At 35.1% G+C, this 144,179-nt stretch overlaps 1 protein-coding gene and 2 pseudogenes across 2 annotated transcripts; 1 reads left to right on the forward strand and 2 right to left on the reverse strand.

The window, feature by feature from the left end:
* Positions 1 to 710: 710 nt before the first annotated feature.
* TRIM24 (tripartite motif containing 24) lies at positions 711 to 95,905 on the reverse strand. 2 transcript variants are annotated; one of them, XM_016161872.2, is made up of 19 exons: positions 95,216 to 95,905; positions 57,861 to 57,979; positions 50,726 to 50,873; positions 46,300 to 46,432; positions 38,166 to 38,282; positions 36,283 to 36,397; positions 32,999 to 33,145; positions 22,463 to 22,580; positions 20,155 to 20,321; positions 15,200 to 15,373; positions 12,074 to 12,247; positions 10,113 to 10,248; positions 8,607 to 8,679; positions 7,483 to 7,651; positions 5,283 to 5,611; positions 4,413 to 4,545; positions 3,311 to 3,385; positions 1,860 to 2,009; positions 711 to 1,115 (listed from the first exon to the last, which is right to left on the reverse strand). In XM_016161872.2, the coding sequence occupies exons 1-19, from the start codon at positions 95,577 to 95,579 to the stop codon at positions 906 to 908; spliced, it is 3,051 nt and encodes a 1,016-aa protein (XP_016017358.2). In that variant the 5' UTR covers positions 95,580 to 95,905; the 3' UTR covers positions 711 to 905. The 2 variants fall into 2 exon arrangements, with proteins under 2 accessions (XP_016017358.2, XP_016017357.2); XM_016161871.2 differs by having other exon boundaries at positions 20,053 to 20,321; positions 95,216 to 95,879.
* LOC118611169 lies at positions 27,557 to 27,674 on the forward strand (annotated as a pseudogene).
* Positions 35,304 to 35,420, reverse strand: LOC118611163 (annotated as a pseudogene).
* Positions 95,906 to 144,179: the final 48,274 nt, after the last annotated feature.

The raw sequence follows: 144,179 nt of genomic DNA on the forward strand, positions 1-144,179 counted from the left end.
CTTACATTTAATGCCCAACAGGGTATATTTCAAAGAATCCTCACATCAAGTGTGGCGCACACTGCTGTATTTCAAATTTTGGGTAGTTCCACTAAAAGCCATACAGCAAACAATGAGTCTTGTTATCAAAAGGATCACTTGCACAGTTAAAACAAACAACAAAACCTCACACAGACATAGAGCAAAACCAAAAGTGTTCACTTACTTCCTCAGTGGAAGAAGTTAGAAGTGTACGAAAAAAAATGGCCTTGAAAATCTGCTATACCAAACACCTCTATAGACAAGAAACAAAAATAAAAACCAAACATTTGTTTTCCTTTTTCTTTAAAACAGTTCTCCATCTTACATGATATGCTATTAGGTGCCTTCTTAATAGTATCTAATCTACTTTTCGTTGCACAAGTGGGCATCCTAGGATAGATCTCTTATTACCATCCATGTCCATGGAGAACTGCTCTTACGGATAGTAAACCTAACTCACAGCTGGGCCATAATTAATGGGCAGTGGTATTTTCTAAAAACCAATTACTGCACACATCCAAACCACATTAAATTTTCAACTTAGAGTTCAAACAAAGTCTATTTCCTTTCTACAGTAGCTATCACGCTCCAGATTATAGTTTTAAAATCCAGAATGTGGGAACAATGTCTCATTTATTTTGTTGAAGCGTCTTTGTATCTTCCTTTCTCCTTTCTTCCTCCCTCCCTTCTTCTTTTTTTCTTTTTTTTTTTTTTTGCTTAAGGTTAAAAGAAATAGGTTATTAAGAAAATCAAAGTCTAGTAAACATCAAAACTTATAGATCAGAGTGGTCACAAATTCTTCTTTGTAATGATGTTAAATTACTGACAAAATGTTTTTTGAAAACAAAAAAAATCTAAAAACCAGCACATGCCAATGGTGCTCCTTATTTAAGCAACTGCCGTTCGTCTATGCTTTTGAGCCGTTTCTTCCGGGGCTGTACAAAGTCATCATCTGAGTCATCACTAAATTTATTTTCTTCTGATTCATTCCTGAATTCTAGCTTAGGAAACCTTTTTTCTGGATAAAGGTTCTTTAGAAGTTCTTCAAAATAGCTTTCAAGTTTTATACCAGCATTGGCTACTTCTGAATCAGGCTGTTGGATAAAAATAAAAATATGAATTAAAAAACAAATAACATCATTTTAGACAGTCAATATAAGTAGCTTCTCACATTTTTGTTACCTTTTAACTTGAGATTATAAATATCATTGGAACATTCTGAGAAAATGTTTATGCAATGTCAGTGATATAAAGTAAATATATCTTTGACTTATCTGGATTATTCTAGAAGGAGGTGGTAGTGGTAGGACTGGATTACCAGAGATTAAAAAGGTGCCGTAATCATAGAATAGGTATTTTTAGAACAAATTAAATAAATTGTGGAACTGTGGAATGAGTATCCAACAAATGGAACAAACCATGAACAAAAAGGCTGTGTGACAGATGTTTAGATAAACTGACAAATGACAAAATTTTTGAGAAAATTTTAAAATTAGAGCTAGACTATGTCCTTCATATTTTAAGGTCAATATCCAAAAAAACTAAAGTATGGAAGTGCCATATTACAAGAAATAAAGGTTAGACTGGAAAAGAATACTTTTAGGCTAGATAGAAATATATTCTAATTGTTTTCAAGTTGTCAGCTATAATTTGTTTCCATTTATCATATAATAAACCTTTGAATATAAATGTCGATAAAGTCATTCCCTGACAGACTCTAACTTTTGGAAATTTATGCCAGCATAAAAAGATCTCTTAACTTCCTTATTTTGTTGATAAGGTATTTGGTTTAATATTACTTTCAATATTGTCATTAGTTCTTAGCACCCCCAACTCACCTCATTGAATTCAGCGCAGTTTTGAAAGATTAATCTAAAATCAGCTACAAAATCTTCAGGTTTTGTATACACGAAACAATCTTCTTGTAGTCTTTTCTTGATAGTTGACAAGTCCATTGGATTTTTAATTATTTTGTAATAATCAGGCACCTTTCAAAATAAGTAAGATACTATAACACAAATAACTAAATTCTACCTGGTCCTAAATAAATTCTTTATTTTCACACATTGGAAGGTATTTTTGTGCCTCATTTTTCAAAAATTTTCAGTTTTTAATGGAAAAACATTTTCACATTTTCCCTCTTAAAACCTCTATTCTCCTTATTAAACAAAAAGAAATTACTATAAAAAGTTATCATTCTTAGTTGGATCTGCCATGTTTTTGCTGCATATATCACAGCAAATTGACTTTGAATCTGGGCTTGAACCCCAGCTCTGCTGTTCAGCAGCGCACTCCTGATTAAGTTGCTTAACTACACTGAACCTTCGTTTCTTCATATGTCAACAAATAGGGATAATTCTACCAACTTCCCAGGATTTTGTAAGGACTAATGTGATAATATATATTAAGAAAAAAGGGGCTATTTTGCTGTTGTTGTGACACCAAAAGTAACTGTGAGCCAAGATCATAAAAAGCACGAAGTTCTAGGTTACAATTTTAAGTCATGAAGTTTTTACTGGTGTTGTAAGCTGCTTTTCCTTGACATTTTTGTCCGGCCTCTTTTGGGTACAAAAGGTCCTTCCCCTGAAAGTATTCATTTCCTTTAACTATCTCAACTTCTCAAAACCTGTTCTCAAGAGAGAAGCTCATTTATTAAGACATTATTTAGTAAGCTAGTTTTCTTTTTTAACCTTGCATTAAATTTTTAAAATTTATCAAACTATAGAATAGATTAAATCTTTAAAGGAATTTTGGACATCAGAGAATAGAGCATATATTGAGTAGTACTTTCAGCACTCTAAAATTATTCATTAAAGTCATATCAAACTTCCAATATGAACTTTTTTGAAGTCAATTGTTAATACACACACCTCCCCCTCTTCCTCTACTATTAAAGTCTACTTATGATTTGAAGTTTGGACCTATAAATCAAAATATGTACAGAATTTCTGGGGTCTCTATCTCCAATGGAAAGTTTTTTTCCCCAACAGTTTAGGATATATGCCTAAACCTCCTGAGACAGAGACAACTGATAGAAATCATCCCAGAAAATAACAGGAAAAGTTTTGGAGATCAGAAGAATTTATGAGAAAGGAATAAAGTCTGGGGCCAATTTGTTAACATTAAAATGTATTTAAGATCAAAGCATTCAGTATGTATGAATAAGCTTTAAGACTGGATTAGACTTAAGAAACTATTGAAAATGGGTACAGAAACTAGAGTCTCATAAATCAAGTTTCAAAAAAATTACCCACTGTGTAAAAATACACGAAATGACATTAATACTTACAGTTAGAGGAACTGGGTCTTGAAAAGCCAGGCTCATTTCATGGCAGTAAAGAAATAAAAGTAGGCGTTCACACTTCTAAGCAAAAAATATATAAATAAAATAACAATAATGAAGTCACAGCTTATTTTCAATAACAATATATATCATGAGTCTCAAAGTTCCGGAATAACAATTAAGACCAGTCTGTGGTTTATGTTATATATGAGAGCAGTCCTTGCAATTATAGAAACAAAGGTATTATCATTAGAAATCCATTTGAAGTTCTTTAAAAAATAAATTTCCACTTATCTCTTCAGCTTTTGGATTGAATTTAATAATAGTCCCTAAAGAAAGAACACATGTATGTTAAGAGATCCAAGGGTGGAGCCCTTTCCATGGTGTGTCCAGGCCCAAGGCCCCCTTCTCTGAAGGCAGATGGTTCTATCATGCACTCTGCTACTCCTCTGCTTATGGGCCTAAGCCTCTGTGGTACTGGTAGTGTGTATCTGGGCCTCCTCTTGCATGGCATGACAACTTTCATACTGATACAATTAAGTATAACAAAACTGAGCAAAGGAGTTTCTTTAGTAATGCAGAAGTGTTAATTTCATATGTTTAAAAATAAATTACATTTAAATATTTTAGCTGGTTTTGAGGTACAGCCTATAACCACTGGGTAAAAGAATGGACTATTTCCAGGAAAAGTAAATAAATAACCCATCTCTCTGATGCCAATTTTCAACAAATTTTGAGGAAGTAAACCTATCTGTAGTAGAAATAAAAGAGAACAGAAAGTTACTAAAAATAGACTAAATTTAAAAGTCCAGACCACACAAAGGATACACATTCTACCTTATTCAGATAAAATATTTTCAACTTCTAGAAAATGTATGTATAATGATTTTTTAAACTATAAAAAAGGTATAGCCTGCCTTTAAATATTAGTTAAGATTCTTATACTTTTGTGGGGAAAAATACTAAAGAAAAAAGAAGTCAGTATATAATTTGATTGAAGATACATACAACTTTTTTGATGAAAAGAATACCTGCATTACAATAATGCGTGTAACCAAAAACAAATATGAAAACAACAGTCTAGAGTTAGAAATGCTCAAAAACTTACCCTTTTATCTATTGGTGTTAATTTACCAAGGCCATCAGTTTTCTTTTTTTCTGAGTTGTGACTGGGAGCATCACAATCATATTCAACTTCTGGTTTAGATAAATCTCGACAGAAAGTACAAATCCACTCTCCACTGTTGGGAGATAAAGTATACGAATTCCTAACTCATCACTTCTCTCTTCACCATGCCCTTTCCCACCTCCTCCACGCCATCTACGATACAGATTTATTTGGCATGAATTTTAAATCACTGAGGGTTTACCATATAGCTACTGTGTACACAGTACCATGCTGAGAGAAAAGTACAACTATAATGCAAGGGCCTGAGTGATAAATATTAGTCTAGCTAAAGGGGTATGAATTACATATGCAAAATAAACAAATCTATGGCTGATGTGAGGGACGACTGGCATTTTCCCTCAAATGATTTAAGCAAAAGAAACACTCTTGGTACTACTCTTGCAACTTTAAGTTTGAAATTAAATTTTAAGTAGTATAGCCTTTGTAGAACTAAGAGATTCACTCAATGTTTCTTTATCATCTCACATCTCACAGATGTTTTTTAAATGATATAGCTAGCTCATGCTTGGCAAATAAAATGCAATAAATTGTGGCAGCTGTGCATAAGGACCACTGTTCTTTATGGCAACCCCTTGTAATAATTTAAAAGACCAGTTTGTTTTGATTTGTTTTTATAACAGGTTAGGTTTTTGAGAGAAGCACAAGGAATGTTGAAGGTTTTGAAGTATGCATTTGTGCCAAGTGGACTTTAAGAGTCTTTACAAAGGTTTTATGTTACAATGATAGTTAAATTTGCTGTTATCATTTACAGTGAAAGAATGCGGGAAAGGGAAGCAAATACTACCTTACCTTGGAAAATTTTCCAATGTGGGCACATGACAAGAAAGATGGAATACTTTGGGACATTTCTCACAGCATAAGAGTTCCCCTCCATTCTGACAAACTGCACACCAGTCCTCATTGGGGTCATCCTCTTTCCTCGTCTCTCCAACATGAACGGGTGACTTCTGCGAGACATCCAGCCACTCGGATTTTCCATTGGAGGAATTTTCCTGGTGAAGTCCAGGCTGATCTCCTGTGCTATCAGGGGCATCTGATCTTGGCACAGACTCCTCAGAAGCAGAGCTCTGACCGCTGTTTAAAAGCAGGGAGGTGAGTATGCTTCTTGGGTAGTTGGTCTGTAATAGAAAAAGTGTATGTATTTCTTAAAACTGGAATTCTGCAAGTTTATTAGCATTACTGCGACCCTGGACCAAACACTGCTTTGTCCTGGGCACCTGGCTACTTCAAAGGAGTCTATAAATATGCATGAGAACAGAATATATTTACTGCTAAGTGTATTAGAGTCTCTAATGGTAAAGAGGACAGGCTTCTAACTAAAAATATTATCAAAATAGACTATCAGCAGTAAGAGGGTGTGGATAATATAGGAAAAATTTTTGAATCTTCTGATGGCTACAGAAATGAGAGAATAAGTGGGTAGTACAGAAGTCAACCATATGAACTGTAAGTTCATTTTATTGAAGATGTTAATTTAAATTATACCTAGACACAATATATGCCTAGTGTAGAATTTTTATCATTCAAGAAATGTATACCGCTTTAATTCTTAGACGTACCTTCACCTCTACAAAAGCTATTAATATCTTCAAGATAAATCTAAATTTTGTTAGAGTCTAAGATGGTATAAATTTCAAATCACTAACAAAATCTGTTATTTCCTTTAAACATTTTTTTTTTAATTTCAAAGAAATAACCACAGACTTAGTTAAATCATGGGTATATAATCTCATTCCTTGGAGACAAGTATTTTCAAACTATTTAGCTTTTTCTTTTGGTATTTCACTATTTTATTTACTTCTATATTCACTTCTCAATAATATGCTTATACCATAATTTCTCAGATTTTCAATTTTAAATATATTTTCAGTTTTAAATTATACTCTTTACTATGAAAAATTAGATTTTCTTCCCGACTGCCCACCCCCTCTCCTCACACTCGCACACCCACACACCCATTCATACTATCCTCTTCACATAATAATTAAGCATTGATTTTTTTTTTTAGTTTGTAGGCACTAATATAACTATATCCAGCATCTAGTCCAACAGGTCAAACATTGCTGTACTGTTTAAGTATCATGAAAAGTCAATTTTTGGTTAAATGAATGTTTAGGTTATTATCCTGATTATCTCTAGTTTTTAGTGAAATTTGTATTCAGGTATTTACATCATTAAAACCATATATTGTTCTTGGCATAACCACAGAATGTACTGACTACACTCCTTTTTACCTTTTGGTTTTTACTGAGTTAATAATTACATACATCTTATTTATTTCATTTGCTTATTTTTTCTAGGTACCTATCTCTAAGTCATTTTCACTATCTCCAACAGGGTTATAAAATGCTTCTCAATGCTGCCAACATTTTTCTCCCCTTACACACGTTCCTATGGAGTCTTCTGTACTCCTGCTACAGGGTATACTGGAGGAGCTACTGGCCTGGGGATACCCTTTTCTTTGCCTCTCTTCTGTGTTAGGTCCCATTTCGGGGTCTTATGTCTTCCTCTTTCTTGGTGTACTCCATTTTTGCTGAGTCATATTATCAAATATCTTCCCGAGAATAAGTACAAGGAAATTAAATTTTTTGTGACCTGGGACACATGTTAAAATGTTTATTTAATCTGTATACATGATTGATAATTTTTTCATTAAATATTCTGGTACTTGTTAGCTCCTTTCGGTTCAAATGCTCGTGCCCTTCAGTCACACAGTCCCTGTGTTATTTCTTTGGCAATCGCCTTCTATGTGTTTATTCCATCTTCTCTTTTCAATGCCCAACTCCTCATTTGAGCCTCAGATTTTTCAAACTCCTCTCCATTTCCCATATTTTTGTTTTAATTTACTGAGAGATTTCCTCAAACTTTTCAACCTTTAAGTTCTTTCCCTGCTTTAAAATAACATTTTTAACCTCCTATGAGCTACTTAAAAGTTTTTCTCACTCTATCTCCCAAATAGAAATAGTACAGCAATTATTGATATAATTACATTTTGAGGCCTAGATTCTTCATCTGATTCTTGTTTCACTATAACAACAGGAAAATCATAATTTTCAGGTGGTCCACTGTTTTCTTGTTTTATTCGGATTGGCTCTAACATGACCACTGGGACTTTGTGCGTAGAATCAGCTCCTGCTGGTTTGCTGGAAGAGCCAGAGCTATGAGAGAGAGGAGAAAAAATACATATCTAAGAATACTACCTTCAGTATCTCAAAATAAACTATAATGATAGCTTTCTGAATAATGCCAATATCTTTACAGCAGTAGTAACTATGTTACATCAGTAATAAATGATTCATAAATTAAAAGCAAACTGACTTCAATATTCTGAGGCTCTAAAATTGGGCAGCCAGATTTAGTAGTCTAGAACTAGTATCTTTTAGGCTTTCCCATTTCCTTTTCTAGTCAGTGACAAAGAGATCTCTAGGCTCACATTAATGATTTATTGTCACAAAGTGTGAAGACAATTAACTAGGGACATAATTTATTGATGTTCTGCAATTTAAAAAGCACAGTGGGACAAAAACCATTTACAGATAGCCACTACGTTCTCATGGGATTAAACCCAAACCTTTTCCCATCAGAGAATGTTTTCCATATGATTAGAAAGTAAGAATTGGGTTCAAGATCTAGGAGAAATCTGTAAGCATAATGAGAAGATGAGCAAAGCAATAAGTTAAAAAAGAATTTTGTCAACTGTAAATTTATTTATTTTAAACTAGAATCAATCTTTGGTTGTTAGAAAAGTCAGAGAATACTGAAGTTAGTATAAAATTATTGTTTCTTTTCCCTAAGTTTGTATTTGTGGGTGTCCCTATACTCACAAATGAAGTTGTACCTACTTCATTTTTATTTTTTCCTTGCTATTATGCTGAGGTCAAAGATATTTTCCTATTTCTGACATATACACAAATATTATTGTATCTTTAAAGATAAAATTATAATTTACTTAACTGGTTTATTAAGTTAACATAATAATAATATTAATATTTTAATTTTTTAAAGTAAAAAATAAAGGAAGTTGTTCAAAATGTATTGAATACCAAAGCATATTGAGCACTCAAGCAAAAGAATTCAATTTAGAGATTTTCTACCTAGAGAAAGTCAGTTTACCTTCCTCGGCTCCCAACGCTGGAGGCACTAGGTGAACGTATTGGTGGGTGTACACTAGTCATAGTAACTGGTCCTGAAGAGGAGGAAATTATTCACATTCATAAAATGAGTTAATAATTATGTATTTAAATTCTACTGAATATGCTCGCTTAGTACTACATTGAAACCGGGAACATATAATGAAATTATATAAAATAATAAAGTTGCTGAATACTCCTAGCACAGTCTGAGCTCCATTAGCCTAGCAAGGCTGTTCAACCTCAGCACTATTGACATTTTGGGCCAGATGATTCTTTGTTGTGGTGACTGACTGTGCGTTGTAGGATGTTTGGTGGCATCCCTGGCCTCTACCAGTTATTAGATGTCACAGCATCTTTCCACAATTCCCACCCAGGGGCATGACAATAAAATATGTCTCTAAACACTGCAGAATGTCCTCTATTTAAGAGTAACCGGGGTGGGATCTCAGTGAGGACACTAGTGCCTGTGAAAGCTACAGAAGCAATAAAAAGGATAGGGGCTGATATAAAAGCCACCCAAGAAAGAGATCCACTACAGACCAATTAATGGAAGAAACTGAAACAAAGATTCTTCTAGGCAATGCATATAAGGTTCTTTGTCCAGTGCCTGGCAAGGAGTCAGTACTGGATAAAGTTAGCTTTAGTAATAATGCCAAAATGGTTTCCAGAAATGTTTTGTCAAGTTCTATTCCCACCAGCTATGTATGAGTACTTTGTTCATTACATTCTCGTCAATGAGTATTTTCACTGTTTATATCTTTGCTAATTCAGTAGTTAGAAATTATATCTTTTGATTTTTTTTAATGACTACTAGTGTGACTAACACCCCCAAAAAACATTTTACTGGCTGTATGTATTTCCTATTTAGGGAATTATTAATTCATTTCCTTTGGCAATATTCAGTGCTTTCCTTATTAATTTGAATGAATTCATTATATAAACAGCCTCTGCTACATTTGTCAACAATTTCCTTCCAGTTTTTTGTATGTCAAAAAGTCTGTCAATGTTTTAAACAAGCATCTCCTTTTAAACCGTGTAACTGCCTTATGTTTATTAGACTGGTGAATGACTTAAATTCTCCTCTTTCCTTATTTTGGCCAAAGCACCAATTTTGCCAAGGTCTCCAGAAGTAGTATTACTCAGAATGCTTCTTTTGCTCTTGGAGGAAATGAATAGGTATGTTTAAAAAAATCCTTAAACACTAGGCAAATTACATATAAAATGAGGCCATATCACAGGCAGCTTATCAAAAAGAGAAGGTATAATAGTAATTTCCTCCTGGGAGTATACAATGCCTATAAGTCATGCTGAAACTGAAAAGGTACAGAGGTTTAACCACTGCTTCCTACTCTGAAAGTACAGTATATAACTTCTAAAACTCAGGCTCATTTAATCATCCAACAAAGAAAGGGAATTTTTTTTTTTTAATTACAAGATGAATAAAAACTGGAAAAACACTTGCAAAATCAAAAGCAGCCCACTTTACCTGCGAGTCCTGGAGATGGCACTGATGAATTTGGTGACTGGACAGCTCTGTTTGAGGGAGGTCTTGGTTGGCCATGATCAATACCAGTATCTTTCCTCACAATATTGTCCAACATAATAGTACTTGAACAGTCAATCTTAAAAAAAAAAAAAAAAAAAAGGACATTATTTTATGGCATCCTGACTTTGCACATTAAAAGCTACTTAAAATTTATAAGGAAACTTTACTAGTTTAATTATCATCAAATAATAAAACATGTAAATATCACAGGAGAAGTTATAATGCAAATTTTCCTCATAAACAATCTGGAAAAGAGCTTTCGCCCTTCTTAATGTTCCACCTTAGTAAATATACTGAGGACATACTATTTCAGAGTCATGAGCTGAGAGAAATAAGTACTGTGTGTTATTCACATCCTTAAAAAAGAGCAAAAAATATTAAAATAATTTCGAAATAACAAAAGGTAGCTAAGTTAAAAAAAAAAAAACCTTGGTGAGAAAAGTAGCATAATTTCACATTTTTGCAAATCTCTTTAGCATCTTGTTTAGTAACAGCCAACTGGATTCTTCTATCTGCTTCTGTACTCAATGGGTTTTGATGTGTGGTTTTGGTTGAAGAATAGGAAGAAAATCTGGTCTTACAAAGGAAGGGCCTTGTGGAGCCTCTGAGTCTCTGAAAGGGTGAAGGGACCCCTGTGTCCTTGGCCCACAGGTTGAGAACTGACGCTCTGGTATGCACTAGATAGATGGAGCAAGTGCATACCTGACACATTTCCAGAACACTACAGTCACCTAAAAACATTACCCATTTGGTAGGAAAAAATGATCCCTCATAGATTCTTGCTTTAATGCAATAGTATACAAATAATCCTTGTTTCCTAATTGACTGCCAGGCTGAAATACTGATACATTTCTATTGAATAAGATTTTGACATTTTAGATGCAAGCATTTTTCATGCTTATACACACCATATATTTCTCAAGAATGTTTTTGTGATTAAAATCCAGTTCATGTCTTTAATATAGCTGCAGCCTTTCTCTACCAGGATTTTCATTTCTAAGAAAATGAAGTCCTACAGTCCTAGGGCGCAGACAGCATATAATGAATTTAGTTTTCGCCTCTGCATCGAGAATGGTGCTACTTATGAACCATCTTTGGGAAGACTGAGAAAATAGCCACTCAAATCAGTTCCTTTGTTCTGTGGTTCAGATGATGAATTTTAGTTTGAGAAAGGCTGGTAGACAAAGGGTCACCTATTATCTGAAGACTGCAGAAGAAAGAGCAGAAGGTCAATTTTACTTTCTGTGAATCATCTTACAGTTGGGAGAAAGGGAGGTACATAGGGTCATTTACGTTTAATATTCTTCTGGCAATACCTTGCCAATAATTTTCAGTGAGTACTGAAATAACTGGATTTGACAGATCTTAATGGAAGAATTTACTTACACTGTGGAGTAAAAGTTAAACAAAATGATAATGAGACAAAGAAGTTTTCCTATGCACTACCTATGTGTGAAAATACATGTACTTTACCCACCTAAGTATATCCAATTATTTAAAAAATGAAATAACTCTGGTAAGGTAAATGATGCTAATATTAGAAAATATTAATTGATCTCAGTAACCTAAAAAACAATGAAAAATTAAAAATTCTTTTATGATCTTACAAGATAGCTCTTAAAGTTTTTTTGTGTGTGATTACTTAACTTTATAGGATATAAGAAAAGGTAAAATAAGTATCAACTTATATATGGAGATTTGTCTATAATGTTTTATTTTCAGCTTTTACAAAGACTTTTTAAAAAGTCACACTAATAAAGTTAGAATTTAGAGAGTAAATATATTTAATTTAAATAACAAACATGCAAACAACCTATCATTCAACAAAACTATGCTTTTAACAGATTCGAGTTCACATAAAATTTTCCAAACATATTCATATAAATTTTGTGCATACTTACATCTGGAAGAGAAGGAAGATTATAAGAACCTCCCACTGGTGAGCTCAAATCAATCATAGGCGAACCAAAAGCCTTTCCATCGTATCCTGCTGCACTAGTAATGGTGGGACTGGAAGGAGTCGAGGACGTGCTACTGGCAGTTGATGGGGGAGCCTGCCCACTGCTGATCTGCCACTGCAGTAGAGAAGAAAGGTTGTCTGTCAACAGGTGTGTGACAGAAAATGTCTACCTAATCGCTGTTCTAGACACAAAGTAGAAGACATATTCTGCTAATTGAATTCAACTGTAATTTGAAGGGCAAGGTTAGAGGGCACAGGCAAGTATAATTTTCATTAATCCTGTCTGAAAATAAAAAGAATTGATTTTCATAAGAAGAAAACAGTATATACCAGAAAACCTCAATAACAATCTTGGAAAACGTATATACATGCTGGAATAGAAATATGAACAAATGCACAGCAACTCCAAGGTAAAGGACAGAGGGCTGAAAACATATATTTTCTTTTGTCCCTACCTGATATACCTGAAACTAAAATAACAGTTAAAAGGAATTTTTTTAAAAGGTACTCTCTCATTAATCAAAGAAAACAAGACAGAAACCACATTTTGGAAGCTAGAAAGCAGATAGACAAATAGCAAATAACTTAAAGAATCTGATAAAGTAGAAACCTAAGCTGGCAGTGAGGAAAACAGAAGCAAATCAGCACACACTGCAGAACCCCTAAGAGGTCGGGAATTAGAAGCATGAAAGGTGAAGCTAGGGCTAAAAACATGAAGATAAGTTGAGAGTCTGTTTAAGAAGTGTTAAATCTCACTTTCCTTTCCTACCCTACCTGTAGCTACCCCAAGATAAACGAGAACTCCCCCGACCTCCACAGAAAAAGGCTGGAAGTTTACTCTCTGGGACAGGTAAAACAGTGCCTTTAGACTGAAAGGTACCAGGCTTAGCTGAAGATAGAAGTACTGAACTGAAAATAAAGATTCAGAAAACATACACACACTGAATGCCAAGCTGCCCACCCACTTGGCCACTGGCTCCCTACCAATCTTCTTCCCCCCGCTGGCTTCAGCTAGCAGCCAGACCTTGCATTTTAGGCAGAAGAAAGATCCTTTGGGATCTTCTTAGATCAGCCTAAGAAGTAAGACCTAATGATGATACTAGGGATTCTCCCAATAAGCATGCCTAGTAGCCTCAATACTAAAGTGAAAGCTCGATCATCAAACATTAGCCCCAGACTCAAGCTTTCAGATTTTTTTTACTCATTTTTCATATCTGAACAGGTAATTAAGCATCAACATATGAGGAAACTTTTCCATTTATGTTAGAGGCTTAGATAAACACATTAGCGAAGCTAACAGAAGGAATGCTTAAGTGCACAGAGATGAAACATGTTGTTGTCTACAATTTTCATTGAAACTCATCAAAAAATAAGGCCTGATTGATGGGTGGATAAATGGGTATATACATAATAACTAAAAAGGCAAATGAAGCAATTTATCCCCTATACAACTCTTTCAACTTGTCATGTTTGAAAAATTTCATAATAAAACTGAAAAGGAAAGCGACCAAGAGTTTGCTCAAAATTATCCCAAATACAATACCATTTATTTATGGACTACACTGTATAGTGCGGTAGTGTCTGAAACATTCTAATTTATATGTCCACTGCAAAAAACTATGTAAAGATCTGTGAATGTCATCTTTACTACCAGCTCACCTCTCATATCCATCCACCTCTCCCATCCCTGCCCACCCCACTTTGCTGGTACCCCTTCTTCCTTCCACCCCTAGAATAGTCAGTTACAGTTGATGTATATCCTTCCAGGTATATGAGATTTAAAAAAACCTACAAAAATGAGAATACCTTACAAAAAAATTCAGTAACATGTTTCTTCCCATATAATACACTTAGGAGATCATATATAAATTATTATCTTTTCTTAACGGCTAAAAAGTATTCCCACTGTACAAGTATACTATAATTGGTTAAACTGAATTACCAACTTAAGACCAATTCCAACTAAAACCACTATATTTTTTCCTAGATTGTTCATTTATTCATTCACGTTTAGATTTCTGACCAGGAAACATTTTTAAAAACATTCTTACAGTGTGTCTACCCATTAAAAATAATAAATGAGGAAGAAGGAAAGTAAACATTTGAGTATGCAGAATGTGCTAGGTGTTTTTATACACATTGGCATTAAGTCTCAGCACAACTCTGCAGAGTATTTATTTTTACAGTTGAGGCAAATAAGATTTAAAAGAATAAACATGCTCAAGACCACAAAATTAAATGAAAATAAACAGAATTTAAGACTAGCTTGGGTCTTTTTCATGTCATCCCTAATGATGCAACAGAGATAGGTACAAATTTCACACAGACACACGCTGTATGTGTACTTCTAAAATAAAATTTTCAAATCACTCGATCAAAATCAATCTCACAGAACTATGGAAACAGTACCATACTCTTTATTTTGGTCTTGGCAAAATAATTAAACTGAGACCACTCTACACGTCTTAAGCTAGAAAGACTGTAGACACAATGCTTAGAGAAGACAAAGCACTAAGAGAGAACTACTTTTAAGAAAATAATGTAATACCTAGAAATTATTTTTACCTGAGACATGAACAATATTAAATTGTGTCTAATTTAATATATAACCATAAATATTAAACTTTATCAGATGCATAAGCACTCCATATTAAAACTGTGTCATGCTACGTTTATTCCCAGGAAGTCTCCTTGAAACACTTAAAATATTCATTTATTATTCCATTTTGCAGAATGTAAACTCTGTTATAATGCTTCTGGTCTTAGGAAATTTAATGTACTCATCTAAAAGCTACACATATCAGTATTGTAAAAATTAGTTTCTATGACTCACTGAGTATTCTGGGCCTTCATTCATAAAATGCCTTGATTTCTCTTGTCAGTCACAAAGCATCAAGACCTTTTCTCTTAGCCTTGTCTCTACAGATCTATCTGTAATGAATTTATATTCATTAAAAAAAACAACTTGCTATTGCTCTTCATAACTGTTGCTTTATCTATAAATTCAATGTGATGTGGAAGTAGAAAGAAGTAGAATAAGCAACTGAGGAGAAGTGAAAATATATACCTGTTTTATAGCTTGTTGAGCCAAGAAAGCCATTTGTAGGGGGTTGGGCTTTATTGCTTGTCGTGGCATATTCTGGGTTGGTGGGTATCTTAGTTGTTGATGAGGAGGAGGAACAACTGGTCCATTGGGTTTGGGGCTGTGATTTTGAAAATTTATCAAACGTGGAGGAGGTTGCTAGAAAAAAGAAATTAAACTAATTCAGTGACAATCATCTCCTGAAATACAAATCACAGAGAACTCATTATTATAACTTTTATAGAAAGACAGCAACTCTGCCACATATGAATTATTAATTAATACTACAACAAGGGTATGGGGGAAGGAGGCAGCCTTCCAGAATGTGTATGAGCAATTTAAAGACAGGAGTTTTATTAAGAAAAAGCCTTGGGAGAGGGGTTTCCAACTATAAGTAGGTTATACCAGGAATGAACCTAGGCCACAGTGAGAAGTGGGGAAAACTTGTCTTTGGTATCCTTCTATGTCATTGATGATTATCTTTTTCAAAGAATTGCCCTCTTCAAACCTCCTAAAATAGTAACTGCTAACATTTTATTGCGCAGTTATTACAGGACAGTACTACTTTACATGTGCTTTAGATGTGTTAACTCAATCTTCACAATGATCCTGTGAGGCAGGGATTATTTCTATTTTACAGGAAAGGAAACTAAAGTATAGAGAATTTAAGTAACTTGTCAAAGATTAACAAAGATAGTAAGGGATGGAGCAAGGGTCTGAACAAGTACTCTGGCTCCAAGGTATACACTCTTAACCAATAAATCATTAGTAATGAAAATGGTTAGTATTAGTAACATTTAAAAGTAAATGAATTTTAGATCTGAGATCAAACTATATGCTAGACACTGTGTTTGGCATTTTACATGTTATCTCATTAATACCATCCCCTCATTTTACAAATTAGGACACTAACCATTTGAAAGCTTAGATAACTTGAAAAAGTCACACAGCTAGTAAAAGGCAGCACTAAGGCTTTAATTCAAATCTAGTCTGCCATATCATTACCAAAACATGTCCTGGTATTTAGCTGAGGACTGATTTAGGTACTGACTAATTACAGCTTAGACGATGAGTTTCTCTAAAGAAAAAGATTTTGAAAGGAAACCCTTCAAGGACAACACTGGCTGATTACAGGATAGGGCAAGGGCTGGGACGGCAAGCCTTCTTTGTTCATAAAGACTGGCCCTGGAAATTGAGACCAGTGTTCTAAAAAAGGTAATATTATATGCTAGTCTCATCCTGACTATCCATTTCTATTGTTGGCAACTTATTGCAAATACTTCTTTTCAGGCTATCTTAACTGTACATAATTAGAATTCCTCACAGAGGGAACTATTAACTCCCACATTCTCAAATGGACAAATAAATGTGGAATTGATAAAGTTGAAGTAGCAACACCTTAAACTTTGACAGATGAAGGCAGATAGCTATAAAGTAGATAGCCTTGCCCTCTTTTCTTTTGCTTCTCCCATTTTTGGAATTTTCTTTCCTTTACTGGGTAACATTGCTTCTCGCTCCTTTCTTACAAATTATTTAGCATTGGGTTCTCCCTTAGTAATATTCAAGAGTAACAAGCAACTATAGACCCAATGGAAGATTTCGATACTGTTTCAAGACCAAGGGGAATTCTGTGGGTGAAGATTAGAAAAATATTAGAGAAATGTCAAAACTTTACAGAAGCAAAAAGCCTGAAGCCGTAACAATTGCTTTCATTCTTCTATTAAAGTTTTGTGATTTGATGGGATTTATATCACAGAAACACAAACAGAAAAAATAGAAAATTATAGTGGAAAATTTCTAAATTTATCTAAAAGATAATTCCTTAAAAAGTGGAAAAACACACAAAATATCCTTAAAGAAGAAATAAGGTAGTTGTAGAAGATTTTGCTACTCTCATTCCCCTACCCAGATTCATATTGAGTCAGTCAAGAAGTGACACTTGATGCCAGAGTAACGTACTCCGTGAGAAATCAGTACAGGAATGAATGGATGTCAACCCTGCGATGTGAGATGACTGTTTTTAGTGGTTTTTTTTTTGCCTTTCCTAAACTGTAATAGTTTATCGAGTTAATTTCCAAGAACCCTGTGACTGAGGAAGCAACCTGAAAGAAAAATACTAGGAACTAGTAATGAGCATTAAAAAATAACAAATCAGTGTTATTTTAACCTATTAATTTACAAGATACAGAAGGTAAAAGGGAGAATAGAAAACCAGTTGAGTTCTTAAGGAAAACAACACATATTCATCCTCATCTTCACTCTAAGTACCTTCATTGTTATAGGTTTTGATTTTATTCTAGGTCAGCAGTTCCCAACTGTGTATAACCACGAAGGATAACAGATGTCTAACATTCATCCACTATTTAGAAAAATTAATGTATACATATTAAATGAGAGTACTTCCCCAGGAGTAAATCTGGCTCAGGAGAAAGAACCACTGCTGTAAATTATGTATAAAATATTGACGGTGCTAACAAAACTTAGGTCTATTGGAGTACAATATACTGTATATTGCTAAACCAAACAGAGATGCACGTCTATCAGGTCTATACCAATTATATGCAGTCATATAATTATGTATTCTACCTCTGTATCACCCGACTCTTTAACCATGCAGAGTACATGGTGAATCTTCAGAAGAAGAAATAGGGAGTTATATGAGCGATTTTTAGAAGTAGTCCTTTAAATTTACTTGGACCCTATGAACATATAAAGAGTATGATTTGAACATATCCACCTATCTGAGGGTACACACACACACCTACTTATAGACATTTTCCTATACGTATATGCAAATAAACTAGTAGAAAACTAAGAACGTAAGTAAGCAAGACAGTGTAAAAATTTATAGAAAGTGCAAACTGATGAGTGAAACATGTATGAGTGGCTGTGTGGCAGAGAACAGCTAAAAATGAGAGAAGAGAGTGTGAAGTACAAGAGTCACTGAGAGTCGACAGAAAAAGAATAATATATAAAGTAATGATCAAAAATTACTTTGTTTCTAAATGGGAAAATTAGGTTGAATAAAGATTGTACATTATAAAAATTATGTAGCAGTAAATCCTAGAGAAGAAAAATAAGATCAAAAGCAAATTTCTGAGATACACAAACTAAAGGTTCCGAGGTCACTTCTGCTGTCATTGCTTGTGTAAAATTCATGACAATGTGACCAAGTCATGTAATATCTATTAATGCCTCAGTTCTTCACATCTTAGTGAAAAGGCAATTAACAAATCATAGATTTGTTCCTTTTCGGGATAATAAACAATTACATAAAAATCATTTCTCATCTCCAGACATTTAAGATAAATATTAATGATGCAAATGCTTAGCATTAGAGCACTCAACACATGATATTTTCTCTCTCTTCTCCTCTTCGTATTTATCTTCAGAAAAATCTTGGTACTCTTTGCAGTCTATCTGCAATACGCTACTCTGCAGTCTGCAGAGCTAATGACAAAACTATTCCTCAATTTTCTTAACAAAATTTCAATGTTGCCAGTTTGCACTCCTGGAATCTAACATGTACAATTCTTTTCCCATGGAATACTCACCAAAGACATCCTAAGTTGTGTTTTTTTTTTTTTCTTTTTCTTGTAAACGCCTGGGTTGAAACAGTCTGAGAGGAATAATCAATTGGACATACTAATATTCCCCTGGATTTGACATGTCTTCCTAATCAAATTACTAGAAAGCCATAAACCTCAAATACATCACCCCAGGCCTTCAAAGGAGCGACTTAACAAAATCAGGATCTACGTATGCCTACAACTTTTACTTAAGGTTGAACCAAGAGTCCTATGAAGACCATTTCTGTTCAGTACAACTTCTAAAGAAATGCTATAGGCCATTTAATTGCTTTTCATAAATACCTATATTATATATTCCCTTTATTGCTAGTAAAATGCTAGTAAAAAGTTTCTCCTCTAACTGGCATGTTTCCTTTTTATCAATAGATACTATTTTTTTTTTATTGCGTAGGTTGACAAAAAGTTCTGGCTAAGTCTTGTTCTTGTGTGTAATGAGATTTCTTAGCCTAGTTCTACAGACTTTATTAAGCTCTTATTAAACCGCATTCCATTTCATTTGTGTCATTTACTGTAAATCGCTTTAAATTCTTCTCAAAAATATGAAGAGTATAAATAAATGTAACCGAAAATAACAGGAAAATTGTATAAATTAGACTTTATACTCCTTACTAAACCTTTGTTAAATCTAAGTATGCCCACATTAATCTGAGTAGGATGGTTCAACTATTCGACAAAGTATATAAACCTTTTATTTTCAAAAATTGGATTAAAAGTAAATAGTATTTTATATCTAGTGAAAATAAGAATGGTTCATGGACTATTTGCTCAGAAATAAAGTTTGAAAAAGTAGATTTCTAATGACCACACCCCTATACCCATTTCTATTTCATTTTACCCTAGTTTCTAAGATACATTGTGGTTTTCTAAACATTGCATCCCCACAGAGAAGAGATACCGAAAGTATCGGTCATTGTGAAGCACTAATAAAGGAATTACGAGGCACAGGTATACAACTTTTCCCATCAATCACAGGCATGGGTTGTTTAGGAATGAAATCATTTATCCTCTATTATAATTTGAAGACCATGAAAAACAGATGAAAATAGGTGTATCAGCTAAATAAACCATTAATTCTTTTTTGAGAAGGCCTGAAACCTAGGAGTTAAATCAGAGATCCTCAATGTGATAAATTCTTGTAAATTCAGGTATTTAAATCATGGATGACAGATGTCTTGGTTATTTTAAGAACTGCTGAACACAATTGTACTATAATTATCTAAGTTAGGACAGGCCTGCTTCCAAATTTACCTGATGAGAGATGGAAGGCTGCTGGATGGGCCCCTGCATTCTAGGGTTTGGTAAACCCACAGGTGCTGGCCTCCGTTGCCCCTGTTGCCTCTGAGCCATTACCTGTTGCTGCATATGCTGGAGTCGTAATTGAGCTAGGCTGATCTGTGTTGGAAACTTGGATAACTGGTTTGAAGATAAACCACCTTGTGGCTGTGAGTTCTGTTCCACGACAGGATTCTGCTTAGGCATTTGTGGTTGACTCTCTTTATCTTCAATAACTAAAGAACCTAATCAAAGAGAAGGGGTTAAGTTCTAACGTTTTTCTGATAGTGAAAAACCACATTTTGTAAGACTATTTTTGCTAAACTTTAGAATTGCCAAGGAACTTTTTGATCTCAGGAACCCTTTACACTCTTAAATATAGAAGGCTCCAAAGAGCTCGTGTTAATGGAGGTTCTATCAAAATTTACCATATTTGAAACTAAAAAGGAGAATTAAAAAAAATTTACTCGTTAATTCATTTAAAAGTAATAAACTCATAATAATACACATTTTATGAAAAATAACTTTAAAAAATTTTACTGAAGAGTGACATTGTTTTACATTTTTGAAAATCTCTTTAAATATCTGGCTTAATAGCTATACTCTGTTTCTGCATTACCTGTCATAATATATCATTTAGGTTAAAATATATGAGGAAATTCCAGCCACACAGAGATATGCAGTTGAAAAAGGAAGACTTCTGTGGTTTCCTGAAGGAGCTTCAGACTATGTTTTGAATAGGTATATCAAAATAAAACAAGCCAATCAGACGCTGGTACTAAAAACAATCCCACAAAATATTTCTGATTTAATATTAATAATATGGCATTTCTCAAGTTCCTTCCACTTTCACAATGCAAATGATATCAGTTCTCTGTCAGAATACGTTGGCTTACAACTTACGAGTTTAAAGGTGCCACTAATAGAGTTGATCCAAGCAGAAGGCAAAGTTTTCTTTCTTCAACAGTAGAGAATTAAATGTTTTTGATTTACTAAGTACATTCATATTAAAAATATATAGTTATCATTCATTAAATACTGTGTGTTAGGCATTGTGACTGTGAGTCTATGTACATTCCTGTTAAAAACCTTTTTATAGTTAAGGGATCTAAGGTTCAGAGAGATTGAACAACTTACCCAAATCACACAATAACATTAACCGAATTCATCTAGGACAATATTTTTTCCTTGTTCTAGAAAAGGTATTTCTCAGAGTCTGGGAGACTTGTCTACTTCTTGGAAAATTTAAAAGGTAAATCTCATTGTAAATGACAATTTGCTGAGCTATAAATGACAGCTCTGAAAAGTCATATAGTTTAACTTGTCTCCAAGTTTCACAAACAGGAGATGCATTTTTTATTTTTGCTGATGTAGCTTCATCTATATCATTTGTGTGTGTACAGTTACACATATTGTCTTAATTTTACCTATGCCTACATTGTGTGGTCTATTTTGTAAGTGACATACTTATAAGTACATGTATCTCTACATATATGATTACTTGTGTGCATATATAACTTGTGATAGGTTTTCTACATAGTTGTACGTGTGGGGGTAGGGTACGATAGGCTAAGCGATAGTTACTTATATGCTTTGTATTAAGACGCTTTTTGTAATATAGGTGAGAATGTGATTCCAGTTGCCTGTTATGGATCAATAAACAGATGGTTGCATTCATTTCTAAACTGAACTGCACAGGTCACTTTATCACATTTTCTTCAAAGGATTACTCGATTATCATTCTTTTTGTTTTTCTCTTATATGGATGAAATTTGTGTAATTCTATTCCATTTCTGGTGTGTTCTGAGCCAGGATTCCCCATCCCCCAGGCTGTAGACCCTTGGTCTGTGGCCTGTTAGAAACCAGGTCACAGCAGGAGGTAAACAGCAGGTAAGTGAGCAAAGCTTCCTCTGTATTTGTAGCTATTCCCCAGTGCTAGCATCACCGTCTCAGCTCCACCTCAGATCATCAGGCATTAGAATCTCATAGGAATACCAGTCCAGTCCATGGTGCCAAAAAGGTTCGGGACTGGTGTTCTGAGCACTGACTCTTTCCAGCCATTTCTTCCTGTCCTACCCAGAAGCTAGCCTAGGGAATGACAGAGCAATCAATGAGCCCAAAACTGTCATCAAAGGGAATACTGGTAGTTGATGAAGGATGTGATAAAGGGAATGTTCCATATCATCCACATGTTTACATGTTTATATTTATTCATATGTCGCATATATAGACACATTAATTAACTACTAGTGAAAATTCCATGTTTTCAAACATGATAATGAAAACACTTTGGGGGTAGAAGGCAATACATTTTCAATAACATATCATAATCATTAGGAGTTCCAGAAACAAATGGCACTTTGAGAAAATGTACAGAATGGCCTACCTAAATTGATAATATTTTGAGCCCAGAAACTAGGATCACAGTGAAACTGGATGGTATTATTGGTCACTGGGGAAGCATCGCACCTTGCTCGAAGGAGGTGCCGTAACCGGTATGTGATCTAGAAGAAAGCAGAGAGACAACTAAACATCAATATTTTTATCAGGTATGTAATTTATTAAGTAACTTCCCAGGAAATACACAAAAAAATGGTCTCTGGTATATATGCCAACACAAGCAATCATATATAAATTATAACAAGTAGACATGTTAACAGCAATCAGACAAGAGAAATAAAAGGTATCCAAATCGGAAAGGAAGAAGTTAAACTCTCATTATTTGCAGATGACATGATACTATATATAGAAAACCTTAAAGATGCCACCAAAAAACTGTTAGAACTGATCAATAAATTCAGTAAAGTAGCCAGATACAAAATGAATATTCAGAAGCTAGTTGCGTTTTTATACACCAATGATAAACTTTCAGAAAGAGATTAAGAGAACAATCTCATTTACTTACAATTGCATCAAAAATAATAAAATATCTAGGAATCAAGTTAACCAAGGAGGTAAAAGACCTCTTTCTCAGAAAATTATAATCGCTGAAGAAGACAGAAATAAATGGAAGCATATAATGTACTCATGGGTAGGAAGAATCAACATCATTTAAATGTCCATACAACCCAAAGCCATCTATAGATTCAATGCAATCTCCATCAAAATACTAAGGGCATTTTTCAGAGAGTTATAATAAATAATCTTAAAATTTATATGGAACCATAAAAGATCCCAAATAGCCACAGCAATCTTGAGAAAGAACAAGGGTAGCGGTATCACACTACCTGGAACAGAACAGAGAGCGCAGAAATAAATCCATGTCTACACGTTCGTATACTATATCACGAAGGAGGCAAGAATATACAATGGAGTAATAAAGACAGCCTCTTCAATAAATAGTGCTTGGAAAATTGCAAAAATATATGCAAAAAAATAAAATCAGACCACCTTCTTACGCCATGTACTACACTCAAAATGGATTAGACTTGAATGTAAAACACGAAACGATAAAACTTTTACAAAGAAACATAGGCAGTAATTCCTCTGATACTGCTATTAATAATTTCTTTCTGGATCTCCTCAAGTAAGGGAAACAGAAGAAAAAATAAACAAATGGGACTATATCAAACTAAAAAGTTTTTGCACAGCAAAGGAAACCATCAACAAAACAAAAAGACAACCTACTGAATGGGAGAAGATATTCACTTATGATACATCGGATAAGGGGTTAATATCCACAATATATAAAGAACTCATACAAAAAAAACAACACAAAAATCCAATTAAAAAATGGGCAGTGGACCTGAATAAATATTTCTCCAAAGAAGATATACGGATAGGCAATAGACATATGAAAAGATGCTCAAGGTCACTAATCATCAGAGAAATGCAAATTAAAACCACAATGAGATATCACTTCATATCTGTCAGAATGTCTATCGTCAATAAATCAAAGAACAAGTGTTGGCAAGGATGTTGAGAAAGGGGAACCCTCATACATTGTTGATGGGATTGCAAATTGCTACAGCTGCTATGGAAAACAGTCAAAAAATTTAAAATGGATCTGCCTTTTGACCCAGCAATTGCACTTCTGGGTATTTATCCAAAGAAAACCAAAACAATAATTCACAAAGAACTGTGCACCCCTATGTTCATGGCAGTAGTAGTTATAATAGCCAAGATATGGAAGCAACCTAAATGCCCATCAACAGATGACTGGATAAAGAAATTATGGTTCTTATGCACAATATCACTCAGCCATCAAAATAAATAAATAAATAAAACCCTATCATTTGCAAAGACATGGATGACCTAGAGGTCATTACACTGAGTGAAATTAAGTCAGACAGAGAAAGATAATACCATACGATTTCACTTGTATGCAGAATCTAAGGAACAAAAAGAACAAACTAATTGAAAACAGACCCACAAATATAGAGAGGGGCGGGGACTGTGAGAAAGCAGTGAAGGGTTAAAGAAGTACGAATTAGTCCATAGAGGGTCACGGACATGGGGAGCACGGTAAAGGGAATGCAGAGAGCAGTAAGGGAACGGCTATGTGTAGAGCCACAGTCATGAGGGAGATCATTTCATAAACTATATGAATGTCTAATCAATGTACTGTATACTTGAAACTTATTTTTTTTTTAAAAGTAGACATATAACAGTTTTCTTTCCAAAACATTAAAAATTTTGAGGTATAACTCAACTGGTTATACTGTTGACTACAAAACTGAAGTCTCTTGAAGTGATAGGTTAAAGTCAGTTTTTTTTAATTAACAAAACTTCACAGAAACACCAACTAAATGTTTGTAAAACTAAAAAAATTAACACATTTTGTTTTTATTTACTCTTTTAAAGAAGGATTCAGAATTTAGATTAGGTGGCTAATGAATTACAGAAAAGACAAATTAATCTCTGCTCGGAAAACGTAAGTACAGCCCAGAACTAGGCCTGCTAAGGGGATGGTTCTCCTTGCTCCTGTTCTTTTGAGTTTCATGTCATCACAACACCCACCACCATCCACACGCAGTCCTCAGGGAATACTTCTCTCAATCCTTGAGGAGAGGCAAGGGATTATGTGTAATGGGGTAGGTGAGAGAAAGAGGTGTTATGGGCATATGCAAGGAGATTATGATGTTCGACCCTGGGATTTAAGCTGGACAAGGAGGTACTGAGGGATAGAGGGTAAGGGTAATGATAAGGTGAGGTTGAAGGACAGGGAACAATTGTAAGAGGCACATAAGGACCTTTAGGGTTTGTGGGAGTATTGTTATCTGGGTACCAGCGGAAGTAAGCTGGAAAGAAAGATCATCTAGTTTCGGATATTAAAATCATCAAAAATTATGGCTGGAGTAACATTGGAGCTAAACTGTTTTCCCCAGATGAAACGACCTTAGTTAAATACTTTTGCCTGAATGTAATTGGACTGATAAAGAAACTGATCTCACTTCTAACTACATGACTACTTATTTTGGATCGGTCCTAAGGTTGACTGGCTATCATGACATTTCTCTAGTCCTTCACTTTCTTACTTTTCTAAACAACTATTATCAAACCTTCTTTTTTCTTTTCAAATCTCCGAAATCTCCCCCATTCTCCATCTCAGCTAATGGTTCTGCTTACTATTTCACTAAGAAAACAGGCAATAACCTTCTACAATCTTCCACCATCTATCAATAGTAGTGTTCTCTCTTATTACAACGCATTAAATAAACGGCCATGACAATCCTTCCACTTGTGCAGTAGCACCGACCCCTCTAGTTTACTCACAGTCATGACTCAGCAATTTTCTTCCTTCCTCTGTATCACCCGGCTCTCCATTTTACTGGATCACTCACACATCGACACATAAACAGATTTTAACTTTCACCAGCTAAAAACGCAACTCCTGTCTCCTTTTCTACTGCCATCAACTGCCCCCTCCTCTTGTGCTTTTATAGCAAAATTCTTCAAAAGACCCATTTCTATGTAGTGTCCTCCATTTCTTTCCCCCAGTTCTCTTCTGAAACCACTTCACACAGGCATTCAGCAGCTTTTACACACAGCACTCGGCCCTCACGGAAACATTTTATTCCCTTGGCTTCTCGTACACTATCTCATGGTTTCTCCCCTATTGCCCCTGCTGCTACTTTGGGGGTTTGCTGAGAACAGGTCTGGGTTCCAACGTACCATCTCAGTCTCCACTGTTGGTTCTTTTCCCTCTCCATTACCGTATACGCTGGAAGGCCCCAGAGCTCAGCCTTTCAACTGTTCTCTTTTCTCTTACACCTGCATATTTTTGGCGACCTCGTCTAGTCTCACAGTTTAAATGACTTCTCCATTTACATCTCAAGCCTAGTCTTCACTTTTGAACTTGCATTTCCAACTGCTTACTCAGCATCTCCACCCTGTTGTCTAACAGGCATGTCGAAGTTAAAAGTCTAAAAGGGGAGCTGCTCCCGATCTTTCTCAAGTCTGCTCGTCCTATAATCGGCCCCGTCTCAGTTACTGGCAACACTATTTTTCCCACTGCTTAGTTAGTCCTAGGTTCCTTTCTTTCCCTCACACCCTACATTCAAACTGTCAGCAACCTGTTGTCTCCTTAAAAGATATGAATAATCCTACCAATTCTCCTATCAACTCTATTGCTACCACCCTGGAAATGCCACCTTATTGCAGAAAGGTTCTAACTGGTCTCCCTATTTCTTCTCCTTGGCCCTCAGCTACTTATCCTCAGCAGCCAGAGTGACTGTGTTATTATAAATCATACTCTGTCATTCCTTTCCTCAAGCTCCTCTAATGGTTTCCCATCTCACCCGTTAAAAACCAAAGTCCTTGTAATGAACTGCAAGGCTTGTGCCGTCTGTCTTTCTGTTACTTCTCTAACCTTTCTCATACTACTTACTCTCTGCTCCTTCACTCTGTTCCAGCGCTTCAGGCTTCCTTATGTCCACATCACAAACACTCCCACCTCGGTCTTTGAACTTGCTGTGCTGCCAGAATACTCTCCAAACATCTGTGTGGTCTGCTTCCTCACTTCCTTCACGCATTTGCTCAAATAGCACCCTCTTTAGACAAACTTACCTAAAATTACAACCCCTACCCCAATGCTCCCAGACTCCTCCCTTTTACTTTTACTTTTCTCTAGAGCATTTAATACTACACAACAGTCTATATATTTTATTTATTTTAGTATTGCCTATCTCCACTGAAATGCAACTCCAGGGCAGAGATTTTTGTTTTCTGTCCCCTGAGTACTTAGAATGCCACCTGATAAATAGCCAGAATTCAATAAATAAATAGCTATAAATTCTGAGTAGAAACCATTAACTTATTTTGACACTATGTAGAATACTTGGCAGTGTTTACCAAATAGCACTCAATACAATGTTCTTTCCCCCAACTTTTTCTTCTTTTCTTCATTTTTTGCATCCTCTAATTTTTCTATGAAACATGCTCATAATGTGCTAACCAAAAGATTTCAAGAACTTTCCTTTATAAATATCTTCATGCTTTATCATTTTCCAAAATTTAATCATTTATTTTGAAATAACTTGTGTACAGCTATACCACCCTGAACAAGCCCGATCCCATCTGATCTTGGAAGCCAAGCAGAGTCAGGCCTGGTTAGTACTTGGATAGGAGACCCCTAGGAAGACCAGGTGCTATAGGCATAAAAAATAAGGGATTATAAGCTGACAAGGTCCTTGCAATCTGTGAGGTCAACCAAGGGTTGCCTTACCTAAAAAAAAAATTTTAAAAATATTTTGAAATAACTTTAAAATTGCAGAAAAGTGAAAAGAATCCTTCACCCAGATTTCCCAACTGTTAACATATTAGCACATTTGTTACAACACTGCCCAACTGCTCCTACGCATAAACACTATTATGACTAGTCTTTTTCTGAATTTTCTAACAGCAAGCTGCAGACATGAGGTTCTGTCTCCCCTAAACACTCCAGTGAGTGTATCCTAAAACAAAGATCCTTTGACATAAGCAGCAAATTCTAAATTCAGAAAGCGAGTTTGTACAACATTACCATCCAATCGAAAGATCTCATTTAAACACCAAATATCCCAGCAGTGTCTTTCCAGGATGCATTTAGCTGCCATGTCGCTTCAGTTTTAATCTTTCCCTACCATTCATGTACCTGATGGGTCTAAAGATTTCAGGCCTTACATTCTGTAGGATGACCTTCAACCTGGGTCTGAGTGTACTTCCTTCTGATCAGACTTAATAAAGAACATTGTCAGGAATACCACACAAATGATAACGTGCACTTCTCAGTGCATCATATCAGGAGACTCAGGATGTCAACTTGTCCCACCATTGCAGATATTAATCTTCATCACCTGGCAATTTTGCTGCCCAGTTTCCCCACCTTAAATTCACCACTTTCCCCACTCTGTAAATGATTAGTATTTAGGATTATACTCAAATCCTGTTCCTCATCAATCCTTTACCCACCGCATTATTATTCACTGATAACTCTTTCTAGAAGAATTACCTCTATGATAGTGACCAAATGAGCTTCTTTAGGTCCATTATTCTTTCTATACTTATTAATTTACATTCTGACAAAATTTTCTTTAGCATTTACTTACTTATATCATCATGGACTCACGTATTCCTACTTAATTCAATGTGTTGTGATCCATTATTATATTTAGTTTGAGCCTCAAACTGGTTGATTTGCCAAGGGGGAGGCCTTTTAGGCTGGATCCTGGTCTTTTTGACATGTCTCCATCACTTCCCTTACTTTGCTTGGAATTTAGAAAACAAGATCTGGAAGGAGAGTGGGCTCACTGCTATTAGGGTTTAACACACAAACACATACATACATATAGATATATACATACACGTTTGTAACTATTTCCAGATCTCTCTGTGTACATGCATAAAACTTGAGTTCATATGTACACCTCGAATTCCAATCCAACACACCTTAGGGCTCTTAGTAGCCTTCTTTCTATCTTTCTAGACATCTTCTCTAGTAGCGAAAATCTTGACTACCATTACCCTTGACAAACTTACTTCATTGCCTCATCCATTTACTCATTTCCTTAATGTAAGCAAAATCCAAACGACATTGACTGTCTCTGCTTACCATCTCTGTGTTCCCCACTTTTTATCTCTGGCTCCTGGCCTTGTGCCTCTGTGTGATTCCCAACCCTCTTCACATGCTGATGCCTCCAGGTCAGGAAGTGAAGATGCTTGATCATTTTTATTTAAAAACTTTTTTCCTCCTTTCGGCACATACACTGACAGCACTTTCAATATCTTATGTTTAGTGTGGCGATTGAATATAAGATTTCTTGCCAAGAAAAGATGATTAAATCAGAAATGTGAGTACTTCCTTAAACAGAATTCAGTTTTATTAATGGGAACCTTGAGGTAATTCACTTAAGACATAATTTTTTTTTTTTTTGGACTTGAGGTACTATGCTATAAATCCCTTCTTTTGCTGGTAAATGGCTAGAAGACACAGAATTTACTTAAAACTTAGATAGCTAGTATCTATGTGCTAATTAAGTTGTGGCAAGTTCTAGAAGTAATATCAAACTTGGTCAAACTCTGCTCCTTAATATTTTTTTCTGCTGTATTTTACCACAATTCGATGTGAAGAGTTCTCTTGTCAAATTATTATTACCCGTCTAAAATGCAAACCATTATACTTGTCAAAACTCCTGACACATGTTTTGGATAATTTTGAGAAATCATAAAGTCTGACTTAAGATAATAAATAATGGTCATTAAATACATTTGTTAATCATTTCGGATGTATCTAAATATAAATAAACTTAGATTTCACACTGAAAACTTATCTGTTCAAAAAGCAAGACAAAAAATATTTTTAATTATGAACAATGTCAGAACAGCTTTTGAGATGGCAATGCTGTATACTATCTCCTTTCTAAGAAAGTTAAGATAAACAAAGAAAAAAAGAAAGTTAGTGTTTTTAGTTTCCAATCCCGTAAAAATTAGTTTTATCTATACTTATAGCTTCCTGACAGGAGATGTTATCTGGAACTCATTTTTTCACCATCAATCTTTTGTTAAACTCCTATACATCAAGCACAAATCCCTACCATTAAGAAGTATAATCTAATGAGATTAACAGAAAAATATCCAACTATAAAAACAGCAGATTAAGTATTATTATTATGGACATATGCACAATGGCTTTGTGAACAGAGAAAGGGAATCTAACCCAATCTTGGTCACTGAAGGTTGCCAAGAAGAAAGGAAGATGAACCTACAGTGGACCTGGTAGTCTCTAAAATATAAGAATTAGTTATTTAGGAGAAAGAAGTCACTCCAGGAAAGGGTACCAGTACCAAGGAAAGAGAGTATGATATTTTCTTAGCCCAGAGGATTTGAAGTAAGGAATTGGCAATGACATTTGGTAAACATCAACAAGGTCTTTAAAGATTAATTAGATGGGGGGATGGGGAAAACGGAGTGAAAGGATTGTAGAAATCCTTTTTACTACTTATACCTTAATAGTTTCCTAATCACTAGTATTATAAAATATTGACTGCTAGTAAAAAGAATGACTTCTGTTTTACTCTCTTGGTCTCTCTTCTGTCAATATTTCTTACCTTCCTTCTAAATAATGTATGGATAAATTCAACGTTTAACAGATGACAGAAGAATCCTAATACTGTGAAAACATTTCAACATATATTTAAAACCAGACTTCTGAAAGAATTTAGTATTCCGATGGGTTTGATTTTTTATTGACTATAATTCCTATAGCAAAAAGATGAACTAAGAATTGTAGGCCAAGCTTGAAATTTCAGGTCTACAGGTATTATTTTTAAGCATAAAAAAGTTAATATTTAAAGGATAACCTGAGTAAACATGGATATATTTACAAAGCACAAGAATTCTGAACAGCTGTACAATATAGCAATTTTCAAATTTTATGAGATTTGAAATCTTTCTAAATGTGTAAAATCAATCCTAAGTCTCAGCTCTGCATGCACTATGGGCAAATTATTTTATTAATTATATCCTCTTCTGGTGATATATCAAGGCCCACTTGGATGGGCTTTTAAAAATAAAAAAATATATATGATTTAGTCAATCAGGAATCTAGTAAATATTGGTTCCTTATGATTCTCTGTGCCTATTTTCTCCTACAAATAATAGAGAGGACAATCTCTATTTCAAAAGATCATTGTGCAGAAGAAATAATCTTTATTACTTTTATTGTATGGGTCCAGTTGATTAAAAAAAAATTCTCTCACTTTTTCCTTTTATCTTTCTGTTTTACTTTGAGGAAATTACAAGTAACAGAGATCATATGTACTACAGAATTCTTTTTCATTAGACCAATGAAGTAGTTAAATAAAAACAAATAAAGAAAAGAAAAACAAAAGACAGAGAGACATGAAAAAGAAAAAAAAAATCCTCAGAGTTGAATACAATTCATTATCAGGAATAGTTTCTGAAATAGTTACAAATCAGTTTTCTAATAAGTTACTCAATATTTGAACCTAGTTTATAAAAATTTATCCAGAAGTGCATTTCCTCATTTCAAAATGGTCACTAAAAATTTCTGCTACCAATTCCAAAAAATGGAGTAGGGGAACAGAAAACTGATTTGGATGTCATAATTTAATTTCAAACTATAAATCTCTGTGGATCTCTAAAGTAGAGGAGGAATTTTTAAGAATGTTTATATGGTTTGACTTCTAGTGACTAAATGTCTTCTAGATCCTTGCTACAGACAAGCAGCATCAACATCACCTGGAAACTTGTTAGAAATACAGAATCTGGCTTCACTTCAGATCTACTGAACTAGAATCCTCATGCGATTAGTACGGAGGCCTTATTTTCAGGAGCGAGGTTCTAGACTACCATCAAAATAGTTCATCAAATCGATTTTGTAGCAAATGGACTGAAACATTCATCAGCATGTACTACTGATAGAATAAATAATGTAGTGCTGACAAAAGGAACACAGTCTCTGGGCTTAGGTGTCCAAGCTGGAATTCTGGCTATCCCTCTCCCTGTGTGATCGCAGGGATGTTATTAACTCTGTGCCTTGGTTTCATTTGCCCCTGCAACGGAGATTGACAGGTATACCTATCTCATAAAAATAACTTTAAAGTTTAAGTGAAAATATTATGTAGAAAATGCTCAGAATTAGTGCATGGCACACTATGGGCAATCAGGAAACGTTTACTGTTATCATTATTGTTAGTATCGAGTTCAACTGCCACTAAGTCAGAGAAAACCTGGAAAAGAACAAAATGAGAGGGGCAATGGGAGATTAAAACTGAAGTTACACCTAAAACATGGCAATTAATTTTTTTTTTTTAACTATCACAATCAATAGATTTATCAACCTGGGGCTGCGACTGACTCTCCAAATAGGAGGTGGGGGCTGGGGGGAAAGCCCGGGAGAAGGAACTCAACACCAAAGAGAAACAGAAGAAAGAGAGAACATGGGCTGAAAGGGACAGCTATGTTTTCTTCCCTGGATCAATTTTCTTCTAGATAGCCAGAGCCTAGTGGTAGATAAGCAAACCGATGAGTCCAGCCACTGGAGAGAGAGAAAAGGACTGGCACTGGTCCGGTTGGGCCCTTGGAGTGACCTCTGGCACCTTGTCACCTAACTGGCCAGGCCAGAATCTCCCTTGGCTCTTGAAGTGCCCTTCCTACCCCAACCAAAACTGGGGGGAAGTGGAGAGCAGGCTTTATAGTCCCCATGATGTCCCAACCTCAAATAGGTGCCTTTGAGCTTCTAACCTGTGAATATGCCCAATGATAGCACACACACTTGTCAAGAAATGCATAAAAGACCTATGTTTCTCTGTCAGCTAAAAATATTTTTTAAAACCAAAGTATTTTGATCAATTAAAATTAGAAATAGGTAAAAGGCATTTTAGCAAAGACTAATGGTCATTTCTGAATTTTAAGCATTCCAATCACTTCATTGTTTCTCTCTGTATTTTGATGGTTTATTAAATGTAATAGTCTATCTTACCAGTCGCTTGCTATAAAGTAACGCTGTACTGCTGCCACTGGAAACTGCCCATTTCGAAAAATGCATGACATGTTCCAACTGTTTAGAAAGTCCAGCCACTTCCTGTTGTTGTTGCATAAGTTTCATGCGATGGTCCTTTGCGAGGCTCTGAAAAGAAGAAAATAATTTCCAATTTATTTCTGCCTATAACATATTTTAATGGTCATTTTCAGATTACCAAATTAGAATAACCACCACCTCTAAGAACCTAAGTAACAGAAACTGAAAAATACTTGTGTTTTTTCCCCTTAGTACAAAACATAACTCTTACTGCAGCAAACGACTGTGTCAAACCAAATGTCAAAGCCAACACCATCAGTGCCCTCCCCTAACCCCTGCCATCTGGTTTTAGTATTCTGGGATTTAGATTTCTGTTCATGTATCTTCCAATATCCAAAAGGGATCAAAAACTGCAGATTAGCTATAATACAGTAAATGCCTGTTAAATTCAGTACCCACAAGTAAAACAGATGTACCTACCATCCGGCAATCTAGTAAAAGTTACCATATCATATGATTAGCAAATCACATGGTTTCACCTTTTAGCATCCTAGTCCTGATTGCAACCGGTCTGTGCTCAGTCATAACATGCGGGAGACAACACGTTTTATGTATGGTAAAAAAAGATATATTATTTTTGTCTACTGAGAATTGCCTTGCGAGCCCATTTATACAGTGACGGTGTCAATACTCTCTTAGAAAAGCTATGTAAAAGTAGAACACAGAATTTCTCTATAAGGGATTTCCCCTTTTCTAAGGGAAGTACACAAGCAAGAATGCAGATTAATCAAAAGTAAAGAGACCAAGCTTTGGTCATTTTAGAGATCTCTATCCAAAAATTTCTTATACTTGCAAGGAAAGGGAAAGAGAATAAGGCTTTCAACTGATACCCCCTCCCCTCTCAAAAAAGTTTAAAAGTAAAATTGCTACACTCAAATTATGGATTTATATTCTGAATAAATTATGAACCTAGATCCTGGCCATAGTAGGTTTCAAAATTTAGAAATACGCATGTGCTAAACTAAATTAAGGGAAAAACTGCAGTGACTGAAGATGGCTTTGTCATGTCTAATTTAAGTTCAGAGATAACTTACATATTAGGCTATTTCTGACCTCTGGAAAAACTAAGTGATTCTCTGGAAAAACTCTAGAAAGAATAGAAATTTTGTTGACTTTTGAGGAGGTTGCAAACTGAGAATCAGAAGCTCTAGTTCCTTGGTCTTCCATAGTAACAACTATTTGGGCCAGTCTTAGATAAAATTGACTACATTTATTTACCTTAAAGGAGGAGTCTATGAACCAGGAAAATGGATATGAAGAATAGAACCATGTATAAAACATGCTGTAAAAATTGTAAGTCAGTAAAGTTGATTAAAAATAATACTGATGACCAGGTTCATTCCTAGAGATGAGGACTTTGGTCATCTTCTGTTCTTTACCTTCAATTAAAAAAAAAAAAAAATCTGCAAGTGATTCTGATTTATAGTGAAGCCTGGAAACAGCCACAGAAATGTGTGTGCAACCAATCTCTTAGAAAGCAATTCTAAAGGATATGTGATTTTAAGCAGAGCATTGAAAACTTTTTAAATTGTTCAAATGCTTTTATTTTTTGAAAAATCACAGAACCTTGAAAAAATAGTTACTGGAAATGTGGTCTGATTCCTCCTGGCCAGAACGCTTCTTCACTAAATAAGGATTTGTTTCTAAAAAACCAAAGAATCATTTAGTCTTTAGTATGGCTGAGAAACCATGGGAATTACCATGCTTTCCCAGGAGGAACAGAACTTTCTGACAAAGACCTTATAATTTTTCAACTATATAATAAAGACATTGAACTAAAATTATTTTTAGGAATTTTGTTTTTAATCTTCAAACATCATGATTCTTTTATTCTTGTTCCATTCTAAATTGCTTTACTGTAAATTCTTTCTGCATCAATATACAAGACTATTAAAATGTACAACTAATATCATGTTAATATATCACGCAGAAGTTGTAACCTCCTCTTATTTGAAGTCCAACACTGACTTTGGATCTTGATCTTCATAAGTGTAAAAAAGCTGATGAAGACAGTAGTATTTTTCTCACCTGCAGTGAGAAACAACTATCCAAAGTGCTCTAAGCATTTCTCCTTAATTGGCTTTTGCAATTAAGATAATAAAATGCTGAGGATAGGAGGCATTTTATTTAATATCTCATAAGGTTAAACATATATATTTGAGAACTAAATATAGCTAACTTAGTATATCTAAAAAAATTTTTTTAGCACCTATAGCACCTGGTATTTCTAGGTGGTCTCCTATTCAAGTACTAATCAGGCCCGACCCTGCTTAGCTTCTGAGATCAGGAGATCGGGCACATTCAGGGTGGCATGGCTGTAGACAAGTGTGCCTAAAAATTTTGCTCAGATGCATCCCCTTAGTGAGGCAAAGTTGTCACTTCTAAATGAATCTCTACAATGATTCACCTCTTCAACATTTACAAAGAACTTCTGTCAAGCGAGGCATTATGATTTGCACTTTGATGTTAACAGTAAGAATTAAGACAATCCTACTAAAAGTATCTCCCTGTTTGCTAAATGGGATGCTGCCTGATTCATGAAATAGTTCAAAAAAGCCAATTAGATCTTCGAATTTACTCAGTTTTTGTTCTTTAACACATCACGCAAAGGCTTTTAACAATTCAGTTATCTACATTTGCTTTATAAGGTAGGTCAAAAACTCAAAAAATGCTTAAATTCTTTCGCTAAGAATTACTGTATTTGAAAATCAACTTAAGTAGAATAAAGAATTATAATCTTTAAAACACCGTGATTAATTTGGTCTAAAAAAAATTTATTACTGGATATAGCAGAACGAACGTCTTTTCCTTCCTTTCCATAAATAGCCCAAGTTCTGGAAACCCCATAAGGCATATTAAATACATGCTATTAAATAAGACTGTTCTTTCCTAGAGAGCACCCATTGCCCTTGGTTAAATTTTCTTAATGTAGGTTCACTCTCATTTATCAGGCTACAGTACAATAAAGACTAAAATTAAAAAAAATAAAAAAAGACATTCCTAGTTTCATAAAGTCATAAATTGTCAGCTTAACAATGGGGAGCCTGGCAAAGAAAAACGTGGGCATGGAAAATATTATTGATTCATAAAACAATTATATGAAAAAGGTTGTGATTTCAAATTCACAAATACATACAAAATATATATTAAATCACTACCACATACTCCCATTAACAGTAACTTACCTCAAGCTGATGCAGTAGAGCTTTTCCTTTTTTATTTATTTCTACCATCAATGTAAATATAGCAACTTTAATATCCTGTTCCACCTGCTTTTGATTTTGATTTACTTCAATTATCCTGAAAATTAAACAAAAGGGGGGAAAAAAAACTCTAAAGTCTAAGGCAGATGATTTGTTTTATAATTGATTTTTTTTAAAGTCTAAATGAGGCCAAATGTTTTTGGCTCTTAAAAATTCAGTTATTTCTATGGATCCTTCAGTTTAAATTGACTTTGTTGAAGACAGTAGAAATACAATTCTTCTGAAAGACATAGTATTGAATTCAACCCTAAAATCAAAATGTATAAAATTACAAGAGAATGAACACATTTTAAGAAAATACAGTTTTGAAAGATTATGATGACACCCAGAAAAATCAATGCTTAATCTAAGAAGATGGACAAAAAGATTTATAAGCAAGATGAAGAAAATCACAAATCTGAACAAGTTCTACTGTATTCATTGCAATTAAGAAGTAGAAGGGGTAAATGTGTCACTCTTAGTCATCTGAATCACTGGTGTTCATTTTATCTGAATAGAAGCAAGAAGACAATAGTAGTTTGCTACTTTCAATAACACATTTATCTTTAAGCAGTCAAATAACTACTTTATGTTTCATCAACCACCAAATATGTTTTTTCCTTTGATAAGAGAAAATGAGAACCTGTTTTCATGGAGATTGAGATGGATATGTGATACATAGTATCACATACCAGAATACTTTACAGAAGCAGAGAACCACCGAACATTAGGATAGAAACAAGCTTTTCTTCTGTCTGCTTTTCCCATTTACACTCCAAAACTTAAGACCAAAGGGCAGAGATTTTATTCTCTCTTGGAAATTCTTCAAGATAACTGTAACTATTTGACATCGATATTGGCTATAGGATCAAGTAAACCAGCTAGGTATGGGAAACAACCTTAAAAAAACTAATTTAAATCTTCATGGTGGTAGAACAGAATGAAAAAAGGGACAAGCATCGCCATGTCTGTGCATGCATAAAAATGAACTAAACTGCAAAGTCATTCAGTCATTAAATTTAACCCATTTATAATCCAGTAGGCAACAAAGATAGGAGAAATTAACACCAATTCCGAAGATTCTTTAATTTTTACCACAATTCAAAACCCAAAAGCTTTTCATACAATAATGTATGACGTTGTAAAAACAGCATAAACCACTAACAAAAAGGTGGAAAAAAAAAAAAAACCCACACATTTGGAGAATTCACACTATCTAATTTTAAGACTCATTACATAAAGCTACAGTCACGAAGTAGGGTATTGGCAAAAAAGAAACACAATGGAACAAAACAGAGAGCAGAAATAACCTCACACATATATGGTCAAAGGATTTTCTACACAGGTGCCAAGGCAATTCGACAGCAACGGGCTAACTAGTCTTTTCAACAAATGGTGCTGGAACAAACGGACACCAATATTTTTTAAAAAAAAAGTGAACGTTGGCCCATAGCTCATACTATCTACATAGTGAAAAAGTAAGAAAAAAGTCAAAAGGGTAAGTTTCATCAATGGTGGCTCTTTCACATATAATTGGTAATTTTACAAGTGCTACCATTTGCCACTAGATGTTATAAATTATCAATATCTTCCAGATAAATGAGCTGCTGCTAAATGTAGATTACCATGACAATAGTTTTGAAATTTCATAATTGAAAAGATGCTTTCCAACCCAAAGTTTCTGGAAAAGTATCAAGTACGTGTTACTAGAGCCATCTGACAGCTTACTCAGATCTGCTTCACCATGAGTTAAGTAAAATGTTCTGAATATACTTAACACATTATATTATAGATGATTTACTGTAATACCATAAATGTAAATTTACCTGTTTTGGATCTGATTTCCTGTGAATTTTATGTATTTTGTTTTTTCCATCAGTTTGGTGATTAGTGTATCTATGATCACTTTCTGATTCTGAAAAGCTTCTTCTATAAACTGATATCTGAAAAAAATAAGTAAATAGTCAATTATCTGTCTAAAATGAGGAAAAGCCCAATGCAAAGAAATAAAAGAAAACTAAGAAAGTATAAAGAATACAAAAAATAATCAGTTAAAAATACCAAATATATCCCTAGAAGACAGGTTGTTTTCCCCTCCTCTCAAAATTATCCCTTAAGAAAGAGGGAGTCCTACACAACAAAAAGAAAAAGAGGGAATCTTTGCAGATATTACTCATGGACACATTTTAAATTATTTTGAAAATTGGGGAAAGATACACATCCATCATCACAGTTTTAGAGGCTTACAGAGCTCACTTGGAGGACCTGTCAAAAAGTAATTACAGATATTTAAGTAGATTTATTATTTTACAATTTTATAATTATGAAAGTTTGACATCATAAACATTTTGAAGATTTATTTTAAACAGTAGATAGTTGTGCTGTAGGAATCACAAATATTTGCTTTCAGGATAAATGGGGACTGAGGAGTGTGGGATGGGGGAAGCAAAACTCCTGATGTTATCCTTGCATGATATAAAGCTTTAGGCAACAATAAAATACAGCACTTTAAAATATTTAACTTGGAAGTGAAGGTAACCCATAACGAACTATGTAAGATGACTCAGGAGTAGCTCTAGAGAAATAGACGATGGTGCAGAAGATAAATTATGAAGTTTCATTGTTTTTCATAAAACACAAAGTATAATGTTTGACATAATATAACTTAAAAGTAATTAAATAAGTATTATAAACAGGTTTGCCAGAGTTAGAAAAAAGTGGGGAGGGGAAAGCACACAGATAATTCTATTGGATTCCCTTCACACAGAATCATATTTGTAAATAATGGCATTTTAAATTCCTCCTTAGGTAACTCAAGTTTTATATCCCAAACTTTTGTCATTATTACACTGTTTGGGATCCTGGTATAATAGTAAATGAAATGGTCAAAATGGTTATCTTTATCTTGTTCCTAAACTCAATGTAAAAACTTTCAATACTCCATTATGATGTTTTCTAGTACTTCTCACAGATAACCTTTATTAGGTTTAGAAAATTTCCTTTTGTTCCTAGTTTGCTGCTAAGATTTTACATCATAGGTGCATATTTTTAATGTTTCTTCCACCACTACGGAAATGATCATATAATTATCCCTTTTATTCTTTAAATATGATGAATTACACAAATGATATTCAGATGTTAAATGAACTTTGTATTCCTAATATAAGGTCAACTTGGTTGTAATTATATTGTCCAAAAACCACAATACTGCTAGATTTCTTTTCCTAAGTTATTTTTAGTACTTTTAGGTTCATTTTATGGATGAGATTTTAATTTTATTTTTATTCCTCATAAAATAAGTTGGAGAGAGTTTATTCTTTTGCCATTCTCTGGACAAGGCTATATTAAAAGGGTTATTTTTACCGTATCTATTTCATAGATTAATCAGTGAAGTCATCTGGGTTTGTCATTTTCTTTGTGGGAATAATACAAATTATGAATTTACATGAAATTAAGGGCTACTTTGATTTTCTATTTTATCTTGGACCAGTTAAGTTGTATTTTCTAAGAATTAACCCATTTCATGTTAAGATTTTCAAATCTATTGAGAAATATCCTTGTTATATTTTTAAATACCTTTAGAAAATGTGGTGATGTGCCTTTCTTACTCCTGGCATTATTTGGAACTGCTCTCTTCTAAATCACTCACAAAAAGATTTGTTAGTTTTACCAGGCTTTTGAAAAACCTAAGTTTTGGCTTTGACTATTTCATCAATTTCTGCACTTGTCTTTATGTTATCTTTCCCTCCACTTACTTTGGGTTTAATTTGTTCATTCCAATTTGAAATAAATGTTTAGCATATTTACTTCTTATCCTTACTATCTAGTACATGCATTTAATGATATATATTTCCATCTAATCATGGTTTTAGAATTTATTTCAAGGATAGTTATTTTCACTATCAAATAAAAAATTTTATAAAAGCTATTGAGATTTCTCCTTTAACGCTTTATTTTTAACTGCTTATTTTAAGATAAATTCAAAGTTAAATTTGCAATAGTAGAGATCTCATATATACCTTTACACAGCTTAGTTTTTCAAATATTGCCTCCTTGTAGTCCTTAATAATAATTAGTATGCATTTCCTTACAAGGATATTCTATTTAATCACAGTATAATTATTAAATACAGGAAAATTTATACTGAGATAATACTTTCATCTGATCTACAGACCACATTCCAATTGTTATTTGCCTCAATAATGTCCTCTATATCATTTTTTCTCCCTCTCATCCAGGATACCAGAGGATCATGTGCTACATTAGTTTTCTTATGAATTGCAAGTCATTTTTAAATATATGGAGAGTGTTATCATCTATTATTGTTTTCCAGATTAACTGCATCAAGTTTACATAAAACTTTATGCAATTTAATCCTTTGAAATTGAAGACTGCTCTGGCATATATTTAATTTTTTTTATTTTTATGTTTGAAAGGAATGTCTATTTTTGGGCATAGTGTTTCTTAATATCTATGAGGTCATTTGCTAATTGTATTATTTTAATCTTACTGATTTTTAATGTGCTTATTCTGTCAATTATTGAGAAGTATGTTAAAAATTTCCCACTCAGTTTCAAGCTGTCATATTTCTTTATATATTTCAAGGCCATCCGGCGTGTATTTGCAACTGTTACAACTTCTAGATAAATAAATTATTGTTATAAAGTTTCCTTCATCTCAAATAATGTACTGTAGTATGCCAGCCTGCCTTTGGTTAGTGTTTGTATGACATGTCTTTTCCTGTCATTATTTTTATATACATAGATTTTTAATATATCTCTTTTAAAAAGCAAACAGACTTTCTATTTTCTTTCTTAACCAGCCTGAAAATTTTAAATTTAGAACATTTTATTCACTTAGATTTATTATAATTACCAAGTATTTATAGCTCTCTTAATTTATTGAGTCCTTATTAAAATTTGTTCTTTGATACTATGAGCAACTAGATGTCAACAAATTGGACAATATGAAAGAAAGAGAAACATTCCAAGAAACATATAATCTTCCAAGGCTGAGTAAAGAAACAAAACCTGAACTGATTGATTACTACTAATGAAATCAAATCAGTAGTCAAAAAATTCCCAACAAACAAAAATCATCCTGGACCAGACAGCTTCACAGGTGAACTTTACTAGTCAAAGAAAAATTAAATTAATACCTATTCTTCTCAAACTATTTCAAAAAATTCAAGAGGAGTGAAATGAAGGCTCCCAAGCTCATTCTACAAGGCTACCAAAGACATTACCAAAAAAGAAAATTATAGGCAAATATCCCTGATGAACAGAGATGCAAAAATCCTCAAAAAAATATTAGCAAGCCAAACTCGGCAATACATTAAAAATATCATACACCATGATCAAGTTGGATTTATTCTCAGTACAAGGATGGCTCAATCTCCACAAATCAATGTGATATACCACATTAACAAACTAAAAGGTAAAAATCATATAACCATATCAATAGATGCAGAAAAGGTGTTTCACAAAATCCAGCATCCATTTATGATAAAAACTCTCAGCAAAGTGGGAATAGGTGGAACTTCTCTCACCGTAATAAAGGTCATATATGACAAACCTACAGCTAACATCATACTCAACGGAAAAAGCTAAAAGCACTTCCTTAAGATCGGGAACAAGACACGGATGCCCGCTTTCACCACTTTTATTCAATACAGTATTGGAAGTCCTAGCCATAGCAATCAGATTTAAAAAGAAATAAAAGGCACCCAAATTAGAAAGAAGGAAAACTCATTATGTGCAGATGACATGACACTATATAGAGAACTCTAAAGATTCCACAAAAAAACTGTTAGCACTGATCAATGAATTTAGTAAAGTAGCAGGATACAAAATTAATATTCTGAAATCAGTTGCATTTCTATACACCAATTATGAACTATCAGAAAGAGAAATTAAGAAAACAATCCTATTTAGTTACATAAAAAAAAAAAATCTAGGAATAAATTTAACCAAGGAGGTAAAAGACCTCTACTCAGATAATTATAAGTCATTGAAGAAAGAAAATGAAGGATATACAAATAAATGGAAACATATAGGAAGAATTAACAGTTAAAATGTCCATACTACTCAAAGCAATCTATAAATTCAGTGTAATCCCTATGAAAATACCAATGGCATTATTCACAGAACCAGAACAAATAATTCTAAAGTTTACATGGAATCATAAAAGACCCCAAATATACACGGCAGTCTTGAGAAAGAAGAACAAAGTTGGAAGTAACAGGCTACCTGATATCAAACTATACTACAAGGCTATAGTACTGAAAGCAGCATGGTACTGGCAATAAAACAGACACTCGGTTCAATGCAACAGAATAGAGCACCCAGAAATAAACCCATGGCTATGTGGTCATTTAATTTATGACAAAGGAGGCAAGAATATACAATGGGGTAAAGACCGTCTATTCAACAAATGGTATTGGGAAAACTGGACAGATACATGCAAAAAAAAAAAAAAAGAAAAGAAACTGGACCACTTTTGTTTTTTACCCATATTCAAGAATAAATTCAAATTGGATTAAAGACTTAAATGTAAAAACCATAAAACTTCTAGAAGAAAACATAGGAAGCAAACATTTAACATTGCTCTTGGTAATATTTCTTTGGATATATCTCCTTGGGCAAGGGAAACAGAAGAAAAAATAAACAAATGGGACTACATCAAACTGGAAAGTTTTTACATAGCAAAGAAAACCAACAAAACAAAAAGACAAGATATTGCCAGTGATACATCTGATAAGAGATTACTATCCAAAATATGTAAGGAACTCATAAAACAAAACAAACAATCCAAATAAAAAAATGGGCAGAGGACCTGAATAGACATTTCTCCACAGAGGATATACCAATGGCCAAAAGACATATGAAGAGATGCTCAAGTTCTCTCATCACCAGAGAAATGCATATTAAAACTACAATGAGAAATCACCTCGCACCTGTCAGAACAGCTGTCATCAATAATTCAAAAACCCTCAAGAGCTGGCGAAGATGTGGAGAAAAGGGAACCTTTGTGTGCTGTTGATGAGATCACAAACTGGGACAGCCACTATGGAAAAGTTTGAAAGTTCCTTTAAAAATTAAAAACAGAACTACCTTATGACCTAGCAATTCTACTTCTGGGTATTTATCTGAAGAAATCTAAAACCCTAATTCAAAAAGATATATGCACCCCTATGTTCACCGCAGCGCTATTTACAATAGCAGAGATACGGAAGCAACCTAAGTGCCCATCAACAGACAACTGGATAACGAAGTTATGGGACATACATACAATGGAATGTTACTCAGCAATTAAAAATGAAATTTTAACATTTGCAACAACATAGATGGACCTAGACAGTCTTATGCTAAGTGAAATAAGTCCGACAGAGAAAGACAAATACCATACGATTTCACTTATATGTGAAATCCAAGGAACAAAATAAATGAACAAATAAAACGAAAATAGACTCATAGACACAGAGAACAAACTGGTGATTCCAAGATGGGAGGTAGGATTGGGGAACTGGGTGAAAATGGGTAAGGATTTAAGAAGTCCACGTTGGCAGTTACAAAATAGTCATTAAAGCACAGCATAGGGACTATGGTCAATAATATTGTATTAACTATGTATAGTGCCAGGTGGGTACTAGACTTATTGGAGGAATCACTTCATAAATTATATGTGTCTAACTAGTATGCTGTATACCTGAAATCAATATAAAATATTGAATGTCATCCAATAATTGAAAAATAAAATTTTTAAGAGTAAGAAAAAAATTTTTTTTAAATGTTTCTTTTTTTCTTTTATTGGCCTGTGTTTAGACTGATTATTCTATATCCCCTCACCATCTTGATATTCATATACACTTTCACTATTCTTTTAGTTACTATTATATGTAGCAATGTTATAAAATGCAGATCTTGACTTAACCTCTAATATTTTGTACTTTTTACCTTTTTCCTAAACTATGCATAAGCCTTAGACCATGAACTCCATATCCTAACATATCTGCTGTGTGATACACAACACACACAACAAAGACTGACATCTTTGTTGCTTTGTAAGTCAACATTTAGATTTTCTCATACTTTAACTGCTTACTCCATGGTGCATCATCTACCATTTTTCTTCTGACTAAAGTGTGATAAATTCTCCCAGTTCGTTTGAAAATGCCTTTCCTTAACCTTCACATTCGAAGAATATTTCCATTGGGTGTAGCATTTTAATTTTGCAGTAATATTCTTTTTGCACTTAAAAATATTATTAATTATCTCTCTGCAGATTTACAGGGTTTTTTAAATATGCACTAGATGTCTTTCTTCAGTATTATGAAATTCTAAGCAATTATAGTCTGTCCTCAAATGTTGCTTCCTTCCCATTCTTTCATCTCTACTTGGACCCCAATTACTCCTGTGTTATATGTTCTCTACCCAGCTTCTACTTTCCCTCCTGCTTATCTTGCTTCATTCTGGAAATTGAATTTTCTTCTTGTTCATTAATTCTCATTTCCTGCTATGTCAAACTGCAGTTAAACACTCTATTGAAGTTCATTTTGGTTACGGTAATTTTTCACTTCTAGACTTTCCATTTCATTTTTTTTTATAGTTTTCAGTTCTCCACCAAATTTTCCATTTTTGTCTATCTTCAATATAAGATGCTTCCCTGAGGGTCTTTTTATATTGTTATATCAGCTAGGTTTTGTTCACACTGCATTATCTCATAGCATATTTGGTTATTTTTGTGTGATTGACCATTTTGCAACATTCATTATTGAATAAATTTGAGGACTCGAATGATGTCTTCTTTCTCCAGGGAGGATTTACACTTGATTCTACCACAACCTTGGGGCACCAGCAATATGATTTCAATTTAAATCAAATTTGGGTACTGAGAAGATTTGATGTTGAGCTTTAGTTCTCGTGAGGAATTATTCATCTTGCTAGTTCATCTGTACTATAATAGTGTAGCCTTTAAGCGTCCCACCTCAAGGCCTAGAGAAGTCTCCAATCCCTGTGACCGTGAACTTGAGTACCTGTATTCCCAGCCCTGTGAGCCTATTAAAGTTACTCCTCAATCTCTAGGCAAATAAATGCCTCAAAAGAAAAAAAAAAAAAAGCCTTTACCATTCTCTGTACCTACTCTAACCCAATCCTAGTCTAATAATTCTTTACTACTAAGCTCTAAACTGTCTTATTGACAACTTGTGTATTTTGTCTAGGCTTTCTAGTTATCCTCACTGGTATGGTTGGTCCAAATTACCTAGTCTGTCATTAAAAGGAGCTCAGACCAATTTAACAAATACATATATCAATTAATCAGAATCTTACTGTTTAAATCAGTGGTTGCGAACTCGAATGCCTATGAAGATCAGAGTTAAAAGCAAGCTTTAGGTAGGAACTATGATGAATTGGAAAAAGCATGCTTCATTCTAAAGAGCACTAAAGTCAATTCCAGCCAAATGCTGATATGAGGCCAAGGGCTCCAAGAGCTTCCATTTTCTCAAAATACCAAAGATGTGGTGTTTTTTGTTGTTGTTGTTGTTGTTTGTTTTAACATAAAATCTTATTTTACAACACTGGTAACTAATTCCATATATTTTAAAATAATGAATAGGCCAATGGTTCTTAACTCGGGGTAATTTTGCTTCTTAAGGCATTTGGTCATGTCTAGGGACATTTTTGGTTTTGACAACTGGGAGGATGCTACTGGAATCTAGTGAACAGAGGTCAAAGATGCAGCTAAACACCATACAAATGCACTGGGCAGCCCCCCATAACAAAGAATTATCTGGCCCAAAATGTCAATAGTGCCAAAGTTGAAAAGTTCTTGAATAAGCTAACATGGTGCTGGCAAACAAAACATTATCTGCAGACTGCCATTTGGCTAGGTGCCAGCAGTCCTCTACGTCTTCATAAAGCTGTAATATAAATCTATGTATATAATGAAAGATGTTGGTACCTGTGCTCTTTATGTTCTAATAACTGGCAGTCCCGGCAAGTCAGTTTGTCACATGTTTCACAGTAAAGCTTTAGCTGCTCCTTCTTATGAAAAGGACAAAATACAGGTCGCTGACTGGTCACACCAACTGCCTCTGTAGAAACAATGGGAGACAAAAAAATTAACATAATTGAATAGTAAATATTAGATTGTCTATTCGAACTCAAATCCAGGAAAATACACTTTCATCAACATCACTATCACCAGGTTTTACAGATATTAAATATTTTCAGCATTTCAGACTGAAAATATAAATGAGCTTTTTCACTTTCCAATGTATAAATTCAAATTTATTTAGGGGAAAAAGAAAATGTGTAGTTATAAAGATGGTTTATGAAATTAAAAAATCTTAAGAGCCCAGGTAAGTGAGTGTGAACCAATTAGATGTTTTCCATTCCAAATATGGGATGAATTTTTAAAAATGCAATTCAGAAAAACTAACAAAAATGTATAAAAGGTCCAGTAAAAAATTATTTCCCCATTTTTGCAAAAATCCTAACAGAAGATACTCATTAACACAGAAATAATCATTAGGTTTTCACTATCATATTGTGGTTATCCATTTATCTTTTCAATGGGGATTGAATATCCCAAATAAGGATAAAACTGGGTGATGCTTATGTTAAATAGAAGAATCAGAATACGAATAAACACAATGATTGGTTAAACAGTAAACACTAGTTATCTCACTGATAATTAAAGGTAATATTGAAACATTTCAAAATTAATCCTACCTCCGAGATAATCACTATTAAAACCTGGTATACGTTCCTCTGGTTGTTTTTCTATGTATGTAAGTATGTATACTGTTTTAAAGAATAGCACTACACATACTTCCTTGTAAAAGTGTTTTTATTCACTTTATCTTAGATATCTTTCTGTGTTAGTAAATACAGCTATATCTACTCATTTATTCACCATATGGTATCTAATCAAATAAATATTACCACCTGCCAGTGATGTTTGAATGTTTCTCATTTTTCAAAATTGTATGGTAATGCTGAAATAAACATGAAATGTATAAGTCATTGGACGTTTCCATAAGACAAATACCTAGTAGAATTCTTGGGTCAATAAATGGTCTCCAAAGAATTGTACCAATTTGTATTCCTACCAGTGTAGAGTGGCTATCACCTCACTAATGGGGTATTCTCAATATTTTTAATCTTTGCCAATTTGATAAAGGGGGGGGGAGTGATTTCACAATTTTTGAATGTATTTCTTTAATAATTGAGGTTGAACAATTTTACACTTTTATCAACCATTTACATTTCTTTTAAGAATTGTCTACTTATAACATTTTTCTGTCCAACTGTCCTTCTTATCAGCTTGCAAACATATTTAATGAATTGCCTGCCAAAGCTCTGATTTTTTGGTATTTTTCCAAGCACATCATTAGAATTTTTAATGGAAAAATTTATCTGTTCTTATGACTTTAGTTTTTGGGAAAATTGTTTCTAAAAGGGCTTTCCTTTAATTATAAAAATGTTTACTTTCGCTCATATAGTAATCTTTTATGGTTTTTATATAAATGTACTTATTGAAATTTTATATATTACCCATATTTACAAAGTATTTAAATGTGTGCCAGCAAGTAGAATGAGTTAATAGACTGACATTTGCTGACCATACTATAATAAAACTGTAAAAGTTGAAACCAGAAACAAAACCCATGCCTGGGAAAATTTTCCTTTTTCTTTTAATGAATTCGTGGGTTCATAATAATCACACTGTTTAGCGACCTCCTTTTTTACATTTAATATACATCATGACCCTCATTTCATAGCATTACTTATATCCCAAAGTAGAAATAACAGATACAAAATTCATAAATCCCCAACAACTTGGCAACCATAAATGCAGAGTATCTAAAAAAAACCAGCAGAAATCAAAGTAGCAAATCATAACTCAAGCTTTAAACACTTGTAATTTTAAGAAAAGTGGAAATAAATATCATGTGCTTATCTCAAAGACGTTAGTAATAGAAATTTAAAACCAAGGTAAACTGACAGGGATTAAAGATAAATTAGTGAACTAAAATATATATATATAACATAATTAAACAAATTTAAAAGCTATTTCTGTGGATAAAAACAAAGAGATAACCTATTACTTAGATTCAAAAGGTAAAAATACATAAAATTGAGAAAGAAAAAAATGAAATAACCAGATAGAGCAAATTAGCAATACGTTAAAAGAAAATTAAAAGCACAACACATTAAAACCAAATGGAATTAATTCCAGCAATTAATGAAACATCCATGGAGACATCTGGTCAATGCCATAAGGTCCATGATATTTGGTCCTTAACATGTGCCATTATGAGTCAGGCTGAGGCAAGAAGTGTTATTACTGGCAATACACCACAAAAGAACTACTGGACCAGTAAAACATGATGTTTTTATGTATTAATCCTGTAAACCAAAAGTATAAATAAATGTTATGGGTTATTTGAAGACAGGATCATTTCCTAAGCATGGATGTTTCTGACAAGACCAAATGTCATTTAGCATGAACCAAACATGCTCCGGGACATTTTAGATAGGACCAAATTTCAAGGATCTTTCGGTATGGATCAAATGTCCCAGTGAATGTTGTGGATAGGACCAAAAGTCCTGCAAGGACTCCAGCAATGCAAAGATGGTTCAATGTTAGTAATATGAACATCCTCAAAGCTTCTTGTGCCCTTCTCCCCGATGTTCAATTCATGTCTTCTGGGCATCATAGTTGATAGGGCGACCATTAGTTGGCTTGGGACATCCTGGTTTGTTCCTGCTATACAGGCATAACTATTCATAAAGCTTTTGATTTAGATAATTAGGATATTATATCACTCATTTATAGACTTTATTTATTGAAGAATTTAGATCCTGACTCTCAGTCATTCTCCCAGTACTAAGTCTCATCATCATCCTGAATGATTTAGAAGTCCACGGAGATTACTACATAAAGACAAGCCTCTCAAACCTGCTTATCTTTAGAGGCCTGTTCTTCATTGTAGCTGCTTATTCCATATAATATACATCGTGGTCTCACCCTAGATTTTTGATAATTATTCCACTTCTATAATCATTAATTCAAACATCTCACTCTAATAACTTCTACTTTCTAACCTTCCAATCCTTACTTAACCACTCTCACTGTTCTTCATCAGTATCTCTAATTCTCAACCATTTCTTTCACCCTATCAACTGACACTATCAACTTTATACAGTTAAAATCCCCAAATCCTTCATTTTGACGCATGACATTACCTGCATCTCTTGCCCTGTTGAAATTTTGGGACACATGTCCAGCTAAACCCCAACTCTAGATAAGTTCAATTCTTCTCTATATCCATACCCAGACTGCTAAGGTCTGACAGAGGATGTTTTAAGGCCTACACATCAAATGTGACCTTTATGTTACCTAGCAACCGTTCTGTTCCTAAAGCTGGAGTTTTCTTTCAACTGGAGTTATTTCAAATATCCTCCACATTCCTTACCTTTTATTATTTCCTGCTCTCTCTTTCAATAGATGACTGATCTCAAAGAAAAGAAATCTTGATAGCACTAATCTATTAAATTTACCTGAATCTACACCTGGCCTTTCTTCTCTTGTGTCTTTCCATCAGCATCCACAGAAATTATACTCCCCGCTTTCATTTGTCTCCAGACCCCTAGCCTCATTTCTGACTACTATTCCTTTTGAATCTTACTCTCCAGCTGCACTCGACTTTCTCCATCTGGAAATGTGTGCATGTGCTTCAGGTTTCCCTGCCCTTCTCCTTCATGGAATGAACTATTTATCCTTGAAGTCCCAGATTTGGCCTCCAACCTAAATCCCAAATCATGTGCTCCCATAGAATTTATGAGGCCAAAATATATTTGCTAATTTGTTTACAGTCTTCATGATACTAATAACTCCTAAGGGTACAAAGTCTCTGTCCTACTTACCTTTTCATCTCTAGTACCTAGCAAAGTTCCTGGAATATAGAATAGGTATACAAATACTAGTTGACTCAATGAATAAAAAGCAAGATAATTTTTACACAAAAATATATTGATGAGCCATAAAGTTGAATCGACACCACTGAATTGTACCTTTCTAAGATAATAAGTTTAAAAAGCAAGTATTTTTTCATGTGCTGTACATTCGCACCAAATTAAGGCATTTATAGGAAAAGGGGGTTGGGAGTATGACTATGAGGCAAAAAGGCTTGATAGCTATTCATTCTTGCCAATATGAATATGTTTTCAAATTTCGACACAATATAGACCACCTTGACTTTAAAAATCAAGAGAATATTTAATGCTTACAAGTGTATTAAAACATGTCTATGTAGAAAGGAAGAAAAGATGGTGGAAGGATAGAGGGAAGAAAAAGACTAGAAGAACTAATCCATTACCTGGAGATACTTCTTCTTTCTGTCTCACAGTGTGGTCTTTTGTGAACTTCACCCTTTGATGAGCTCTGATGCATGTCTTGCAGAGCCATTCAACACACTCTACACAAAACCCATTAGCTTCAGCATTATCCTCACAGCTTGTACACACCTAAAAGAAACATGTCACATCAATTTTTGAAAAAACTAAAAGATGGTCATACCACTAGTAGTACGAAAATGATACGCCAGCCGTACTGACTCCATCAGTTACCTTAACAGTGCTCATAAATTAAAACTGACACTATGTTTAAATCAGAAACACATGAAATGGAAAATAAGGACACTGGCCTTAGTTCAACAAAGCAAATATTTCAGGCATTATGTTAAGTGTTGAGGATACAACAATCGGAAAAGCAAACATGATCTTTGCTCTTGTGATAGCTAGTCTCATAGATAGAATATGGGTTCAAATCCCACTTCCTCCACTTACTAGCTGCGTAGCCTTGGGCAGGTTACTCAGAATGCATAAAGGTAACAACACGAATTTTACTGAATAGTTATAAGATTAAATGTGAGGCAAACGTTATTGGAATAATCACACTAACAGAAAACTACAAACTGAGATGTGCCATAAAGTTAAAGTATAAGTTGCTGTTAAGAACATATGATAGGGGAAACTGATCTCATTTTAGTGAGGTCAGGAAAAGTGAGAGGAAGAGATTACCTAGGCAAGGCTTTCTCTAAGGAAATCATATTAGCACTAAGATACGAAAGCTGAGTCATCAATTACTGATGAAAAAAGCCTTTCAGACAGAGAGAACAGCATGCACAAAAGCCAGCAAGGAGAGCATGGCAAGTTCCAAGAAGTGACAGAAAGCCAGGACAACTGAAGTGGAGAGATCAAGGGGAAGACTGGCGAGGGAAGCTGATGGCAAGGCAGACAGGAACCAGATCTAGTAGGATCACGTGACAATTTGATCTGTCTAAAGAAGTCTCCTAAAAGCTTTTAAGTAAATAAATGACATGACCATATTTGCATTTTTAAAATCACGGTCACTGAAATGTGGAGAACAGATTCAAAAGGGGGCACGTGTTTCTGCACAGAGACAAGTAGGCGGCTTTTTCAGTGGTTTAGGTGAGAGTGGGTGGGAGTGCAGATAAATGGGGAAGATTTAGGAAGTAAAATCGACTGGTATGGAGAATATACTGGATATAAAATGGGAAGAAGTGCTTGTGTAACTGTGTAGATAGTGTTCTCTGAGAACGGATATTAAAGTTAAACAATATACATACAAGCAGTCCTACGATATCATTTGTACTTGGGGGAAAAAAATTTCCCTCAGTCAGTGGTTTACATTAATCAAATTCCAAATACTTGGACGACATTTCCATAAACCCAAACCTACCTTTTCTGAGCTCTTATTATCTTCAACTTTTCTAACATCATTTAATGCTGCTCCTACTTCCTGTAAATCATTTGGATTCCTTGACACCTCCAGATCCTCTTACCTCTCTGAACGCTCCGCTGGATCTCACCACCACTCTGTTTTGATTCTTAGCTTTCTGTTAGACCTAGGCATTGGTCTCATCTACTCTCTTAGCTCCAGCTGCCACCTCCATAATGCTGTCCTCTAAAACAATCTCCATACTATGCTACAAAAAGGAATGAGGGATCTCTATATATAATGCTAGGGAGGGATCTCTAGTATTATATAAAGTAAAATTTAAAAAGCAAAGTAGCAAAGCACAGCATGCTACTGCTTAACTAAAAAAGGATGGGGATGAGGTAGGATGCCTTATTTGCTCAAATTTTAAAAATAAAATTGCTTAAAATTATACATAAAATATTAAAACTGAAAGAATAAACCATTAAAGAAAGTAAATGGTTACTCATAAGGTAAAGGATAAATAAGGTAGAAGAGTGGATGAGACGGGGATGGAAAGTCTGAGTTCTCTGAATACACCGTGTTATAGATTTTCCTTTAGAACTACACAAATGTTTTGTATGTAGTTATACAAAATTAAGTTTAAAAAATTAAGTCCCCAAACATCAAAAGCAAAATAAAACAAATGAACCTGCCTATCAAGCAGGTGGCTTACCCATGCGGAGAATTACTTCTTTCAAGTGACTTTAAAACATGATTTGATTGAATCTCTCCAGTGTATACATGTAGTCTTGCTTTGTTTTCTGTTTTGACTGAAACAACTCTATAATTTCTACTTTCAGCACCAACTCAATTTTCTATACTTTTACTCTGCAAGCCATATTTATGCTTCATGAGCTGGTTTCACCTTAGATTCCAACAACAGGTGGTGCTGGCGGGAGACTGCAGTGCCAGAGGAAGAAGGGACTTACCTGATCACCTTAGCTGGCTTCCTATTTGCTAGCGATTTCTGTGAACATCATACCAACCAATGCTGCTTCGCTGCTGCTGCAGCAGTTCCTTCCTATAGTGACAGTTAGCTTTAGCTTGCAGTTTTTCCAATACTTGGAGAACCAGGTTTAGAGCTACCAGTTTTAGAAATACTAACACCACAGGCCTACTTCTGTTCCTCCCAGATCTGAGATCTCAAGGCCAAAGACTCAAGGACCAGTAGTACCTTCTCTTCAGATGTTTGAACTGACATTCCATAAGGCCCTTCCTCTTTTAGTAATTCCAACCTTTAGCCTTTGTTCCCAAAGCAATACTGAGAAAAAACATAGTTGGAAGTTTCATACTACCTAATTTTAAACTACATCACAAAGCTATAACATGTACTGGCATAAAAAAAAACACACACAGATCAATGGAACAGAATGGAGAGCCCAAAATAAACCATGCCTATATGGTCAATTAATCTATGACAAAGAAAGCAAGAATATATAATGGGGTAAATACAGTCTATTCAATAAATGGTGTTGGGAAAACTGTACCAATACATGCAAAAGAATGAACCTGAGCCACTTTCCTATACAAAACGAACCCAAAATGGGTTAAAGACTTAAATGGAAGATCTGAAAACATAGACCTCCTAGAAGAAAACTTAGGCAGTCATCTCTTTGACATTGCTCTTAGTAATATTTTTTGGGGTATGTCTCCTCAGGCAAGGGAAACAAAAGAAAAAATAGGACTATATCAAACTAAAATGTTTTTGCACAGAAGAGGAAAAACATTAACAAAACAAAAAGACAACCTACTGAATGGGAGTAGATATTTGTCAATTATGCATCCAATAAGGGGTTAATATCCAAAATACATAAGGAATTCATACAACTTTGCGCGCGCGCGTGCACACACACACACACACACACACGGCAATTAGTTTAAAAAATGGGCAGAGGACCTGAATAGACATTTCTCCAAAGAGGACAAAAAAAGACATAAGAAGATGCTCAACATCGCCTATCATCAGGCAAATGCAAACTGAAACCACTATGACAGAAACAAAATTGTAGATACAGAGAATAAATTTATGGTTGCCAGATTGGGGGGGGGGGTGAAAAAGGTAAAGAGATTAAGAATTACAAATTGTCATTTATTAAAATAGTCATGGGGATATAAAGTATAGCATTGGAAATACAATCGGTAATACTGTAATAACTATATATGGTGTCAGATGGGCACTGGACTTAATGGGCAATCACTTCATAAATTATATAAATGTCTAATCATTATGTGAACACCTGAAACTAATAGTATATATCAATCGTGATCAAAGAATTTTTATTTTTTTAAAAATCAAACACAAATTAACATTACAAAAAGAATTAAAATGGCTCCTGATTATACCAAAATTGACATAATATACCCTATAATATATAATGCACATTATATATTTATATGTATTTTATATATTAACACATTACTAAAATTCATATTAATATTTGTATTTTTATGTATATTGAGAAAATAAATAATTATATCAAAGTAGTTAAGAACCAAGATTTCCAGTATTGGAGAAGTGAGATAAATACAAAATCAAAAAGGAAAAATCCTATAATTATAAATTGGAGTTATAAATATCAATATGTACTTCTGAGGTATTTTCTCGTCTCCTTTTTAAAATAAAGTATTTGTTAAATCATTCTCCTGAAAGGCCTAGGAAAACGACCAACTCAATGGTAATGAGCACCCCTAACACCTATATTGTGGTCTCCAAATACCATTTCTGATTAAAGGAATCGAAGGTCCTAGGAGAAATGGCTGGTTTCAGGTCTAGAACAGAAAATGAACAATATCCTGCCAAAACAGAAAGCAAAGGAGACAGAAATAACTACAGTGATTTTATCAGGACTCAGTAATCAATGTGAGCCTCCCATTGCCACATGGCACAATTTGAGCACCAATAAGCATAACTATGAGACATTTTATGATAATAATCCATGATTTCATAATGATAAACACATACCTACCACTCATTAGTCATTTCTGAAAAATGCTGAGAAACTAAGTCACTAAATTAGTGACTAAAGGGGAAAAAATCAACATTTAACCTACCTTCCCTGTTTGACCAAAGAATAGAAAAAGGAAGCTCTCTCCCTTTATATTCCAGCAAAGAAATAAATGGGAATGATAGAATGAGAATGTCATCATTTTTCAAAGCCCTAATGAAAAATGAGATTTTGGCAGTGATCGTTAGTGGACATTAACATCAGGAAAGAGAAAAACAACCGAACATATGAACATGTAAAAGTATTCTTATGTGTCATTCCCCCTACCCCCCGAACACGCGCACACAACCAACAGGACCTAAATCTAAACCAGCCTCTACATTTTTATTACCAATTTACACAAAATACAGGAGAGAGAGAAGCATGTTGAATGACCTTATGGAAATGATCAGCAAAGTTTTGAATAAGGCTAACTCTACTGGACTAACAACTCAGTTTATCCAAAAAATATGTTGAAAAAGAAAGCCGGAGAGGCAAAGAGGTAATTTGAGATTAAATAAAAAACATTTTTGAGACAAATCACCCAAATGCACTGGTTAGATCATATTAGAAACTTGCAGAAACAACTGTGTTAAAGAAACTACAACGAATAGATTTGATCACTGTCTGAATGTTCAATGATACTAAAAAATTAATATAAATTTTACATATGAAACTAATATAGTGTTTGTTTATAGAAAAAGTTCTTTTTCATAGAAATACTGAAATTTTTTAAGGATTATGACATAATGCCTGAGATTAACTTCAACACAATCTAGTGCATGTAGAGGGGAGTGTCAGGTTATCCTATGTAAAATGAGTTGATGGCTATTGAGCTAGGTAATGAGTACATGGGAGTCTGTTATGCTAAACTGTTCTATTTGGGGGAGTGCTTGAAATTATTCATCACAAAAAAGTTTTTAAAATTTTATCTCCAGGTATGAACTTTCTTCAGAGTTCCAGTGTGACCACAGATGACATGTCCACCTTAGTCTTACGAACTCAGCCACAACCAACTCTCTACCTCTACTTCCCTGCCCCCTTTATCTCTGTTGAAAGACACCATCATTCTAGCAGTGAGTCCTCTCTCGTCTTCTGCATGTAATCAGGTATATTAATTTCTGTGTGGACTGGAACTTACTCCCTTCCTTTCCCTATCACCACAATGCTAGTTCAGCAATCACTACCTCTCTCCTAGTGCTTCCTAACTCAAATTCGACCTATATTATCACCCCTCCAGTCTTTATTCCCAAAATATCCCTACAAGCACCTCATTCTTAAAACAAATTTAATACCCTTCCCACACCCCATTTATTTATTATTGGAGATGTCTATTGGACTTTATAGTTTAATTGATAACTTCTTCCTATTATGTTTCCATAACATAAACAGAGTACATTAACTTACTGAAATCTAATAGATTATACAGATGCATAAAGCAGCCCTCTTAAATTTGTCCTTTAGATTAGAATCACTTCGATTCTCATGTTATGTCATGACTCCACCCTACTGATTATTTATACTGCTTTGGTTTTGAATTTTCTGGACTGAGCATTCATATATACTACTGGAGTTCCCTGATGAAGTATACTTGGTTTGTGATATCTAATATAAATATTATCACCTATGAAGCAAAGTGACATGGCAATCCAGATGACAAAAAGAAAATCAGTAGTATTTAGAGAGGAACTTTCACAGGAGTTAAATATTTGACACAATAGCTCACATAAATGATGAAGTTGCCATTCCTTAAAGCTGGTTTCACAATCAGAAAGTTTATTTCCTGAACCAAACTCTGCTTTGGCCTTTGATGAAAGTTCATATTAGGGAGTTGTGGATACTCTTGAAACAAAAAAGAGGTATTTTAGTAGTGGCTATGATCATTTAAAGTGAACCCTAAATTCTTACAGTTTCCCTAAGGGGGAAAAAGGCTGAAGATGAAATGAAAAATACAGAAACTTAGCTGTGTTATACTGAAAAGTCATCTTTTAACTCTTTAAAAGATTACTTTTTAGATTTTTACATTTTATAGTAATCATTTTCCTATTATCAGAACTTCTGACCCAAATTAAAGAAACTGCCTAGAAAAACCATCAAAGAATCATGACCCCCCCCAAAATTATACACTATACTTAGCATGTACTGTAGAATTAATCATAGCTCACATCCACTGGAGCACTAGAGTTCATCAACTAGAAACCTGACATTTAGATTTAAGGAGCTAACAGAAATGTTCTACATGTGGGTTTTGAAATAGGGGAAAAAGCACCATTGGATCTCTAAATGCAACACCTTGGACAATGCTACCAAACTGGGATCTTAAAGAAATACCATGTAGAAAAGACTTTCTTAAAATGTAGAAACAACACTGATCTAAGACACGGAGTTTTTCATATGTACCATTATAGAGTCTGTCATTAAAATAGAAAATAATGAAAAAGGGGTGGAGGTGAGCCTGACATAAATCTAATTGTCAATACATAGTAAAATTAAAAAGAAACAAAATAATGCCAAACATAGAATAATGGTTTTCTCTGAGGGGCTAGGGAAGGTCTGGGTGTAATTAGGGCTTCTGTATTGGCAGTATTTTATTCCTTAAGATGAATTAGTCATTATTCTTTATACATCTACATACCTTTATGACATAAAAGGTATATAATATTTGACGTTTTATTTTCAAGTCCTCTAGCATTTCAGACTGCCTCTTTAAGAGGAGGCATAAAATTCAAGACTTAACACACTTACCTGATTAGACTTTTCTACTGTACTGCTGGGAACCTCAGTAGTATCTTTCACAAAAAAATTGTCTATTATGTGTCTCTCGGCACATTCTTGGCTGCAAACTGGACATCGAATGACTCCAACTGAAAAAGACAAAATTGCATTTTTTTTTAAAGTAAAATTAACACATTATTTTCAGGTATACGACAATGATTTGATGTCTGTACACACAGCAAGATAATCACCACAATAAGTTAACATCCATCACCGTACATAGTGACAATTTTTTTCTCGTAAGAACTTTAAAGATCCACTCTCTGAACTACTTTCAAATATGTAATACACTATTATTAACTATAGTCACCATGCTGTACACATTACATTCTCATGACTTATTCATTTTATAACTGGAAATTTGTATCTTTTGACTCTCTTCACCCATTTCATTCATCCTCTCACCCACCCCCCCCCAGGCAAACACCAATCTAATTTCTACATCCATGACTTGCATTTTAATACAAATACGTCATCACTAAACCAACATATCTCATCCAAACTGTGAACAGGTTCTTTTAAAATGTTCACTCTTCAAATTCATGCCTGCTGTTATTTAATAAAAAGCAATTTAGTTTATGTACATATATGGATTATAAATATGTGTATATATATCCCACACCTAGTACAGTAAATGAATAAATCCTCATAATTTTAAATGAGCTGCTCCTCCAAATAAACCCCCCCATGGGCCATCATTTTTATTGTTTCGCAACTTCTCTAGCAGTGGTTTTCAAATAGGGACATGAAGAACTATGTGGGAGATTTCTAAAAGAACAAAGAGCCGTGGTTCTCTCTGGACCTATAGAATCAGCATTTCCAAAAGTGGAGCACAGATATGCTTAGACATATTTGTTTCATCTAAAGTCTACATGGGAGATTAAGAAACGCTATTGTTTCTCTTTAGTAAGTGTAAATAATGTTCCTTTGGGGATGTTATTATTACTTAAAAAAATAAATCATTTTTCATAGTGCTTGGTAAAACAAATGATTACAAATAAGTTAAAATCTAAATTTTTAATTAAATTTAAAAAAATCTAACATAAACTTGATGCTGTATTTGTACCAAGGAAATGCATAAGAATGAATACAAAAAAATCCAAAGGTCAATTTCATTTATATATCCAAGCAATAAACAAATTTAATTAAAAAATCCATTTTTACAATATAAACTAAAATATAAATATATAAAGTCACATGGAGAAAATGTGAAACTATCTTTAGAAACTTAAAAAAAAAATCTAAGTAATGAAAAAGCCATGTTTATAAGAGTAAAGATGGCAAGTCTCCCCAAACATAGCTACAGATTCAGTGCAGGTTTAATAATAACCCCAACAGGAATTTCAATAGAATTTTGACAAGCCAGGAGACATGCCTACCAAATATAAGACTATAAAGCTATAGTAATTACGATAATGTGATATCCATGTGAGGATAAACAAAAGAACAAAAGATACATACCAGAAATAGGCTCACGTATATGTACATTTTACATATGATAGACATCAGTAGAAAAAAAAGATGAACTTTAATGATGCTACAGTTCTCTAAAGTGGGAGGGGAGTGAAGTTAGATCCCTATTTCGCTCAATTCAAAAAACAATTCTTTTGGACAAATTAAGAATTTTTAAACTTTCACAAAGAATATCCGTATACCCTATGAACAGGTATACATTTCTTAAGGAAACAAAAAGAACACAGGGAAAGAGTAATAAAATTCAACTTCACTGAAGAACCACAGCTAGTCAAAAGATTACTATGAAGAAAGTGAGAAGGTAAGCCCCAACCTGGAAGATTTACCCGATACACAGTAATGACAAGGGATTAATAATTAAAATCTGTAAATATGTGACAATGCACTTCACAGAAGAAAAAGATTGCATAAACACATTTTCCCTTATTTCTTCAGATAACTAAAGCTAAAAACTAGATATCTAATATAAAATCAGTACAAGAAGACTGTAAAAGGTAGAGAGAAGGCAGAGAATGGTTAGAGACCTCAGGACCCAAGGGACCTAGGTTTTCTTTTAGCCTTATATATTCCAAAGTGGATGTTCATGAAGCCACTATCCCACAAACACTAACAAGTGGAAACAAACAAAGAGCACACAAAAGCCTGCTCTTTCTATCCAAAGGACCAGGAAAAGAGCAGCCTAGCAAGACAACACTTCTAGGTAGTAACTGCTCTACTTCAGCCAAACACCACAGAAAACATGCTCCCTTTCCCACCAGCAAAGGCCCAGTGGGAAGCCTAGACTTCCACCTGGGCTAAGCAGAAACCAGGTGCCTTTACTACCTTCTGCTGGGTGTATTAGAGAAGACTAGTGGGGAGCAGGGGCTTTGATCCCCACTGGGTAGTATGAGGCCCTCTGCAGTGTCACTGGAGACCGTGTGAGGAGTGAAACCAGCCAGTTTGCAGTAAATATGTTTAGGCATTAGATCATAGACTCTAGAGATGCAGGTACAGGCTTTAATTAAATGTTTCGATTGCTTTGGCTGTCATATAGCTTATAGTCAAAGATTAAGAAAGTATGTCAGTCATGTTCTAGAGGCCTCCCTGTAAAGCAAGCCCAGGAAAGGTGTTAAGTGTACTTTGCTTGAAATAATAGAAAAATTTAACTAGTTAAGTAAGAAACAATGATAGCTTAAATAACAAAGGTCACAAGATATTTAGTTTCTGCCTTTTGCTTTACAGATAACATCACTGTCATGCAATCACGAGTTGCTTTTGCAAATCCTAATTAGATCACCTGACCACAGTTAAGAAGGCTCCAGACAAGATGGCATCAGGAATGGGACAAAACCACAGAAGACTGTACAAGAACCAATCAGCTTTGCCAAAGACTCCTAACCCTCAATCTTTGCCTTTAAAAACCCGTGATTAAAAGCTATCGAGGAATCTGGGTTTTAAGCAATAGCTTCATGTTCTCCTTGCTTCATGCCCTGCAAATTAACAGCTCCATTTCTTCACTGCAAAGCTCGATGCTCAGTGTTTGGCTCTGCTGCGCGCTGGGCTGATGGACCCTCACTGGTTTCGGTATCAGGAGCCTGAATGTGCACCCTCCAGCACAGTAATGAAATACTCCTTCACTTCTATGTTGTGCTGGCATCAGAGGAGGCCTAGTGGACAGTCGGCACTTTCATCACTGCCTACCAGCAACCTCCCTGCCCCTATGTCCCCACTCCTTAGACGTGTTCATGACGAACACATGGAAAGCAATAAATAGGCACCTGTGTCCCTACCAGCCAGGAAGGTTATCAACAGATGCCTAGTGGGATACTGCCATCCACCAGGAAGATGGAGGCTCTTCCCCATCCAGGAATCAAGACAGGCAACAGAGGGAGCATAGACTCCAATTTGTACTTCAATGGAAGTAGCAAATAATAAAAGAGCAGAAATCAATGAAATAAAAAACCTAAACGTCAATGAAACAAAAAGCTGGTTATTTGAAAAGGTCAATAAAATTAACAAGCCCCCAGCAAGACTGACAAAGATACAACTTAGAAACATTAAGATATGGAAAAAGGACTATTGCTACAATCACGTGGACATAAAAAAAATAGAATACTAAGAAAACAACTCATATAAATGTGACAACGTTAAGTGAAACGAGCCAATTATTCACAACACACAAAGTACTACGACTTACCCAATACGAAATAATGTGAAGAGCCCTATAAGTAGATGGAAGTTAGCTCTAAACAAAATGAAATACTTAAGTGTAAACTTAAAACATGTACAGGAACTGGAAATTACAAAATGCTGCTATTAGAATGCAAAGATCCAAATAAGGGAAGAGATATAGAGTGTTAAGGGATAGAGATAAACAGTGTAGTAAAGATGTCGATTCTCCTTAATACAACCTACTGGTTAAACACAATTCTTAAAATAATCCTAGCAACATTTTTTTTGTAAATTTAGAAAATATTATTTTAAGCTTTATATAGAAAGGCAAATGAACGACAGCTAAATCAGTACTGAAAAGAATGAAGTAGAGAAATCGCTTTATCCAATTTTAAGACGTATTATACAGCTACTGTCATCAGAAATGTGTATACTGACCAAGGGATTCACACAGATGAAATAGAATAAGACCTGAAACAGACCCACACAATGGGGACCCCTGCTTTTTGAACAGACGTACAAACATCTTTAAGCTGACAAGCACGAAATGCTGATGAGAGATATGCTGCATTCATGGACTGGGAGACACACTGCAGTAAAGATGGCAATTCTCCCCCAACTGATCTATAGAATAATGTATTTCTATCAAAATCCTAAACAAGATTCTTTATAGATACAGACAAGATTATTCAAAGACTTATGAAAAAGGAGGGTACTAGAAAAGCTAAAGCAATTTTGAAAAGGAAAAATAAGTGAGAAGAATTATCCAATTTTTTAAAAAATTAAATTAGGAAAATGGTTAATAAAATCATATAGGTGTTAAGTGTACAATAATATACCATCTGTATATTGCATTGTGTTCACCACCCAAAGTCAAATCTCCTTCCATTACCATATATTTATTTAACCCCCTTTACCTTTATCTACCTCTCCTCCCCTTTCTTCCCCTCTGGTAACCACTAAACTGTTGCCTGTGTCTATGTATGTTTCTCTGTCTTGTTTGTTGCCTTCAGTTTCATATCTCACGACTGAAATCATATGGTTCTCAACTATTTGACTTATTTCGCTTAGCATGATAATCACAAGATTCAACCATTTGTTGTTGCAAATGACAGTATTTCATATTTTCTAATGGCTGAGTAGTATTCCATTGTATACATATACCACATTTTTATCTAATTTATAAAAAGACACTTAGGTTGCTTCCATTTCTTGGCCACTGTGAAGAATGCTGCAATGAACATCAAGGTACATACATCTTTATAGATATTTTCAAATTTTGGGGGTAGATACCCAGAAGAAGAATTGCTGGGTCTATTCTTAATTTTTTTAGGAGCCTCCATACGGTTTTCCATAGAGGCTGTACCAATAGTCCCATACGGTTTTCCATAGAGGCTGTACCAATAGTCCCGCCAGCAGTGCAGAAGGGTTCTTTTCCCCACAGCCTCTCCAACACTTGTTCTAACAGGTGTGAGGTGGTGTCTCACTGTGGTTTTGCTGTGCATTCCCTAATAGCTAGTGTACTTGAACATCTTTTCACACGTCTGTTGGCCATTTGTATGTCTTCTTGGAAGAAGAATCTGTTCAAATTCTCTGCCCATTTTTTTTAATTGGATTGTTTCGTTTTTATTGTTGAGTTGTATGAATTCTTTATATATTTTGGATATTATAGTCACTTATCAGAGATGTTGTTTGCAAATATCTTCTCCCATTCAGCTGGTACCTCTGTTTTGTTGATGGTTTCCTTTGCAGTGAAGAAGCATTTTAGTTTGATATCGTCCCATTTACTTTTGTTTTTACCTCTCTTGCCTTGGAGGTCAAATTCATAAAATCCTCTCTAAAACCAAGGTCCATGAGTTTAGTACCTATGTTTTCTTCCATGTAAGTTATTGTTTCAGGTCTTATATTTAGGTCTTTGATCCATTTTTAGTTAATTTTGGTACAATGGTGACACACAACAATTTAGTTTCATTCTTTTGCATATGGCTTCCCAATTTTCCCAGCACCATTTACTGAAGAGACTTCCTTTTCTCCACTTTGTTTCTGGCTCCTTTGCCAAAAATTATTTGCCTATATATATATGTGAGTTTATTTCTGAGCTCTCAGTTCTGTTCCATTGGTCTGTGTGTCTGGTTTTTTTGTTTGTTTGTTTGTTTGTTTTACCAATATTGTGGCTGTTTGAATTATTGTCGCTTTATTGTTTGATCTGAAGTCAGGCAGTGTGCTACCTCAGCCTTTTTCTTTTTCTTCTCAGGATTGCTTTGGCTATTTGGGGTCTTTTGTGATTCAATACAAATCTGATGATTTTTTGTTCTGTTTCTTTAAAAAATGCTGTTGGGATTTTGATGGGGATCGCATTAAATTTGTATATGCTTTGGGTAATATGGCCATTTTAACTCTGCTGATTCATCCAATCCATGAACATGGAATATCTTTCCATTTCTTTGTGTCATCAATTTATTTGAATAATGTCTTATAGTTTTCAGTATGTAGGTTCTTCACATTCTTTTTTGCCCATAAAATTAGTAGGGAAATGTAATTTCTATTTAACAAGTCTGAGCACATTTGTAGTTCCTCTGCACAAATTAGTAGAAATCAGCATCTAGAACATTCTTGCAGAAAATGAAGTGATTAAATCTGATTAACTGAAAAATAATTCCCTGAGAAATGTGGAGATTTTTTACTTAAGCACACACTTGTGCATGATGGCCACGGTTGTTGCTTATTTTTTAATTAGGTTTAAAGTTGTTTAAATAGTGCATAACTTCCTTTAAGTCTGTTTTCAATTGTTACCTTTGATGGCACCTGCATTCTCACCCACTTCCCTGTACAACTGATCTTCCTTATCCTGATCTAATTATTTTCTTCCTGGAACTTTTCATCCTTCTATTTCATTTATGTATGTTTATTGCTTATTATCTGGCTATCCCAAGTAGAATATAAACTCCACCAGGGCAGAGATTTTTATCTGTTTAGTTCACCAATATTCCAAAACACTTAAAAATGTACCTGGCACATAGTGGTGCTTGAGAAATATTTGGTGAACAAATGAATAAACTCCCTTAGTAATACGCAAGCCCTGTGATGAATAATTCCATCAGGGAGAAATTCTTATACTTCGTATCAGGAGACATGTTCAAGAATGTTCACAGCAGCACTTTGCATAAAAGCCCACAACTAGAAAGAACCCAAATGTCCATCAACAGTACAAACAAAATAATGTGGTATATTCAAATAATAGAGTACTATGCAGCAATAAAATCAATGCACTCAAACTACAGACATCAACATGACTGAATCCCCAAAACTACTGAGTGAAGAAAGTAAATCACAAAAGACTACATATTATACTCTATCATAAAGTTCAGAAAGTCAAATCCAAATAATGTATTATATAGGAAAGCATACATAGCTGATAAACTATATTTAAAAAGGAATGAAATTCTGGATAGTGGCTATACCTAGGCAGGAGGAAAGAAGCAGCAGCTCCTCTCCAAATACTAACTTCACCAACCTATCTTTCCTGAGCCAAACTGCTTTCAAGCCTAAGAGCAACACGGAGATGAAGAACAGGCGCAAATGAGATCTCAGGTTCAAAGTCCTTCTGGCTTCTGCTAGATCTCTCTTCTAGGTTTAGAAAAGAGCACGAGGACTAGTAACCTCCACAGCAACACAGCTCTAGTGCATTAAGTATTACCTCCATTCCACAGATAAGGAAACATATGACCCTGGGCAGGCCATGGTGCTCAAACTACTAAGTGGCAAATCTAGTATTTAAACCCTGCCTAATGACTCATCTCATGTACATTTTCCATGGAATGTATTTAAATAAAAAGATACGGCACAGACTTTAAAGCCAAAGAGATCTAGATTACTCCTCTTTACTGACTGATCTATAATACCTAAGTCTTTTTGAGCCTCTATTTCCTCTTCTGTGAAACAGAAGAACATGATAATCATGATGATAATGGTTACCATATTGAGAACTATGTTCCTGTTATTCTGCTAAGTATTTCATGCCCATTAGAATAGGATGCAAGGCTGTTAGAAGGCTTCTGTGAATAAGTGTATAAAGAGCCTAATGAGCCAGGCTAAACCTGGTAAACTTGTGCATTAAAGCCTGTGCCTTCAATTAAAATCAGTCAACAGCTGACTCCTTCTGAAAGGGCCGGCATGACCTCGCCTAACTGATTCCCTCAAAGCATGATCTATTTAGGCTACAAATAAATTCTGAGTCAAAGATGTGCCTCTACCTAACAAGGGACAATGGAACTAAATGTTGGGGAATCTCAAATTTGCATCTCTACCCAAAATTCATTTCCAAGCTGAAGATGTACTTCATTTAGTATAAGAAAAACCAAACACTGCATATTATACACAATAATATCAGAATGTCTGTATGAAGAAAGTGATTCTTTGATACACTATCATGGGGAAGTGTGGGATTACTATAGAAACATAATTCCGCTCTCATATTTGAAAAGGGAAAATACAAAATCTAAATGGCAAGCGGAGTCAACTTTAATTAAGGAGAAATGGGAAGGCAAATGGACCAGTATAAATGCTATAAATTGCCTCTCTTTGCTGATACGAAAAGGTAAGGATAGAGAATATGTGCTTTGAACAAATTAAACAAGGGAATCACCTATTTTACTAATCAAACTGTAACAAGTAACACATCAGTATTATATATTTTGAAATTTTAAAGTTAAAAGACGAAAAAAAGATAATAAAGTTAAAAGATTGAAGTTATATGTTCATTATCCACCTAAGTATAATTTTCCATGTTTGCTAAATAAAATAATGAAACATGTTTAAATAATTATAAGGTCATAAAGCATGACTAATATGAGATTAATGATAGATCATCAATTATACACTTAAAACATGACCAGACTTAAAATGAACTTACTAAGATCTGGTTTTATTTCTTTTTCTACAAATGTTACAGATTCTTAGGTTTGAAACGTGAATATGATTTGCTATCTCTTTTTCATGAAGTTTTAGTTTCTAAACCTAAGCATAATGTGGGGCTTATATTTTGACATTAAGTACCAGGAATGGTTTGCAACTCTTTGCCCATCTCCACAAAAGAAATGTATGTGGATTTAAAGCCTCTTATTACACACTGTGGATCACAGATACAAGCAAGTTATATGATAGAATCATAAGATGGATCAGCACCCGTAAGGCAACTATATTTCAACATCCAGGTAAGAAAAAGGAAAGGATCTATGTAATACAGAAGTGCTCTGCCCATGGTCCTGTCAATATCACTGATGGCTTGCTACTTAAACATATGCACGTGTGTATATAACAAAAGACCCAATTAAATGCTACCTACAAGAAATTCAATTTAAATATACACAGCTTTAAAAAAGAATGGAAATAGTCAAACAATAAGCATATGACACATGGAGGACTTTACAAGTATTAGACGACAGAGCAAGAACTATTACAAGACATAAAACAAGGACAGTGTAAATGATAAAGGGGTCAATTACTCATGAAGACATTAATCCTAAAATGCACATGCACCAAATTAACAGAGCTTCAGAACATATTACGTAAAACTTGGAACAAATGAAAAAAACACACACAAATCCACATGATAGTTGGAGATTTCAACTCTTCTCTCAGTAATCAATAGAGCAGTAAATAGAAATAAGTAATGATATAAAAAATGAAAAAATAGCAGAATGCCTATTCTTTAAGTGTGAAAGGAACATTCATTCACCAAGATATATGTTGGGCAATAAAACAAGTACAAATGAAAAGAACTAGAAAGAGAAAATATGTTTTATGACCATAATGAGATTAACTCAGAATCAGTGACAGACAGAAGTGGAAAATCCCCAAATATTTGGAAATAATTGGGAAATTAACAAAAATGTGTTAATGAAGAAAAGTCTAAAAAAAATCAATGTTTAAGCTGCCACCTCAAGAACTTAGAAAAAGAGCAAATTAACCCCAGAAAGTAAAACAAAAAGCAGAAAGCAATGAAAAAAGAAAGAATATGAGAATAAAGGGCGGGGGGGAATCAATGAAAGCAAAGTCAGTTCAGGCTGGGGGGAGAGTAAAAATTAATAAACCTCTGGTGGGATTGCAAATTGGTACAGCCGCTATGGAAAACGGTATGGAGATTTCTCAAAAAATTAAAAGGGATATAACTTTTGACCCAGCAATTACACTTCTGGGTATTTATCCAAAGAAAACCAAAACAGTAATTCGTAAAGATCTATGCACTCCAATATTAAACGGCAGCACCATTTACAATAGCCAAGACATGGAAGAAACCTAAATGGCCAACGACATATGACTGGATAAAGAAATTATGACACTGACACACACACACACACACACACACACACACACACACAATGGAATATTACTCAACCATTAAAAGAAATGAAATCCTACAGTTTGCAACAACATGGATGGACCTAGAAGTTATTATGCTGAGTGAAATATATCAGGCAGAGAAAGATAAATACTATATGATTTCACTTATATGCTGAATCTAAGAAACAAAAAGAACTAATCAACAGACTCACAAAAATAGTGGGCAATTTGGGTACAAACAGAGGGGAGGGAGGTTGGCGGACTGGGAGAATGGGGTGAAGGGTTAAAGAAGTACAAATTAGTAGTTGATAGTTGATAGCATTACTATGATGGCTAGGTGGAGGGCCAGAGGAGGGAGGGAGCAATTGGGAGATCATTTTATAAACTATATAGATGTCTAACCAATGTACTGCACATACTTGACTACTTTAAATAATTTTTTTAAAGGTAAGAAATGGACTAAATTCAATTTTTAATGAAACAAAACATGAAATGAAAAAATTAATAAACCTCTAGCTAGACTGATGAAGATAAAAAATGACCAAAATCAGAAAGAGGCCTTTTCTACAGATTCCATCAAAATCTACACTTATAACTTTAAAAAGCAGCACTGGAAATGTTAAGATCAATTTGACTAAATGTGTTGATTTGTTGAAAGACAAATACCAAAATCATCTCAAAAAGAAACAGAAAACCTGAATGGCACCGTATCAATAACAGAAATTGAATTTGTACTTAAAAACCTTCCTACAAAGTCAAGACATGTAGAGATCCACTTCTTTACATGTGAAGAAGATAACATCAACTCTAGACAACTCTTAGAAAATAGAGAAGGAGCAAACACTTTAGATTTCATTTTGTATGGCCACCATTACCCAGAAACCAAAATCAGATGTGGTCATTACAAGGGGAAAAAGTATAGGCCAATATCTCTCGTGAATAAAGATTAACAAAAATCATTAACACGATACTGGAAAATCAAATGCAGAAATACATAAAAAGGATAGCACATCATGATTAAGTAGGGTGTATTACAGAAATGTAAGAAGGGTTGAACATTCAAAATAATTCACTATATTAACAAAATAAAGGAGAAAAACTATATTAATAAAGGAGAAAATCTATATTTGAAAATTTCAACCCCCATGTAAGAAACAATCTTTCAATGACCTGGGAAGAGAAGGAAACATCTTCAACCTGATAAAAGTCATGTATGAAAAACCTACACCTAACATATTTAATGACGAAATACTGAATGTTTTCTGATGTGACTGGGAAGAAGGAATGGAAGGTAAAGAAATAAAATGCATACAGGTTGGAAAAGAAGTAAAATTGTTTATAGTCACAGGTAACATAATCATCTATGTAAAAATTGTGAGGCATCCATACAAAAGCCACATAAATACCTAGGAATACTTTTAACATAATGTATGCAAGACTGTACAGTGAAAATAACAAAACAAAAATTAAAGACAACCCAAATACAGACACCAAACATGTTCCTGGAATGGAACACTCAATACGGTTAAGATGTTCCTTTTCCCCAAACTGAGCTAAAAATTCAGTGCTATCTCAATTAAAATCCCAGCGGGCTTTTTGCAGAAACTGACAAATTGATCCTAAAATTTATATGAAATTGCAAAGGACTAAGAATAGCAATTTGAAAACTAATGAATCTGGAAGACTTATGCACTTATGCAATATGATTTAAAGACTTACTGTAGCACTACAGTGATCAAAACCAGGTCATATTCATATTGGAATGGAAATACAAACAATGTAACAGTACAAGAGTCTAGAAATAGAAATATACACATAGAATATGTAACAAGTATTTAATCATTGTCTCGAAAGATGGTCTGAGATAAAATAGGTAAGAATTCTGTAGAAGTGAAGTGATAAATCTTACAAATGTTCCATAACAAATTAATCTCAAGTAGATTAAAAACATTTAGATATATCACACTAAACCTGTAAAAGACAAAAAAAAAAAATCTTAAAATCAAAGGAAAAAAGATTATCATCAAAAAAAGAGACAGAAAATTGACAGCCTACTTCTCATCAGCAACAATGGAAATCAGAAGACAATAGAAAGCCATCTTTCAAGTGATAAACAATAACCTCTAGCAAGAACTGTAAATCCAACTGAAATACATTTAAAGACCAAATATTGCAAAGCAATTTTAAGCTACACCCAGAACTTACTGTTAAGAATACTGGTAATGTTAGTATGAAGATAAGTTTTCTGCAGATAAAGGAAAACAATTTCGATTAGTGGTTACACAGAAACATTGTGTTAATGTTATCAGGACAAAAGTTATCAGTAGACCAGAGAAAGAAAACTAATGTAAAATTAAAAAGTCAAGTAAAAATCTTCAAGTGTAAAACTGACTTAGAAATATCAATATGCACAAATGAATTTCTAAAAATGTATTTCCTAATTCTTTCCAGTCTCAAAAGGTTTAGAAGTGATCATGTGCCAGAAGCATCCTCATTTTTTGGTTTCTAAATACCATTACCTCACAAAAGGGAAAAAGCTGTTGATTCCAAATCTGGCAAACTGGGATATGTTGCATTAGAAAGCAAGGAAGAGCTGAAAAAAAAAAAGGGTTGCATCAGACTGAGAAAATCTGAAGGGCAAAAGGAATAACAACTGACTAAAATACATTCAAAATATATTTTAAAAAATCTTTAAGAATATCAGGTGCTGTAGGCGTTAAAAATAAAAAAAATCTATGATTCCATGATACTCAACAAGTCCTATGCCACCAATGGCGGTGACAATGACCCTAACTCTGCATCTCTGAAAATTTAATTAAAAAGAAAGAATTACACATTTATCCTGCAATTATATTAGAAACTAGGAAAGCAGTAGAAATGGTAGCAAAAGATGTGATAAAAAATGGCAGCTTCAGGGGTTGGTCCCTCCACCAATAACAATTAAGCCAGGAAAAAAAAAGATCAGAATTAATTACTTCGGAACTCTGGAACTTAAACATTTACAGCAACTAGGGAAATGCTCAATGACAGGAGAGGCTGCTGAACTCTGGGAAGAAAGCTGCTTGCATGAAATAGCTACCATGCTCCAATTCCTTAACCCTGCCTGCTGCAATGTGGGGATGGCAGCCCACATTCCTAAAGTGTCTGGCTGGTACCAGAGTTAACAGTAAGGACCTTATACTCTAAAAGTTGGGGTTGTGCTCCCCTAGGCTGCAGAAGCTCCGCTGGTGGTTATCTATCAGGACATTTTATTGGCATATACACTTAAAAAAATCTATATTTAAAGAACTTCTAATATGTCACAGACTGAGTGCCAAGATAACATGCCAATAACACATGCAAGGAAGGCTTTGAAAAATAGTTTGGAAAAATCACTATAAAAATAGATTGACAACCTCAACAGGAAACAAAATTAATCCCTGAGAAGGGGAAAAATTTGATTTCCAGCGTTACCACAATATAATACTCAAAATGTCCAGGTCTCAAGAATAAATTACAAAGCATACAAAGAAACCAGGAAATGGCTTGTTCATAGGCAAAGAGAATTTGACAGAAATGGCAGATTTGAACAGGAAGAAAAAAGAATCAGCAAACCTGAAGATAAGAGCAACTGAAATTATCTGGTCTTGGTAGAATAAAAAAAGAATGAAGAAAAATGAACAGAACTTGAGGGACTTATCAAACATATCATCAAACATATACATATACATCATGGGACTTCCAGGAGAAAGACAGAGAAAGGGGCAGAAAAATATTTGAAGAAATAATGGCTTCCTAAATTTGATGAAAGACATGAATCTATACATCTAATAGGCCCAAGGAACGCCAAACAAGATTGTCAGAGATCTTGTTATTGTGGTAACTCTAGAACTCAAATTTTCCCACTCCTCAGGATTGTTGATTTTTGCTTGTTGATAGCTGGAACAGTCTATGTGTTAACTTAACAATGCTATTTTGTGAAATGTGTATGTATATATTCCTTGTTGAGTTTTGTCACTTAAGTTTCTGTTTTATGCTATCTGGTGGCCAGCCAGTAACCCAGTAACCTGACAAATTCTTAAATTCCTGACTCCAAAATCAGAGGGAGGTAGTCTCTTTAAATCTTGGCAAACGTCAGCCTTCAGGGATCCCTCAGACTGACCAAAATAAGCAACCGCAAATTTTTGGAGCCCTCTGACCAAAAAGCAGCAGCCTTTCCCTTAATCAGCACTCTCCTGGTTGTGTGAATTGTTTGATCAAGGTCCAGAGTCTGAAATAGTTGGTTCTGGTAATTTTTTCCAATTTAACGGTTGTTTCAGTGAAGGGTCCCCAAGAGATTCCTACTCTGCCATTTTGCATGATGTCACTTTGACTTGATCAAAAATTTTAAACTACTGTACATCGAAGGGCACTATCAAAAGGATGAAAAGACAACCCACGGAAAGGAAGAAAATATTTGCAAATCATATTATCTGATAAGGACTTAAAATCTAGAATACATAAAGAACCCCTACAACTCAATAACAAAAATTCAAAAACAAGCCAAAGAACTGAACAGACATTTCTCCAAAGGAGATATACAAAACAATCCTCATCTTTAGTCAAATCCACAACAAGATACTATACTATTATAATATTTGGCTATTAGAAATTTTAATAAAAGGAAAACGACAAGTTTTGCTGAGGATGTGGATATATTAGACGACTATGCATTGCTGGTGAGATGTAAAATGGTGCAGCCAGTGTGGAAAAGAGTTTGGCAGTTCAGAGAATAAAACACAGAATAACCATACGATCTGGCAATTCTACTCCTAAGTATATAACCAAAGAACTGAAAACAGGGAATAAAACAGATACCTCTATGCAAATTAATGTTCACATCGGCATTATTCATAACAGCTAAAAGGAAGGAACAACCCAAGTGTCCATCAATAGATGAATGGATAAATAAAATGGGCTGTAGCCATAAAACATTATTTAGATACAAAAAGGAACAAAATTCTTTTTACACGCTATAACATGGGTAAACCTTGAAAATATTATGCTAAATAAGTAGGCAAAAAAAGACAAATATAATTACTTATGAGGTATCTGTCTAGAAACAGGCAAATTCATGCAGACCAAAAGTTACTTGCGGCTGGGGAAGGGAAAATGGTGAGTTAATGTTTGATGAATACAGCATTCTGTTTAGGATGACGAAAAAGTTCTGAAAATAGTGGTAATGATTACACAACACTGTGAATGTACTTAATGCCATAAAATTGTACACTTAAAAATGCTTGAAATGGTTAATTTATGTTATGCATATTTTACAATAAAAAAGTATTCAAAAAGTTGATTAAGACATAGTAAAATAAACCCAAGGAAATTAGAAAAAAAAAATACAATGGAATAGAAGTAGTTCTTCAAAGAAACTAATAAAATTGCAAACCTCTGGTGGAGAAGAGAGAAGGAGGGAGACTGCAAGTGAGCACACACCTGCAGCACCAGTACCCAAATGAAAGATAACGTAACTTTAGATAATACAGATACAAAGAATTGGTACAGTTATTATGAACTACTTATATCGATAAAATTACAAACATATATACGATGTACAAATTCCTAGGAAAAAATGAAACTACCAGGAGTCAAGAGTCTTCCCACCAAGCCAAAGCCCTGATTGCTACCATATATCAAAGAAAGATATACTTTAATTCCAATCTTACAAAAATTCTTTCAGAGAATTGAAAAAGGTAGCACTCTGCATTTTATTTTACAAAACTCACACAACTGCGGGAAAACTCATAGTACAAAAAAGGAGAATCACAGGCCATATGAACAAAGGCAAAAAATCATAAAATATTAGCAAACCAAATTAGCAACATGAAAAAAGGATACTATACCATGCTAAGTAGACATCTGGCTAGGAATGTAAGATTATTTTATTAGAAAAATCAATTCTTAGAATTTACCACATAAATTAAAGGAAAAAACTACTATCCTCTCACTAGACGCAGAAAAGGTGTATGATTTTTAAAACAACAAAAATGTTTGGGGCTATTAGGAATAAACGGAGTGGTTTAAGGCCTAGAATCAAGGCTGAATATAATGTACTACACCTCAGTTCTGGTAAAATTGGGAGGGCTTCAAAGAGCATGACCACAAGTCCTCCTCCCCAATCTACTGCCAACAAATAAGGTCCCCTAACAAAGCATCCTTTCCTTCATCAACAGGACCAGGCACAGTTGCTACTTATCCTTGAACAGTGGGATTTACCTCCCTGCCAGCTTACAGAATTATTCAAACAACCCAATCACATCCTCTTGTGGGAACCAGGGGACACCCCACTTCCATGACAGTCATATAAAGCCTGCCTCCCACAGCACCTGGTTATCGCCTTGCCCGAAATGTAACTACTATGCGGCCTTGCGCTGTATGCAGTGTCCTCTCCCCTAGGGCTGTGAGTATGTGGGGCTCATAAACTGCAGTCGATCTTATCTGTCCAGTGTTGAGTGTCATGAGCTGTGCCATTCTTATGACCCTGGAGTGGGAATTTCTCCTTCACCGATGGGGTGAATAGTAGACTTAAAACAATATAGTCTAAGTTTAATATGTTAAAACAACATCTACATTTTTATAATAGATATCGATAAAAACCCTCCAGCCAACTTTATATTTACTTATTGATATGATGTTGAAAGTTTTCTGAGATATGGAACAAGACAATGTCCAATGGTGTCACTTTAATCCATCAATGTATTGGATATTTTACAGAGAATGGTAAAGCAAGAAAAAGAACAGGTTTAAGAATTAGAAATAATGAAATAAAAACTGCCGTGATGCAGATAACATGATTATATATAGATAATATGACTATATATGTAGAAGAGACAAACAATGCTATAGTAAAAATAATAAAATTAGTAAGTATCAACAAAGTTACTGAAAAGAAATATTTAAATATTTCACTAGGAGCACAAAGGTAAAAATTGTTTAGCAAAAATAAAAAAGTAAAATTGAAGTTAAAATAGGACACCATTTATAACAGCATCGAATACTATCACCTAGGAAAAATCCTAAGAGAATACACTCGAAATCTCTACGGAAATAATTATAAATGTTTAATGAGTCACTAAAGAAGCCATGATAAGAGATAACGGCATGGCTGTAGGTTAGAACACTCAACATTACAAACATATAAATTTTCTCCAAATTGATCTAACAATTTTTCACAATATTAAGTTTTCTGTGGAACTCAAAAGTGGATTCTAAAATTTATATAACTTAGACAGCTAAAAACAGAAGCATTTCTGAATAAGAACAAGCGGTGGGGTGGTGGGGTGCTTACATAAGGACCCATTTTATCAGCTATCAAACCTACTGTAAAGACACCAAAAGAGAGCATGGCATTGATTCGGGGAGTGACAAATAGACCAATAGATCAGAACTTGCCGAGAAACAAAAGATTAAATGCTGAGAAACAGACTCATGCATATATAAATATCTAATAACTGATAGGGATAACAGAGCATTGGGGAAAAAAATGGTATTTTCACTATTGGTGCTGACACAGCTGACCAAATATGAAACTAGACTTCAACCTATTGCTACAAATAAATCAACTGTAGTTGCCACAGAAACTTAAATGTGAAGGGCAAAACTAGAGCTTTTAAAAGAAAGGGAAAATAATTTTTTTACTTTAGGGTATGGAAAGATTCTTAAAATCAAAGAACTAACACAAGGGAAAATTAATAAAATTGAGTTTGGTTCAAAGATCTTATAAAAAAAAGTTGAGACAAACAAAGGAAGTAAATACCTCGGATACTGAAGAACTCCTATTAAAATAGCCCAACAGAAAGATGAAAGAGATTTGAACAAGCACTTCACAACAGTTTAAATCCAAATGATCAATATGCGTATGAAAATTGCTTAACCTAACTGGTACTTGGAAAAAACACATCAGTTTCAAAGAAGTTAATAAGAAACGTCCACCAGATTGCCAAAAACTAAAAAGACTAACACCACCAAATGCTGGTGAAAGTCCCCACCTGGTAGGTATGTATGTGAGAGTTTGGTAAAAGTTGGAAGATTCACATACTCTATGACCAAGAATTCGACTTTTCAGTTAAAAAAAAAAAAAAAAATCCTCAGGACTCAAATATTGCTTTATAATAATAAGCTGAGCTTTATTAACTAAATACTGTCACAGGTATGATTTTAAAAGACTTTTTCTACTTTCAAAATAATTTAATGTGCCTTGACCTATTAATCAACATGCTTGTCTTTTTTTAATTTTATTTAACATTATAAAAATAAGGAATCCTTTTGTCCAACTGTACAATGGAAGATAGATGGGTAAGGCCCATCCAAAATTCTTTCCTTATTCATCTGCCTAACATTTATTTCTATGAGTTTTTCATTAAACCATTATAAACATTTAAAAAATATTCACAACTGAGCCAAAGAGCATATTACAATATTCCCTTTCTATAACAATTTTATTCTTAGTAATTAAGTTGCTACTTTCATTTGCTTAGTTTTCAGCTATTCATCACTAAATCAGCCCCAAACTTTCCAACAAAACTGTAAATCCCTTGTAACGTGTTCAAAAATATCAAGTAATCTATGAATTTTACTTTTGTTTCTTCAGATGTGTCTTCTGAAGTTTTCCTCCAGCTCCAATCTTTCTAAGTCTGCTTGCTGCAAGCTGCCATACCAGAACTTTCCTTCATCATTATCCTGGGAACTCCTTTGCCTAATAACATTAACAAATATCCCTTTGCTTTATGCCATATGAAATCTAGTTTCAAAGTAACAATACCAATATGACCACTAAAAATAGGCCACTTAATAAGATTCCTTTTTGTGTTTAGGATATAGCACAGTAGAGATGCAGGATTAATAATGTGATTTAAACGGCTGAAAAAATTACTGTGTTCGTAAAATGACCTGATTGATTATATATAACGTTTATTTGTTTCAAGGTGGTTTCTTTTAGGAAGGTATAAGTGCTAATACTTGTTTTTATTTGTTATATAACATATTTATAACATTTTGAAATCAACATAGCAATAGAAGTTACATTACCTGCATTTACAACCTTAATCTCTTCCCTAATCTCTCTTGCCTCCATGGGTAGCCAATTTTAGTTTTTTGCTCCTTTGTAAAATATATTTTCTCTCTCTACCTATTTCTTATTGTTACTAAGATATTATTGTTTTAAGGCCCTGATAGTGGACAGAGCTAAGAAACACACAAATAATTTCACCCCATGTCCCACAAAAGTTAGCATATAATACCCATTCTTCTGCACCTTGCCATTTTTTTATATCTCAGAATTCACTCCATAGCAGTCTATATCTCATTCCTTCTTTACATCTAATCAGTGATATATCACAGCTTATTCCACCAATTATCTATTGCTGGTCACTCCAATCTTTCATTATTGTAAGCAATGCTGCAACAACTCTGCACATACCTCATTTTATACTTTCGCAAATCTATTTTTAAGACTAAAGCAAAGATTGCTGGGTCAATGAGGAAATGTAATTGCAATTTTGCTCGATGGTGCCAAATTCCATTCCAATTTTACTATTCTGCATCCACCAGCAACATGGATGTGTCTTAACTCTTCCTCCCCAACCATTTCACCAAAAAAGTATGCCAAACTTTTTGTTAAATTATTTATTTACATTATTATTATTTGGTTATATTATTTAGGTCTTCAATAGCCGTATAACATTTTTGTCCACTTGATCTGTCTTCAACTGAGAGATTTAAGTCTATTAATATGTTTCTGAGTCTTACCAACTCTCCTGAAACTTTTTTTAAAGTTATCATTAATATCTATGTATTCAATAACACATCTTCATTGAGATTTGCAGCTTGTAGCCTTATAATGTGTCCTGCCTCTTTAATGATTTCTGGCCTGAATTCTACCTTGTGCAACATCAAAATAGTGACATTTTCTTTTTACTTGATTTGTCTGGCATTTTCTTTACATAACCTCTTATTCTTAACCTTTGAATTTTTCAGTTTTGCAGTTATACCTTTTGCATAGAGCACAAAGTTGGATTTTACTATGTTAACCTCAATTTATTTTTCTCTTAATAGGCAAGTTTAAGCCCATTTACTGATATGACTGATATGATCTCAATTGTTATAAAGAAAATATATACATTATTGTTTGTTTACTTTGTTCCCTTTTTTGCCCTTCCATGTTTCTTCTGGAATCTAGAAAAGTTTGTTTTTGTCTTAATAGTTATCTTTATACTAACATTTTTATACAAACTTAGACCTCAATTTAATAGATACTGTCTATTGATTCTGTAGTATGAACAATACGGAAATTAGCTCCTTTCTTCTTCTCATACCATCTCTGAACTACATCTCCTGATATCTATTTAAAGTAATAATATACTTTAATTCCCTGAATTTTTATAAGGCAATCAATGATCCTACTAAACCATGGATTGTAATTTATTCTCTAATAGCTTTCCAACAAAAGATTCATGTCTTTCTATATTCCTTAAGTTCCTGGGTAATTGTATTATATCTACATTGTCACAAGTACATACTACTTTGTTACTCATTTCCATCATTAAATTCAGTTCTACAATTAAACCTAAGAATTCTCCATGAAACATCTTCCCTGTTGTTTTCCTGGCATGATATCTTCTGGTATTGATATACAGACTCAACAGTGTGGTACTGGCATAAAGAGAGACAAACAGATCAATGGAACAAAACAGAAAGCCCAGAAATAAACCTGGTCATACACAGATAACTGATATTTGACGAAGGTGATGCAGTGGAGAAAACATTGCCTTTTCAACAGCAGTGATGGAAAAATTAAATATCCTTATGCAAAACAAACTTGAATTCATACATTATACCATATGAAAAATTAACCCAAAAAGGGTCACAGACCTAAATGTAAAACTTAAAACTATGACACTTCAAGGAGAAAACATTTGTGCTAGGTAAAGATTTCTTAGATACAGCAGAAAAGAAAAATTCATAAAAGATAAATTGGACATCATTTAAAAAAAGGAACTGGGGGTTCCTTGGAGAAATGACCAACGCTAGTGCAGAACAAGTTCAAGATGAACCTAGAAACTGTTTAGCCAGAAAGTAAGAAGTGCTCAAAAACAATAGAGGCATGTCAAAGGACAAGATGTCAACTTGAAGGGGTTCTTACTGCCCAAATGCGAACAATTTGATTATCAAAATAATAAAAGGAATATTGTAACATACTAAATAAATTTCATCAGCCCATAACCAATGAATAAATGGAAAGGTAAAATGTCACCCATACAGTAAACTATCAACTAATAAGCATTTAAAAAACCATTTTGCAACATTACAGTAATAACTGATGAAGGCAAAAATCATCAGCAGATGCCAATCCAAGGTTTTGGGGAACAAGTGTATTCACACGAAGTACGAAGTACGTCCCAGGAGGTTGCTTATTCATTGCAAAGGTGGGTGGCGGATATCTTTAGAGTGGAGAAATCTGTCAGTTCACCAACCTTAAATAAGTGATCAAAGCCAACACTAATAACAACAGGACAGAATGAGGTGTTTCCCAATGTAAAGCACTGAAAAGGAGGTATCATTTTTGCCAAAAATGATCTATCAGTCTGGATCCAATAAGAGGAGAGAAACCAAACATTGAGTTTATAAAACAAAGTTTAACATAAATATTAACCCAAGGATTGGGTTAACAAGGATTGGCTAGTAAGTAAAGAGAACTCTAAAGAATATAGGTATAACAGCAGATCTGATACAAGAGGATATGATCTGTAATACCTCTAAGGCTGAGACAGAGTACACAAGGAAGAATTTTTCCCTCCAGGGCTGTTATCAGACTGTTAGAGAGGGTACAGCCATGGCTCACTATTTGGTGTTCTAACAGCCCTGGGGAGGAAATTCTTCCTTGCCCACTCTGTCTCAGCCTTAGAGATACTATCGATCATGTCCCTATTGTATCAGATCTGCTATTATGCCTATATTCTTTAGAGTTCTCTCTACTTACTAGCCAGTCCTTGTTAGTTCACTTTTAATATTTTTTTATAGATTTCTGTTCCCTTTTTTAAGTATTCTTCAGGTACTATTATAAATGTCCATATGTTTATATGTGTGTATATAAGATCTTGTCACTTTATAAATTTATTTTTCTTTACCTGACTGATTTGTTTTCACTCATTTTCCCATTCTTTTGATACTTTCTAGAGTATCAAAAGAACTTTCTGGTTCATCTTCATTTCTGAAATATCTCTAATTCATTCCTTAACTGTTAGTTTTTCTTTTTCATGGTCTCCTATAGCACAATCATCTCATTTCTAAACTTTTCTGATTCTGGTTTATGTTATTTTTTTCATAACATATTGTTTTATCTTCATCTTATTTTGTATGTAGAAATATTTCCTTCTATCTCTGCTTTAAGACCAAGGTATACTACTATCTTCATTTCTTTAGATCTGTTATTCAGAGGGTTCTTTTTTTCTTATCTGTTTCTTATCTTTGAATGGTATAAAACCCAATACTTTCTATAATTCACATTACAAATTTTGTATTACAATAGAATGGGTTTTCCTATACTTACATATAAGAGCAGTTTCCTATGTAGAAGTTTGTAAACAGGTTATAATTGCTTCCTTAGATCCAGAGTTCCAGGGTTTCCCCTCATGTTGTTACCACAAAGTCTTCAAAAACCTATGGTTCCTTAGTGTAACAATTTATCTAATATTCTCTGAAATCTGTCTCTTCCAATGCCCCTTCTCACACATATCTCCGTCTTTTCTCTTTACCACTAAATTCCTACCCTAGTCAACTTGTTATTTGCCGTTTCTTCTCAGTGTGGGGCTTTGTTCTTTCACTGAATATCTCTAAGAACCTCAGGAACCAGGCCGTCTCAGCTCACTCAAACTTTTCTGTGGCACTTTGTCTCATTTACCCATATTAACAGTTTGTGGACCATACTTCGAGTAGCACTGCCCTAAAATACTCTGCTTTTTCAGAGAGGTGCTGGGTAGCATTGTAAGGAGGCTCAGGCAGGTACCACCATAAATTTATGATCTCTAGCAGTAAACAGCCTCAGATCCTCTACATTTACATCTATTCTTGCCTTCTTACTGGTTTATATGTCTCTCTGATCCATAGACACCAATCTCTCCCCCTACGACTTTGATTGATTCTCTCCTGCCTTCGATAGCCTCACACACTCACAAATCTCTTTTGTGTATTCAATAGTTAACTTGAGTGGGTCCTTTCCACTTTCATTTCAACATGCTTAAACCTCTACTATTCACAGAAAGGGAAATAAAGAAATCCTCTCAACTCCATATTTTTTTAGCCCCAGGTATTGTCTTCTCCCTTTCCTCCCCTTCAGAAGTAAACTTCTCTACAGCTTTGTCTAAACTTTCCATCTACATCTCTTTAACTCCCACCCACTGTTCAACCCATCCCAAAATGGTTTTCCCTCTACCTCTCCACCAAAATATGCTTTTGCATGACGCTATGTTTCTAGCCCTAAAAATATTTTTGGCCTCTCTTACTTGACCTTACAGAAGCATGACAAACACTGCTGCCTTTGCTAATACTTTCAATCCTTGGCTTCCATATTACTTTTTTCCTGGTTTTCTCCTTTGTAGGTTCATCCTTATCTAGAAGTCATTATATTCCAGAATTCCTGAAGGTTTATCCTAGGTGATCTCCTCACTCTACTCTTCAGAATGGAAGGAAAGAGAACCCCTTGAGGGAAGACAATCAGGAAACCAAAACAGAAGGGTCAGAAGAGGAGAAATTTACAACAAAAGACTTGGGAAAGCTGAGCTGAGAAGATTAGTAAAAGCAAAGTACATGACAAACAAATCTAGAAGATTAATGAGGACAGGAAGAGACACAAATCAACATGCACCAGTACAAAGAAACAGACATCAGGAATCTCACTATATAGGCTCTCTTCCTGGTTATGCTTAATGCTAAATATAGACAATCAAGAGATCCCAGGGAGGCTATCCATCCATAAGTAAAGTAAAATAAAGATCTCATAGTATTTGATTCCTAATTACTATGTAAGATATTTTTATTCTAAATTTCTAGTACAGTGACATGAGTACCTATGGACTATTTATACAGTTGACCCCTGAACGACACGAGGATTTGAGGCACCAACAACCCCCCTTCCCCACATGAGGTTGGAAATCTGAATATAACTTGACTCCCCAAAAACTTAAGCTGACCCTTGATATCCATGGGAAATGGTTCCAGGCAGCCTGCAGATACCAAAATCTGCTATGCCCAAGTTACCTATATGAAGTGGCATAGATAAAAGCATACAGTCGGCCCTCTGTATCTGGGGACTCTCAATCACGGACTGAAAACAGTATGAGTATTTTTTTTTTAATCCACGTATTAGTGGACCTGCATAGTTCAAACCCATGTTGTTCAAGGGTCAACTTACTTACAAAAAATCAGAACAAAGTTCTTTGAGGAATAGGGTAATTTCACAACTTCAAAGAAGAGGATTTGAAAAACATTTTAAAAGACTAGATAAACGTTCAAAAACATTGACAGAATTCAGCTGATAGTTATGTTTGTGTGTTTTTTAAACACAAATATTTGAACATGTATATACATATTTATTATGTATAATACTAGTGTATCCTGTACTTAATAAATCACATAAACCTAACACATTGTTAAAGAATGAAATCAAGATAAAAAATATTTTTAAATGTCTTGCTAACCATGATAGCTTCATATTATTAGCTAATGGTCCAAGATGTAATATATATTCAAGACATAGTTCATCATTAACACAGAGGATGTCAAACTTCAGTCTTGTTTATTTTGAAACTTTTATGTATAGTTCTTATGAGATCTGGTTAATCATTGCTGTAAACTTCACAAAACAGTCTATAAAAGTATCATATCAGTTCTGCCGCTCTAATATTGTTATGCCTGTAAATTATGTAGTATTATCTTTACCATAGCTGAAAATGAGACTGCAAAGACTCAAATAATTTAAGGCTGGTGAAAAGCACAATTCCATCAACTTCATACACCAGATAAAACGAAGTAGGGCAGCAATGGTTACAGCTTTATATAGAACATGGATCACGCTGCCAAATAATTCGCCTTTGCTTTCACAGGTAGGCGACAAGAATGACAAGTATCCACCCCACTCCACAACACTGAAGAAGTCATCAAATATGAGCACCCCTGATTTCTCTGGGCTCAGCCATACACATATGCACACACACACGCACACAATTTTTTACAGCAGAAAAGCGTTATTAAAAGGGAAAGTACAATTCCAGATGAGGAAGCGGGCCTGAGGAAGAGAAGCGTGGCTCAAAGGCCTCAGCCTTCTATATTTTAAAACCCAAGTCATCAGGACCTAACCTTGATTATATACTTAAATTAAACTATCTCTATGCTGTTAATTGGAATTGAGGATCACTTTTTATAGCAATTACACATATGCCCTAAATCCTACAATTTAGGGACTTTCTAGACAACTGAAACCAAGGGGGTTTTGTGAATGGCCTCCATATGGGACTTCCCTAGGAACTGAGGTTAGAGGGGTTTTATGCCAGAGTCCTGATTATGGCTGCCATAATCTTCAACTTTTTGACCATCATTTTTGATAAAAACAAATGTTGAAATCCATAATTCTTCTTAGCCAAACAGGTAGAAATTGTTACATTTGTGAGAGTTAAAAAACACAATGAGGTCTGCAGTGTAGAAAGCCCATTACTTCCAGGGCAACCATGCACAGTTCGATCGGTTGCATAGCACAAGAGACTGCCTAATTTAAGAGGGCAAGTGGGGATTAATATGCACTCCACTTCCTCAAGCATGTATCTCTTGGTGCTACATGTGCCAAGAGGGAGTTTATTTCGGACTCCACAAAGGTACCTCACTCCTCCCTTACGATACTTTTTGTAATATGTGAAATGTAGCCATTTGACATGTTTAGTTATGTGACAATGACAATCTATATATCAAGTATATTAAAGCTTAATTTATGCAAAGAAATTCTAATGCTTTCCTTCACTTCAATGGATTATATTTTACCTCAGAATGCAGCACACACCCCATTTTGGAGACTACTGGTCTACTGTGTACTTGAAAATGCAGGGTAAAGTTTGAGAAAGGGATCAAGATTACTGGAAGAAATGAGAGACTCAAGTATCTAACTTAGTAAGATGTCTAAGTAAATTGAAAAAGACAAATCCAGAGATCTAAGAATCAAAGTTTGCAAATTTCCCACATCTGAGTACATTAAACAGATGCAATGCAATTTGAAAATGGTCTTCTGACATCCAGTTTCCACCAGGACAGAGTAACTTGTACCAAGATGAGCTCGCCGGCCATAAACAACTATGTGCAACTGGGAAGAATATATGAGACGACAGTTTTCAGGCACTGGAAAATAGGCAATGCAGTTTCCCATGATCCCTGAAAAAAAGGAAACTCAGGAGGTGAGCCCCTAAAATGTCTTAATTCTCTGCCTGGGTGCTATTTCCTGACCATGGTGCAGGGAGCTAAAGCCTAAGCAGAACACAACAGAGCTCTAGAATTTGGGGCAATGAAACGAGATAAGGCACTGGAGAGACGGGCGGTGCACAGAGGAAAGGCGCCAGTAGTACATGCAGGGTTTCTCTAAGTCCTTGGCTGAAGGCTACTACGCATGTACAGTCTTGAGAAAGCTTACCAGAGAATAGGTGCTAAGGGACTGAGAGGATCAGGGATACTAGAGGCCCAGCAGGAACAATGGAAAACAAAAAGATGGTAGCTTTAAATTCAATCATACTAATGTAAATGAATTAAACAATTAAAAGCAAAAATGTACAACTTGGATAAAAAAGCTAGACACAACTATGCACTATCTACAAGAGACACTTTAAAAACAAAGGTTAAAAGTTAAAAGATGGAAAAACATAACATTCAAATATTAAGAAAACTGGTGTAGCTATATTAATAGCAATAAAGCAATGTGGACTTCATGAAAAAGTATTGAGAGATAAAGGACATTTCATAGTGTTAAAAAGGGCAAATAGTTCAAAGTTTCAAAATACCTGCAGCAAAAGCTAACCAGATTAAAGAAATAAAGCAATAAATCAATAATCATGATTTAAGATTTTAACATTCCTCTCCTAATTGATAGAACAAGTAGACAAATAGAAAAACAAGCAAGAATATAGATTTTTACACTATCAATCTAACTGGCATTTACAGAGCACGACCTCCAACAAATGTAGATTTTAAATTCTTTTCAAATGCATATGAACATTCAGCAACACAGCTAACATGCTAAAACATAATATGTCTCAAAGAACTTCAAAAAATTGAAATCTTATTTTTTTTTACTATTATGGAACAAGGTATCTAGAAAATCTCCCACATGTCTACAAATTAGCATACTTCTAAGCAACCTATCGGTCATAGAAAAAAAATCATGAGAAATTTTTTAAAAATTTTAATGGAATGGTAATAAAAAAAATTGTTTGTGATGGCTGAAAGAGAAAACTATAAACCTTAAAGCAGAGACAAATAATAAAGCCAAAAGTTAGTTGATAAGCCCTTGGTAACCAAGAAAAAGAATAAAAATGAATAACAAATAAAGACAATAGATGAGACATCATTCGACTCTTGAAATCATTAAAATAAGGAAATACTGTGAACAAATTTATGCCAATAAACATACCAATTAGATGAAATGATCTGTCAATTTACCATAACAGAATTTGAGAAGAAATATAATACCTGAATAGCCCTGTTATCAAAGACAATAGATTCCTAATAAAAAATATATATATATCTTCCCATAAAGAAAACTCCAAGCTCAGATGAATTCATGGATGAATTCTGTCAAATGTTTAAGGAAGAATACTAATTTTACAAGAGCTCATTCAGAAAACAGAGTTGGAGAGAACACAGCACACATTTTGTGGCCAGTATTACTTTGCTACCCCAATCAGATAAAAATATAAGAAAATTGATCACTAATATTCCTCATGAACATAAAATAAAAACTTCTTAAAATATCTGCAAATCAAATCCAGAAGTATACGAAAAGGGGAAGAGATCATAACCAAGGGGAGTATATCCCAAGAATGTAAGATTGGTTTAATACCCAGAAATCAATGTAACTCATGTTAACAGGAAAAAATAAAGACCACATGATCATTTTAATAGATACTGTATAGAAAAATGCATTTGACCAAATTCATCATCCATTCATTTAAAAAAAAATCCTCAGTGGCCTAAGAAGGAAACTTAATTTTGACAATGGACATAACATATTAATGGTGACAATTGAATGTTTCCCTAAGATCAGAAATAATCTCTCATTTAATATGAAATTAAACTCCTATCCAATATTGGACTCGAGGTTCTAGCTAGTGCAATAATGGAAGAAAACTACAAAACAATGGCAAGAAAGAAGTATAACTATCCATAGGCAACATGATAGTGTACATAGAGGATCCTAAGGAATCTCCAAAAAACTAGATTTAATAATTGAATTTAGCAAGATAATGGGATACAATCGACATGCAAAAGTCAATTGCATTTCAATATACTAGCAACAATTGGAAATGAAAACACCAACCATAATATCATTAAACGTTAGCATAAAATATTTTAGAATAAACTCCACAAAAATCGCGCAAGACCACTACAATAAAAGTGCTGGGAGAAATTAATGATATAAGTAAACAGGAGATAAAACATGTTCTTGGATAGGAACAGTCAATATTCTTAAAATCATCCTCCCCAAATTGGTATCTAGATTCAATGCAATTCCAATCAAAATCACAGCAGCTTTCATGTAGAAACTGACAAGCTGATTCTAAAATTTATAAAGAAATGCAAATTACTTCAAAAAGCCAAACAATTTTGAAAAAGAACAAAACTGTCCAATTCCAAATTTTGCTTAAAAAGTTCTAGTATTAAAAAAAAAACTATATAGTACTGAACAGATAGATTAATAGAACAAAATACAGAAAAAGAGCCATGCATATGTTTGATTTATTACAAAAATGCCAAATGGGAGAGTACTCTTTTCGATAAATGGTGCTTTAATGTATAGTTAAAAACATGAACCTCGACTCTTACCTAACACAAAAATTATTCAAAATAGATTATAGATCTAAGTATAAAAGCTAAAATTATTAAAAATACTGGAAAAAATGGGAGAAAATCTTAGTAAACTTGAAGTAGGCACAGAATTGTTAGAACACAAAAATCACTAACTATAAAGAAAAATGTGATAAACCAGGCAATCAAAATGTAAAACTTTAGCTCTGCAAAAGACACTATTAAGAAAATGAACAGACAACCTACAGCAATGGGAGAAAATACTTGTACTACATGTACCTAAGAGGATCAAGATACAGAATAAAGAATTTTTACTTTTCAATAAGACAAACTACCTAATTTTTAAAATTTGCAAAAGACAAACTGAAATTTTATCAAGAGATATAAGAATGGCCAATAAGCTCAGGGAAAGGTGCTCATCATTATTCATGAGGGAAATAAAAATTGAAATTATCAGATGGTCCTTTAGGCATATTAGAATGGCTAAAATTAAAGATTAACAACATCCAAGTTGACGAGGATATGTATGAACCAACCAGATCTCTCATACATTGCTGTAGGAAATGAAAAATGGTATAACCAGGGTAAACGTACATTTATGATGCAAACAAGAAATTTCAATTCTAAGCATTTACTTAAGGAAATTAAAACATATCCACAGGAAGACCTGTCTATAAATATAACAATTTTATTCATAGTAGCCCCATACCAAAAACATTAGCGATTTCCATCAACATAAATAGTAGAAAACTTTTGCACATAAAACTGATATAGAAAATACAGACAATATGAATCAAGTTTAAATACTATTAATCCTTTGTCATTATATCTTGTATTCACAAAATGATTTATACTTTTCACCAAGAAACAAGAAATTAGCTCCCAGAATTGACAGTTCTATATTTTACAGACTGCCAGTTAGTAGCCTAAGAAAACTGATGGATTCTTATATTTTACAGTCTCTGGATAAGTAATGTGACCCCTTTCAAAAGTATGGTCATATTTTTAAGAAATAGCTTCTAAAGATTTGCTATTCTTTGGCTGAACAGTAAGGACATCAATACTATAATATACTGCACAACTGTTAAACACAAAAATCACTAATCACTAACCATAAAGAAAAAAAAAATGTTGTAACATTTCTCCAAGATCAGTTTGTCTCCTGACTTCATGTATCTATAAAGTACCTAACGAATGTTTTCTAAGCTCTCCCTTCTTTCCTGGATATAACCACATAGTAAGAAAATGACAGTTAGGGTTCTTAGGTAGTTATCCAACTTTAGCTTGTGGTCACTGACTCTCATTCCTTCCAACTGGTAGCCTTAGAAAAGGACAATGTAAACCAATGTTCTTGATGAAGGCTTGGTGGCTAGTATCACTGTGTCTCAGCATTTACAAATTATAATTTTTTTTGTTAAGTATTTATCTTTTAAAACTTTAGCTTTTGTTTTTAAAATTAAAGCACTAATTTCATTTTGATATTTTAAATGTGTTAAAATTTATTTTCTATAAATTTCATTTAAAAAAACATGTGGAACAACAAAAAGTATTTAAGAGTAAAGTAAACTAGGTCTGATAGTGTTAAAAACTACTACTCTACACCTTGAATTTTGGTGTAATTTTCTAAAGAATCCTCTCATGATCAACTGTATTTTGGAACAATACTGCTTGGGCTAAGAAACACTATAGGTTTAATATTATACTCTAGAATTCTAAAACTATGGCAAATGGGGCTCTCTAGGGAGAGGGGACTAGAAATCTAAGTCTTCGAGAAATATATCAGGTGATTCTAGTAGAGCTAAAATCTGAAAACCCCTATCTAAATCTAAAAGGGAAAAGTATAACTGCAACATGATATGTAGCCTAAGCCTACACCAAACTGCTGTTCTAAGTGGGGGAGCTGCCTACAGAATGGGCCTGTGTGTGTGTATGTGGCTTTTTTTATTGTTTTTAATTACCTGCCAATATCTAATAACTGGAGATATTTTATGCAAAAATCGACTTGATTTCTCATTAAATGAAAAAAATAAAAGATCCTTCAACACTGGCCCTGTACCCTCACATGACAATCTGCTGGAGCTAAGTAGTTTGCCCCCCGCCCCTTTCAATCCCCATCATTCCCTATTATTTTAACCCCAGGCTCATAGCTCTCCATCTCAATTACCTGCTTAGCTCCTGTAGGTATTGTAGTTTGATCCATGATGCCTGTACCCACAAGTTCATTAGGAGAATGAACAACAGCTGGTCAAATGAACCCTATTTAGTTCTAAAATGTACTGTCTAAACTTTTGCTTCAGCTAGTATTGTTTGAAAGGAGAAAGGTGAGAAAATATCCCTGTAAATAAGGCTCAGGATGATATTTTTAATTAATTGAAGATAACTCTAATCTTTTTTGGGGGGTGTATGTAACAGTATCACTTGTTAAAGCCTTTTCTTAGTATAAAAACAAAAACATTTATCTTTCAATTTAAATGCTTTCCTTGAACTCTTGTTTATAACAAGCACGAAGATAAAAAAAAATACGTAGAGACTAGAATTACACAAAACATTGAGAAATCTGCAATTAGAAATGTGTCTCACAGAAATCTAGAAATAAATCAGAAGGAAGAAGAGAGAAACCAAAATATGAAAAATAATGAAAGAGAAATACAAGAACTAGCTGATATCATCAGGAGAGGAAATATAAGAATAATGGGCATTCTCAAAGGGGAGGAAAAGGAGCAAAGACTAGAAAGCATTTTCAGACAAATGGTTGAGGAGAATTTCCCAAATCTAAGAATGAGCTGGAGCCTGGAATTCAACAAGTCAATAGAACACCCAATTATCTCAACCCAAAAAGGCCTTCACCAAAACATATCACATTAAAATTATCAAAAATCAACGACAAAGACAGAATTCTCAGGGCAGCCAGAGAAAAGGAGATGGTAACCTATAAAGGAAACCCCATCAGATTATCGTCAGACTTCTCGGCACAAACCTTACAAGCCAGAAAGGCATGGAATCAAATATTCAAACTATTAAATGAAAGGAACTATCAGCCAAGAATAATGTATCCAGCTAAGCTCTCCTTTAGATATGAAGAAATAAAGACCTTTCCAAACATACAAAAATTCTCCACTACAAGGCCTGCATTACAGTAAATACTGAAAGGGGTCAGCTCAACTAAAACAAAATGACAAAAAAAAATATCACATAATTAGGAGTAAAGCGACTAGCAGGCTGATAGAAGCAGAGGAGTGCAAATCGTGTGCAACTAAGAACAGGGCATTATAAGCTTAAACAATAAGAAGAGTTTTGCTACAGCAAGATAGTAATGAACGTTCAGCATATATAGGGACAAACTGAGACAATGACTGAAAAGGGAAAGATTCAAAGATCCAAATTCACAAAGGGGAATGGAGACAAGGCATGCACAGAAGAAAATGGATGACTGTATATATATAAAACTATCCTTTACATATTCGTAATGGTAACCACATGCCAAAGATTCAGAAGTGAAGTATGTAACATAAAACAAGGACTAGAGGGAAAACCCACAAAAGCCAACCAAAATAAACAGAAACACAAGGACAAGGAAGCAATGGAAACACCGAGCTACCAGAAAGCAAAAGATAAAATGGCTATAAGACATATTTCAGTAATCACCTTAAACGTAAATGGACTGAACTCACCAAAACAAAGGCACAGAGTTGCAGATTGGATCGAAAAACAAAACCTAATTATATGCTGCCTCCAGGAGACACATCTCAGCGCCCAAGACAAATATAGACTCAAAGTGAAAGGGTGGAAAATTATATTTCAAGCAAAAGGCATTCAGAGAAAAGCTGGAGTAGCTGTACTAATATTGGATGAAATAGACTTCGAAATAAAAAAGGTAAAGAAAGATACTGAGGGACACATAACCGTGATAAAGGGAATTATACACCAAGAAGATATAACACTTATTAATATCTATGCTCCCAATCAGGGAGCCACAAAATATGTAAAGCAATTACAAACAGAACTAAAGGGAGAAACAGGCCAAAACACTATTGTAGCAGGGGACCTAAATATCCCACTGTTGGATATGGAGAGATCATCCAAACAGAAAATTAGTAAGGAAATAACATCCTTATGTGACAACTGGACATAACTGACATTTACAGACTCTTTCATCCCAAAACAGCTGCTTATACATTATTCTCTTGTGCACATGGAACAGTCTCAAGGATTGACCACATACTGGGACACAAAGATAGCCTCAGCCAATATAAGAGGGTTGAAATCATACCAACCATATTCTCTAATTATAATGCTTTGAGACTAGAGATCAACTATAAAAAAGAAAGCAGGACGAACCACAAATAGATGGAGATTAAACAACATACTACTGAAGAACTGGGTCAGAGAAGAAATAAAAAGAGATCAAGAGATACATAGAAACAAATGATAATGATAGTACAACATATCAAAACTTTTGGGACACCCCAAAAGTGGTCATAAGAGGAAAGTTCTTATCATTACAGACTACCTCCAAAAACAAGAACAAGCCCAAATAAACAACCTAATGCTTCATCTTAAAAAACTAGAAAAGAACAAATGAAGCCTTAAGTCAGCAGAAGAAAAGAAATAATTAAAATTAGAGCAGAAATAAATGAAATTGAAAAAAAAAATAGCCAAAATAAATGCAATGAGGAGCTGGTTCTTTGAGAAGGTTAATAAAATTGACAAGAAAGCCAAAAACATACAGTGGAAAAAGGAAAGCCTCTTCAATAAATGGTGCTGGAAAAACTGGAAAGCCACTTGCAAAAGAATGAAACTAAACTGTCGTGAATCACCACACACCAAAGTTTAACTCAAAATGGATTAAGGACCTGAATATAAAACTGGAAACAACAAAATCCATAAAATAAAACCTAAGAACTAAACTCAGGAACCTTGGACTTAAAGAGCATTTTATGAATTTAACCTCAAACGCAAGGGAAGAAAAAGTAAAAATAAATGAACGTGACTATATCAAACTAAAAAGCTTCTGCACAGCTAAAGAAACTGTGGATAAGATAAAGAGACAACCATCCGAATGGGAAAATATATTTGCAAGCAACGCCTCTGATAAGGCCCTAATATCCAAAATATACAAAGAACTCATACGACTCAATAACAAGAAAAAAACAATCCAATCAAAAATGGGCAGAGGACCTGAACAGACACTTTTCCCTAGAGGACATACAAATGGCCAACAAATATATGAAAAGATGCTCAACATCACTAGCTATTAGGGAAATGCAAATCAAAACCACAATGAGATACCATTTCACACCTGTAAGAATAGCTATAATCAACAGGACAAGTAATAACAAATACTGGAGAGGATGCGGAGAAAAAGAACCCTCATACACTGCCGCTGGGACTGCAAATTGGTATAGCCACTATGGAAAACAGTATGGAGATTCCTCAAAAAAACTAAGAATTCATCTACCATATGAGCCAGCAATCTCTCTTCTGGGTATTTACCCCAAAGACTTGAAAACTCATATCCAAAATGATATTTGCACACTGATGTTCATAGCAGCATTATTCACAGTGACCAGGATGGGGAAGCAACCAAAGATGATGACTGCAATCATTGTCTACGATAGATGATTGGATATAGAAGCTGTGGTTCATACATACAATGGAATATTACTCAGCCATAAGAAGAGATGAAATACTGCCATTTGTGACATGAAATACTGCCATTTGTGGCGATAGACGACCTCGACATAATCATGTTTAGTGAAATAAGTCAGATAGGAAAAGCCGAAAACCACATGATATCACTTATATGTGGGATATAAACCTAACAGCAACAAATGAATAGGACAAACAGACTCATGGACATGGACAATAGACTAGTGGTTACTAGAGGGTAGGGAGGAGGTAGATGGGATAAAGGGGGTCAAATATTTGGTGACAGAAAGAGGTGAACACAGTACAAATATATATACATGCCATAGTTGTTGTTTTTTTTAAAAAAAAAAAAAAAAAAGGAAAATAAAGAAACATGTCTCAGAATTGAGGACCAGAGCTTTTATTACCCATGTATGTTCTCATTCACTCAGGTCTGAATGTCAATGGCCAGGTGCACAATACATCTTAATTCTAGAATTATGCTAAATCATATCCTAATTGGCTACTGGCCTGTGTAACCATTTAAAATATAAGAAATCTTAAAATGTGTCTAAAAATTAAGAACCAACATTTAAGTTTCATCTGTACTAACTTTCCAACAGGTGGGCCATATTTGAGCAAACTAGTGTGAAGGATCTGAGATTTTACCCTACTTACAAACTAACAAAGTAGCTTATCATAGATGCTGGTAGAAGACAGGAGACTGGGAAGTCTCAAAAGGCAGTTTATTACTTACAATAATAACATAAGCCAAAGCACCAACTATTTTGCACTGGTTCCCAGAGTCCCAGTTCCCACCAGGCAAGGTGAAGAGAGCCAGGTGACACCTGCATAGGCAATGGTTGTATGACATGAGAAGAAACCTAAGCTTAGGGAATCTTAAACTTTTATGATGAGCAATAAGCATGCTTGCCTTTTACTCCAGGACGCATTTATCTTTATTATCCTGGATTATACCTATGCCTGCTCTGTGCTCTGATGAAAGACACTATATCTTCTAAGGCTGTTCCTTATAAACACATCCTTTAAAAATAGAAACAAAGGGCAGACAGTCTGCTGGTCATACCTACAGAAACAGAGACCAATGGAAAACTGTTTCCCTCAACTAGATACTGTTCCTAACATGTAATTAAATGAATAGTCTAACACTATTATCTAGTTAAATCATTAATTTCATATTCCCGTTTGAAGAGGAAATTTGAGGGATTCTCATTAAAAACTAATCAGCCTTTTGTTCTGCTTCTGTAAATATGCTTGTTGCATGCAAGAGCTCACTTGCACTTTGTCCTACTTGTCTAAATGAATGTAACTGTTTGTACCCCTAGCAGTTCCTGCCCCTTGTAGCACTTTGTATCTTAGTAGCTCCAGCTTCCTGTAGCAATTTGTAACCATCTGTACTCCCCTCTTCTACGGATGTTACCGTCTGCAACCTTAACAACCACCCCCCCTTTGTAAGGGTCTGAGTTCAAACTCAGAATGTTGAGACCCAGCTTGAGAGCCCAGACATTCAGAGCACTAGCTCCTCTGGGACTGCAGGTAATAAACCTGAGTTCTCCTTCCCCTCAGAGTTACTGCTTGGTTTTTCTGCTTAGTTTTTTGCTGGTCTGAATTTGGAGCTTTTCCATAACACCTGGACCTAGCCCAATTATTTAATTAACATTTTATCTCAAATTAAACCAACTACTTCTAAAATGGCAATAAATATTTAAAATGAATTACTCCCCTTTTACTACAATTACTTTGTAATTTTTAGAGGCGCTCAAATATTTGCAATATTAAAATTTAAAAACCTCAAGTATTCTACTAGAAATAACTGCTGTGCTTACTTTGACTAACTTTAAACGTATCAAACCTGTTAACGTTAGCAGTGGGAACTACCTGTCAAAAGTCTCATTGCACAGTAACGAACACCACAAAGAGAACAGCAACTTCGACATTCCCAGCTGCTGTCTACGAAATACAAGAAAGTCTGCACCCCGAATCACTTTTTTCTATTTCTCTTTACTCCTTACCATCTGAAAAATAACATCTTCGAAAGAGAAAGAACAAAACACCGTCTCTTGGTTCCTTTGTCCACAGCAGAGGGGAAGAATTAGGTCCTCATTAAGGTAGAGAACCCGAAATACGCAAGATAGAAAATAGACAGCACCTGATCTGTAACCAATCGCCAAAGAAAGTCACCATCACTTCATCTTCATCCCTCCCTCCCCCCTCCAACTCTAAAAACGTGTGTTATATACGAGATGATTAGGATCATATGCACCTGGACAAAGCTTTGCGGGAGGCAGAGGGTTGCCGTTAACTAGCTGCAGTTGCCGAAGAACCCGAGATAACCCACTACAGCCGACTTCAACGAGGTTTTCAAAAGTGCGGGTCGCACAGGCCACCCAACCTGGAGAATGCCGGGGAGCAGCGGCGCCGCCAAGTCCACAGCGGCCGTGGAAGTTGCTCGCGGGGCGCGCGGCACGCCGCAGAACGCGCGAGCCCTGCGTGTCGCCGCCGCCGACACGGACCCTCCTCCTCGCCCCTCCCCCGCCGCGCACCCCTGGCGGCGGCGACATGACAGCGGGTCGCGCCGCGCTAGGACGCCTGCCTCCCCGACGCCCTCCCCCGGTTCCCCCGCGCCCGCCTCTCACCTTGGGTAACGAACGGCGAGGAGCCGCTAACCGGCGAGCCGGGGCTGGGGACCAGCGGCGGGGTGTCGGCCGAGCCCAGCATGGGCGCGGGCAGCATGAGGTAGCGCTGGGGAGCGGGCAGGCAGCGCTGGCAGAAGGAGTGCAGGCAGGGCAGCAGCTTGGGCGCCCGGCTCTGTATGTTCTGGTGGCACACGGCGCAAGTGTCCAACAGGTTGAGCCGGGCCGCCTCGCCTCCGCGCTCCGAGTCGGGGCCCTGCCGACTCTCGGCCTCGTTCTCCCCGCTTGGCGCCGCCGAGGGCCCCCCGGCGGTCGCCGCCGAAGCCGCCGCGGCCGCCGTCGCCGCCTTCTCCACAGCCACCTCCATTGTCCTGCCCCCGCTGCCGCCGCCGCCGCCGCCGGGGAGGGGGGAGCGCGGTCCCCGCCCGCCGCCGCCCCCGACGACCTCCTCCTCACAGGCCGCTCGGGTGACTCGCGGGAGAGGGAAGGAGGGCGGGCCGGGCCGAAGAAGCCTCCTCAGGCCCCGGGGATCCGCCTCCCGGGCGGCAAGGCCGGAAGAAGGGGATCTGTCAGCGGGGACCGTCCCTTGCACACGGGAGGCAGCGCTCCGTCCGCTTCGCCAACCGCCGTGGCGCTCGTCGAATCCGCCCAGACCGCCCTCGCCTCCCAGCTTTTTCTCTCCAGCCCCCGACCCACCTCCGGCTCCGCCCCCGCCCTCGCTCTCTCCCAGCAACTGAGACCACGGCAGGGAGCGCGCCGCCCAATAGCCGCCGCGCCTGGCCAGGGGGCGGGGCCTGGCGAAGCCCGCGAGGCTCCGACGGCCGCGGCGGGAGGCTGGGAGGCGGGAGCGAGCTCGCCCCGCCCCGCCCCTCAGAATCCCAGAACCGCGACCTCTGATTGGCCCTTTGTGTGCGCGTAGCTCCTCTGAAAATATTGAGGGTTCATTTGTTAACCACCGACCACCTAATTCGGTCCGCCTGTGTTGGCTCCTCCTACGGGGCGGAGCTCTACCGTGTCTAGAGTTAATTAAATAACTGCTTCGAAAACTCTGGTTTTAGTGCTTGCAGGACACGGGGGTTCTGCAGGGGTGAGTATATGTGGTGGAAGGGTCAAAGGATGCCCAAGTGGAGATAGTAAAGAGCAAACAAGGAAAGGATTGTAAAAATGAAAAATGTGGGGAAAAGGATATTGTGGAGGCGGCATGGATTTTGCCACCTGAATGTACTCATTCTCTATGATGAACGTTGGAGCAGGAAGAATAAAGGGCAAGGTTCTGCAAGTCGGAAACTTTTGAAGGATTTCGCTAATGAAAAAAATTAATTTTTAAAGTCAATGATTTTATTTTTAAGTGAATAAAAAGCCTTCATTTTCCAAGGAATTTATATATGTGTGTATGTAGGTAGTTTGCAAACGTCTTTATTGCATAAATATGGCATCATTACAAAAAATAAAAATAATTATGTCCAATTAATTGATAACGTCAATATTCTTTTTTATTCCCCACCCACTCCACACATTCACACACTTATATCAGAAGTTATGCATATTTTCACTCAAAGAAAATGACCAAGCGTTTTAAAGAGTTTGAAGTATAGAAACGAGGTCGATGAAACAAAGCTTCCGTATAACAAGACTGTTAAAAAATCGTATGGAAGTGCCATTTTTAAGTACAAATGAAGTGGTTATGAATCTTTGAGGAGAGCGAGATGGGGTCAGAAAAGGATTTGTCAAAACTGAAATGACCTTGAAAGAAGAAATGGCAATGGGGGAGTGCAAATTCTAACCCTCCCTCAATACCGTACTGTCCCAGATTATTCCTCTCTTATGGTTCTTTTCCAAAGAGGTCATAAAATCCAATCTCCATAAGACAATAGAAAGTTCTCCTTAATGACATTCAAGGGCTATTTATTTTGTAATGTAGTCCTTTCTTAAACTTTAGTTTGCATGAAACCCACCTAGCAAGCTTGCTTAAAAGCTGGTTCTTTGGGCTGGTCCCCATTTTTAATTTTAGTAGCCTCATGATTACGGTCTGGGTGCTCCAGGACTACACTTAGAGAAACACTTAAAGGCATAGCCAAAGTTTCTTAACTATCCCTCCGTGATTTCATTCCGGTACACCTCCCAAGCCGAGGTTTCTACTATTCTCAAGCTTTCATTTTAATGCCTCCTGCTTTGCACATGCTTTCCCTTTTGTTTTGGAATGCTCTTACCAGGTACAGATTTGCCTATTGTCCCCTTAAACCACCTCAAAGTCTTCACTTCTTCCTCAGTATTCATTGAGTACTCATCTTTTTATAGCTAACCTTGAAGATCTTTATATACTAGAAAAGCAAAGTCTATTATGAATTAATGATTTGAATATGCTAATCAAATAATTCAATAATTAGAGAGGTGGTGTACAGAATTCAAGCAGACTAAAGACAAATGCTCTTTATTACCTCAGATGATGGTGGTGGATAAGAAAAAAAATAAGAAGTGAACTGGAGATGCCTGTTTTGAGAGATTTCCAAGCAATTTGATACGACCCAATAGTTTAGTTTCTCAATCATCGCAAATAAACAGTTTTAGAGAAAATTATCTTCCATATTCTTAATCTTCCTAGTCTCCTGTAATTAAAACAATTGTATAGTTTACTTCGTTCAAATACATACGGCTTCTGGGTTTGTTTGTTTGTTTGTTTTTTAAGTCTAGAAAATGAATTAATTAGTTTAGGTTATTTTTGTTATGGGTGGACAATTTTCCAGTAAGCCAGTATTAAATATTTACTTCTGATTCTGTTAACCAGGGTGTGGTAATCTGATCAAGGATTCTGTTAACCAAGGTGTGGTAATCTGATCAAGGAGATGCTGTTAACCAGGGTAATCTGAACAAGGATATGCTAACGGCCAACTGTTAACCAGGGTGTGGTGATCTGCTCAGGGATGTGCTGGTGGCTATATAAACTGCCTCTTCCGGGAACTCGGGGCTGATCTCTTCTAACCCTGCTTGGTAGAGAGAGTCAGTCGCCGGCCGGCTAATAAAGGCTCACAATTCATCTCAATGGGCTCCGTGGGTCTTGGATTTGATCGCACCACAACAATTTTTACTCATGTGTTGTCCTCTTAAATATGTTGCAAAAATTTCACAGAAATCCACACTACTAATAGATTATTCTTCACTGCCTTTCCATACTCATTCCAAGTTTCAGAGTAATTGAATGGCTTGACATTTTGTAAGCTGCATCCTCACCACCTCTACCACCACCTTTGAGAGAGGAGATAAGAGCTGATTATGCTGGAAGAGAAGGGAGTCTAAAAGGAACGCAAGAGCATTAGATGCTAGTGAAGATTTCTCATGCCCACTCCCCAAACAGTAGCAATGGATAGAAATCCTAGAACTTTCAGGGAAGTTTAACAACATCATTTATGAGTAGAACTCTTAGAGGTGATACATGTCTAGGCAAGGAGGATTTGAGACATCCCCTTCACCCAATCTTCTACAGCTTTAGAGCAACAAAGAAAAGAGCTCCGTAGCTTCAGTAGTGGCTGAGAAGCCTGGATGACTTGAGGCCTCAGTGTCAGGACAAGAAGGATGCAGTACGCTGGCACCAAAGACTGTCTCGTCATCTCAGTGGCTTCCACAGAGATGCCGGCAGTCAAGAACAAACACAGGCAAGGCACATTCTGTCTATGCCACTGTGAACCAAGGAGGCTCGAGAACCCAGTGCCGTTCCCACATATGCCAAGACACTATTAAACCCTTGGATCTTCCGATTGGCTCTAGATAGAAGAATGAATATGGTATTGACTGATTTAAAACTTGAAATAACCAAAATCAAAATAGAAACAAAACCTAAAGTAATGAAGAATATGACTAGACTAACTTCTCTTAATTTTTTTCAGGAAGATAAAAAAGCTCAGTTTTAAAAATGTTTATAGCCTATGTGCTACTTGGGGTGAACTAAAAGGTGAACTTAGTGAGCATGGATAACTCAAATCCTGTGTATTCCCGAGAAGAACTGTCCCTTGATTAACTCCTGAGAGATAGCCTCTGAACCTTTATCCTACCTGATAAGAGTGTTTTTTTTTTTTTTTTAATGCTGGAAGCTTTGGGCCACACTCCATCAGTTTGACCAGATAGTTTATTATGCTAACAATAGCATGACTTAAGGTTAACATGGATTTTTGGTATGTATGAGGCCCCGGACCGTGTTGTGTCACTTTGACCTCTGGAGGTCTGGAGACCGAGTAGCTGAGGTCAGTCACATGGGTACTGCCTGCCCATGTGACTGCCCATCATTTAAAATTTTGGATACCAAGGCTTGGGTGAGTTTTCTTGGCTGGGAACACTTTACACGTGTTGTTAGTTTGTTGCTGGGAGAATCGAGTGCTGTTTGTGGGATTCTCCTAGGAGATAACAACTACGAGCTTTGCTCCCGATTTCTCCTGGACTTGACCTGTGCCCCTTTTCCCTTTGCAGATTCCAATCTGTAGCCTTCCTCTGTAATAAACTATAACAGAGAGTGGGAAAATTTCTGAATCTTACGAGACCTAGCAAATCACCAAAACTGGGGGTGGTTTTAGAGACACCCAACACGAAGGGCATGCCATTTCTCCTACTGGATTTTAATTCCTTTAGGCTATTAACCATCTCTTCTACTTTGCAGTCCCTTAATATCTCCCAAATTTATGGAAGCGAAAAATCTAGAGCTTGCTTCTCCCTGCTTCAGTCCTGTCACCCCTTGCTCCATTCCAAGTATTTGCCTCAATTATAGCTTTTTCCCCCCTCAAATATTTGGCTCTTGAGAGCCATTTACAAAAGAGGAAGATCCAGGAGAGATATTTCAGGTGATTTTCCTTTTCCCTCGCCACCTCCCCTTTTTCTTCCAGGTAAAGAATGTTTTTAGAACATTACGTACAGAGGAAAAGAAGTCATATAAAGGTTGGAGAGTGACGGGGGAAAGGAGATATTTTTCCCTTGTTTGAATGACAGGGGTAATGAAGTGGCTGTAACTAAATACTCACAAGGCTTTGCTCAACTTAGACTACCTTCACAACAATTGGCGCAAGTGGCTTAAAGACAACGAAAGAAATACCTATGCAGGCCGTTCTAAGAGTGTAGAGGGGCAGAGAAAAGCCCCACGTTTTAATATCCTGCTTGCTCGGTGGAGGCACTTTTATTGGGTTTTCTTCTGAGGTTAGGACTTGCAGAGGAATTAAAAGAAGGGGGGGAGCAGTGAAAAACTCAATAGATCGAGAGTTAGTCAATGAGAGAACCAACAAAAAGAAAAGAGAGTGAAAACGAGGATGATAGTAAGGGAAAAAAGGAAGAGAAGAAAAGTATAGTAACTGAGAGCTAGAAGGACAATGAGTAGATCAAAGACCCCGTGACAGAGGGGCAAATAAATGAGAGATGAATGAGCGAACCAAAGGAGAAGTTTGAAAAGACTCCGAAAATAATGATATGGCTTATTCCTGAGAAATAACTGCTAAAAATTACAGCCTAGTACAACTCCACATAAAGCACAGAAATAGCAGAAGCAATTTCTACCGTTGAAGAAATATTTCACTTGCTAGTAGAATTCAATGTCACATTCGTACTTTTGAAAAGTGTCATTCTTTGGAGTTACTGCTTTTACACTTAACTCTACTTATGTGAACAAATCTTCATTTGTTATACAGGTTTTGTTTGCTCTTACGGTGGTGATATATGTCAGCCACTATTTTTAGTTATACGTGCTTTTCTGTGCTATAATTTGTTCTTAATATAGCCCAGCGATGCCTGTCACTGCCTCCATAAATCCCATCTCCAGAGTTCATTGCTACTGAGGAGCATCTATTCAGAATCTATCTATGTAAACATACTCTAAACATACATACCCGCACATGTATAATTTGATATAATTGGAATCACAATACACATGATTTTAGTAATTTTTTTAACTTAATGCTATGGATTGCATTGTCTCCCCTTCAAATTTACATGTTGAAGCCCTAACCCCAGATGTGATCCTGTATTTGGAGGTAGGGTCTTTAGGAGTTAAAGTTAATTGAGATCAGAAGGGTGGAGCCCTCATCTGTCCTTGTAAGAAGAGGAAGAGAAACCAGAGCACATTCTCAATACCTGTTTTTTTCCTCTCCACTCCTCACCCCAAGCATATACACCAAGAGAAAGGTCATATGAACACCTACCAAGGTGGCCATCTGCAAGCTAGGAGTAGCGTTCTCACCAAAAACTGAATTGGCTGGAACCTTGACCTTGGGCTTTCCAGTTTCTTGAACTGTGAGAAATAAATTTCTGGTATTTAAGCCATCCACTCTGTGAAACTTTGTTACAGCAATTTATGCACACTAAAAAGACCAACAATACATGTAGGCATTTAGAGATTTATAAAATCACTTTTAATCATTGCCTATGATTTCATTATAACAAAATTTGTTGGGAAAAAAATTATCTTCAGACATTTAAACTTTTTTAGTCAAGTTATAGGCTAACGTGGTATGACAATTTCCATGGCTCAAACAATATCAAATTTATTTCTCTTTCCTAAAAAGAAATGCGGTCTGCAACTTTGCTTCTCAATCATTCAAGGCAACAGATTCCTTCAAGCTTATTAATCTGCCATTCCTCAAAATGTTGTTCTTACCTACATGGCCAGATCTGGCTCATAAGCACTTTGTCCTCACTTGGGAAAGGAGAATAATTGGCAATTTTCATCAAGTAACAAAAAAGTTGAGCACTTGCTTCCACTGACATGTTGTTACAAGGTCACATTTAGCTTCAAGAAAAGTTAGGAAATGTCCTCTTCAGTGAAGTAGTCGTGTATTCTGTTAGGGGTGGAGATTCTGTTAGAGAAAGGATCAAGAGAGATCGAATGGGGCAGTGGAGACAGAAATAAGTAAACTGACACACTATTGTTTGCAGCTTCTTATTTATCTTTGTGACCTTAAATTCTTAGAAGTGGAATTTTTAGAATAAGGGTTGCACAACTAATATCTTTGTATTTATTGCCACACTTCCCTTCAGAAATACGTTACATCACGCTCCCTCCGGTGTTGTATGCGAATGCCAATTTCCCCACATCTTTGCCATTATTCTAGTTAATCTTTGCCAATCCGAATGTCTAGAAGAGGTAACTCACTACCGACTTTATTTTCATCTTTTGATTAATGCTGAGACAGAACCTATCTTCATACATTTAGGAACATTTGCATCTTTTTCATTTGTGATTGCTTGATCGTCGTGGCCTTGGCCTCTTTTTCGATCACGCGCTCCTCTTTTTTCTTATTGATTTGAAAGGGATCATTACTTATAACACTCCATATGTTGCAAAAATATTTTCCTATGAGTCATTTGTCTTTTAACCTTATGGATTTTTTTTTTCCTGCTAGATAAATTAACTTTTTATGTAGTCAAATTTATCATTTTTTTCCTTATGGCTTTTGATTTTGTGGTACATTCAGAAATGCCTTCCATCCAGAGATTACACAACTATATACCCATATTATCTTCTAGGGTATGCATTTTAATAGTAACACATTCATATGGTTTAAAAATAAATATAAAATATGAAAACTACACAGTGAAAAATCTTGTTACTATCCCTGTCCTCTTCTATCTCATTAACGTCATGACTCTTCTCTTCCTCTGGAAAATCCACTGTAAACTTGTGTGAGAAGAAAAGCAAATAGAGGCAAATAACACATTACTATTATTTTTTAAATAGTTTTGATTTCATGGATCCCCTGAGAGGGCATCTAAGACCTTTAAGAGTTTTCAGACCATATTTTGATAATCGCTGTACAAGCATGGTAGCAGGTAGACTTTTCATAAAAGCTAGATGAATGGATTAATTTATTAACTAATACTATACTTATTGGGTTATTTATAATTTTACAACCCTTTACATGTGACTGTTTCATAGTATAATTATTTTTAAATAAGCAATTATGGAAATTTGGAATAAAGAATATTGACTTCTACATCTACTCTACTTGGTTGTAACTCTCTTCCTCGAAACCACAGTAGCAGTTTATTGTGTATAATTCTAGACCCCTCTTCTGTACATCGTATTCTTATGCACTTGTGTATTGGAGACTTCTGGCTGTTCCCAATGCACACTCAAACACAGAGAAATAAAATTGTGATATACAGATTTTTTCCCTGTATCTCGCTCTTTTTACTTTACACTCTGAATCTCTTTACATATTTTTGCACATAAATGTACTTCATTCTTTTCAACAAGCACATAACATAAAAACAACTCTGTGATATGGATGTTTTCTTATTTAGAGGAAGGAAGGGAGGGGACACTCAATTCATTCTTGTTTCCATATGGATGACCAGCAGTACCAACCTTATTCATTCAGTGGCTCATCCATTTCCTCCTAATTTGAAATGCCACCTATAGCTCGTATCAGATTTCCACATATGCATGGGTCTGCTTCAGATACTGTTTCATTGATTTGTCTATTCCTGAATATGATTTTAATTTCCGTAACTTTAAAATATATATCGCAATCTTAGAGGGTAAGTCCATCCTTCCTTTTCTCTTTCTTTTCAAAGTATTTAGACTATTCTTTTATGCTTATTATTCCACCAGAAAACAAAGTATCTTTATTATCTGGTATAACATGTTTAAAGAATTGTGCTTATCAGAAGCATCTGAATAAGAATACGAATAATTTTTTTTTGCATAGTCATATATATTCTAGTCGAAATTTATAATGTAAACTTGAAATAATTGGGAAGCAGCTTTAAAAAGATATCACATCACTATTTATCTAAATTTTATAATCGTTTATTAAGCTGTATAACGAATTTTATTATTATTTTTAAGAATGAAATTGTGTATTTTCAAACAAGAAATGCATGGGCTTGATTCAAAATTCAAAGGGCATAAGACTGTATATAGAAAGCAGTGCATACTAGAAAGCAGCCATAGCAGATGGCATGTAGATGCTAATCACTAATAGAAAAGTAATTTATGACTCTTATGTCCTTAGTGTGTGTCATTAATTCTGTCTTTGGTTTGTACTTCTATATTGCTCAGTCTTGTTTTTACTATAGTTAATTGTACGTGTAATTTTGTTTCTCTCCCCATTGGAAGTGTGGGCTTGCCAGGGACAGCATTTATGTTCCTTCTCTTTGTCGTCTAGTGCCAAAAATATAGCCCAGAGCCTTGGGATGACATGTAGAGAGAGAAAAGGTTGGTTTTAGTAAGATGATGAGCTATATTAAGGCTGGGTTTCAGCAGATGTAGACACTGAAAACAATTGTCACTTAAAATATATAAATGATCGTCAGCCTCCTAGAATTCTAGGAGGGACTTGATTTATGAGGAGGCCAATCATCGCTGAGTTCCAGGAAACCATTTTCATTTTGCTTTAGTTGTGCAAATGCAAAGTAAGAATGCTTTTGGAATGGAGCAGTTGTCCAGGAATTAAAATGCTCTTCATAATTTTATAACATTTGTCAATACTGGGCAGAATCATGTAACTGAATACTATGCTTTTTGAGCCTATCAGTTAGAGAAACGTTTGTTTGAAAAATTTTTGGAGGCTCATACTGCTTTGCACTCAAGATGCTCTTAAAAATGAAGTTATACCACACCTACACACTTTAGGACAAAATGAAAAGCTAAACAGAAAAATACTTCAAGACAGAAGAATCTCTCTTGCTTAATGCACATGAAAACACACACAATACAAAAGTCAAACATAGCACATAATTCATTTGTTCCACATGATATTTTTAACAAAAAACTGTGTGTCAAGTGGATTGGAGAGTGGGTCTTTGTCTAAAACTGTCGTATCAAAATATTGCTGCTTATAGAATATTTAGTATGCTTTTGAGTGAAAAAAAACATTATACTAAAAAAATGAGTTGTCAGAAAAGTGGCATTATGGCTGTTGTGGCAAAAAGTTGTAAATGGAATAGTTGCTAAGATTTAAGAATGAAAAATACAAAAAACTTAGCCTGATGTGTTAAATTTTCATTCTGAAATCTACAAGCATTTGGTAAAATCTTGTTAAATGTTCCAGCCAAATCTTAGCTATCACCACTGGGAACAAAAAGAAGTGTGTATGCCCACGCTTGGGATCAACCAACAGGAGAGAAGGGGAGACTACTTAAAACCTCTTAGAAGGTAAGGAGACATCCTAAAAGCCTCTAAAGAGAAAACAAACAAATAGGTAATATATAAAAGTCTAAGAGTCATAACAATATCACACGAGAAGCTAGAAAACAATAGAAAAATTCTTTATAATTGTGAGAAAAAAAACATTACCAATCTCAAAAATGTTTCTCTATTATTCATTTGAATTTTTAAAGGACAACAAAAGTTCACAGCTTTATGGTTATAAGTATTCCTAAGCCCTCTCCAGCCTAAAAAGTAATCTCTTTGGAACAATGCTTCTGTTCTATTTTTACCATTATAATCAGAGTAAAGTGTACAGACTTTAATGACTGGATGCCCTAGGAAGTTATGTGGTCTTTCTTGAGTAGCCCTGCTCCCTCTCATACCTGCCTCCAGAAAAGAATTTATTCTCTTTTTCAGAACTTCAATCTCATCTATTTTGTATTATGATTAATTGTGTCCTCATTAGAATGTTAGGGTTAGAAGCTCAGTTTAATCATGTTATTACATCCACTTCCCAGCACAAGACCTTGAACATGGTAGGTGATCAATAACTATGTGTTGAATGTTGCTACACCTTTAATGATCTTATATCTTTGGAAATATTTCTAAAAACGTTTCCATTATTTCAGACTCCTTCCCCAACACCACTCTTATTTCAAAGTAAAAAGAAGAAAATCTGTTTCAAAACTATGATTTTCTACAATTGGTCGCATAGGAAAAAAAAAATTCATGTTAACATCATGAATTTCAATCTGAGAATATTTCCTTTTTTAGTGTATCAATCATTAAGACAAGTAACTATTTATTATACTCAGATTGCTATTCATTGTTCATAAATATTTGAATTGAATCACTCCAGATGAGATTTAATAATAAAATGTTCAATTTCAAGTCTTGCTTTCTATTGAAGGAGATAATTCCAGAACTTTTAAAGCTTCAATTACAGTACTTCCCTCCCACCCTCCCCGCGAATCGTACAGTGAATGAATCCAGTTCATCCCTTGCACTAGTGAGCGTTCATTCTTCGGGAATGGAAAGCAATATCCTTTTAGCTCCTCTAGAAGCCAGCAGTTGCTGTCTCCTATTTCTTTTTATAGCAGCATAACATTGTAAAAGTATTAGTGTACTGGTGGGAGTATAAATCAGTTCAATTTGAAATATGTGGCAAAAACTTAATTACATTTATTCATTCGACACAAAAATTCCACTCCTAGGACTTTATTTAACAAAGAAAAGTATACATGAATTTAAATAATGCATATGTATGTTTTTTAAAAATCACAGCAATAGTTATAACAGCCACAAAAGTAGAAACAAATAAAAATAAATAGATAAATAGATAAATAAATAGAAAAGAAAAGATGAGAGAAAATTCAAAGCATTAGCACTGATGTTAGGCAAAGTAATAGATGCAGTAATCACCAGATTTTGTTAATCACCAGATTTTGTTAATCACCTCTATCCTGCTTCTCTCTTCTTACTCTTCCGCTCCATACATCTTTAAAACTTTGAAACTATGCATATTTATAATAAATTTACATTTATATAGCTCTTTAAATAATTTATTAAAAAAACATTTTACTATCTGAGAAAAACAAAATTGTCTCAAATTTGAGGAAAAGTGGCTTAGGATAGAATTTTGTTGTGATGTAATATTTAAACCACTTTCTGGGCGATATCTAGCATTTCTGAGAAAATGTTTTAAACAATTTTCTGATAGATTTTAGGAAACTAAGAGCATCTTTAGGCTGAGATGCCTTGGAGAAATTACTGGTCTCAGATTTGGGGCAGGAAATATATAAAATGATCCTGAAATATCTTGTCGATCAGAAAACAAAGAATCTATGAAAAATTTCTGTGGTCACATCAAAAGGACACAGGAACCAAGTCAAAGGGGCTGCCATCGACCAAAGTGATAATTGGAACATCAAAAAGAAGAGTGATAACCACAATAAATTAAACGTATCGTGTGTGAAAATTCAAGCATTCATACATAGTTGACACAAAACCACATTGATCATTTCGGGAGGATGCCAGAGAACCAACTTATTTGCTCACTAACAAAAAATTATCCTGCCTCACATAAGATTTCCCTGCCCCTCAGGGAAATCTTGGGAAAATCTTTCTTTAGAGAAGAATTCTAGATTATATAAAAATAGACAAGATTGATAAAATTACAGCATCACCACACATTCCATAATGAAATAATGGTCTCAAAAAAGATCATCAAAGGCTGCTAAAACCTCTAGGTAAAAAGTTGGTGGGAAACTTTATAATAAATGGATGAGGCTAATAGCACCTGAAACCAAAGATCAATCTTAACATCACAAAAGGAGAGAATGTTAATTATTATATTACTCTTGATTTGATGCAATAGAGAGTGTACATTACTACCACTAAATTATTTTGAGGGAAAAAAGAAATCAAACTTGAATCCAATCAAGCCCTAAATCTACCAGTTTACAGGAAATTCAGAGAATTAAAGAACACAGGGAGACAGGGGTGGGGTGGGGTGGGAAATGCGGATGATGTGTAATTGGCAAAATCCAGAACATGGGAGATGATCTGGGTTCTTCAACATCAACAACGAAGTGACAGAGAAAGACAGGTTACCTTAGAAGTTCAGACTCAAGTTTCCGTAGGAGAATTTTTCTTTATTCTCATATGTTCTCTGCCTGGGTTTGCAAAATCAATTGTTTACTGACAGATTAACAGGAGAAAAGGCATGCAAATTTATACAGTGTCAAAAAGTTTTATTTGGCATGAGTGGACAGAGTCACAGAGAAAAGAGAAATACCATCCTGTCAAAAGAGGATCAAATTAAAGAGAAACAAGAAGACAGGAAAGGGACTTTGAGCTTCAAGAGGTGACCTGTTAAGGGAAAGCAAATATGTGGGTAACTAGTGGTAGATTAGAGCTATTTAGCGAAGTTTATTTGTGTAGACTCTTTCTCAGTGGCATTTTATCTTGGGCGATAAGGTTGTTATTCCCTTGCTGGTATGGGAAGTGGCGAATCGCTAAATTCAAAGGAGATTTATGGCTTTTTAAAGACAGATTTATTCAACGTCATGATCAGACTATTACATTCAACAGCATGGGTGCAAAAAAATATCTACATTAAAACCCTTTGTTGGAATGCTTCACACTTTCTACAGAACAGAAACTAAAATAACCTGTTATATGATTAGTCACAAATACAGTCCTTGAGTTTTTGCCCACACACATGAGTATTACCTAAAACATTCTTCTTTGTAGCAGCGAGGTCCTGCCACCACTGTGCTTGGCTGAGTTCACAAATCTGTTGTAACCTGTAGCTTTCCTGTCACTTCTCTGGATTCCCTCTCCTGCTAAGCTTTGTTTCCTGGCAGTAATTAAAAGCGGCTGCCATTGCCATACCTACTGTTGCGTCTGAGACTGTTATGGTTTTGTGGTTTGGCAAAGTACTGGCCTCTACCACCATGGAGACTAGAGTTTCTGTCTCCAAAGTTTCCTCTTTTCGTGGGTCCAAAATTTGAAGATTCATCATCGTTACTGCCAAAATCATTGTACCTTCCACCACCTCCAAAATTGTTTCCACCATTACCAAATCTATTAAAGTCATCTCCATTGCCACCTTATCCTCTACCATCATGGCTGCCACCAAAGCCACCTCGACCACTGAATGACAACCCAAGTTGTCATTCCCACCAAAACTACCTCCACGACCACCACTGAAGTTCTCAGAACCACTTTAACTCCTTTGGCTGGATGAAGCATTCTTGCTTCACAGTTGTGGCTGGACACAGTATGTCATTCCTGAATGACAACCTTGTCTACAGAATCACGGTCATCAAACGTTACAAAAGCGAAGTTTCTTTTTTCAGGCTCTTTGGGAGATTCCAATTTAGACATGACAACCATGGGAGAGGAGACTTTAATGATACTCACTCGGAGGCATCCACTAACAGAAAGGCTATATTTTCCAGAAGATGGGGGATGACAGAGAGCTCATCTTGTGTTGGCTTTTTCCCATTTGCCTTCAGTTCAAAATAATCTTTATGCCGGAGTGGCATATTGTGGGATGGCATAGTCTGATCTCCTACATATCTATAGGTGAAATCTGGAATTCACTTTAAAATAATCCAGTTTGGGAGTAGAGAGAAGTATACAGAAATAAGATTGATTATGTATTGATACCCTTTGAAGCAAAGTGATAGGTACTAGGCCATTAAATATTCTCTCTAATTTTGTATGTATTTGAACCATAATAAAAAAAATGATTTAATTAAAGAGCCCTTGTGGGTATTAGATTTCCCTACATAGTTCTGTGAAAACTAACTGTACATGAGGGGCCTAATAACCTGTACCCAGATTTTTTTTTTGTACTTAGTCTAAAATTGTTATCTAGCTACCTATTGTTCAAAAAAGTGTCTATGAAAGAAATCTATGAACTGACTTGCTGCAAGTTCCCTTGAACAAGATTGAAAAAATTTAACTGTACAATAAAGTGCTGCCTTGACAACTATTTGAACAACCCCTGAGAGATAGGTAGTATAAGTATTAATGTACCCATTTTTTAGATAAGGAAATTAAGATTCAGAAAAGTTGATTTTTCTCAGAACAAAAAACTCTCGCTGAATAATTGGAAGAATGATAAGTAGAATACAGATAATATAATGCTTAGTTTAGTCCTAGATCTTCTGCACCAACTTCTCTATTACCTCCATTTCTTTGCAAGGTGAAGGAAGATGTCAATGATTTCAACCCCATGGAAACCAAAGTCAATGCTGCGGAGTATTAGACATTTTCTTTCTTACCTTGATTCTATTCATTTGATTTGAGGTGTGCACAGTGAAAAATCAATCTTCCTCTTACTTTTTGTGGATAATTCTGATATACGAATATTGTATTATAATATTACACTACTAGAGCTTTACTATGGGCGAGATCACTTCCTGTATGAGAGAATATTTTAAGGCTACTTAATTCCATTCATTTAGGTGAAAATAAATCTCTCGGACTGGATGTAAAAGTAATATGAAAGTCTGGCTTGCAAAATATGACATCTCTTCTTTGTCAGCCAGACCACTGATATTCCTGAACTCCATGCTTATTTTTGTCCTGTAAAGCATTTTTTAAAAATGCAGTCTGTTCAACTCTATCTGAGCAAAACCAGAAAATAGTTTTGTCTATTCTTGTTCCAGAGAGTTAATATGGAAGGTGGGTAACCCTGTGGTTCAGGATGATGGGAGCTGTAACTAAAGTCATAAGTAAAGTCATAACCCAAAGGGAAGTTAACATGCCATTTAATTTGGCAACACCAAATTCATTAATAGCACACAGGAGAAAGAGATGACACGTAGACTGTGAATAGGCTTTCTCAATGAGCTCTTTTTAACTTGAGAAGACGAAAACATGCCATTTCTATAAAAATCACAATAAAAGGGCTTTCAATCCATCAACAAATATTTATTGTTGACAGTATCACTTAGGTCAGCACTCTGAAACTAGATCTCTAGACGCTGGAGGGAAACGTATTAGAATAGAAGCACAGTAATAACCCAATTTGATTTACAAAAGACGAGGCCAAGAAAGATGGCAAAGAAAGGGAGAGCTTCAGCAAGAAATTAAAAACCACTTCTCCACAATTGAGGCAGCCAGATTTTCTTCCAAATTTTAGTGCAGTAATTCTGACAAAAGTCTGTTAGATACTGGTGAGTCTGAAGCTGAAGCAAAGGGAGAATTAGAACAACTGGAAGAAATTCAAACTGAGTTAATCAGTGGTTAAAAAGATGACGTAATTGAGAGGCTGAATAAGGGCTCTAAATCCTTGTTCATCACTACAGAAGTTAATAAGTAACATCTAAAGTTGACAAATGACAAGACCATGGTTTATCTAAAATACTGGTAGTCAACCTATATTAAGTACTCAATATTCATGGTATTCTGAAAATACTAATAGCCAACCTATATCAAGTATTCATGTGGCAAGTATAATTTTAAGTTCTTGACATATAAAATTTATTTCCTCTTCTCAATAATCTTATGAGATTATTTTATGTTTTTAATCATGCTATTTAAATCAACAAAAGTAACTACTAACACGAGTTAAGAATTAAAAAGTGTTTTCCTCTGGAAATGGGACTAAAAAGGTAGAAAACGGCGGGAAAGAGTTCCATTGTTTTTCATTAAAACTTTTCTATACTATTTGATTTTAAAAAAGCACTCCAGTGATACATTTTCTTGTGAAAACGTGAACATTGCAGCTAAGGCTGAAAGCTAAAATCCACTATGGCCACTCACTACCAGGAGCAGTACCTATTATATCAATTCAGTATATAGCTTTCAAAAAGTTCATCTGTATTTACATATGTACATGAACTCTTAAAAATACACGGTACTGTGTGTTGTGTTTGTTTGTGTTTCCATATGTGATATACTATTTCTTATGAATTGAATTGCATCATCCCCAAAAAGATGTGCTGAAGTACTAACCCCGCCTTACCTTAGTGTGCGGCCTTGTTTGGAAATAGCATCTTTATAGGCATTCACAGTCATTAGAGTGTATCCTAATCCAATATGACCGGTGTCCTTATAAAACAGGTCTAGTCACTTCTTTAACTTTGTTTATGGTATTTTTATCTTATGTAACAAAAATTTTTTATTTTTAATATAGTCAAATTTAGCAATATATCACCATTTTGTTCTTCGCTTTTGGTATCTTATTTAAGAAGAACATCTTAGTTTAAGGCTAAGGACAAATTACTCTGTATTTTTTTCCCCATTACTTTAATCATTTTGTTTTTGATTTTATTTTTCAACTATGTGCGTTTATTATATTAATATGTTTTTAAACTTATACGCCTACAATTTTTTTTTTTTTAAAGAACACAGAATTTTGAGTCAGTCAGAAAGATATGATTTGGAACCCAATTCTGCTTCTTCCTAGTCACGTGATTGAGCAGATGGCCAATTATAATCTCATAGGGCTTTTGAAAAATGAATGAAATAAATACAAATGGCAGGGGTTCAGTAAAAGGTATCACTATTATTTTTTAAAATGTTAATCAGCAATGTTTGCTCAAAACTGTAAAGTACTGTTACTGAATTATATACTTAAAAATGGATTAAAAAGTAAATCTTATATGTATTTTATCACAATTTTCAAGGTTAATGCAAAGTTTTATCAATAATTCTATAAATTTGGGTTTGACTGGAAGAAAATTGCATGAGGTTAAAAGAAAAAATAATGCCTAATCTTAGAATTTGAAAGACTATGATAGTTAATAAGTATTTAGGAAGAGAAAAGGAGGAAAAAGTATACACATTTAATATGAATCAATTGAGACAAAATTTTAACTAATATAAAAAAAATCTTATGGATAATAAATGGATTTGGAGGAAAAGATCATTCATAGTAATATAAATATAAAATATCATTATAAAATATCAAGCTTGCTTCAGGCCATTATAACAAAAGTTTTTGGTCTAAGGAGCACAGATAAGATTCTATTACAAAACAACTGGACCCCCTTCTTACCCCAAACACAAAAAACAACTCAAAATCATTTGAGATTTAAACATAAGAACTGAAACCGTAAAACTCCTAGAAGAAAACATAGAGAAAAATCCTCTTGACATTGGCTTTTGCAATGATTTCTGGATATAATACAAAAAGCACAGGCAACAAAAGGAAAAATAGGTAAGTAGGACTACATCAAACTAAAAAGATTCTGCATAGCAAAAAAAAAACAAATCAATACACAGAATGTAAGAATATTTGCAAACAATATACCTGATAAAGTATTAACATCCAAAATATATAAGAAAAAATAAAATAACCCAATTGAAAAATGGACAAAGGAACTGAATAGACATTTTCCCAAAGAAGACACACAAATGTCCAATAAGTATATGAAAAGATGCTCAACATCACTAATCATCAGGAAAATGCAAATCAAAACCACCATGAGAAATCACCTCACACCTGTTGGGATGTCTATTATATATATATAATGTGGAAGATGTAGTAAACAGGGAAACCTTGTACATTGTTGATAGAAATTGATAGGGCCACTGAGGAAAACAGTATGGAGACTCCTCAGAAACGATGCTAATGGAAGACAGATACAATTACACCTTATGAGGGCAATATGAGCACATGATAATATTTGAAGGGATGTATAGGAGAATCCACAGGGAAAAGCACGCACATTGAAAGTGGCAACAAAGCCTGGCAACTAACAACATTGAGGAGCAGAGACTTTCCATTTTAAGAGTTCCTCTACTTAAGGAAAAGTTTTACTTGTAAAAGAGTCCACAGAAGGATTTGCAACCCCAAGAATGATTAAGGTATCAGAGCACTTAATTTAAGAAGTATGATAAAAAAAAAAAAAGGAAAATATGAAAAAATGTGTCTAGATGGAAATTTCTAAATATTTCAGGCTCACGAACACTCCAGAAACACCCCAAGTAATGAAATCTATTCACTATGGATTTTTTTTCACCAAACTCTATGAAGACTTGAAAATCTATCAGGGGCTCATTGGCCCTGTGGCATGATAAAATTTGAGTTTTAACTTGTGTTCAGTTTAGAGCTTCAGCTTCACATATTTTGACTTAAAGAAAATAGACTTGTCCCCAAAGAAAAAGCCTTTCTTTTATTATAAGAATGACTGAAGGATGAAAAGAGTCAAAAGGTATGAACCTTTAGCTATGAAATAAATAAATTCTGGGGATATAATGTACCACATGATGACTATAGTTAATAATATTATATTGCATATTTGAAAAATACTGAGAGAGTAGACTTTATAAGTTCTCAACACAAGAAAAAATTTTTTGTAACTTTAGTAACAGTGTTGACTAGACTTATAATGGTGATCGTTTTGCAACATATACAAATATCTAATTAAAAAATGGTTTAAAAAAGAAATGTTCACTGATCAGGCGACAAGGTATGTGCATAAATCTAACTAGGCACTACTTCATTGAATAAATTTAGAGTCGACTTCCTATGAAAATCACAAATAGAAAAGTTTGCATGTTGTAGAAAGATCATGAACCCTTAAATATATGGAAAAAAGAGGGTTTTAATGCACTCCTAGCTGGGCATATCTTTTGGGAATATGAAGCTTGGGCAATCATTGAGTCTCAGTTTTCTCATTTACCCTATAAAAATTAAATATTTTTTCAACTCTAAATTTCAATGATTCTAGTTGTTTTAAAAATATGCATTTGATGTTTAATTTAGAGTATAAAAGAAAGAGATCCTGTAATTTTATTAAAGCAACTAGATGTGAGAACTACTAAAATTAGAGTTAGTTTATGCATCCAAATGTCTCAAAATATTGAACAGTTATAAAGTTTTTAAAGCCAAGGAATGATTAGTGAGGGCTTTACTTCAGTAAGAAATTTAAAAATGGCTAAATCTTTTCCTTTGTAGCACTAATGAAATGCAGAGAAGAGAGTATATAATTTAATATACATAATAATCTCGTGGACAGCTGGGAAACACAAAACTCATCTAAAAGAGATTGCATTTTTATTCATGTATGTGCAATTTACTCAAGAGTGGATTATTTCTTAATTGTATGTGTTTGAAGGAATTTAGTTATATCATGAGAGATGAAACAATAATGTATGCCTTGCTCTGCGAGCTTTCGAAAAATACAGCAGACAATAAGATACTGCATTTAAGCTTAACAGTTCTCTTTTTTTAATGTCCCACAGCCATCTGTCCCATATTTCCTGGGACAGAAATGGTTTTAATATACTTTCCAATCATTTTCATAAACTTAGACAATTGTCTAGAAATTCAGATATTCTGGCAAGTGGGAAATGAATAAATCAAGTTAGTATCCATTAAAATAAAAACATACACATACATAAAAAGAAAGGAAGTCAGAAGTGACAGAAAATTACAGGTCTAGAAAACATCTTGATTGTGTACAGGAGTTTATCCATGCCTGTTGAGTCTCTATGAGTATCATTATAGATCCAGGAACTATGAGAAATGAGCACAAATTCTATTCAGCCCTCAAATCTCCGGACACACTTTCTCAAATAAAATAAAAATGGCTCCACCTCTATTAGTTGCTCTGTTTCCGTCCATCTGTTGTAGTAATTGCTTTTCCTTCCTCTATAATTTCCAGTGTCTGGACAGGCTTATCCTGTTTCCTCCGGATGGTGTTTTTGTTTGGAGTCAGTTCCTGATTCCTCTTCCTGTTCCTTTTTATTCACTCTTATTAGTCCTCTCATTTGCACAACGTAATTTTTTGTACCATTACACACACACACACACACACACACGCACACACGTATTCACACACACACACACACACACAACTTTAGGAAATTTTGAAGAACACCACGCATGGAGGGAGAAGTTAAGTGCTTTAAACATGTCTTGGTACCGAGGTTGTTTAGCTACACACAGACAACAACAATTGCTACAATTCTCCTTGAAAAATCACAAAACAGGATAGAGCATTTAGCTCATGTTGGTGTTGGGGCAATAGGGCGTGTGAGCTATATTTCTCTAAAGTGTCAACTATTAAACTGAGAACTAGAAAAAGAAGGAATCAAACCTGGGAGAAGACATTAGCAAAATTCCAACCTGATCACAGGAAAAAGCTACTCAAGTATTCCTATGGGGGTGGGAATGGGAAGGAGGAGTCACTATTAAAGAACAAATTCAAATGAAGGCTGCCGAGACAATCGTCCGGGAGTGTTTTGCATTTCTGCACAACTTGCAACCAGGGCACCAATTGCCCTTTGTTCTCGACTGTATTTTCAAGGATGTTTTTGTAGCAAATGGCCTTGGAAGATGGAGATAGCATCTTCCTTCAGAGTGATGGATAGATTTGCTTACTGTCGAGTGCGATAAAGATAACATTTCCTTCCTTCTAGAGAGCTAAGGGCACATGTGCTTGTACAATAGTCCCTCCCTTATCCGCGGTTTCATTTTTTCCGTGGTTTCAGCTACCCGCAGTCAGCTTTGATACAAAAATGTTAAATGGAAAATTCCCCAAATAAACAATTCATGGTTTTAAATTGCACGCCGTTCTGGGTAGCCTGATGAAATCTCATGCTGTCCTGCTTCATCCCCCTCGGGGCATAAATCATCCCTTTGTCCAGCACAGTCAGCCTATACACACTCCCCACGCATTAGTCACTTAGGAGCATCTCAGTTATCAGATCAAGTGAACACGAGCAGTAGTGACGCTGGCAATTCAGACATGCCGAAGAGAAGCCAAAGAAAAGATGAACGTTCTTGACTTCATAAGGAGAGGAAAAGAATCATATGCTGAGGCTGCTAAGATGAATCCATGAAATTGTGAAGGAAAAAGAAATCAGCGCTAGTTTTGCTGCCACATCTCGAGCTGCAAAAGTTAAGGCCGCAGTACGTGCTAAGTGCTTAGTTAGGCTGGAAAAAACCTTAAACTTTATCACTGGTATGTATGTATAGGAAAAAAATGTTGTATATATAAGGTTCAGTACTATCCACGGTTTTAAGCATCTACTGGGGGTCTTGGGATGTATCCTCCGTGGATAAGGGGAACTGCTATAGTATTATAGTGCATTGTTTAAAAAACTCTTGCTCTCAAAGCTAAAGGTGGCTTTCCTTTGAAAGAATCTACTCCATGTTCAGGGTGTAAATTGGCCCTTCCTTATGTCACCCTGTGGGAACTGGGGCTTGGGAAAATGGTGCAGAAATCTGTTCCTTTGGCTCTTGCTCTTGCTGTGTGAGTAATAAACTGTCCTTCATTTCTTACATAGCATTCATGTCTTACATCAGTATTGTGTCTTCTACCAGCATCTAAGGAACTGTGGCGGGCTAACTAGATGACTAGCATGCAGAGGAAAATTCCAGATGCTCTAAAGTTCTGTATAGGGGCCTAAGTCCAGATATTAAGATTGTACGGGCACCTTATTCAGGGGAATCATTGTCGGGGGTGGATCTGCCAGAGATGGAGCCAGAGGATTTCAAAGTTTTTATTTCAAGCCGAAGAATAGTTGTTGAGCCCAGCGCCTCATGAAATGGACACACAAAACTCCAGGCAAGTGCTGGTCCTCTGACTGAGAGTTGGAAAGATATATGGCCTTGTGGTAGTGGCAGTGAGAAATCCTAGGCACCCAAGAAATCTGAATAGAAGAGATCGGATAGCTTCACAAGCTTCTCCATGGAGACCTCATAGGTGTTTCTGTTCTGCGGTATCATAGAAACTTGTGGCACTTCAGTCTGTGGATTCTGAGTGGGTCGATAATCCCCCAATTCATCTGATTTATATCTGCAGCCCCTGCATGGGTCTGACATGGTTTCTTAGGAGGAGAATGGATCAGAATGAATGCCCATTTTGAATAGCAAGTATGGGGCAAGAACCGACAGATCAGACACTAGAGCGTGAGTCAGCAAACTTTTTCCAAAAGGGCCGGATAGTAAACATTTGTCTGTGGGCCATATGATCTCTGTAGCAAGGATACAACTCTGCTATTGGAGAGCAAAAGCGACCATAGACATTGGAGAGCAAAAGCGACCATAGACAATACCAATGGGCATGGCTACATTTCAATACAACTTTACTTAACAGAAATAGGGAACTACGGGATTTGGACTGTGGGTGGTAGTTGGCTGACTCTTGCATTAGAAGATTGTTACATGTAGGCTGACTTCATTAGTGTGTGACATGAGCTCAAGGCCCTGACCTGAGAAAGGCCCTTTACGTGGTCTGATGTTCTGCTGTCTCTCCCTTGAAATTCTTAATAATTTTTAAACAAAGGTCTCCAACTTTTCGTCTTGACCTGGGCCCCACATATTATGCTGGTCCTGGTTATATACAATCTTTTTACTATCAGATCATTGTAGGCCTGAACAAAACCAAATCAATCTGAGATTCAGAGAGTAAAATTATGATATACAATCAGATGTATGATAACAGATATGTGCCAAAGGTGCCTTACGGATAAAATGTTTTCTGGTCCAGAAGCAAGAAAAGTAAGATCATGGCTTTTATCTTATCAATGATATTGGCATATATAAAGAAAGGATGGCTCTGTCTGAAGAATGGCTATTTAATGATTCATTAGGAAGTATTCTGGACCACTGTAGTTAAGGATTCAACATGCGGTATGAATCTGTTGCTGAAATATCAAACCGAATGTCAACAGGTACTTAAAACATAGCACTTCTGGCCCTGAGTCTAAGTAGCATAATTCAATTATAGTATAGTTTCTCACACCTTTCTCTCTAAGAATTCAACAAGGAGCAGATCAGACTAGCCAGTCCTCTTGCCAGTTAAATTTCTCAGTGTAGTTAAATCCATAGGCATCATTGTTTACAAATCAATCTCTGTTACTTTAGTGAGCCCAGGATCTGGGCAAATTGGCAAAACTAATTCCAATGAAGACCCAGCACAAAAGTGATGACTTCAGCAAAGAAAACATCATCTTGACAAATCCGCCATTAGTCAATATCCTCTTCTTCACCACATGCCTTCTTTCAGTTTTCACATTAGGCTTTATGCAGGCAATGATAATCCATTAAAAATTAGAGAAGTTGTATGATTGGCTCTTGATCTGCTGATAATTTGATGGAAGAAATGGATGGGGATAAACTGGTGTGGTGGAGAGAAAAAGAAAAGTAAAGAGGAAAGTGAGAAAGGAGGTGATCAAAAACATTCCACTGTGTCTTGGTCTGATAGTTTACATGAGACCTGTAAGAGTTAGCCTTTCTCTCAGTCAAGCGAGAGAGTGTAGGATTACCTCACATTGCATTCTTCATCTCGCCAAATTATCAGCGAGTGTGAAGGCAGGATGAAAGGTAATCTTTTTCATATGTCGTGGGTTTTACCAAGGACATTTAAGATTTAGGACAGCATATTTTAATTATGAGGAATGTTTGCTTAAAGACATTTGATTAATATTAAATTCATTCCATAAGATCAATGTAGAGTTTAAAAAAGAAAGTTTGCTTTTGACTTAAATAGCTGTAAAATTATTTTGCTAAAGGAAGAAATCAGAAGAGTTTACTTTAATCCAAACTTGAGTAAATGAGATGTGGAAAGATAACATTCAAGAAAGACTTACCATAAATGAAGACACATTTGCAATTTAAGTATGTCGTTTTGTAAAAAAGAATATAGGAAGACTTTTATAAAAGAACAGAATTTTGAAGGCAATTTTAAAATACCCATAAAAACCAAAGGGTAATTTATAAACATGGTGATATGGCATAAAATGAGCTATAGATCAGTCTGTACTTTTTCATGTCAAAATGAGCTATAAATATCTAGATTAGTATCTAAGAACACAACAGTTGTTGAAGACATTTATAGAAAGCGACCTACAATGCATGCATTTTTGTTACAAAAAAGTTATTAACAAGTTTTATTATAAAAAAGTTTTATAATAAGAAGGTCGAAAAGCATATTGATTACTTACATTGTGCAAAGGACTATTTTAGGGGAAGTAGAGTATCCATAATACATTATGACACAGTCATTCCCTTAATCTGAGAATCTAGTTGAGGAAGAAAAGGCACCCATAAAAACCCAGTGAATTTTACACAGTATTGGACAAATACAAGTCATAGAAAGCAATATTGATAAAATTTAGTTCTTAAAAATTTTTATGCAAATACAACTAAATATTAAAAAATTGGAAAAATGTAAGGGACTGTAGGGGAGGAAAAACTTTTCCTCTACCCTCGTATGTTCATTACCGGCGTAATGCAAATTAAACCAACAAAAGAAAGATTAACGAGAGAAAAAGCAACAATTTTTATTAATATTTACATGCATATGAGTTCACAGGAAAGAAGTAAAACTCAAAGAAGTGGTTAGACTCAGGGGATTATATACGTTTTAACAAAAGAAAGGGAGTTTGGACTTCAAGGGATGACAAATTGTGAGGAAGTGATGAGGAAATATATGGAGGAAGTAAGAGAAGATAAAGGCTATTTTAGTAAGGTCTGTTGATACCAACGCATCTTGGTCTTAGCTCTTTTGTCTTCAATGAAGAGTTATACTTCTCTCCCTGGTAACAGTGGATGCACTTTCCTCAAAGGAAAAATTTTGCCCTGCCTTTAGGCAGATGAGGAGAGAACAGAGGACTTTTTCTGCTTCTGTTAGTTCCCAGTTGCCTTCAGCTCTATAAACATCATGCCCAAAGTGGCTTATTTTAAGGTAACTCCTAGGGGTCAACACGGTCTACTTCAATGACCAGGTTTAATACTTGCTATAGGAATATTTAAAAGGAAGATTGCTCAGTAGGCGTCGCAGACACAGAAAACTTTTCCTCAGTAAACAAAGACCAATTCTGTTATCTTCGATTCAAAATGTTTGAAATAAGTTTATAAGAGTTTTTGTTGATTATAAAGTAATACATGCTGCTCAAAATGGAAAATTAGGAAAGTTTAAAAAAAAAAACTTTATCCAGAGATACCATCGCAGTGAACATTTTTCCACGTTACTTTCTAATCTTTTTTATTTATTTATTTATTTTGTGTATTTAAGAATATGTAGCTGAGCTGGCAAAAAAAAAAAAAAATCCTCCTGAATATCAAATCTGATTAGTAGGTATTGGAACATGAAATAGAGAAGACTATAAAAGTCTAGATCAGTCTGTGCTTTTTTATGTCAAAAAAATACATAAAATTTATTTAATTTGTCAACTTCCTGTTTTGGATGATTGCTAAGAGGAGGGTGGCAACTGACTTACTCTTCATTAAAAAGTTTTTGATTTTAAACAGTTTCATTCAGATATAATTTGATTTTAAACAGTTTCATTCAGATATAATTCACATACTATACAACTGACCCACTTAAAATTTACAATTCAGTGGCTTTTAATGTATTTACAGAATTGTGCAGCCATTACCACAATCTGAGTGGTAATGGCTGCACAATGTTTTGGTTTTGTTTTGTTTGTTTTTTGTTTTTGAGTTCATCTGCCCATGCATGCTAACCCAAAGAAATGGAAAAGCAGAAGTTTACAGTATAGAAAGAAAAATAGTTTAATATTGAATTGACCAATACAAAGGCGAAGAACTTCCGACTTCCCAACGGCATGCGGGTTACAGATTATATAGGACAAAATCAAAGGACACCATGCGTTAGGGAGTTCAGGGTCATGCTGGGAGCTGATTGATCGGAAGGGAAGTAAGAGTAATAAATCATTTCTTCAGGTCTTCAGGACAGCTCTGAGGTCAGTTCCAGCATTCCTCTGGTTTCATGGGAAAGTAGTCAGGGGGCTCCAAGTCCACCTTGGAGCTCAGAAGCTGAAACATAACTTAGGTCAAGATGTTATCTTTAGCCTGCCAGAGGTCTGGGCCTTATGGCCATTAGTCAGGTCCAGGCTGCTGCCTCCTGCTGCCTCGGGTGTTCCTGATTATCTGGGGGAAAGGCTAGGTCTCTGAGGGATGTAGAAAGAGGAGGGGAGGGATATGATTTCTAGAGCTAGAATTTAAAACTAAATTTAATCAAAGTCACAGGTACCCTGAGTTTCACTTTTAGTAGTCACTTTCCATTTGTCCTCAATCCCACCAGAGCTAGATGATTACTAATACACTTTCTATCTTTACAGATTTGCCTACATTTTATGTAGAAGGAATTATTACATGGTCTTTTGTGACTAGCTTCTTTTAGCATGATGTTTTCAAGTCTTATCCACACCATAGCATATACCAGCACCTCATTTCTTTTTATCGAAAAATAATATTCCATTGTATGGATATACTATACTCTATCTGTTCATCACATATGGGTGGTTTCCATTTTTTGGTTATTAAGAATAATGCTGCTATGAATATTGGTTCATGAGTTTTTGTGTGGGAATATGTTTTCATTTATTTTGATAGATACCTAAGTGTGAAATTGCTGGGTCATGTGGTAACTCTATGTTTAACAATTTGAGGAACTATTGCCAGACAGTTTTTCAAAGGAACTGGGTCATTTTACAGTCTCACCGACAATTTCAATTTCTCCACATCATTGCCAAAAATTGTTAATGTTTATCTTTTTGATTATAGCCATCCTAGTGCACATGTGCGGTTTTGATTTGTGTTTCTCTGATAGATAATAATGGAGCATCTTTTCATGTACTTATTGGCCATTTGTATATGTTCTTTGGAAAAATATCTTTCAGGTCCTTTGCTTATTTTTTAAAATCAAATTATTTGTCTTTTTATTATTGAGTTATAAAAGTTCTTTATATATTTTGAATACATATTCTCTGATGTATGATTTACAAATATTTTCTCCCATTCTATAAGTTATCTTTTCCCTTTCTTGATGTGTCCATTGTAGCACAAATGTTTTTAGTTAGGGAGATTATATATTTTTTGTAGTTGTTGCTGGTAATTTTGACGTCACATCTATGAAGTCTTTACCTAATCCAAGGTCACAAAAATTTATCCCTATATTTTCTTCTAACAGTTCTATAGTTTTAGCTCTTATATTAAGGTCTTGGATACCACAATCAAGACAGTATGGTGCTAGCATAAAGATAGACATAGAGATCATTGGAATAATACTGACAGTCTAGAAATAAACTTTTACAGTGACAGTCAATTTTTGACAAGGGTGCCAAAACAATTCAAATGAACATAGATTTTCCAACAAATGTTGCTGGGAAAATTGGACATTCACATACAATAGAATAAATTTGAGCTCCTTCCTCACACCATAAAAGGAAAACAAACAAACAAAAAACCACAAAATGAATTATATGCCATTAAACAAACTTCTACTTCCGTTATATGGAGGTATCATATGATCCCTTTTCATAGACACATTTTTATTACAATAAGTAAAAGCATAAATTTGTACTATTAAATAGAGCTCTTTTTATATAAACCTATGTGTTCATTTTGGATTGTTTCTCCCCCCTCTCCACCCCGCCCCCCACCAGAACCTGGTATTCCCAGGTGGTTTCCCATCAAAATACTAATGAGGCCTGACCCTGCTTAACTTCCAAGATCAGACAAGATTGGGGATGCTGTAAACTCAGATTGTTTCTTTAAGGTGTATTTTTTCAAAGTAGAATTACTGAATGAAACAATTTATTCATTTTAATATATATTGATAAATTAGTAAGTCAGTTTTAATGACTGCATAATAGATACATGCATTTATCATAATGTATTTACTTGAGCATCTCTATACTCAGCATTTCTCAATACACAATAGGTACTAAAGAAATATTTATTGGTGAATAAATAAGTTCTACTCCCGTGGAACATTTTAGTTGTTTCTAAATTTTCACTGTTTTATAAATAATATTGAAACACATATTCTTGTACATCAATCTTTTTGACAACTCTAGTTATTTTTCTTAGGCTATAGCCTTAGCATTGGAATTTTTGGCAAAGAAGCACACTGAAGCCTTTTGCTATATATCCCTTTCTGGATGAGTTCTATTTTAACTAAAGAATTCTGGAAAAATAAGATTTTGTCTTTTTTCTTTTTCCTCCAAATTATAAGATTTTAAAGTTATCAATATTATTATCTTAATTATTTTTTTTTAATTTTCAACGAGTTAAAATTTGTTATATCTTTATTTGGTCCTTACTTTCAACCTTCTTTTGATCTTTGCTTTCTTAATTTTTTTCTGGTACTTTAGTTATGAATACCTATGACCACTTTTGTTTACATTTGTCACCAAGGAATTGGCCTAAATATATCAAAGATTTACCCTTGGTAGTAAGATTCTATCAGAAAAGAGAATGGTTAAACAATCATTTAATCATCCTTAGATTAGATAAGAGGAAAAAAGGATGCCCAAAGAGCATCAGAATATTCATTGATAGTCCACAGATTGGATCATGGATAAAAAAAGGGGCCACATACTAAATCTGACAAAAGGAGGCGTTCGTGGCAGGCCTTATAAACTCAATGACTGAAAGTAACCATACAGGGTGGTCTGAACATAAAAATTCTTAACTAAAATCAGATCATGGTAGGTAGTCACATCCTGGGCCTGTAGCTTCCTTGATAAAGGTCAATCTTTACCTTTGCAATTGTCTATTGTTTTTTTTAAGCATCTAAAATAACATACCTTGGAAATACCAGAGTAATTTTCTTTTCCAGATCCTCCAAGGCACAATTGTCAGCAACAGAGCACGAGACCATGTTGTTACGTCGTTGCCCACGTACCACCTCTACGTTCTATAAACATTAACTACCCTGTATCCACCAATGTAAAAGAAGGATGATGTTTCTCTGTTCTGCTTTTTATCCAGTCTGAGATTTTCCTGCTTTGTTCTGAAAACAAAAACCCGGAGATATCTTTTCATAGAAATTTAAAGAGAGTTTATCCAGGTAATGATTTGGATACTGAGAAATGTAGTCCTCATTATAAACCAAGATAAATTGAGAATACATTCCAAAATGAAGGGCAAGGTTTATAAAGGCAAAAGCTGCAAGGAACTATTGATCAGAGATGGGTTGCTAGGGGAAACAAGCATTTGTTTTCTGATTTGTGAGGCAACTGGACTTTCAATGGTCAGCTGATTCAGTGATCAAGCAGGGCGGGTTGTGAGGTGAGAACATTGGGTAACACATGATTAAGAATTAACGAAGTCTTAGTTTCAGCCCACGCCTATAGAACAAAAACACTGCCTTGATCATACGATTATAGAACAAGGAGTATTATTTAATCACTATAAGAAGTACAATTTACCGAACATTATTGTGGGGGCTAAAAAAATATTAATAGTTTTCCTCCCATCTTCTAAGTGCTTCTAGCTAGGCTAATAATCAAATGAGCAGAAACAGATTAACGGGAGAAAATCAAACGTTTAATATATGTACACAGGGAATTCACATAAGCATGAAAATTGCAAAGACAGAGAGGCAACATTGGGTATATATGACATTTAAGGGCAAAGGAGAAAGGGGTGGGAGGTGTACTATTGGCTTTCAGAAGTAAGAATGGGTGACTTACAGGTAGTTGGGGAAGAGCAGAACATATAGACAAGGAAAATTCTTGCTAGGCAACTCAGAAACAATGGGACCCAAGGGTGTCTAGCTAACAGGCCCCTACACGAGTGCTCTTATTTACCATACTTAATTTGTGTTAGGCTAAAGCGATCATCCTAAGGTTTCCTTCCTGAAGTAAGTTTTTCTATCTGAATCCCTTGGGCAGAAATGGGGCGGGTCGGAGTTTCTTTCTGAGTTTGTTTCTTAATAAACACCTTAAAATCAATATATCAAAAAAGACAGGGTGACAAACTTTGGCTTTCTTCAATACAATCAGCACCAGTGGGACTGCAGGCCCTGAGCTCCAAAGGGCCTAGTTATGCTCTGCAAGCAGCTTTAGAACTCAAGCTGCAAAAACCTAAATTTTGGGCCACAAGTTCTGATATTAGAGTTCTTATGAATCCTCGTTTCCCCCTTTGCGTGGGATGCGTCAGTGCTGATGAATCCAGTGATGAATCCGGTTCTCTCTCTTCTTGAGTCCCATTGTCATTGTCAGAATGGTATGACTTCCCGCTCTGGGTCTCTCTTATCCTACAGAGGAAGGAAAAGAAACTGAAGTTTCATAGGGGTTTTAACCCCAGTGACCAAAGTCTGTAAAGGCTGAGTAACTAGGCTGTAAGAAATTAGAGTAGCACAACATGGCTTTCAGCAAAAGTGATAGTTAAAGTGTAAGAGAATATATACTCATTCCGGATTACAAAAGTTAAACGAATGTGGTATCCCGATTAATCATTTCTATTCTAGGTGCTACCTAATTTTAGTCTTTACAATTGATTTCAAACAATGAGAAAAGCAGTAGACCATAAGCTTAAGTGCTATAAACATGATCAGTGAACCTATGCATATCATGATAATAATTTGTAATATGGATTGGAACCAATTTCCTTTTCTGGAAGGTAACCAGCTAAATAAGTCATGTAATGAGTCATTCTTTCTTATTTTCTGTAGCCATTCGGCTCCTTGAACTTTTTTTTTTTTAATCGAGTTTCTACTTCTCCAGAGGTATTGATATATGTACAGCAAGTAGTACGAACAACAGTGCAGACTCTACCTCATTTAGCCAGCGGGTAGGCTAGGGCCACACAATTATCTAAAATTACCCAAGCAGAGGAGTCTGGGGATTTCTGTTGGGCAAAAATGGCTTTAGTTGTTTCTTCAGCTTTTTGACCTACGATAGCAGGTAAGTTTCTGATCTTCTCTCTGTTGATATATATCCTTGCACTGGGGATTAGTATACTGAGAATGCTTTGTCCTATGCCGTCACTGCAGCCGACAATCTGTTTGTGGTCTGATTGAATGGGACTGCTAAAATGATGTCTCTCAGAAAATGATAGAGTGTTTCTATGAACAGATATAGGAATAATCAATTGTACTATAGGCAAAGCCCTTCTGGTTTCCAGCCATTGAGATACCAGAGCGCTTATCCCTTAGTTGGAGGGTCTAGTCTATTTCCACAAACAAAAGTAAACCCAGATGGTGCACAAGTACCCTTCCAAGAGTACTCTCATTTATAAACTGATTCATAGGTATAACAGAAAGAATTTTCCCTAACCTAGGCTGGGCTTAGGTGCATGCTGGCCAGAATTCATCTGCTTGATATCCAATAGATGGATAAATTCTGCATATATTGGTCATGTTTCTTTTTTTCTTTCTTCACCTAAATACATTTTCGAAGTATATAATGAGAGGACCAAGGAGGCCTAGGTTTGCAAAATTGGCAACAGGAGCCAACAACTAATGATAAATATTGGTCCTCCCTTGATTGAGGGATTTGGTGACACAGAGGTTGCCTCCTTTAGCTGCACTTTGGGAGAGCTTTGTCAGGACATTATGTTTCTAAGTGTAAATGGGTATTAAAAAAGGACAAGAAGAAAAAGATGCTTGTTTTAGTTGTCATTGTAAGAAGTAAGCATTTAAATGGTCAAGAAAGTGGGAAAGGGAGAGTGAATTTTTATCAGGGAAAAAAAACAGAGAACCCAGGCTATTTGCAGAGGATCTTGAGAGAAGGTCAGTTGGCTAACTAAAAGATGGTAAAAACAGTAAGGAATAGAGTAAAAGAAAAATTATTATAGTTAGGTGTTCTGGTGAACGTTTAGGTATCAGGTGTCAGTTTCTTTATTAAGATGTCTACTTCTTATCTTCAGGATAGGAATAATCAATTGTACTTCAGGATAAGAAGTAGACATCTTAATAAAGAAACTGGTAATGACTTTGTTAGGCATAGTCTGGTGTCAGAGATGGGTTCCGAGGTCCAATGTTCTTCTGGAGTCTGAGCCTTCTTTGCTAAGAAAGATAAATCCAGGAGTCAATACTTTGTAATTTGGCAACACAAAGATTGATTAAAAGTACCCAATGAGATCTTTTCCAATGAGGCTGGAGAGAGTCTGAGTTGATATCTTTGCCAATAGACAAAATCTACCAGTTACAAAAGGAAAAGCTGGTCTTTGTCTCCTGGGAGCACACTGTGGAAGGACTCTTTTAACGAGCTTAGAGTTATTCTGTGAGATATTAATTAATTCTTGACAATAAGGTAAAAGGTCTCCTTTTGTAAGAGTTAGTGGATAAAGTCCTTCAGTCAAATGTATAGATCTTCCTGTTATTATTTCAAAAGGAGAAAATTTATGTTTACCAAGTGGGTTGGAGCTGAGATTAAGAAGAACCAAAGGGGTGTTTCAGGGATCCTTCTGAAAAACTCCAAAGTTCTTAAAAATCACAAAGGTCAAGAAAATGACTCTATTTTTTGAATCTTAGGAAGCTTGTCAAACATATCAAAAGTTCTAAAACATGTGATCAAATAAAATCATAGTGTATTATGGAACAATATTGAAGTTAGTCATAACTATCGTGACAAAGACTTTGTAGGCAAATACAAAAAGTTAAATAGTTATAAGCAAAATTTAGTTATTTGGATATTAAGAAGACTCAGTTTACTTAAGTAATGAAAGACCCTCTGATAAAGAGTACAGGAAGTCATTTTAATAAAACTTGATTTCTTTATTTTTCCTTTGTAATTTCTTATTAAAAGCTACTAATAATACAAGAAAAGTTTCATTCTTTTAACAGAGCAATAACATTAAGTTTTAGCTTTACATTGCTATTAAAACTTAATTAGTTTTTAACCTTAATAATAATAATTTAATTATAAGAGGTAAAATTCTCATTTTCTCTCTTTCCATTCTGAAATAACCAGGACAGAATCATTTCTATTTCTCCTAATGAAAATATATCTTCATATCTTATACCATTATTTCTACTGAAGACGCATATCAATTTCTTTCATATTAATTAGAATGTTTAATCCATAAAAACCTTAATTTTTATGACAACCAAAAGTAAGCAATCAGCATTCATTAGATTGGAAAATTTAGGAATATATCTCATAACCTCTAGGAACATTGTCTCTTTGGTAAATACATATGATAATTTTTTTAAAAAATGTATTTTCTTAATATTGCATAAGATGTTTTTATTAATAGACCTCAAACATCTTTAGATATTTTTGTATTAAGAAGCTTAAAGTAGGTAAACTTAGATTCACTACCAATGTTTCAGTAGTTCATTTTATTTGGAAATAGATCTAGATATTCAATCATTTTTATCTTTTAATTTATTCATTCCTAATAGTTATGTTTCAACTACTTATGAAAATTTTGAGACATGCCTAGATGAAAACAAAGTAGTATATTAGACACTAAATTTAGAGACATGTCTGTTTTAATTAAACTTAGTTTCAATCTTAAATATTTTTCTAGATCATGTGATCCTGAAAAACATTTAGGTTAATTTCTGTTATAGTTCTTAATCTATACAAATGCTTAATTTCTTTAAGCCAATTAAACAAGGCTCTTTATATAAACCAATTTTAATAATTTCCTCTGGAGGTAGTTATACATACACATATATAGGCAGACACAAATACATATGTAATAGTTTCAATCTAAAAAGTTTAGCAATGAGACAGGTATATAATGTAAAAGAGAAAAACCCATTAATTTATAACACTTGGAATAAGTTATTCATTCAGGTGGCTAAAGCTTTAAGATTTTTATTTGTCCTTGATAAACAATTTTTAAGATGGGTGAAATAAGGGGGCTGCTTAAGCAAGGGAGCTTTTCAGTTGCTTATATATAAATTTGGAAAACTTTCTTTTCCGGTTGTTTTTCTTTCCTTGGCTTGTTCAGGAAGTTAAGGGCTGTGTTTATATTTTGGGTTATCTGGAAGACCTTGAAAATTACTGAGGCTTAGAAAATCCTATTAGCCTTTAATTTGTCAAATTTCGGAACACAGAGTTACTAAATTTTTTAAAATATCTTGTCAGGTTTCAGACAGCATTAGCAGTATAAAATTTCAAAAGCAACTGTTCAGATGTCCAAAGTATCTTTTAGAATTCATTTAGAAATTAATTTGTCTTCTAGAAACTTTTGTTTCCCAAATAAAGAATGCCTTTTATTATCTCCAAGAAGTTTGGATTCTTCTCCTTATGAAATCTCCCCTCCACACACACACACACACATTTTTAAAAAATAACAAATAGCATAAGAGGCAGAGATAAGAAAAGGAAATGAAAGAGCACAAAATTGAATGAGAATTTTCTCTGATGAAAATTCATTCATCAGGGAACCCCCTGCAGAGCTGCAGATATTGAGATTTAGATGGAGGTGAAGAGGAATTTTCACTCAAAAGGCTAATCAGCTCTTTGTTTTGCTTCTGTAGATATGCTTGCTGCATAGGCCTTACTCGAAGTTAACTAAAGACGCTTGTTCTGTCTAAGCAACAAATGTAATTGCCTGGACCCCCTAGCAACTCCCACGCTTTGTAACCATCTGAGGACAAATTAACCAATCAGCCCATGCCAAATAAGTTCTATATAAGCATGGTTACAACTGTTCTTGGTGGTGGAAGGCAACTTGAATGCCAAGGGCTGTGGAGGGCTCGCTGGATGCAGTGAGTTAAACCTACAGAGGGAGGAGCCACTTGAAATCCCATCCTCATCGCTGTTCGTGTAAACAAAAATCTGGAGATACCTTTTCAAAGAAATTTAAAGAGAGCTTCTCCAGGAAACGATTAGCAAACTGGGGAACATAGTCTTCTAGGAATGGAGGCTATGTTTCAAAATGGAAGGGATAGGGTAGTGTTTATAAAGGCAAAAGTTGCAAGGAAGTATGGATCAAAGATGGGTCGCTAGGAGAAATAAGACCATAAACATACAGCATTTTTTTTCTGATTGGTGGGGCAACTCGACTCTCAACGGTCAGCTGACTCAGTGATCAAGCAGGTTCTCGAGATTGTGAGGTGAGAACAATGGGTAACACATGATTAAGCATTTATGAAGTCCTAGTTTCAGCCCACACCTGTAGAGCAACAACAACAAAAAACTGTCATTGATCACATAGTTATTATTTAACAATGATGCAAGGAGTACAATATATCAAACAGTACAATCAATGCAGGAGGGGCTGCTAGCTTTGCAGGCAGTTCTGGACCCCCCAACAAAAGAGCAAAGTTAGGCCGTATGTGCAGCTTCAGAGCTGCAAAAATTCAAATTTTGGGCCACACGTTATGAAATTAAACTTCTTATACATCCTAAATGTTCTCCCACTTTCCTAATCTACCACCAATGAATTTCATGTAACCCTCTTTAATGTCTCCTTTGAGTTTAATCTACAAAATAAGCTGTAAAACTGCTATTTTCCAAGGCATTTTCTCAATCCACTGAGATATTTGCTTCCAGCAGTTGTCATCAGATTGGCTCAAAGAAACTCTTACAAGACAGGATGAATATTTAAGTCTTTCAGAAGATTATTGCAGTTTATTAGTTTATTATTTCCATTATGGTTTATTAGAATTACTTAAACCTTTTATTGGGAATGCTAATTTATTCCTAGAAAGAGATAAAAGAGAAGTAAAAATCCTGGTTTGTACCAGCTTTGGTAAATTTTGTCTTTATCTCTTGATTGTCATTTTCTCTACATCCTCAAACTCACTTAAAGAAAAAAAAAATTCTACATTCAGCCAGACAGAAGAGGTCACTTAAAAGCAAAATCCATCAGATTGGACTGAGATTTCACAAGTAATGTTTGAAGACAGAAAATTTCAAAAAGGATTCTCTCTTGCTCAGTAGTTATTTATTTCTAAAAGCAACAGGAAGACATTCTTTTATGTGCGAATCCTCTGGAAAGGTCTTTCAGTACCTTTTCTAAAGAAACAAACAACAAAAAACCCTACCACATTGTAGGAAAATAAATTTACTTTATGTATATAGTTTAAATAGTAAATTATTTAAAACAATTTTCCCTCCGCCCTTCTGAGTTCTTGGCTGAGAACTCTTGTTATAAAAGATAGATTAAAAGAAAAAAAATATTAACATGTATACCTCACATACACATAGTTGATACCAAGGAAAACTGAGTATATCTCAGAAATGGCCCTGAGCCACCACCCAAATACTATCTTCAACCAAAGACAGAAGAAAGATTCTGGGGGAAAGGGGAGGAGGGCAGTTATGGGAGGTTATGAAGAAAAGATAAAGAAAGGTCAGGTTTGTTATGCAGCTTTCCTTCTCTATTGACAAGGTTCTCTTGTGATTTAGAGTCAGCCTTCTCTTCCTGGTACAGAGAGGGAGACACGAGTGGAAATTTCCTTCCTCAGCATACATTTTCCTAACAAAGAGTAACTTCTATTCTGTTTTCAGAGTTTCTAGTGAGTCCGTGGTTTCTCAAAATAATCAACTCAAAATAATCTTTATGACAAAGAGGCACATTTTGGGGTGGTATATTCTCATACCCTTCATCACAAACCAACTAAATTACCTAATCCAACAATAGGGAGAAGAATCAAAAATAGAAAGCACATAAATGGGTAAACAGTTATGAGAAATGAGGGGCTATGTGTAATTAATGTATTTATCCATTGAACTTAGTCTAAATAACTATAATAACAGAAAGTGTATGTTAAGATATTTGAAAGAAATATGAAATGCATGAGAGCAGATATTATTATAGACTTTGTATACTGTTGTATCCAAAACACATAATAAATGCCCAATAAATATAAATATTTTTGAATCAATGAAAAAAATGTTTTACAACATTAAAAAAAATTGTATGTAGTTATAATAAACTGAGACAAAAATTGCATTGTAGCCAAGAAAATGGGAATGGTAAAAATATGTGCTTTTTTTATTATGAGGAATTAATAAATATGGTATTTTTCCGTGATTGGTTCCTTGAAAGTAACATTGAAAAGTTTTTTGTAGAAATGGGCTTGTTCCCTTCATCAGCAGGGGAGGGCTGTGCCCCCTGATCATAGAGGCTTAGGAGAATTCTGACACTAAAATCCTGCAGTGACCCTTTGAAGCCCCTAAGGAACCTTACCTCATCCCCAGTTCAGGATGTCTTCTATACCTATGTTTCTTTTCTATCTCTGAATCTCTTGTGCATGTGGGATCTCTAGCTCTCTCATGTATGTGGGATTCCCATACATATGTATGTATTAAATTTAGTTATTTTCTCTTTCAAGTCTGTCACATGTCCATTTGATTAGACCAGCTGAAAGAACCTCGAGGGTAGAGGAGAGTATCTTCCCAACAGTACTCAAGCTACTAGATCTCCCAATACCTTTCCCTTCACCTGGATTCATCTTGTTAAAAGATAAACTGAGACATATTAAAACTCTTAGGAGTTTACTTAAGCAAAAATCAATTGAAAACAGCACCAAATCATAGTTGGTTTCCATTTGGCTATGTGGCCTGCTAAAAATTTATGACTAAGATAGACAATCAGAGTGGATGCTTAGAGGCAACCAGCAGTCAGTCTCAGCCACAGCCAGCACTTCGCACACTTCCTGGAACACAGTAGAGCATCAATATTTGTGGAAGAACTATTGGTTGTTTTTGTTAGTTCTATTTCTAGTTTGATTCATCAAGTCAGAAAACCAACAGGCTAAAACAGTCTAAGACCAAGTCTACACTTGCTTCTTCTGTTAAAGTACCTGCATAATAACATCAGATAATGTAAGTGAGAGTGATTGTGCAGTGAGTTGCCCAGCTAAAGTTCAAGTGTTTTGTTTAGTTTCCTCTTTATTGAGATCATGCCAGAAACCACTTTGGACTCACTGGAGGGAACCTCTCTCAACTGTCAATTATTTTTCCCTGTCATCCATCTAAATAATGAAAGTAATTTTATTTGGAGTAAGAATAGCTCCTGGCTCATGGTTTAGTAGTCCAAAGACTAGTGATTCTTAAAGTTACATGTACATAAGAATCACCTAGAACGTTTGTTGAAAATTCTTATTCCTGGACTCTATTGACATAAGAAATGTCCAAACATGTAGGGAATTGTTATGAGTTTATTTGAACCAAATCTGACAACATAGCTTGAATCAAGATCTCAACTGCGACTGAAAATGACAGTTTTGCTGTTTCTTTCATGAGTTAGAGATTAAAAAGGGAACCTACAGGGAGGTGGGAGAAAGCAAGGTGGGGATTGGATTACAGGATAGTTAACAAGATTTGTGCTTTCTTGAGGGTTGTTATATTTCTCTGGAGTCTGAAGAGGCATTTCAAAGGTTTATTAGCCTAGATACACAACAACAGTGGGTAGGGCTTGCTTAAGGCAAAGATAAAAATTTTTACTAAAGAAGCTCTGTGCCTGGGGGCATGGCTATAACCATGAACTGCCCTGTTTAGAATTTGTGATCAGATCACTCCGCGAGGTTACTTTCGGTCATCAGTCTTATCAGATTTATTACAGAACCACTTTTTTGTCTGCAACCCCACTATCCAGATAATCTCATTCAATAGATTGGGGTGGGACATGAAATCTATATTCAAACAAGTTTTTCAGATAATTTCAATGTATATGTTAAGAGTAGCACTATCCAACAGAAATGCATTGAGCCATACATAATTTTAAAATTTCTAATAGTCTTTTTTTTTAAAAAAGTAAAAAGATATTGATAAAACTAATTTTAATAATTTATTTTACTTAGCCCAATATATCCAAACATGTTTTAAACATGTAATCAACATAAAGAGATATTTTATATTTTTTTGTGCTGCCCTAAAAATTTGGTGTGTATTTTATACTTTTGTTATACCTCGGTTTGGACCAGCCACCTTTCAAATGCTCAATCATCATGTGTGGTCATGGTCATTGCATAGGTTAGGTTTAGAGGATTAGATAACACTAGATTGCAACAGTGAAGGTCAGAGATCACATTTCATTTTTACCTTTGTAGAATCTAGCAAAGTGCCCAGAATATAGGAAATGTTCAAGAAATAATGGTTGGTTACTTAGTCACATGAGCAGTTGGGCTGCAGTCACAAGAAGCCATGTGCCTATGGCTGTGACTGTGGGAAAAAGCCCTAGTTTGGGGGGGGAGTATTCGAAATTCTCCTAAGGCAGTTAATAGATAATCTTTAGTATTCTATTCAGAATAACTTCAAAGCCTGAAAGGGAGGAGGGACTCACTTCAAAGGCTTTAAGAGGGGGAAATTGAGCAAGTTAGTAAAGCTGGTTGCTAAGACAACCTTTTTAGTATTGAAAGAGGACAATCATACATTGTGGACCTAGGCTTGGTATGGCTATAATCTCTCCTTTTGTAATATACTCTCCTTCTGCTTAGCTCTAAGGAAGAACAGTTTTAAATGGCTATTTAAGAGTGTAATTTAGAGCCAGAGGGCCATGTGGCATTCAAAGTGTTTAAGTGCAAAGAGAAGGAAAACGGGGCTAACATTCATTAGAAGGGGGCCACCTGAAGTGAAGCACAATTACTGATGATTCCCTTAAAGTATTGGAATGTTCAGTTCAAGAACTTTTATCTCCCAGCTCCAGATAGACCTTACTTATGAGGACCAAAGTAAGTTTTTCCCTTGGGCCTAGAATACCATTAGCCTGCAAGCATTTTGAGATTAAGAAAATAATTATTTGGTGTTTAGGTGATTTTCTTAAATTTATTCTCAATTTGTCATTTCAGTATTCATACGTATATTATTTGGTAATTAATATTTAAGTTTTTAAATAAATTCTTAATAATGAACTTTTATTGGGTGATTACTATATACTAGACAATCTGCTAAAGCCTTTCCATGTATTTAATTCCCAGGGAAAAAATGTTTGTCTACATTTTTAGACTTTCTAAAATTAAAATTTAGTGAGATTGATTTGTTCAATAATTTTTTCTATAGGAACAATATAACTAGGGATAGTTTCTATATTATGTTTTCCACTTTTTGAAAGTATTTGTATTATTCCTCATAATAGTTTTACCTAAGCTCGAAGAGGAATTTTCACTCAAAAAGCTAATCAGCTCTTTGTTCTGCTTCTGTTGATATGCTTGCTGTGTAGGCTGTACTTGAAATTAACTAAAGACTCATCTTCCTTTTTGCTTGTTCTGTCTAAGCAACAAATGTAACTGCCTGTACCTCCTAGCAACTCCCATGCTTTGTAATTCTTTGTAACCGCCTGCAACACATAGCAACTCCCATGCTTTGTAACGGTCTGAGGACAAATACACCAATCAGCCCATGCCAACTAAGTTCTATATAAGCAATGCTGCAACTGAGCTCGGGGGCCCAGATCTTCAGAGTGCTATCTCCTCTTGGACCGCTGGCATAATAAACCTGAGTTCTCCAACTTTCTGAGTGCTGCTTGGTTTCTCGCTGGTCTGATTTTTGCAACTTTTCTGCAACAAGCTGTAAGATTCAAATTTATAACATGATGGTATATGGGAAGAAAATTTTTTCCTTCACGCTTCTAGGTTCTTTGCCTGGTGTAATAATTAAATTGATATAAGACAGGTGAACAGGAGAAAAACCAGCTTCATTGCTTTCATACAGAGCCCCCAAAAGACAATGAGACCCAAGGACAAGTCAGGAAGTTGAGGCTTCCATGGTTGTCATTCTGAGCAAAGGAATGGGATAGGGACCTGGGGCTTCAAAGGAGAGGAGGGTAATGCACAGGGTGATAAAAAGACCAGATGTTTAGTAATGAGATGTTTGTCCTCCTATACAGATAGGGCATTCAGATAAAAAGTTATCTTGCTGGGCTAGGCCCCCTATCTAAATTCTTTTACATAGCTAAAGGAAATGTAAAAATTTTTCTTGAGTCCACTGGTCTTGATTGCCTTCAACTCACAATAATCTATACGCCAAAGTGGTATATTTTGGGGGGGGTGGGTGATGCTCATTCTGAGCCCCACCAATGGCAAATGCACAGCACTTTTAGAATCTGATATTAACAATACATCACAATTGTAGATTCATGTAACAAAAGTGCCATTTGAGAAATGTATTGCACTAATATTAAGAGAATTGAAATAAGCCGAGATTGGAGGCAAATTCAGTGACTAGAAATAACTTATCATAATTTTAGAAGGAAGTAAATAGAACCTAGAGAAAAGAGGTGTTTCTATGCAAAAAAAAAATAAAAAATAAAAAAATAATGGCACCGATGGTGATACTTGGCAACTAATCTCATTTGTCCAATCTTTCTCTTTTGATTTCTGTAGAATCTTCTATTCTAACCAGACCATTATGACTATTACTTATACTCCATTTATTGCTACCTTAGTGTTGTCTACATAAGAAATGTCCAAATCTGTAGAGATTTGTTCTAAGAGTTTATTTGAGCCAACACTGAGGACAGTTGCCAGGAAGCAAGATCTCAAATGCTCCAGAGAAATGGTTTTGCAGTTTCTTTTATGCATTTGAAATGAGGGAGGGAACTGAGAAAGATTAGATGAAGGTGGGAAAAAAGCAAGGTGGGGATTGGAGTACAGGACAGTCAACAAGATCATGTGCCCACTGGAGGATAATTATGCTCATTTCAAAGGTATGTTAACCAAAATGAGCAAAAACAATGGACAGGGCTTTTTAAGGCAAACATAAACCTTTTACTAAAGAAGTTTTATGACTGGGATGTAACTACCTAGCATGACCTGCCCTTTTAAAAATTTTTGATGAGATCACCCTGTGAGGTTTCTTTCCACAGAACCCCCACCCCCACCCTTTTCTTAAATCATAGTCTATTATAGATTTTATTTTGCCCCTTGTTTTTTTTATTTAATGATATATCTAGGATTTTCCTGGATTAGTATGTGTATTTGTAGCTCATTTTAAAAAATGACTGGATAGGTTTCTAATAAACTTCTCAGAATGAGAAATGCCTCCAGTTTCCTGTATTACATATAAGGCTGTAGTGGACAGTTTTGTAAATATATTTTCATTTACATATGCAAGAATATTGATGGTTAAATTTTCAGAACTAAAATTTCTAGGTCAAAACAATTATTTTTGAAGAACCTTCTATATATTAAGAAAATTAGTACTTTGCCAAACATCGTAATTATTTTTCCCACTTTGTCATTCAATTTATTAATTAAATTATACAGAACATTATACAGCAATGCTTATGTAGTCCAATTTATAAATCTTTTCCTTTATAGTGTTTGGGAGATGTATCTTGTGTAGACATGTACCAAAATTAATTTATGTTTTTTTCTACTACTTTTAAGCTTTCATTTTTACATTTACATTTTTGATTCATGTGAAGTTTATTTTGGCAAAAAAATTAGATAAGCTGCCAAGTTAATTTTTTTTCCAGATGGCTTCCCTGTGTCCAAACACCATTTTTACAAATCAGTTTCTCCTACTATTTGATATGTTGCTTTTATCTTATACTAAATTTTCGTATACATTTAAATATATTTCTGTAGTTTATACTTTGTTCCATTGATGTTTGTTTATTCATGCATCAAAACAAAACTTTTTAAATTACTGTTGTTTATGACATTGTGTACATTAATTTTTATTCCATCTGGAATCAATTTTGATATGATGTGTTGTGAGGACCTAAATGCCAAATGAAGTCACATTATAGACAGAAAGAAGAAAGAAGTTAAAGAAAAAGGAGATGTCAGGTAGAGGGGTTCAGGATGAGCCTTTCCAGAATGCTTTGGTATGTGGACTAGTTTGAGCTGAAGGCAATCAAGACCCAGCAGACCCAGGAAAACTTTTATTTCTTTCTTAATTACATAAAAGTATTTATATAGGGGGCTGGTCTAGAAAGAGCAACAATTTTTTCTGAATGCCCTATCTGGATGGAAGGATAAACATCTAGTTACTAAACATCTGTTCTTCTATCATCCTGTGAATTATCTTCCTTCCCTTTGAAGCCCATGGCCCCTAACACATTCCTAAGCTCAGAATATCATACATGGATCTCAGCTTCCTGACTTGTCCTTGGGTCTCATTGTCTTTGTGGTGCACCCATGTGTACATAATCAAAGTAGGTTTTCTTCTGTTAACATGTCTTACGTCAGTTTGATTATTAGAATAGCCAAAGAACATTGAAGGGTAGAGAAAAATTTTTCCTCCTCTACATAGGTATAGACTTGTTTGTATAATTAGTTGATAAAAGGTGGGAAAAGAGAAAGGATAGCTTATAACCATGTTATTTTTCTTTTATTACTAAAAATATGTTGTGTTATTTATTGTTATTAAAATACAATAAATGAATATTGGTGTTAATATAGGACCATTTTGATCAGTTTTCTGTTCTTACAGTTCTTTAAAATTGTTAATGCTAAATTTTGCTATCTGAATAAATTAAGAGACTCTCCTGATATTACAGTTTCCTTCCTTTCTCCCTTTATACTTTTGTTTTCCCTATTTTTATGATTTTTATACAAAAAGGTTTAAATAAAAAATGTGTTTGAGTTTTGCTACAGAGCTCCAAAGAGGAGTGGTATCATAATGTGACAGAAATATGTGGAGCTGAGACAGAATCTTTGTCCAACAGATTAAACTTGCCTATAGTTGGAAGTATTAGCTTTCTTTTAGTGAAATATGAAATAGTTGTGGTGCAATCAGTTCTAAGACCCACGGAGCCAATTGAGATGAATTATGAGCCTTTATTAGCCAGCAAGCGACTGACTCTCTACCATGCAGGGTTAGAGGAGATTAGCCCCAAGCTCCCAAAAGAGGCATTTATAAAGTCTAGAACCACACCCTGGTTAACATCAAATAAACTAGCAGATTAACCACACCCTGGTTAACATCAGACAAGCAAGCAGATTGCAGAAGCAGAAGTTGGCAGTTAGCATATCTTTGCCTAGAACCACACCCTTAACGAAATGAGCTACATCTCTAAAGAAAACAGAAACTTTAAGCCCTGGTAGAGTTTAAAAGTAGACTGCAAAAGAAAACACCAGTTTGCTTCCTCTTGTATGTGTGTTCCAGAGATAGGGCTTAATTTCCCAAGGAACACAACAGCTGCAATTTTGTGGCTGACGCAGTTCATGGCAATCTTCACCACAGAGACCAAAGAAAGCCAAATGCTGACTTTGTTAAGCTTACTTGTAGCCAGTTGTGGCTGATGCAACACAAACAGAAGACTGTTGATGTATACGGGAAAAGCCTTTTCTTTTCTGATGATAAAGAGTGCTATAGATTAAATCTTTGTGTTTTCCCAAAGTTCATATGTTGAAATCTAATCCCCAACAAGATGACAATTAGGAGGTGGGGTCCTTTGTGAGACCATGAAGTGATGAGGGCAGAGCCCCCATGAATGGGATTAGTGCCCTTACAAAAGAGTCCCCTTAAAAAGCAATAATTAAAAATGTAAATCGAGTAATAAGATGATTTCCTGCCTACATAATTTCAATAGTCTTTTTCGATAAAGATTTTTTCAACAGAAGTTTACAGAAGTTGATGTCCTATAAGGACAAAGATAAAGTGTCACTAGATTTCATTGGAAGACTTGATTTAACTATGACAATCCTACTTACATGATATAGGTGATAATAATCTCTTTGAGTTATCTGAGGAAAAGTGTTAAGAGGATTCGTAGAGTTAAAAAAAATCTCAAGAAATGTTCTATTCTTGCCACTCATTTTCTGTCAGATGGAGAATGAAATATTTCTTTGAGTGTTTTTTGAACTGGTTTCAAGTTTAAAAAGTTCTTCATTCTAAGATTATAATAGATGTTTTCCTGCATTTTTTTCATTTTTATACTTTCATTGTGTGTTTATGTTTAACATTTTAATCTGGCCAGAATTAATTTTTTATTGTAATTTTATGATATGAGAGAGATCAAATTTTGTCATTTCAATGGAAAGACATTGTCTCCAGCTATATATTGGGTCACTTATCCTCTCTTCATTTATTTGGGCTGTCACTATTTATCACTTAATTATCATATACATGAGTATATGTATATACTTATTTATATATATGTATAAACACATATACATATAAGTTATATAGACAGCTATATGTATATACTCATTTTTACACTTTATTATAATAGACATGAGAATGTACTCATGTATATGTATATAAATTATATATACACATATATGTATATGCATATGCTCATTTATATGTTCAATTATCATATACATGAGTCTGTGCCTAGATTTTCATTGTTGACACGTTTCCATTGACTCTGTAATATTGTGTTAGTTGCTATAATTTTGTCTTTAGCTTTCAGAAGTTAATATGATTTATCTTGGTGTGGATTTTTTTTTCTCAGCTTCTTTAATCTGTAAGCTTGTACTTTTTGCCAAATTTGGGACATTTTCAGCCACTATTTCTTTGAATACTTTTAAAGCCCCTCCATTCTTTCTTTCCTACTAGGAATACAATGGTTAGCTCTTTTGTTATTTTCCCGTGAGTCAATGAGGCTTCGTTTTTCATTTCTTTGGTCTTTTTATTCTCTCTTGCTCAGGTTATTCTGATTCTGTCCTCTGTCATTTCCACTGTACTATTGAACCCATCAAGTAAGTTTTTATTTTAGTTATTATATTTTTTAATTTTACAATTTCTATTTTTATATCTTTGCTGATATTTTCCATTTTTCTATTATTCTTAGAAAATTCATAATTGCTTATGAGAGCATTTCTTGTGACGGCTGCTTTAAAATCTTTGTTAGATAATTCTAATATCTGATTCATCCCAGTGTTGGCAGTTAATTGTATTTTCTCATCCAATTTTGATTTCTCTGGTTCTTGGTATGAAGAGTAATTTTCTGTTGTATCCTAGGTGTTTTGAGTATTGTTAGAAGACTCCAAATCCTATTTAAAGTTTATATTTTAGCAAGCAATTAAAATGTAGGTCTTGGCTTACTTTTGTGGACTGTAGTTCCAATGATAATTTAGTTTTCGCAGCTCTTGCAGCTATGCTGGTCTCCTCAGTTTAACTGGGGCTGCTGGGGCTCCTGCCATCCCCACTGGTGCCTCTTGCTGGGGCCAATTACCCTTCTCTAGTCCTGGTGTTGGCAGGGGGAGATCCTAGCAGGCCACCATGGGGAGAGCAGACCCTTGGCTGCCTGATGCTGGTGGGATCCTGCTCAATCTCTGTTGGTCCCATGCACAGGGTGAAAGGTACTTCTCTGGGCCTATAGATGCTTCTAGGTAGGAGGTGGGGGATGCCAGGGCCCATGAGATGTGGGACAGGGAGTGTTTTCCATATCTTTCTGGGCTTCCAATTGTTGACAGGCTTCCCACCTGATCTTAGTTGGCACCTCACTCGGGACAAAAAGGAGCCTATTTGAGTCACCTCAAGCTGTGGGGGTATAAGGGAAGCAAAACTTACCTCTATTCATCTCAGATTTCTAATGAGACTAATGAAAAGACAGAATAACAAGAGAAAACTATTTTTAATTCATGCAGCCCACATCATGTGACAGAAACCTAAATCCAAGGTAACTCAAAATGGCAACTTAGAATTCCAGTTTATGTAGCATCTTCAACAGAAACAATTCATTTGTAGAGAAATGACAGAACAAAGGAAATCAGTATTAGGCTTCCAGGACCACAAATTAGAAAGATAAATGTTAGGGAGGGAACTCATGGAGTGAGGCTTATTTGGAGATCTTTCTAGTACCATCTCTGGGCTGATAAGAGTCTGTCTTTAGTAAAAGGAGAATTTAAATCTTGCCTTCCTGAAGACAAGGGGAAGCTTTTCCTGCCTTTGCTCCTTCTTAATTGTCTTTGGCTTGAAGTAATTTTTATGTCAATTGGGCATATTTTGGGGTGACATATTTCTATTTCCTTTAGGGAAAGGAGGTCAGGACAGTCCTCATACTGATAGGTGGTTCGGAATGATGGGCAAGGGTCCCCGCTAGGCATCTGCTGGGCTGTCCGATTCCTGGTCCTTGGGCCAGAGAGAGCATGCTTTTCTTGGAGCTTCTGTTTGATTTATGCCTGTTGGTGGTTCCAGGTTGCAGTCTCTCCAACATTGGGTTTGAGATACAAGGGAGACAAAAGGAAAACCCAGAGAACTAACTCACTGTCTTGTTTCTCAAGTCCCCAGGTCCTTAGTTTATGGTCTTTTTTCCATCTTTCAAAGTTTTTTTAGAGTTGCCTATTTTTATTGTTTTATTTAGAGAAGAGGAACAGGGAAATGTGCAGATAGGGCATTTCTTCCCTAAGTTGCACCTTCAGGGTAAGCTTTGATTTCTTCCAGCTACTTCTCACCAATATTATCAATTTGTGAGATAAACCTTGACCCGTGGGAAACAAGGAAAGGGAGGTAGCTAGGCAGATACACTCTTCCTCTTTTACCCCTCTGTGGACTGTTAATGATGTGCAGTTTCTTCCTGCAAACCTTTTGGTCTCCTGTGCTCCATCAACAATGGCTGCTAAGCAACCTGCTGTTTTTTCATGGCTTGTTTTGAGGCGATAGTTGACATCGTGCTACATTGTATTGCATTGGTGGGGATCCTTTTTTCTTTCAACCCTGCATTTGGCATCTACCAAAATCTTACCAGCATTCTAATTCTTGCCTTATGTCTGCAACTCACCTTTAAACTATGTGGTGGATATAGAGGTGTCATTTGAACCCTACTTTCAATTTTTTGAAGTTTTTAAAATGTAACTTCATTTCAGACTGTCATATGTAATAGACTTGTGAGGAGTCCTAGCAAGGTCATACATTTTTTTTTTTTTGAAAATCATAAAAGTAAGGGTTTACAGCAATATGTTAAGATCACTGTCTTTTTCCACCCTAACTTCTCCTCATGTTGGTAAGCGTTGGAGTGGCTGTGGGCATTTTTGGAATCTGGCGAAAGGGAAGGTGAGCTGAGACTACATTTACGTTGGGTTTAATGGGATATATTTAGGTGATTTGTGGTCAATTCCATGGTTATTGCTCACCGCCCTGATATAGAATGATTTCAGAAATCCTCTTGCCAACCGTGTCACCCTACCTGGCTTTCTTTTATTCCAAATATCTAACGTATAAAATTATAGATAGTTCTCATTAATACCTAGTCAAAACTATGAATAATTAAAACAATAATTTTTGATCAATTATATTAGAGAAAAGATCAAATGATTTCCCCTTCTCTTTGTAAAAGTAATATTACAAAGATATTATTATAGGAAGAGGCAATCAGAGCATATATAGTCACATATTTTGAGGATCTGCTTCCTGGAAATTTTGGGAAATGAGAAATAGTTTTATTTTTAAATGTAGCAAGTTCTGAATCTTTTTTATTTTCTTTCAGTTTCCTTAAAAACTGAACCATTCCCATTTTAAGCTGACTTTTTTCTTTCTGTATCTTATAGGCAAAGCCAATAGAAGGTAAGAGGCTTTTTCAATATCCTGCCAGGAGATCTCCTTAGTTAGATTATGGAGTGTATTATATACATTTTCTATTTTCCTCGTTGTTGCAGGCAAGAGTGTGTTAAACTTTCTGCTATTATACAACAAGAGTCTCCTTTCCCCCAGCTTTCAATAGTATTTTCCTCACCTCAGATGTAAGCCCTTACTGATGGCTTCCTCCAGGCCCGGTCAGCATCAAGGTCCTTCTGGCTTCCTCCTATGGCCCAGTCTTAAAGCCAATGCCATGTGTTTTAGGGTTTTGTTACAGTAGCACTCCACTTT

This window comes from Rousettus aegyptiacus, unplaced genomic scaffold (assembly GCF_014176215.1).
Source record: "Rousettus aegyptiacus isolate mRouAeg1 unplaced genomic scaffold, mRouAeg1.p scaffold_m13_p_13, whole genome shotgun sequence".
In the NCBI taxonomy this organism is placed as follows: domain Eukaryota; kingdom Metazoa; phylum Chordata; class Mammalia; order Chiroptera; family Pteropodidae; genus Rousettus; species Rousettus aegyptiacus.

What these genes read in the sequence shown, in the direction of transcription:
- TRIM24 (XM_016161871.2), bottom strand. Translation starts at nt 95,579, where the DNA reads ATGGAGGTGGCTGTGGAGAAGGCGGCGACGGCGGCCGCGGCGGCTTCG. An exon ending in TAACACCAATAGATAAAAGG is followed by an intron (nt 3,386 to 4,412) that starts GTAAGTTTTTGA and finishes TTTTTTGCTTAG; the next exon opens with AAGTGTGAACGCCTACTTTT. An exon ending in AAGACCCAGTTCCTCTAACT is followed by an intron (nt 2,010 to 3,310) that starts GTAAGTATTAAT and finishes TTATTTTGAAAG; the next exon opens with GTGCCTGATTATTACAAAAT.